A 141,196-nucleotide genomic window follows, 5' to 3' on the forward strand; every position below is an offset into this window, starting at 1 on the left:
CTGACACGTCCCACCTCCGTCAGCACAGCCACGTCCCTGCAGGGCTCCAGCAGGCATCACGTGACTGGTCTCCACTCCTCAGCCGACCACAGGCCCCACTATTTCCTCTCCTCCCTCCACTCCATGATTCTCTCCTTCTCGTTCTTCCACAAATCTTCTCCCACTTCAGAACCTTTATACATGCTGTTCCCTCTCCCTGGAGAGCTTTTCCTTGGGCCTCCACCTAAATGTTACGTTCGCAGAAACGCCCGCCCTGAAACTCTATTCAGAGTTGTACCTCTTCTTCCTTCCTTGATTGGTTTTTATACAAAGCTCTTATTCTCTCCTATACTGCATATTTTTCTCTGTATTTTTTCGTTTACTACTACATCGCTCCCTTGACTAGAATATAAGCTCCATGAGGGCAGGATACTGTTGTATCCCCAGCAACTAGAACAGTGCCAGCATCCAGCATGTGCTCAGCCATGAGTGAATGGAGGTAACATGAAAGATGAATCGAAGACGGTGGGGAATAAGGGGATGTGGGGATACCAGAAATAAGGCTACTGCAGAGGTCCAAACAAGCGAGAAAAGGGGTCCTGAACAAAAGCTGTGACAGATGGAATGGAACTATAGACACACAACCTGTTCCTCTGAGAGGGGGATGTCATAGGAGGGATTCCCAAACTTAGTTGGGCATGGAACCCTTCTAGGTGGAAGTGACTTACAGGCCTACAAGTTTCATGGAGCCTAACGTAGGAAACTCAGGATTCGAAGTTCTGTAAATCTGTTCCCCAAGCACTAAAGTCCAATGATCCTGTGTCAAAAGTCAGACGACTCAGTGCATTTAGGCCATGTGTTCTCTTGGTTACATAACAGTCACAATAATGGAAACCCATCTGTGATGTGGGCATCTAATCTCAAAGACGAGTATTAAAATGCTGCATCAGTTAGAATCCTTCCAGTCTCCAGTAACAGAACCAGATTAACACATGCGATAAAGACATCTCATCATCTCACGGAACAGGAAATCTGGGGGCAGGCAGTCCAGTTTTGGTGACAGCCTGCCAGTCATGCTTCACCTGGTTTCTCTGATTTTCATAGAGTTTTTAAACTTAGGGCTGTAAATTGGCTGCTACTGCTCCAGATACTGTATCATCACAATAGCATTCCACCTTGGGAAGAAGGAGGGGCAGAAGGCTACTTCATTACGTTCTGCCTTTATATAGGAATTTTTTTTTTTTTTTGGCTGCCTTGGGTCTTCGTTGCTGCGCGCGAGGTTTCTCTAGTTGCGGCGAGCAGGTGTTACTCTTCACTGCGTTGTGCGCGCTTCTCATTGCAGTGGCTTCTCTTGCTGTGGAGCACGGGTTCTAGGCATGGGGGCTGCAGTAGTTGTGGCACACGGGCTCAGTAGTTGTGGTGCATGGGCTTAGTTGCTCCACGGCATGTGGGATCCTCCTGGACCAGGGCTCGAACCCACGTCCCCTGCATTGGCAGGCGGATTCTTAACCACTGCGCCATCAGGGAAGTCCTATATGGGAAATTAAAAAAAAATATTTCCTAGAAACCACCAGACTCGTTGGCCAGTGTCACATTGACACTTAGAGTTGTAAAGGAGGGTGGGTTTGGGTTTGGGAATGGGTTTATTACAAATGGCCCAGACCTCCACGCTTCATCCCTTAGGGTTAAAAGAGGGGACCCCCCTGCTCCCTAAGATCAAGGGTTCTCCACCCTCGCTGAAAAAAATAGCAGTCTCTTAACGGGAAACAAGTGGGGATAGCGGGCAATGAACAGTGGGCCACGGCTGCGGGTGATTGTGTCTGTTAGCTTTAAGGCCACCACACAGATCCCAGCAGTTTCTAACAGTACATGGGATGCCTATCACCCAGCAACCTTGACTGACTAGCAGTGGCACCCTGGAAATGCTGTGTTGGGAAGTACCTACCAATGAAGTACTTGTAGGACCCCAGGAAAGAAGAGCTGTGCTTTACAGCACCGGCTATGACCCAAATAGCCAAGGAGGTAGCAAGCAGCATGATATCTGTACCGCAGATCTTTTCTTGTAGCTGGAAAGCCCCAGCCTGTGATGGCAATTCCTACTTTCTTCCCTCTGGAAGATCAGTCCCAACCGCACTACCCCTGCTTCTGCTTCCTCTGAGTCTGAATGTCATCTGCCCACATTGAGGAGGAAAGGAGGAAGCCCAGGAGAGGCGTAGGCAGGAGGAATCCCACATTCCTCCTGACATCTGATTGAAGCACAGGTAAAGTGAGTCTTTTTTTTTTTTTTTTTAAAACATCTTTATGGGAGTATAATTGCTTTACAATGGTGTGTTAGTTTCTGCTTTATAACAAAGTGAATCAGTTATACATATACATATGTTCCCATATCTCTTCCCTCTTGTATCTCCCTCCCTCCCACCCTCCCTATCCCCCGTCTCTAGGTGTTCACAAAGCACTGAGCTGATCTCCCTGTGCTATGCGGCTGCTTCCCACTAGCTATCTATTTTACATTTGGTAGTGTATATATGTCCATGCCACTCTCTCACCCTGTCACATCTCACCCTTCCCCCTCCCCATATCCTCAAGTCCATTCTCTAGTAGGTCTGTGTCTTTATTCCCGTCTTGCCACTTGGTTCTTCATGACCTTTTTTTCCCCCTTAGATTCCATATATATGTGTTAGCATACTGTATTTGTTTTTCTCTTTCTGACTTACTTCACTCTGTATGACAGACTCTAACTCCATCCACCTCACTACAAATAACTCCATTTCATTTCTTTTTATGGCTGAGTAATATTCCATTGTATATATGTGCCACATCTTCTTTATCCATTCATCCGATGATGGACACCTAGGTTGCTTCCATGTCCTGGCTACTGTAAACAGAGCTGCAATGAATATTTTGGTACATGACTCTTTCTGAATTATGGTTTTCTCAGGGTATATGCCCAGTAGTGGGATTGCTGGGTCGTATGGTAGTTCTATTTTTAGTTTCTTTTTTTTTTTTTTTTTTTTTTTAAACATCTTTATTGAAGTATAATTGCTTTACAATGGTGTGCTAGCTTCTGCTTTACAACAAAGTGAATCAGTTACACATATACATATGTTGCCATATCTCTTCCCTCTTGCATCTCCCTCCCTCCCACCCTCCCTATCCCACCCCTCTAGGTGGTCACAAAGCACCGAGCTGATCTCCCTGTGCTATGCGGCTGCTTCCCACTAGTTATCTATTTTACATTTGGTAGTGTATATATGTCCATGACACTCTCTCACCCTGTCACATCTCACCCCTCCCCCTCCCCATATCCTCAAGTCCATTCTCTAGTAGGTCTGTGTCTTTATTCCCATCTTGCCACTAGGTTCTTCATGACCTCTTTTTTTTTTTTTTTTTTTCCCTTAGATTCCATATATATGTGTTAGCATACTGTATTTGTTTTTCTCTTTCTGACTTACTTCACTCTGTATGACAGACTCTAACTCCATCCACCTCATTACAAACACCTCCATTTCATTTCTTTTTATGGCTGAGTAATATTCCATTGTATATATGTGCCACATCTTCTTTATCCATTCATCCGATGATGGACACCTAGGTTGCTTCCATGTCCTGGCTATTGTAAACAGAGCTGCAATGAATATTTTGGTACATGACTCTTTCTGAATTATGGTTTTCTCAGGGTATATGCCCAGTAGTGGGATTGCTGGGTCATATGGTAGTTCTATTTTTAGTTTTTTAAGGAACCTCCATACTGTTCTCCATAGTGGCTGTATCAATTTACATTCCCACCAACAGTGCAAGAGTGTTCCCTTTTCTCCACACCCTCTCCAGCATTTATTGTTTCTAGATTTTTTGATGATGGCCATTCTGACCGGTGTGAGATGATACCTCATTGTAGTTTTGATTTGCATTTCTCTAATGATTAATGATGTTGAGCATTCTTTCATGTGTCTGTTGGCAATCTGTATCTCTTCTTTGGAGAAATGTCTATTTAGGTCTTCTGCCCATTTTTGGATTGGGTTGTTTGTTTTTTTGTTATTGAGCTGCATGAGCTGCTTGTAAATCTTGGAGATTAATCCTTTGTCCGTTGCTTCATTGGCAAATATTTTCTCCCATTCTGAGGGTTGTCTTTTGGTCTTGTTTATGGTTGCCTTTGCTGTGCAAAAGCTTTTAAGTTTCATTAGGTCCCATTTGTTTATTTGTGTTTTTATTTCCATTTCTCTAGGACCTGGGTCAAAAAGGATCTTGCTGTGACTTATGTCATACAGTGTTCTGCCTATGTTTTCCTCTAAGAGTTTGATAGTGTCTGGCCTTACACTTAGGTCTTTAATCCATTTTGAGTTTATTTTTGTGTATGGTGTTAGGGAGTGTTCTAATTTCATACTTTTACATGTACCTGTCCAATTTTCCCAGCACCACTTATTGAAGAGGCTGTCTTTTCTCCACTGTATATGCTTGCCTCCTTTATCAAAGATAAGGTGACCATATGTGCGTGGGCTTATCTCTGGGCTTTCTATCCTGTTCCATTGATCTATATTTCTGTTTTTGTGCCAGTACCAAACTGTCTTGATTACTGTAGCTTTGTAATATAGTCTGAAGTCAGGGAGCCTGATTCCTCCAGCTCCATTTTTCGTTCTCAAGATTGCTTTGGCTATTCGGGGTCTTTTGTGTTTCCATACAAATTGTGAAATTTTTTGTTCTAGTTCTGTGAAAAATGCCAGTGGTAGTTTGAGAGGGATTGCATTGAATCTGTAGATTGCTTTGGGTAGCAGAGTCATTTTCACAATGTTTATTCTTCCAATCCAAGAACATGGTATATCTCTCCATCTATTTGTATCATCTTTAATTTCTTTCATCAGTGTCCTATAATTTTCTGCATACAGGTCTTTTGTCTCCTTAGGTAGGTTTATTCCTAGATATTTTATTCTTTTTGTTGCAATGGTAAACGGGAGTGTTTTCTTAATTTCACTTTCAGATTTTTCATCATTAGTATACAGGAATGCAAGAGATTTCTGTGCATTAATTTTGTATCCTGCTACTTTACCAAATTCATTGATTAGCTCTAGTAGTTTTCTGGTAGCATCTTTAGGATTCTCTATGTATAGTATCATGTCATCTGCAAACAGTGACAGCTTTACTTCTTCTTTTCCGATTTGGATTCCTTTTATTTCTTTTTCGTCTCTGATTGCTGTGGCTAACACTTCCAAAACTATGTTGAATAATAGTGGTGAGAGTGGGCAACCTTGTCTTGTTCCTGATCTTAGTGGAAATGGTTTCAGTTTTTCACCATTGAGGACAATGTTGGCTGTGGGTTTGTCATATACGGCCTTTATTATGTTGAGGAAAGTTCCCTCTATGCCTACTTTCTGCAGGACTTTTATCATAAATGGGTGTTGAATTTTGTCGAAAGCTTTCTCTGCATCTATTGAGATGATCATATGGTTTTTCTCCTTCAATTTGTTAATATGATGTATCACGTTGATTGATTTGCGTATATTGAAGAATCCTTGCATTCCTGGAATAAACCCCACTTGATCATGGTGTATGATCCTTTTAATGTGCTGTTGGATTCTGTTTGCTAGTATTTTGTTGAGGATTTTTGCATCTATGTTCATCAGTGATATTGGCCTGTAGTTTTCTTTCTTTGTGACATCTTTGCCTGGTTTTGGTATCAGGGTGATGGTGGCCTCGTAGAATGAGTTGGGGAGTGTTCCTCCCTCTGCAATATTTTGGAAGAGTTTGAGAAGGATAGGTGTTAGCTCTTCTCTAAATGTTTGATAGAATTCGCCTGTGAAGCCATCTGGTCCTGGGCTTTTGTGTGTTGGAAGATTTTTAATCACAGTTTCAATTTCAGTGCTTGTGATTGGTCTGTTCATATTTTCTATTTCTTCCTGGTTCAGTCTCGGCAGGTTGTGCATTTCTAAGAATCTGTCCATTTCTTCCAGGTTGTCCATTTTATTAGCATAGAGTTGCTTGTAGTAATCTCTTATGATCGTTTGTATTTCTGCAGTGTCAGTGGTTACTTCTCCTTTTTCATTTCTAATTCTATTAATTTGAGTCTTCTCCTTTTTTCTCTTGATGAGTCTGGCTAATGGTTTATCAATTTTGTTTATCTTCTCAAAGAACCAGCTTTTAGTTTCATTGATTTTTGCTATTGTTTCCTTCATTTCTTTTTCATTTATTTCTGATCTGATCTTTATGATTTCTTTCCTTCTGCTAGCTTTGGGGTTTTTTTGTTCTTCTTTCTCTAATTGCTTTAGGTGCAAGGTTAGGTTGTTTATTCGAGATGTTTCCTGTTTCTTGATGTAGGCTTGTATTGCTATAAACTTCCCTCTTAGAACTGCTTTTGCTGCGTCCCATAGGTTTTGGGTCGTCGTGTCTCCATTGTCATTTGTTTCTAGGTATTTTTTGATTTCCCCTTTGATTTCTTCAGTGATCACTTCGTTATTAAGTAGTGTATTGTGTAGCCTCCATGTGTTTGTATTTTTTACAGATCTTTTCCTGTAATTGACATCTAGTCTCATAGCGGTGGTCGGAAAAGATACTTGATACGATTTCAATTTTCTTAAATTTACCAAGGCTTGATGTGTGGCCCAAGATATGATCTATCCTGGAGAATGTTCCATGAGCACTTGAGAAAAATGTGTATTCTGTTGTTTTTGGGTGGAATGTCCTATAAATATCAATTAAGTCCATCTTGTTTAATGTATCATTTAAAGCTTGTGTTTCCTTATTTATTTTCATTTTGGATGATCTGTCCATTGGTGAAAGTGGGGTGTTAAAGTCCCCTACTATGATTGTGTTGCTGTCAATTTCCCCTTTTATGGCTGTTAGTATTTGCCTTATGTATTGAGGTGCTCCTATGTTGGGTGCATAAATATTTACAATTGTTATACCTTCCTCTTGGATCGATCCCTTGATCATTATGTAGTGTCCTTCTTTGTCTCTTGTAATAGTCTTTATTTTAAAGTCTATTTTGTCTGATATGAGAATTGCTACTCCAGCTTTCTTTTGATTTCCATTTGCATGGAATATCTTTTTCCATCCCCTCACTTTCAGTCTGTATGTGTCTCTAGGTCTGAAGTGGGTCTCTTGTAGACAGCATATATATGGGTCTTGTTTTTGTATCCATTCAGCCAGTCTGTCTCTTTTGGTGGGAGCATTTAATCCATTTACATTTAAGGTAATTATCAATATGTATGTTCCTATTCCCATTTTCTTAAATGTTTTGGGTTTGTTATTGTAGGTGTTTTTCTTCTCTTGTGTTTCTTGCCTAGAGAAGTTCCTTTAGCATTTGTTGTAAAGCTGGTTTGGTGGTGCTGAACTCTCTCAGCTTTTGCTTGTCTGTAAAGGTTTTAATTTCTCCATCAAATCTGAATGAGATCCTTGCTGGGTAGAGTAATCTTGGTTGTAGGTTTTTCTCCTTCATCACTTTAAGTATATCCTGCCACTCCCTTCTGGCTTGCAGCGTTTCTGCTGAAAGATCAGCTGTTAACCTTATGGGGATGCCCTTGTGTGTTATCTGTTGTTTTTCCCTTGCTACTTTTAATATGTTTTCTTTATATTTAATTTTTGATAGTTTGATTAATATGTGTCTTGGTGTGTTTCTCCTTGGATTTATCCTGTATGGGACTCTCTGTGCTTCCAGGACTTGATTAACTATTTCCTTTCCCATATTAGGGAAGTTTTCAACTATAATCTCTTCAAATATTTTCTCAGTCCCTTTCTTTTTCTCTTCTTCTTCTGGGACCCCTATAATTCGAATGTTGGTGCGTTTAATGTTGTCCCAGAGGTCTCTGAGACTGTCCTCAGTTCTTTTCATTCTTTTTTCTTTATTCTGCTCTGCAGTAGTTATTTCCACTATTTTATCTTCCAGGTCACTTATCCGTTCTTCTGCCTCAGTTATTCTGCTATTGATCCCATGGAAAGTATTTTTAATTTCATTTATTGTGTTTTTCATCGTTGCTTGGTTCCTCTTTAGTTCTTCTACGTCCTTGTTAAATGTTTCTTGCATTTTGTCTATTCTATTTCCAAGATTTTGGATCATCTTTACTATCCTTATTCTGAATTCTTTTTCAGGTAGACTGCCTATTTCCTCTTCATTTGTTAGGTCTGGTGTGTTTTGACCCTGCTCCTTCACCTGCTGTGTGTTTTTTGTCTTCTCATTTTGCTTATCTTACTGTGTTTGGGGTCTCCTTTTCACAGGCTGCAGGTTCGTAGTTCCTGTTGTTTTTCGTATCTGTCCCCAGTGGCTAAGGTTGGTTCAGTTGGTTGTGTAGGCTTCCTTGTGGAGGGGACTAGTGCCTGTGTTCTGGTGGATGAGGTTGGATCTTGTCTTTCTGGTGGGTTCGTCCACGTCTGGTGGTGTGTTTTGGGGTGTCTGTGGCCTTATTATGATTTTAGGCAGCCTCTCTGTTAATGGATGGGGCTGTGTTCCTCTCTTGCTAGTTGTTTGGCATAGGGTGTCCAGCACTGTAGCTTGCTGGTCGTTGAGTGAAGCTGGGTCTTGATGTTGAGATGGAGATCTGTGAGAGATTTTTGCCGTTTGGTATTACATGGAGCTGGGAGGTCTCTTGTGGACCAGTGTCCTGAAGTTGGCTCTCCCACCTCAGAGGCACAGCCCTGATGCCTGGCTGGAGCACCAAGAGCCTTTCATCCACACGGCTCAGAATAAAAGGGAGAAAAAATGGAAAGAAAGAAAAAAAGAGGATAAAATAAAATAAAATAAAGCAATTATAATAAAAAATAAGAAAAAAAATTATTAAAAGTAAATTTATTAAGAAAAAAAAATTTTTTTTTAATTTTTAAAAATAGATTTATTAATTTTTTATACTAAAAATAAGAAAAAAATTATTTAGAAAAAATTTATTAAGAAAAAAAATTTTTTAATTTTTTAAAATAAAAAATATGAAAAAACTTATTAAAAAAATTTTTTTTAAAATAGAAAATAAGGAAAAAATTATTAAGAAAACATTTATTAGGGAAAAAAAAATTTTTTTAAGCCAAAAAAAAAAAAAAAAAAAAAAACGGACGGACCTAACCCTAGGACTAACGGTGAGAGCAAAGCTATACAGACAAAATCTCACCCAGAAGCATACACATCTACACTCACAAAAAAAAGGAAAAGGGGAAAAGTTAATATATCCTGCTCCCAAAGTCCATCTCCTAAACTTGGGATGATTCGTTGTCTATTCAGGTATTCAACAGATGCAGGCACATCAAGTTGTTTGTGGAGCTTTAATCCGCTGCTTCTGAGGCTGCTGGGAGAGATTTCCCTTTCTCTTCTTTGTTCGTACAGCTCCCGGGGTTCAGCTTTGGATTTGGACCCGCCTCTGCATGTAGGTCCCCTGAGGGCGTCTGTTCCCCTCCCAGACAGAACCGGGTTAAAGGAGCAGATGATTCGGGGGCTCTGGCTCAGTCAGGCCTGGGGGAGGGAGCGGTACGGAGGAGGCGGGGCGAGCCTGCGGCTGCAGAGGCCGGCATGACGTTGCAGCAGCCTGAGGCGCGCCGTGCGCTCTCCCGGGGAAGTTGTCCCCGGATTACGGGAGCCTGGCCGTGGCGGGCTGCACCGGCTCCCGGGAGGGGCGGTGTGGAGAATGACCTGTGCTCGCCCACAGGCTGTTTGGTGGCGGCAGCAGCAGCCTTAGTGTCTCATGCCCGTGTCTGGGGTCCGCGCTGATAGCCGCGGCTCGCGCCCGTCTCTGGAGTTCGTTTAAGTGGCGCTCTGAATCCCCTCTCCTTGCACGCCGCGAAACAAAGAGGCAAGAAAAAGTCTCCTGCCTCTTCGGCAGCTGCAGACTTTTTCTCGTGCACGCTCCCGGCTAGTTGTGGTGCGCTAGACCCTTCAGGCTGTGTTCACGCAGCCAACCCCAGTCCTCTCTCTGGGATCCGACCGAAGCCCGCGCCTCAGCTCCCAGCCCCCGCCCGCCCCGGCGGGTGAGCAGACAAGCCTCTCGGGCTGGTGAGTGCTGCTCGGCGCCGAGCCTCTGTGCGGGAATCTCTCCGTTTTTCCCTCTGCGTCCCTGTTGCTGTGGGATCCGCGCTGATAGCCGCGGCTCGCGCCCGTCTCTGGAGCTCGTTTAGGCGGCGCTCTGAATCCCCTCTCCTTGCGCGCCGCGAAACAAAGAGGCAAGAAAAATTCTCTTGCCTCTTTGGCAGCTGCAGTCTTTTTCCCGGACTCCCTCCCGGCTAGCACCGAAGCCCGAGCCCCAGCTCCCAGGCCCCGCCCGCCCCGGCGGCTGAGCAGACAAGCCTCTCGGGCTGGTGAGTGCTGGTCGGCACCGCTCCTCTGTGCGGGAATCTCCGCTTTGCCCTCCGCACCACTGTGGCTGCGCTCTCCTCCGTGGCTCCGAAGCTTCCCCCCTCTGCTACCCGCAGTCTCTGCCCACGAAGGGGCTTCCTAGTGTGTGGAAACCTTTCCTCCTTCACAGCTCCCTCCCACTGGTGCAGGTCCCGTCCCTATTCTTTTGTCTCTGTTATTTCTTTTTTCTTTTGCCCTACCCAAGTACGTGGGGATTTTCTTGCCTTTTGGGAGGTCTGACGTCTTCTGCCAGCGTTCAGTGGGTGTTCTGTAGGAGCAGTTCCACGTGTAGATGTATTTCTCATGTATCTGTGGGGAGGAAGGTGATCTCCGCGTCTTACTCTTCCGCCATCTTGCCCCTCCCCTCCTATTTTTAGTTTCTTAAGGAACCTCCATACTGTTCTCCATAGTGGCTGTATCAATTTACATTCCCACCAACAGTGCAAGAGTGTTCCCTTTTCTCCACACCCTCTCCAGCATTTATTGTTTCTAGATTTTTTGATGATGGCCATTCTGACCGGTGTGAGATGATACCTCATTGTAGTTTTGATTTGCATTTCTCTAATGATTAATGATGTTGAGCATTCTTTCATGTGTCTGTTGGCAATCTGTATATCTTCTTTGGAGAAATGTCTATTTAGGTCTTCTGCCCATTTTTGGATTGGGTTGTTTGTTTTTTTGTTATTGAGCTGCATGAGCTGCTTGTAAATCTTGGAGATTAATCCTTTTTCAGTTGCTTCATTTGCAAATATTTTCTCCCATTCTGAGGGTTGTCTTTTGGTCTTGTTTATGGTTGCCTTTGCTGTGCAAAAGCTTTTAAGTTTCATTAGGTCCCATTTGTTTATTTGTGTTTTTATTTCCATTTGTCTAGGAGCTGGGTCAAAAAGGATCTTTCTGTGATTTATGTCATAGAGTGTTCTGCCTATGTTTTCCTCTAAGAGTTTGATAGTGTCTGGCCTTACACTTAGGTCTTTAATCCATTTTGAGTTTATTTTTGTGTATGGTGTCAGGGAGTGTTCTAATTTCATACTTTTACATGTACCTGTCCAATTTTCCCAGCACCACTTATTGAAGAGGCTGTCTTTTCTCCACTGTATATGCTTGCCTCCTTTATCAAAGATAAGGTGACCATATGTGCGTGGGTTTATCTCTGGGCTTTCTATCCTGTTCCATTGATCTATATTTCTGTTTTTGTGCCAGTACCAAACTCTCTTGATTACTGTAGCTTTGTAATATAGTCTGAAGTCAGGGAGCCTGATTCCTCCAGCTCCATTTTTCATTCTCAAGATTGCTTTGGCTATTCGGGGTCTTTTGTGTTTCCATAAAAATTGTGAAATTTTTTGTTCTAGTTCTGTGAAAAATGCCAGTGGTAGTTTGAGAGGGATTGCATTGAATCTGTAGATTGCTTTGGGTAGTAGAGTCATTTTCACAATGTTGATTCTTCCAATCCAAGAACATGGTATATCTCTCCATCTATTTGTATCATCTTTAATTCTTTCATCAGTGTCTTATAATTTTCTGCATACAGGTCTTTTGTCTCCTTAGGTAGGTTTATTCCTAGATATTTTATTCTTTTTGTTGCAATGGTAAACGGGAGTGTTTTCTTAATTTCACTTTCAGATTTTTCATCATTAGTGTATAGGAATGCAAGAGATTTCTGTGCATTAATTTTGTATCCTGCTACTTTCCCAAATTCATTGATTAGCTCTAGTAGTTTTCTGGTAGCATCTTTAGGATTCTCTATGTATAGTATCATGTCATCTGCAAACAGTGACAGCTTTACTTCTTCTTTTCCGATTTGGATTCCTTTTATTTCTTTTTCGTCTCTGATTGCTGTGGCTAACACTTCCAAAACTATGTTGAATAATAGTGGTGAGAGTGGGCAACCTTGTCTTGTTCCTGATCTTAGTGGAAATGGTTTCAGTTTTTCACCATTGAGAATGATGTTGGCTGTGGGTTTGTCATATATGGCCTTTATTATGTTGAGGAAAGTTCCCTCTATGCCTACTTTCTGCAGGGCTTTTATCATAAATGGGTGTTGAATTTTGTCGAAAGCTTTCTCTGCATCTGTTGAGACGATCATATGGTTTTTCTCCTTCAATTTGTTAATATGATGTATCACGTTGATTGATTTGCGTATATTGAAGAATCCTTGCATTCCTGGAATAAACCCCACTTGATCATGGTGTATGATCCTTTTAATGTGCTGTTGGATTCTGTTTGCTAGTATTTTGTTGAGGATTTTTGCATCTATGTTCATCAGTGATATTGGCCTGTAGTTTTCTTTCTTTGTGACATCTTTGTCTGGTTTTGGTATCAGGGTGATGGTGGCCTCGTAGAATGAGTTGGGGAGTGTTCCTCCCTCTGCAATATTTTGGAAGAGTTTGAGAAGGATAGGTGTTAGCTCTTCTCTAAATGTTTGATAGAATTCACCTGTGAAGCCATCTGGTCCTGGGCTTTTGTTTGTTGGAAGATTTTTAATCACAGTTTCAATTTCATTCCTTGTGATTGGTCTGTTCATATTTTCTATTTCTTCCTGGTTCAGTCTCGGCAGGTTGTGCATTTCTAAGAACCTGTCCATTTCTTCCAGGTTGTTCATTTTATTGGCATAGAGTTGCTTGTAGTAATCTCTCATGATCGTTTGTATTTCTGCAGTGTCAGTGGTTACTTCTCCTTTTTCATTTCTAATTCTATTGATTTGAGTCTTCTCCCTTTTATTCTTGATGAGTCAGGCTAATGGTTTATCAATTTTGTTTATCTTCTCAAAGAACCAGCTTTTAGTTTCATTGATCTTTGCTATCGTTTCCTTCATTTGTTTTTCATTTATTTCTGATCTGATCTTTATGATTTCTTTCCTTCTGCTAACTTTGGGGTTTTTTTGTTCTTCTTTCTCTAATTGCTTTAGGTGTAAGGTTAGGTTGTTTATTTGAGATGTTTCCTGTTTCTTGAGGTAGGATTGTATTGCTATAAACTTCCCTCTTAGAACTGCTTTTGCTGCATCCCATAGGTTTTGGGTCGTCGTGTTTTCATTGTCATTTGTTTCTAGGTATTTTTTGATTTCCTCTTTGATTTCTTCAGTGATCTCTTGTTTATTAACTAGTGTATTGTTTAGCCTCCATGTGTTTGTATTTTTTACAAATTTTTTCCTGTAATTGATATCTAGTCTCATAGCATTGTGGTCTGAAAAGATACTTGATACAATTTCAATTTTCTTAAATTTATTAAGGCTTGCTTTGTGACCCAAGATATGATCTATCCTGGAGAATGTTCCATGAGCACCTGAGAAGAAAGTATATTCTGTTGTTTTTGGATGGAATGTCCTATAAATATCAATTAAGTCCATCTTGTTTAATGTATCATTTAAAGCTTGTGTTTCCTTATTTATTTTCATTTTGGATGATCTGTCCATTGGTGAAAGTGGGATGTTAAAAGTCCCCTACTATGATTGTGTTACTGTCAATTTCCCCTTTTACGGCTGTTAGCCTTTGCCTTATGTATTGAGGTGCTCCTATGTTGGGTGCATAAATATTTACAATTGTTATATTCTTCTTGGATTGATCCCTTGATCATTATGTAGTGTGCTTCCTTGTCTCTTGTAACATTCTTCATTGTAAAGTCTGTTTTATCTGATATGAGAATTGCTACTCCAGCTTTCTTTTGATTTCCATTTGCATAAAATATCTTTTTCCATCCCCTCACTTTCAGTCTGTATGTGTCCCTAGGTCTGAAGTGGGTCTCTTGTAGACAGCATATATACAGGTCTTGTTTTTGTATCAATTCAGCAGTCTATGTCTTTTGGTTGGAGCATTTAATCCATTTACATTTAAGGTAATTATCGATATGTATGTTCCTATTACCATTTTCTTAATTGTTCTGGGTTTGTTAGTGTAGGTCTTTTCCTTCTCTTGTGTTTCCTGCCTAGAGAAGTTCCTTGAACATTTGTTGTAAAGCTGGTTTGGCGGTGCTGAATTGTCTTAGCTTTTGCTTGTCTGTAAAGGTTTTAATTTCTCCATGAAATCTGAATGAGATCCTTGCTAGGTAGAGTAATCTTGGTTGTAGGTTTTTCCCTATCATCACTTCAAATATGTCCTGCCACTCCCTTCTGGCTTGCAGAGTTTCTGCTGAAAGATCAGCTGTTAACCTTATGGGGATTCCCTTGTATGTTATTTGTTGCTTTTCCCTTGCTGCTTTTAATATTTTTTCTTTGTAGTTAGCTTTTGATAGTTTGATTAATATGTGTCTTGGTGTGTTTCTCCTTGGATTTCTCCTGCCTGGGACTCTCTGTGCTTCCTGGACTTGATTGACTATTTCCTTTCCCACATTAGGGAAGTTTTCAACTATAATCTCTTCAAATATTTTCTCAGTCCCTTTCTTTTTCTCTTCTTCTTCTGGGACCCCTATAATTCGAATGTTGGTGCATTTAATGTTGTCCCAGAGGTCTCTGAGACTGTCCTTAATTCTTTTCATTCTTTTTTCTTTATTCTTCTCTGCAGTAGTTATTTCCACTATTTTATCTTCCAGGTCACTTATCCGTTCTCCTTCCTTAGTTATTCTGCTATTGATTCCTTCTAGAGAATTTTTAATTTCATTTATTGTGTTGTTCATCCTTGTTGTTTATTCTTTAGTTCTTCTAGGTCCTTGTTAAACGTTTCTTGTATTTTCTCCATTCTACTTCCAAGATTTTGAATCATCTTTGCTGTCATTACTCTGAATTCTTTTTCATGTAGACTGCCTATTTCCTCTTCATTTGTTAGGTCTGGTGTGTTTTGACCCTGCTCCTTCATCTGCTGTGTGTTTCTCTGTCTTCTCATTTTGCTTAACTTACTGTGTTTGGGGTCTCCTTTTTGCAGGCTGCAGGTTCGTAGTTCCCGTTGTTTTTGGTGTCTGCTCCCAGTGGCTAAGGTTCGTTCAGTGGGTTGTGTAGGTTTCCTGGTGGAGGGGACTAGTGCCTGTGTTCTGGTGGATGAGGTTGGATCTTGTCTTTCTGGTGGGCAGGTCCACATCTGGTGGTGTGTTTTGGGGTGTCTGTGACCTTATTATGATTTTCGGCAGCCTCTCTGCTAATGGGTGGAGTTGTGTTCCTGTCTTGCTAGTTGTTTGGCATAGTGTGTCCAGCACTGTAGCTTGTTGGTCGTTGAGTGGAGCTGGGTCTTAGCGTTGAGATGGAGATCTCTGGGAGAGCTTTTGCCATTTGATATTACGTGGAGCTGGGAGGTCTCTGGTGGACCCATGTCCTGAACTCGGCTCTCCCACCTCAGAGACTCAGGCCTGACACCCGGACCGAGCACCAATACCCTGTCAGCCGCATGGCTCAGAAGAAAAGGGAGAAAAAAAAGAAATAAAATAAAGTTATTAAAATAAAAAATAAAAAATAATTATTGAAAATAAAAAAATTAAAAAGTAATAAAAAAAAGAAAAAAAAAAGAAGAGAGCAACCAAACCAAAAAACAAATCTACCAATGATAACAAACGCTAAAAACTATACTAAGAAAAAAAACAAAAAACGGACAGACAGAACCCTAGGACAATTGGTAAAAGCAAAGCTATACAGGCAAAATCACACGAAGTCCACTGCCTCAATTTGGGGATGATTCATTGTCTATTTAGGTATTCCACAGATGCAGGGTACATCAAGTTGATTGCGGAGATTTAATCCGCTGCTCCTGAGGCTTCTGGTAGAGATTTCCCTTTCCTTTTTTGTTCACACAGCTCCCGGGGTTCAGCTTTGGATTTGGCCCCTCCTCTCCATGTAGGTTGCCTGAGGGCGTTTGTTCCTGCCCAGACAGGACAGGGTTAAAGTAGCGGCTGATTCCGGGGCTCTGGCTCACTCAGGCCCGGGGGGGAGGGAGGAGTACAGAATGCGTGGTGAGCCTGTGGTGGCAGAGGCTGGCGTGACGTTGCACCAGCCTGAGGCGCGCCGTGTGTCCTCCCGGGGAAGTTGTCCCTGCATCACGGGACCCTGGCAGTCGGGGGCTGCACATGCTTCCGGGAGGGGAGGTGTGGATAGTGACCTGTGCTTGCACTCAGGCTTCTTGGTGGCTGCGCCTGCAGCCTTAGCGTCTCATGCCAGTCTCTGGTGTCTGTGCTGATAGCCTCGGCTCGCGCCCGTCTCTGGAGCTCATTTAGGAGGTGCTCTGAATCCCCTCTCCTCACGCGCCTGAAACAATGGTCTCTTGCCTCTTCGGCAGCTCCAGACTTTTCCTGGACACTCTCCCGGCTAGCTGTGGCACACTAGCCCCCTTCAGGCTGTGTTCACGCAGTCAACCCCAGTACTCTCCCTGGGGTCTGACCTCCGAAGCCCGAGCCTCAGCTCCCAGCCCCCGCCCACCCCGGCGGGTGAGCAGACAAGCCTCTCGGGCTGGTGAGTGCTGGTCGGCACCGATCCTCTGTGAGGGAATCTCTCCGCTTTGCCCTCCGCACCCCTGTTGCTGCGCTCTCCTCCGTGGCTCTGAAGCTTCCCCCTGCCACGCTCTGTCTCCGCCAGTGAAGGGGCTTCCTAGTGCGTGGAAACCTTTCTTCCTTCACAGCTCCCTCCCACTGGTGCGGTCCCGTCCCTATTCTTTTGTCTCTGTTTTTTCTTTTTTCTTTTGCCCTACCCAGGTACGTGGGGAGTTTCTCGCCTTTTGGGAGGTCTGAGGTCCTCTGCTAGTGTTCAGTAGGTGTTCTGTAGGAGTTGTTCCACATGTAGATGTATTTGTGATGTATTTGTGGGGAGGAAGGTGATCTCCATGTGTTACTCTTTCGCCATCTTGAAGGTCTCCCCACTTTTCAGTTTTTTTTGTCATATGTATTACTGTTATGGCCATCTTTATTAATACATTTTCACATTTCTGATTATTTTCCTATGATAGGTTGTTAAAAAATTGAATCTATTCATCAGAGGGGATCAAAGGAATTATAGGAGAGGTTTTCCCATATACATTTATGTATTCTTAAAATGTTTAACACTTATATTTATTACTTTGTAATGAGAAAATGTTACAAAAATGACCCTACAAATTACTATATTATCCACCTTATATTTGGAGAGAAAAGCAACATTGCTAGAAGATAGTTTCTGCTTCCTAAGGATGATACAGTTGTGCTTATAAAATAAAAGAGATGAATATACTTATTGACACACTGTCCTCTAGAAGGATTGGACCACTTTACGTGATCAGGCGTGTAAGAATGCATGTATCACCTTACCTGTTCATATAATGTTTAAAAATCTTTTGCCTGAAAAAAAACTTTTACCTCTTTCATAGGTTAAAAAGTTTTGTCTTACCGTGCTTTCATTTGCAATTCTTTGTTTACATTTTCATGTGTTTATTGTCAATTTGCATATTGTCTGTGATTGGTATATTCCTATTTGTTAATTTCTCTTGGGGACAGTAAGGTCTTAGTATTTCATTGACTTTTATGGGCTTTTTCAATAGTGAGGATAAAGTACTTTCACAGTTGTGAATAATTTTTAGTTTTTGTCATTTGCTCATTAGTTTTTGACTTTTGATGTTTATAATTCTAGATTTCTAAGCAGTAAAATGTACTATACTTTTCTTACATTTGTAATTTGTAATTTTTTTGTAATTTCTTACATTTCGTTTTTTGTTTAGAAAGTCCTTCCCTATCTGAATATCATTAAATATGTTATATTTATTCTTTTTATTTTCTAACTAATTTGCATTTTATACCTAGTTCTTTAATCTTCCTGGAACTTATTTTTAATTTTGTGTGGGGAGAACGTATTTATTTTGATGTTTTCCTAATAATTGAAAAGCTTTCTAAATACTGTGATCAGTCTCTTTTCTTTTGGTTTGTGGCATTTCCTTTTTCTTTCTTAAGTGCTTAATTACTGTGAGATTTGTTCCATTGATCTCTTTGTTGATATTCTTTTTCCAGGACTACATTGATTTGATTATAACAGGCTTTAAATTTGTATTAATGGCTGATTGGGCGTTGAAAAAAATGTCCTTCAAATATATATGTACACACACACACACACACACACATACACACACACACACATATATATATATACATATATATATATATATATATGCTATTCTTAACTCTTTATTCTTATGTGCTGCCAGACATTCTTACCCCACTCTTATATGCTGGCTGCCTCAGGTGTCAGCTTAAATGGTACTTCTTCAAAGAGACCTTCCCTAACCATCCTGCCTAAAGTAGGGCAGTCTGTGCCAGTATCAGCACAAATAAATCAGTCAGCCTTCAGAAGCATTTCCTTTCACACCAAATCTTCCAGATGCAGTTCTCATGTTCCTCATTATTGGGTGAGCTGTTAAAATGAAGACAACTATTGATCCACCGTCAGCTCCTATTTAATTGCTTAAAATTTCCAGCAATGAAATAGGAGCAAATTCTGTCATTTAAGAGAACTGACCTACTATTGAAGAGTATAAATTCTAAAGTTGTAGTTAAGAAACTTATGCAGTACATTTTTTTTTAATACAGTACATTTTTGATTATGTCCTAGATGAAAAGGACAGCCAGCGTCTGGGACAAAAGATCAGCAAGGCTCTGTAAAACCTTTGTCCCATTTTAAAATGAAGTATTAGGACATCTGTGCCATAGAGATTCAAGCTAGTGTCCCTGAGAATTTTCAGCTGCACCAGAGTGGTGATTGCTCAACAGACTAAACTGGAGAGTGTGGGATAATTATCACAAGAGGACCACACACAATGATGACATGGAAAGTGATTAGTTACAAACAATCAATAGCATAAGAAAAGGATATTAAAAGAAAGTTTTTAGAGGTACTGATTTCAATGAGAAAAGGCTGGTGAGATATTTTGATTCTTTATTAATTGGTTTTCTTCATGCAGGGCTTTCAAAAAGAAAACAAGTAATTTGAGCACACTAACCAACTTTATTTTTCATGAACAAAGAAAGCCCTTTGTGATTTTAATGCTGCTTAACTCTTTTCTTCACTGTTCATGCGGTTATAATCTTAAGCAAACAAACAAAAAATTGCTATTATAAGGCTGTGGTGCTTCAATGGCAGTAATGGCACTGACCCTAGTACAATTTTCAGTAGATAAACAGAGCTAATTGATTTATAACCATTATTCTAATTAAATAATCATAAATAATAAGCTTCATGTTATCAAGTGTGTTGTTTTGTCCTTATTTCTCACATGTTTTACTTTGGTGAAGAATTACAAGCTGTAAATGGTACAGATGAACCGGTTTTCAGGGCAGAAATAGACACAGATGTAGAGAACAAACGTATGGGCACCAAGGGGGGAAAGTGGTGGTGGGGGGGTGGGTGGTGGTGGGATGAACTGGGAGATTGGGATTGACATGTATACACTAATATGTATAAAATAGATAACTAATAAGAACCTGCTGTATAAAAAAATAAATAAAATAAACTTCAAAAATTCAAAAAAAGAAAAAAAAAAAGAATTACAAGCTGCAATCCAAATGAATTGAAGGGACTATTGAGATGATCCAGTCATTGCTTTTTGAAAAACACTTTAAGCTGCAGACCCCTTTTTTCAAATGAATATTATTCAGATATGAAAATAAAACTTATTATTTATTAATTAATTAATTTATTTTTTGGCTGCGTTGGGTCTTCGTTGCTGCGCACAGGCTTTCTCTCGTTGCGGCGAGCAGTGTGGGGCGCAGGCTTCTCATTGCGGTGGCCTCTCTTGTTGTGGAGCTGGGATCTAGAGCGCAGGCTCAGTAGTTGTGGTGCACGGGCTTAGTTGCTCTGCGGCATGTGGGATCTTCCCGGACCAGGGCTCGAACCCGTGTCCCCTGCATTGGCAGGTGGATTCCCAACCATGGTGCCACCAGGCAAGTCCCTAAAACTTATCTTAAGAAGTAAAATGAAAAAGAAGGCAAAACTGTTCTGATTGAGACAGGACTGGGGAGCCCAGATGCCCCAGTGTGGCCCTGCCAGGCATTCCCTGAAGATGTTCTTTAGAACCCCTAGGGCTTCCCAGGGCTGGGTTCAATAAGCCACTAACCAAACCTTTTGATTTTACAAACAGGAGCAACAACAGTAACTGCCATTTATTGATAATTTACAGTGTGATAGGTGTTCTTACTGCTAATGATTATAATAACCCTGTAGATTAAGTTTCATGATGTTCATAATATAGATTAATAAATTAAGGCTCAGAGTATTTAGTTAACTTCACTGAAGTCATCCTGATGGAACCAGGAATTGAACCCAGAGCCAGATCTTTCTTGGTCTGTGTTCTCCCCTTAGAGAGAGGGTCCTTATCAACTTCTTTCAGTTTCTGTGACACTGTTTTCCTGATCTCTACCCACTTCTCTGACTGCTCCTCTTGTCTCCTTTGCCCGCCTCTTACCCTCTGCCTGCCATCTAATGTTGAATCAGTCCTATGACTATCTCCTCTTGCTGTGTTTTCTTTTCGTAGGGAGGCTCATTCACTACCTTGGCCTCAGTTAACATCTGTGTATCAGAGCTTCCACACTTAACATCTTTAGCTCATATCAGTCCTCTAAGCTTCAGACCCACATGCCCAGTTGCTCCCTCAAACCTTTTCTCAGCATCTCAAAAGCACATTACATTCAGCTCAAGATTTCCCCTCAATTCTGGTCCTTCCTTATTTTTTCCCATTTTTGTTTATGGTGCCACCAACTTGTCCATGGTGTTTAAGTCAGAAACTTCAGAATTTTCCTTGATTGCTTCACTCCCTCATTTCCCACCCTGCCAGTCAAATCCTGGTGATCTTTTTTCTCTGAAGTATTTCTGTAAGCCATCCATTTTCCCACCCCACAGCCACTGTCATAGTTTGGTCATGTCGCTGTTGGCTGACATTATTGCAGTGGTCTCCCAATTTTCCCCAGTCTTTCTGTTTCCCCCTGATGTGCAGCCTCATTGCAGCCAGTCTGAGCTTTTGAAAGTGCCCATGTGATGTTTGAATCCTGGCTCCACCACTCACTACTTATGTGAGCTTGGCAGGCTGCTAAGTCTTTCCAAACCTTAGTTTCCTCATCTGTAAAATGGTTATATAATTCTTACCTCATGTACTTGTTCTAAGAATTAAATGTGGTAGTATGTGCCCGGCATCACTATTAGTGATGATGGTAGAGATGATCATACTCTGCTCAAAACTTTTTCAGGGCTTCCTGTTGCCCTTAAAGTCCAAAACTCTTGTCACACTTCCTTGGTGCTCAGTCTCCTTAATCCCTCAAATGTGCTGTGCCCCCTCCTTCTTGAGGGTCTTCACCTAAGTAGTCTTCTCCTCACAGTAGAAGTGTTGTGTCTTTAAATAGTTAATGGAAGTTAACGCATTCTTCAGATCTCACCCAGCCCCCAAATCTTCTCTTATCTTTTACTACCTTGGATTTATAGCTTTTATCCATGTTTGCAGTTATAATTGTGTATTTTTGTTGCTGTTGGGATTAATGGCTCTTATCCACCGTTATCTGTCTTATCTACCTTTATATGGAGACAGACCATGTTTATTATACCCACCTGCCATTGTATCTCCGTCAGGGAGCTTAATGCCTGCTACTAACTAAAGATCTTTCTTCCGTCAGTGAGGGATTATACTTCAGTATTTTTTTTCTGTTCTCCAATGTTTGGTTAAGTTTATTTTTCAACAGCACTGCCTCCTTTGTGGGCAGAATTGTCTGAAATGGACTCTTTCATGTTAATTACTAGTTCTTGTTCTTGATGGAGAGAACTCCCAAGGTAGCCGGAGCCCTCTCAGAATCTGTCATTCTTCTGGTATTGAAATAGGCTAGGGGTTCGTTTTTCCGCCTAGGATAAAGTGATGTTCTTGTGTTCCTGTACGTTTTGTGTTTTTGTGGCACTTGTCTATACGTTGGGATTCATATTTTCTTTTGCTTAAGTCTGTATAAGAAATATGACATATTTTAGGTTCACTAACGTCATCAAATGTTCCTTTGTGAACCTCTCATTTAAGTTTTCTTGTTTTTGTTTAGATACCTGGGGTTAAGCAAGTAGCTTTATTTAAAAAGCCAATTTTCCTTATAACATGGGGATCAAAGAATGTGTTCTTAAAAGCTGTCAGAAAAAAAGAATTATATAAGCATCTATCCCAATTCATAAGTTTAGTTTAAAAATATTTTAAACACTAGTAATGAATTAGGTATCCCTGTGTTACTTTTTTGTTTCTCAAATACCTGAGAGAAAAAAGAAGCCTGCTTATTTATTTATTTTCCAATAAATATGAAAGGGATAGAAAGGAAATTCTTGAAACTGTTGATTATTGTTGCTTTCAGATTTTCAGTGTCCTTATCTCTAAGATCATTTTTATAGGAATCTTTGACATCAAAATTTTGGTACTGAGATTAAAGTAGTTGTATTTTGTGGGGATTCTCAGGGAAAGATGCCATTTTAGGAAGTAGGGTGAGCGGAGAGAAATTAGGATTCTTTCCAATCTTTTCTGTTTCTTCTCTCATTCCTTCTTTCAGAGAGAAAAGATCCTATGGATAGAATTTTTGCTTTTTAAAAAAAATTCTCAAGCCTTACAGCGATACTTGGGCTCTGCTAATTAAAGTAGCTTCATAAGTAATAACTTTCTTTGAAAACACTGTCTTTATTCCTTATGGATGGAATTGAATGCACAATCATTTAGCTTTTCTTTCTTTTTTTTTTTTAAGTAGCAACCCAATCCATTTCCACCAAAAATTTCCTTCTAGGAAAGTGGTTTTTTGATTAATGGAAAGTGTTATATGATTAATGGTTCTGTAGATATGAAAGTTATAGGCTGGATATCTGCTCCCTTTTATCATCTGTGTCATGCATCTTGTTTATAGTAAATTGAAAAAGGTACATTTAAATGACCAGTAAGGTTGAAGACACGCTCTACTACCTGGCAGTTTCATTTCTGTGTGTCTCCTTGAGAGAAACTTTTGCACATGTGCACAAGGAGACAGGTAGATGTACATGTGCTTGTTGTAACAGTGAAAAAAGTGGAAAAACATCTAACTGTTCCTCAAGTAGGTGAGTGGATAAGTTGGTATTTATTCACAAAATGGAATATGAGTACACAGTCCTTTCCTCCAAAATACTTAGGGCACATGTATGTTGGAATTTAGATTTTTTTCAGATTTTGAAAGGTAATCCAGTATATAAACTGTATATTGTGTAATACTGCCATTGGGATCTGGACAATACCCAGTAATCAAACATATTAAATCTGTAGCAAAACTTAGGAATATTCATATTAAATTGGATAAATAACTGGTAAATAGCCTCATAGCAGTTGAGTCAGGTTTTTCCATTAAGCTTGGAGAAAAATTTAGTCTTTTTAAAGCTCTTTGGATTTTAGAATTTTGGATAAGGAATTGTGAAACCTGTATTATACAGTTCATAAAAATGAATGAGCTAGAGTTATGTATATCGGTGTGGATAAATCTCAAACACGTTTTTAAAAAATTGAAGTATTGTTGACATATTATATTAGTTTCAATATTTTGCTATTGGGATACATTAAAAAATGATCAACACACTGGGTCTGGTTAACATCCATCACCACACATAGTTACAAAGAACTTTTTTTTCTTGGGATGAGAACTTTTAAGATCTACTCTCTTAGCAACTTTCAAATATGTAATACAGTGTTATTAACTATAGTCACCATGCTGTACATTATATTCCCAGGACTTATTTATTTTTATAATTGGAAGTTTGTACCTTTTGACTCCCTTTACCCATTTCATCCACTCCCTGTCCCCCACCCCTGTCAACCACCAATCTGTTCTCTATCTGTGAGCTTGTGGTTCCCCCCCCCTCCGAAATGGTAAGATTTTATTTTTTTTTATGGCTGAATAATATCCCATTGTGTATATCTATACACATATGTGTATAGATATACACACCACATTTTCTTTATCCATCCATCCATTGATGGACACTTAGGTTGTTTCTATATCTTGGGTATTATAAATAATGCTGCAGTGAACATGGGGGTGCGGATATCTTTTCGAGTTAGTTATTTTTGTTTTCTTTGGATAAAAACTCAGAAGTGGAATTGCTGGATCTAATGGCAGTTCTATTTTTAATTTTTTGAGGAACCTCCATTACTGTTTCCTATAGTGGCTATACCAGTTTACATTCTCAGACACATTATGTTGAGTAACATGAGCAATTTGCAAAGAGAATCAAGAACAGATGACATCACTTCTGTGAATTTTAAATAAGCAACAGTGAGGGGTGGGGGAGAGAGAGAGAGATATCTGAAGCAAATAAGGCAAATTGTTGATGGTGATTTCCATACGTTGTTGTATATTTGAATGAGCCTCTGTAGCCCCAAGCTTCTGCTTTCTTCTCTAACCTTTTTAAGAATGCAGGGTTACAATTGAATTAGGTGATAGAGCATAATACATGTTGGGACTGGAAGTGTTCTTAAAATCGACTAAACTATCCTTCTTTCTTTTAAGTGAAGTCATTCCTACTTGTTAAGAAATTTTCTTGAATATTTATTTACTTTTCCCTTTTCTGACCTATATCTGTTACTTTTTTCTCTTTTAATATATTTATTTTTTGTTGGAGTATAGTTTACATACAGCAAAATACATGGATCTTCAGTATCATAGTTCCATGAGTTTTGACAAATGCCAGTAGTCGTATAATGCAGTCTTACGAAGATATAGAACATTTCCATCATCCCATAAGGTTCCCTTGAGCTCCTTCCCAATCAGTATTTTCCCTGCCCGGAACACATAGATAGTGTTCTAATTCCTTTCACTTTAGATTAGTTTTGCCTGCCCTAGAACCTCCTATACATGGAACCATATAGTCTGTACTCTGTTGTGTTTGGCTTCTTTTCCTCAGTGTACTATATATTTTTTAAAAAGTTTATTCGTGTTGTTGCATGTATCCATAGTCATCCTAATATTGAGTAGTTTTCATTGCATGGATATTGCATAATCAGTTTATCCATTCTCCTGTTGATGGGGTTGTTTCCAGTTTTGGCGCTTATGAATAAAGCGGTTGTAAACATTTTTATACAGATGTGTTTGTGGCCATGTTTTTATTTCTCTTGCGGAAATATCTAGGAGTGGAATCGCTGGGTCATAGGGTAAGTGCATGTTTAACTTTCCCCTAAAAGTATGCAGTCAGCTGAAGTGAAGTGAAAGATTCTGTGGTCATAGACCTAAGTATTCAAATTGAAAATACAACGCGATGAGTAAATATGGATGTAGGAGATGAATGAAAATAATGGTAACACATGTATTTATTGGAGTTTATGTGATAAAATTGGTGAGAGTCGAGAAAACAAATGTATTTTCCTTTTAAATACCCCGTGAAGATCCCATATGGTTTTATTTCCTCTCAACATGCTGCTAAAACATGAAGCAATCTTTTGTATTGTCTGTTTACTACCTAAATTGATTTTCAAAAAAATTTTATTAATTTTTAAAGATTTCTTTTATCTACTTAACATTTTTACAGAAGCATGTGCAAAAGAGTCCTTGATATGCCTTATTTGATGGTTGCCATGGAAAAATTAAGGGATTGTATACAAAAAAAATAATATTTATACCTTGGTGTTTTGCTTTTGAAACAATTATGATTTTCTCCGTAATAGTTTGACTTTTTATTGTTATTTTATCCCCAGATGCTTCTTTGGTTTTATTTATCAAGATTCTCTTTCTCTCTCTTTTTAATTACACTTTTTAAAGATTTGTTCCTTGTAGAGAAATGCAGTTAAATTTTATATGTTGATCTTATATGTGCCAGGCTTGCTAAACTCTTTTTTTTTTAAATATTTATTTATTTATTTGTTTTATTTTTGGCTGCGTCAGGTCTTAGTTGCTGCACGCGGGATATTCCTTGCGGCATGCAGGATCTTTCGTTGCGGTGCGCGGGCTCCAGAGCGCGTGGGCTCTGGTGGGCTCTGTAGTTGTGGCACGTGAGCTGAGTTGCCCCGTGGCATGTGGGATGCAGAACCCACGTCCTCTGCATTAGAAGGTGGATTCTTAACCACTGGACCACCAGGGAAGTCCCTTGCTGGACTCTTAATTATACAGATATTTTGTCTGTAATTTCTTCTGAGTTTTCATCCTACAATCTCTGTATAATGACTGTTTCTTGCTTTCTAATTCTTATACCTTTGATTTCCTTCTCTTGTCTTACTGCACTTGGTCTTAGTATCTCTAGAACAAAATACAACAGTGGACGGTTGTAGTCTATCAGTTGCCTAGTGTAGATTTGATTTTTACAAGAAAGCCCATTATTAAAGAGGTAAGTCTTGAAAAAAAATGTGAGTAATTTGGTTGGTTTATTCTGGTTAGCTGATGTTCTTTGTATATGTTCTATGCTATTTTCTCCCCAAGACAGAATTATTTCTGTAAATAATTTTGATGGGCTTCATTTCAATTTAACACAGTTTAGTGATAGTGTGTGTGAAAGCATCTTAAACAATGGCAGTGTACACGAGTGCTTTTCTGTAAGATTGTAAGGTCCTGATCTCTTTGTACTCTCCCTCAATATCAGTCTTCCTTGCCTCTTCTCTTTCTCTGGAGGAAAGGGGGGGGGGGAAAGGAAAAAGGAATTCTATAGCTTCTGGAAAGCTTTGGGCACACAGTGACTTCAGTGTTGACATAGCTCTGTGGGACACAGACATTAGCTTTATGCCATGCGCTGAAGCTGAATGTCAGCAGGGACCCCCCCGCCCCCACAGCCAAGCTGCTGCCTCCGGTGTGTGTTTATTCAGCTGAATCCACTCCCAGTTGTAGCATTGCCAGGGTTAGCTCTTAACATGTTCACAGCTGATTGGTATCGCTTAACTATTCTTTCTTTACCCTTCTTTCTTCACCCTTCTTCTTGATTTATATACTAGTATTTCAGGGACTAAATCTGGGAATTTTGTTAACCTCATTGACGTCTGTTGCAGGTGCTTGAAACTTTTGGGTTGTAGAGCATGAAGAAAGAAGTGAGGTTGATACTTAAAATGCTGCTAGACTGAACAGTACCTTTATGGTCCCTTGTATTTAATTCTGCCCTTGCTTTGTTAGTACTGAGCATTCTCACGTTAAACACTATGGAAATGGTTACTATAGGATCCCTCTGCTGGTTGATTTTACTTTTAAGGTTAAAAAATTTTTTTATTTTGATGTTATTTTTTAATGGAATGACGTCTTCAATCCTGACATTGCTTAGTATGATATTTTTACTATTGTAATATCTGGTTTGGGATATTATCTTTTCTTCTTTCTGTACTTTTCTTCCTCCACCCATTCCTTCCTCTCTATTTCTGCCTTTTGTTCAGTTTGAGAGTCAGACAGGCTTTCTAGAGGAGGTAATGCCTGATCTAAGGATGAAAGGACAGGTAGGATTTAGCTGGGAGTGAAAGTGAGGGAACGGGTAGAGGATATTCTTTATTTATTTACATTTTATTTATTTATTTATTTAACATCTTTATTGGAGTGTAATTGCTTTACAATGGTGTGTTAGTTTCTGCTTTATAACAAAGTGAATCAGTTATACATATACATATACTCTTTTAAGTAGAGGCTAAGGGGTAAGTAAATGGTATGGGACTTTGGGTAACTGAAAGCTATTTGGAATTTCTAGAACTTGTACTAAAATCAGTTTATTGTCACTTGAGTTGTTGTCTTGATGAGCACACAATAATAGAATGTATTATGACCTTGGGACTTCCCCATTTTGATAGTATTTTTGTTTATTCTTTAATTTCTCCTCTGGGTTATGCTGGCATAAAGGCAGATGTTCTTTTTTCTTTCCTGGATTCAGTAGCAGAGAGTAGCTGCTAGGAATCTGGAATAATTGCTTGTTCATTTTCTTGACTCTGACATCTTTTTTAGAGGAGAATAAGCTCAAAGTAGCATTCATTTAAACAATTTAATCTATTCATTTGAATTCTGGTGTGGTTGTTTCTTGCACTGTAGTATGTCTCTTGCTGGTGTTTATTTAGATCAGTCTGAGAACTTGGTTTTGGTTTAATATTTGAGAGTTTACAGTGTGCTTTGCTGCACAGAAAATAAATCCTTGTCATCAACTGAAAGAATCAACGGAAAGAATACTAGACTAATGATCAGACGAAATGAACTACCTTAGAGGCTCTTCCTTTGTCTCAGTCTTGGAGATTCAGACTCATTAAAAAACTTTGAGTTTCTTCTAAAATGATAGAAATTAGAATACTTTCTTTTCATATTAAAGATTCATGAATCCAAATCATAGTGATCTTATAGAATCTAAACTTCATTTGAGTATGTTGCATATATAATAAGTGCTTTTATGTGTCCCATTTCTCGTTCTTGAATATTCTTAATTTAAAATTTATAATAAGGTATAGTGCTGGTGTGTGAGTGTGTATATATAGCTATTAAGTTTTACCACTTTGTAAGCTCTGTTTTTGGATAAGAACTCTATCCTACACTTTTGGTGTATGTTGTATAGTATTAAAAGTATAAAAGATTCTTGTTGACAGTTAATTATTTGAAAATGCTTCTCTTCACTTCAGATCAAACACAAATAAATCCAGAGTGTATAATTAACATGTTTTTTAAAATTAGGATTGCATTTAGTATTTTGGCCAGTTTGTATTTGAGATAGAATTTTTTTTGTGTTAGCTGGTAAGGAACTAATTGTTACAGAATAAGAGTAATTCTCTCTGTTATAGGGGAAAGATATAATTTTCCAGGGACTTGATTTGCATCTACTATCCAGTAGCCATTTACTTTCAAAATAATGCGTGAAAATTTGTTTTTGTCAATCTTTCATCAAAAATTTATTGAGCACTTACTATACCAAACACTGTGCCGTGCCCTAGAGTAAAAAGATGAAAGTCCCAAGTTCTAGAAAGTTTTTCTTGAAGACAGATACAAAGAAATAAATTGCAGATTGGGCTGGTAAGTGCTCTTCTTAGGGACACATACGGTACAGCACAGATCAGAACATCACAGAGCCTGAGGATCGACTTGGGTGATGTTAGTAAGAATTATTATAAACTCTTTTGCATCTTGCATTGATAAAGTTTCCTCAATGTATGTATTTACATGTTTCAGAAAAAAAATCGTTCTTAATTTAACATGATAGGATGCAGTACTGGTATTTTTTCTAATGGTTATCTTGACAAATAGTGCATTGAACTCTCTGGGATACAGTATAACGTTTGTGATGATGACCATTTTCATGTATCCATAATATTCTTTTTCTGTAACTAAAAATAGCTCTAGACTCCTTGGTTCTGTCATTTTAGAAATCAGGATAAACTGGATCAAAGCGTTCTCTTGTTCAGAGAAACTAATGGAAGTTTTGCCTCAGAAGAGCTTCTGATATTTGTCTAAAACATATGAAGCATTGTTGTGATCTTTTGTTGTTTTTGAGATGTATTTTTCTAAAAAATGATCATAAACCCTATGAGAGATTTAAGAATTTTCATTACTATTGTTCACAACATGCTACCATTTCATTGAGATACAGCTTGGTGTAATTTTAGCACAATCCTTGGACTAAATTTTAAGCAGTTATTTTTCCAGTCTTCCAGCTCAAGCTGAGTGTTAGAGTGAGCAGAAGTAGACTAGTGAGTGTTGGTGTACAATCTGGAATGTGAGAAGTGTGAGATCATTTTGGAGAGTGTCATGAGCAGAATTCCCAAATAGAAATTTTCCTAATATCTGACATCTGAGATTGTCCTGCTAAATTCAGCATGTGTTTTTGGTCGGTCATGGTAAATGTCTGTGATATGTGCAGATATGCTCACTTTATCTTCAGTATGAATGTGCTAGAGAAAGAGCAGCCTGGCTTATTGCCTGCTGCTTCTTTCTTCTCCCAGGCGAGTTGGCAGGAATTTTTAATAAAGTGAATCTAGCTTGAATGTAGCCTAAAGAAGGGGTGCTGATTCCCATTTCAATGGAGAAAATTGCTGTGTAGCCTTCTCGGCTACCAGTCAGAGCATCATTTTAATTCTGTATTCTAATAAAATGGGTGCAAGCAGAGCTGAAGAAGCAGGGCACATTAGTCGTTGTATTTTCTTTCTTCACCAAAACAGTGCTTGCCATACTAGTATAATCACAAGTGCTAAAGTGTATGTGAGACTGTTAGCTGTCGTCAACATCTGTTTCTCCTGATTTGAATGAATTTGGTGATGAGTGTCCAGAAAAGGAGGGACAGTTGTACCTAGAAATCAGTTTCATTGTTGAATTTAACTTCTGATATTTCCCTGTGGGATAAACTTGCTCAGAATTTATTTGGATTTTTTGACTTCCAAAGGTAAAGAATGAAACTGGAGGTTGATTATAGGCTTCAGAGAATTAGCATTTTGACACGTCTTTTTATTAAGGATTTTGAACTCCAACAACTGTTGAGAATCTTTACAGCATGATGCGGGTAGTTAAATTTATTTAAAGAATCATATTCATGAATTCAAATACCTGATAATTTTATTGTAAATTTATTTTTCGTAAGACAAAGCCAGTGCTTTTCGAGAGTTTGAAGACTGCCATAATTGAAAGTTCACTACTTGCTAAGCATAATACCAAAACCAGAAACTGTAAAAGAAGAGGTTCTTATCTTTGCACTAAAAAAATTCTGTATTTACGTTGCCATAAACTATGTTAAAAGAAAAATGACAGATTTGGAAATATATTTGTAACATGCACAGCAGGCAAAAGGTTGTTTTCCAAATATAAAAAGATCTTAAAGTGGATTAGGAGAAAGGTTAAATGTCCCCAAAACAAAATGAGCAAAGAACAAGAACAGATGAGTCACAAAGGAAGGAATACAAAGTGCCTGTAGATATGTGAATAGATATTCAGTCTTACTTGTAATCAAAGAAAAGCCCAAAAAAGAAAGAAGAAAGAAAATACCCAGTTGTCAAAGGAATAGGAAAGTGCTCAGACATCGTTTGGTGGAAGTTTAAATCTGCACAGACCCTTTTAGAGATAATTTGTTGTGTGTATTAAAATCATAACTGCATACCCTCTGATCCAGGAATTCCACCTTTCAGAATTTATCTCCAGGAAAAATTTGGATAAATGTGCAGAGATATACATGTGAAGGTGCCTGTTATAATAGTGGAAAATGAGAACCAAACTAAATATTTATCAATAGTTATAAGTAAATTATTTAATATCAACACGTTGGAATTCTATGGCAGGCATATTTTTTCCCCAGTGTTTAAAATCGTTGTAAAATACAGCTTACATTCACCATGTTAAATTTACCATCTTAACCAATTTTCAGGTGTACAGTTCATAAGGTACATTCATACTGTTGTGCAGCCATCACCACCATCCATCTCCACAACTCTTCATCCTGTAAGACTGAATCTCTGCACCCATCAAACAGTCACTCCCTGTCTCCCGTCTCCCCAGCCCCTGGCAACCACTCTTGTGCTTCCTGTCTCTGTGAGGTGGACTGCTCTAGGGACCTCATGTAAGTGGACTCGTGTAATATTTGCCTTTTGTGACGGGCTTATTTCATTTGGCATAGTGTCCATCCATGTTGCAGCGTGTGTCAGCATTTCCTTCCTTTTTGAGGCTGAAAAATATCATTAGGCATTTTTTTTAATTTAATTTTTGGGTGGGTAGTACATACATTTAGTTCAAATTCAAGAGGAGGGTTAGGAGGAGAGAAAGATGGGAAGTGGCTGGGAAGTGACTGCAGATGTATATGGGATTTCTCTTAAGGGGTGATGGCAGTGTTCTAGAATTAGATAGTGATCAATGTATAACTTTTAATATGCTGAAAACTGCTGACTTACACACTTTAAACCGGTGAACTTTATGGTATGTGTGAATTATGTCTCAATAAAGCTATTATTAAAAAAATTTTCAATGTCAGTTACACCTCAGTTAAAAAAATTTTTATGCGGAATAGAATAAAGTTTTCTTACATGTTGTCCCCCAGTGATTCCAGTTCGTTCCTCCCTTCCTCCCTTCCTCCCTTCTTGCCTTCCTCCTTTCCCCCAAATAACCATTAATTATTTCCTGTGTAATATTACAGAAGTATTTTTATTTCTTATGATATTTTTTATTTATAGTAAATAGTAAATATTTATTGTTCCCTCCCTTTTAACCAAAGTGGTAGCAAATTGAACACAGCCAAGCAGGCATCTCTGAAGTCTTTTCTCTTATTTTTAAAGGTAAAAATGTCCCGTTTTATTGATTACTTGCTTACTGTAGGGGATTTAGATAGTACAAAAAAGTATGAAGAAAAATATAAAATCTACCCATACCCAGGCACTGGTAATTGTTTGTATCCTTTTAGACTTTTCTCTGCATGTTTATACTTTTTAAAAATTAGAGTCGCGATCATCCTATACTTGCTATTATATATCTGCTTTTTTACTCTTAATATGTTGTAACTGTAGTTTTTATCAGTAAATATAAATCTGCATTTAAAAAAATTGATGCATAGTATTAAACTGGGTGGACATTTCTCATTTACTTAACTCATCACCTATTAATATCCATTTAGGTTGTTTCTAATTTTGTCGCTGGTATAAACAACAGTGAGCGTCTTTGTACACTTGCCAGATCGTTTCCTTGAGATATTTACTGCTGTTTTGCAGTTTGCCAAAAATTTTAAACAATGTATGTTTTAACATATATGCCACAAAGATTTCAATGATATTATTAGCTCTGTGAAAAGATGGTGCAGGCATTTATATCCTCACTTTAAATATGAGGAATCTGAAACCCAGAAAGATGGCAATGTGTTCCAAATTAGGTTGCTCTTCAGTGTGAGAGCTGGAACTAAAACTCCTGTCTTCTGATTGTGGGTTAGTTTCCTTCCACTGCAGCACACTGCCAGACCTTGAATACCTTGAATACAAAAGGTGATTTTCTATTGTTGCTTCTTCATTTCTAAAAACATGATTCTTGATGTAACTTCCTTTTAGGTTCTTTGTATAATGTTCTAGAATTTACCCATTCAGATTAAAGGTTCATATACCTTCGTTAGGGATACAGGCTAAAGATATACCCTCTGAAACATTTTACTAGCTTATCTGCACTAACATTTTCATTTACTTACTCAAATTACTCACTTATATTGTTATCTTCTTCTGTATAAATAGCTCACACAGCCTCAGTTTTTTGTGTTTTGTTTTTTGTTTTTAAAGCTTCAAGTTATCTAATTACCTCTGGGTACTAGCTTCAGTGGGCTGCGAGAATTGCTTTAATTCGAATGCCAGCTCTATTACTTACTGTGTGATCTTGGGGTGAGTTATTTAAGTCTCTGTATGCCTGGTGTCATCATCAATAAAATTCAAATAACAGTACATGTGTTATAGTGAGGATTAAATGAATTAACACATAAGGAGTGCTAAGCACATTCTGGCATGCACTCATATGTTTATTATTTAATGTGGTAACTTAATTGTAAAGCACTTAAAGTCATTTTGTATTTTGACATCCTTTGTGTTTTTTGGTGAAATTTTTTGTATGATGTGTCCGTATTCCTATAGGTTTCCCCTGCCTTTCCCCACTCCTCACCTTCAGTTCCGTGTAATACCTTCCGTTAATCTTGAACAGTGTCTTTATTTAGTCAAGCAAAGTGAGGAGCTGCCAGACTTACCTTGTTTCCTGTTGGTAATAAACACAAATTAAATTACGGACATTTTACAGATTATCTCAATCAGTTTTAAAGACAGTGTAAAACAGAATAATGTGAATCCTCATTTGCTAAATGCAGGGTTCTGAGAGCTGTGGTAGCTGCTTTCTCATTCCCCGTAGTCTGCTTTGTTTCTGCTACTTGAGGAGGAAAGCTCATTTGGGTTTTCTTTTTTGTCTTTATACCAGCACATGCAAATGACAGTCCAGGCTCTCCAGGATGAATTGCGGATCCAGAGGGACCTGAACCAGCTGTTTCAACAGGATAGTAACAGTAGGACTGGTGAGCCTTGCGTGGCAGAGCTGACGGAGGAGAACTTCCAGAGGCTGCACACTGAGCATGAGCGGCAGGCCCAGGAGCTGTTCCTCCTTCGAAAGACTCTGGAGGAGATGGAGCTGCGGATTGAGACTCAGAAGCAAACCCTGAGCGCTCGGGACGAATCCATCAAGAAGCTTCTGGAGATGTTGCAGAGCAAGGGGCTTTCTGCTAAGGCTACTGAGGAGGACCACGAGAGAACAAGGAGACTGGCAGAGGCAGAGATGCATGTCCACCACCTCGAAAGCCTTTTGGAGCAGAAGGAAAAAGAGAACGCTCTGTTGAGAGAGGTGAGTGGCCACTTTCTCAGTTGTTAGGACTGTCTTTTTCTCCTGATTAGTCAGCATTTTGACCTAGATAAATTTATATGCTCTCCTGAGCTAGTGCAAGGGAATTTCTTCTTTCTTACCTAAGTTCTGCACTGATTTCTGTTCTGATTTGCTGTCTTGTATGAGATGACATTGGCTGGCATGTATACTGGTTTAATACCTTTCTGGGTTTTTTTTCCCCCTCCTGATTTCTGTAGACTCATTTTGTTGCTAGAGGGGCACAGAATTTTCTTGATTTGTTCCTCATCTATTGATTTGTTCATAGAGACACACACAACAAAACCAGAATTAGAGTAGCTAACTACTGCTCAATTTTAAAATATTAATAATTGAAAGTAAGTGATTCCCTCAGTTTCGGTGTGCTTATAAAGTCCTAGGCAGCAGTAATGGATGTTTGCCCTGTGGTTTCTATGGAAACTGTTGCCTTGCTGTAAAAGATACGTGATAAAAATTATTTGCTGCCCTGGAGGCACAGCTAGAGGGAATGATACAGAGGTATGCTGTCACTTACTTCTAGAGAGGAAACTCAGACTTTAGCTGACCATTGTGTCTACTGATAAGTTTTCACTTTTCTATGTAATGCTTCATTTTAAGAAAGCTTAAGTGAAGAATTCATCTTACATTGAATTAAAAAAAAATGACAGCTCTACTTCTCTATATGAGGTCAGAGTCTTCAGATAATTTTCACATTTGGATAGGGGGAAAAAAAATCTCAGAACTATTTTAGTGCCAGTCTGAATAATCCCTTTTTAAATGAAGGGTGAGGAAGGCGGTTAAAAGCAGCAAAACAGCGACTTCCCTGATGATGGCAACGGTCTGTATCTGCTCTCTGCAATATGGTAGCCACTGGCTGCATGTGACTGTTGGGCAGTTGAAATGTGGTTAGTGTGACTGAGGAACTGAAATTTAAATCTTATTTAAATATAACTAATTTAAAATTAAATTCAATTAATCAAATTTAAATTTAAGTATCTCTGTGTAGGTAGTGGCTACTGTATTAGGTAGTGCAGCGATGCATAATGCATAATGCGGGTAATGTTACCCGCTTTTCTTAATAATTTGTCTTGAACATCTTTCTTTGTCAGTACATGTAGAGTTTTGTAATTTCAGCTGAATTTATAATGTTCTGTTGCATTTATTTATATTTCTTACTGTTGAAAATTTAGACTACTGTTAATTTTTCATTATTATAAAACTGTGCTGCACTGAATATCCCTAACCATATATCCCTGTACATTAATTTGTTTCTTTAGCATAAATTTCCAGAAATGAATTTGCTCAGGGTGTGTACGTTTTCAAAACTCTGAATATCAGTCTTGTCTCCCAGAGTGATTGGACCAGTTTATCCTCCCAGAAGCATATACTGTATTTTTACGGTTAATCTGCAGCTATGTACGTTACAATCTTCAAATTACTGGACTGTATTGTTTTAGAAAGTTTTCTATCAACTACTGTGTTGTAGGCACCATCCTGAGTTTCTTTCAGTTTACTAAGAGTTTATATTTTAATGAGGTAACCTGGAGCCTGGCCATAGAACATTGTAAGAGAAGGTGTAATCATCTCAAATAGCATGCAGCATGAAAACCCTATCAGCATCGTGATGAACTTTGAATGTTACGTTTTTACTCCTTCTGTTCTGAATATTTCAACCTGTGCCCATTTATTTTTGAGTTTTGGAGTTAATAAATAGTGAATAGTTAAGGATTATGAAAAGCCACAGTGTTATTCTGGCAGAGAACAACCAGCAATGTGGTGAATTTGAACAAGTAGTAGGAAAAAACATGAATTTAAGACTAATTTTGAAGTAACAAGCTCTACAAATATTAAGTCCCACTTCTGAACATAATGTGGAAAGAAATATAGGCCTTGTTAGTTGTATCAATACACAATTCCAGTTGCCATTAGTAATGTAGCGTCATCTTACAGGAAACACAGTCTTATGGATTAAAATTATTTAAGAGCAAGTAGAAGTGATTGCTTCAGGAACACATGTTTAGAATGCTGGTTCTCTTTTCTTTTTCTCCTACTTGCCTTCAAGACTTAGCTCAAATTTCAGTTCTTCTGTGAAGTCTTCCTTGTGCAGCTCTATACATATATGTAGATGAGCCAGTAATATTATAGTATACTTCCATGTGTGTTTCTTCATTGTTCACTTAATTTTTTGCACCAAGGATGTAGATATATATATCTATATATAGATATATATAGATATATATATGAAATTTTATCTTGTCAGTGTCTTAACAAATGCACAGTGGGTACTCAAGAAATGTTGGTTGAATAAGTTGAAATGTAGGGAAAGAAGTTTAAGCCTGGAGCTTACAGAAGGAAGGATAGCTTTTCCAATTCTTTTTTCTCCAGTGTGACCACTGGTTGCTAAAACCTAACGAAGGTTAGAAAACAAACTAAAACCCCAAACCAGTTTTGCTTATGAGTTTAGGTATAGAAGTTATAAATAAGATATTGGCAGATAAAATCAGCATTATGATAAAAGGATAATATTCTGACCAAAAGGAGTTTATTCTAGGAATCCAGAATGGCTCAATATGTCATTCACAGTTATAATTTGTAATAGGTGAAAGGAAAAGATAACCTTGTAGTGTTTGATAGCTATCTCAAAGACATTAGATAAAATGTTAGACACTTTGAAAACTAAACTAAATGAACTAAAAATAAGAATTGAATGATACCTTTATAGCATGATTTAAATAAAACAACTCAGTAAATGTGTATGATAAACATATTTTAAACTAGTAGCCAGAATTGTGCTTACTCTGACGTATACTGAGGCGCATCCATTAAAGTTAGGGAGAGGCAAAGATACTGTTCATCAGTATTTACATTATTCTGGAAGTGTTAGGCAGTGCTGTTAGATAAGGAAAATGGAATAAATAATATCAGTAACGGTAATGGAAAGGATAGGGCTAAATTTTCATTACAATGTAGATGGGAACATTAATATAAAGATGCTGCTTTCCCCCAACTCTGTGAATTTAGTGTAATCCCAATAGGAATATTCTTGACACGTGCCCAAATGATGTTGCAGTTTCTTTGCAAGAAGAACAGTGCGGGAACACTTGTTTAAGCAGCTCATGATATATGTGTTTTAAACCCAGTGATATTAAAATCTGTGGTACTGGCACAGTAATAGATAGCTAGATTGATGAGACAGAATAGAACCCAGAAATAATATAGTTTTAAGCATATGATACATGTTTGGGAATAATCGCCATCTATTTGGAAAACCGTACATAGTTACATCAAATTAAGTTCTAGATGAAATAAAGAGCTACTTGTTAAAAAATAACAACACTAGAAGAGAATGTAAGAAAAAGGTTTTAATACAATCTTGAGACAGGAAAGAATCTTTTCTTGCCATAGCAAGAGGCTTAAACAATTAAATTTGTGTATGTTAGAAAATACAGGTAACAGAAGCTAAAATGGTAATTTGGAGTAAAGCTTTGTAACATTTGGCTCGACTGTTTCGTTTCCAGAGTGACAAGGTGCTAGAGGCACTCGGCACAGCCTTTCTTTGCTCATTACTCAACAAACATCCATTGAGCTTCTAGAATGTATGTGACCCTGGGATACACGCTGAGTATACATTTTTCATGTCAGAACACATGGTCTGTGCCCTCCTAGAACTTAAAAATCTGGTGAGAGACAATAAACTGATAATTATGAGAGGAAATAAATTAGTTGAGTCTAATTATGTTGGGAGAGGGGATAAACAGGGTAAGCATCTTTGAGGAGGTACGCTTTAAGGGAGATCTGAAGAAAGTTGAAACAGTCTTGCTGAGCATTTGGGTAAAATCATTTCATGAAGAAGGTTAACAGTTTCAAAGGCCGGATGAGAAGTTTTCAGGAGACAGCAAGGAGACTAGAGGACAAAAGCATGTTGTCTAAGGGGAAAACAGGCATGAGATGAGAGGTTGAAGAGGTAGCCAGGGCCAGAGTCATTCATTCCATTCATCAGATATTTATTGGGCACTAACCCATGTGCAGAGCACAAGGAAATATAGTAGCAGTGAACAAAACAAAAATCCATGCCCTCTAGGAGACAAAGCACTTGCCTTCAGGGTCCCTGCAGGTAATGCAACAATTTTATTCAAAGTGCAAGAGAAAACTGCACCAATGTTTAATCAAGGGAGTGATCTAGTTTAGCTTTTAAAATCTACTCTGGCTGTGTTGAGAATAAATGGGGGAGGGAGAATTACAAGTGAACAAGGAAGTCTAATAAAGAACTTAACAACTCTAGGTTGGGTGAGTGGTGACTTGAAATGGCTATTGTGCATTATATCACTAGTGTGTCAAGAAAGGCAGAAAGAATTGAGAGCTGGCAACACTGGGATATCCATAGGTTTTATTATTATTGGATTATTGTCCATCTTTTAAAAAAGCGGGTTTTCATCAGTTCCAAGACTCATAGTTTTTCCCATCTCAACAGTATGAAATTGAGTTAATAAGTCTTATCCTTGATGGCATCTTAAAATCTCTGTCAGCAAGGCCACAGTCCTGCTTGATTTGTTTGCCTGTGTACTCACAAACAGTTAACAGCTGCTCATTTTAGTCAATGTTGTGAGTATTGTTGCTATTTCTCATGTTAACTTTAGCTGTTGTTCAGTATGTCTTCAGTAATATTATGCTGTGAACCAGCATTGAAACAGTTATTGGTATGGAGAAAGTTACAAAACAGTTCAAAATGATATATGATTAAACTTTATGGTTAAATAAGTAAAAAAGGGTCTTGCAATCAGTATAAAATAAAAATTCTGAATGATAGAAGCTTGGGTCATGGTTTATTTGGAGGCATTTCCTTCTTTTCTTTCCAGCACATTAAACAGTGGTTTACCTTACAATCTTTCCAGCACATTAAACAGTGGTTTACCTTAAAATCAGTGGCATCTTAGATTTGATGAAATACAGTAACATTAAAATGGCATTCATATCCAGGAACATTTGTGATTAGTCTTCCATTTTGTTTATGAACATGATTCTGTAGATAGCAGGTAAATAATTCCCCCAAATAAAAGCCAAAGAAGAAAAACAAAAATTAAATTAAGCATTGTATTTTCTGTTTGTACTGAAATTACATTGTTACGTGACTTATTGTTAGATTTTGTATTGTTTACTGGAGTGCCTTTCCTTTGATGGATAGAAGCGTGAAGACATCTATTGGACACATACTGAACTACAGTCAAGACGTGGTTAGTGCCTGGGGCCAGGCGTATGGAGTTTTAACAGGCTTTACAGGTGATTCTGTGATACACCAAAGTTTGGTTCTCAGTCTGTTGGCACAACATACCTGAATTGGCTATGGAATTTTTGGATTGGCTATCCATATGCATACCAAGCATTGTCTATAGGCTGAATAAATATTTCAGTTCTATATGTGCTCCTGTTTTTTTGAAATGTAGATCCTATTGTGATGAATAAAATACTAATTTGTTGGGAATTCCCTGGCGGTCCAGTCGTTAGGACTCCACGCTTCCACTGCAGGGGCCACGGGTTCGATTCCTGGTCGGGGAACTAAGATCCGCATGATGCACGACATGGCCAAAAAAAAAAAAGAAAAGAAATTAAAATACTAATTTGTTTTAAAACATTTACACGTATGTTAATTTTGGTCTCTATAATATTTTAGTCAACAAACCTTGTTTAGTACAACTGCTCTCATGTTAAGATTTGCAGCAGTGTTTGAGGTTTAAAAGCCCTACTCTTAATCTACAGATTCAATGCAATCCCTATCAAACTACCACTGGCATTTTTCAGAGAACTAGAACAAAAAATTTCACAATTTGTATGGAAACACAAAAGACCCTGAATAGCCAAAGCAATCTTGAGAATGAAAAACGGAGCTGGAGGAATCAGGCTCTGTGACTTCAGACAATACTACAAAGCTACAGTAATCAAGACAGTATGGTACTGGCACAAAAACAGAGATATAGATTAATGGAACAGGATAGAAAGCCCAGAGATAAACCCACGCACCTATGGTCCCCTTATCTTTGATAAAGGAGGCAAGAATATACAGTGGAGAAAAGACAACCTCTTCAATAAGTGGTGCTGGGAAAACTGGACAGGTACATGTAAAAGAATGAAATTAGAACACTGCCTAACACCATACACAAAAATAAACTCAAAATGGATTAAAGACCTAAGTGTAAGGCCACACACTATCAAACTCTTAGAGGAAAACATAGGCAGAACACTCTATGACATAAATCACAGCAAGATCCTTTTTGACCCAGCTCCTAGAGAAATAGAAATAAAAAGAAAAATAAACAAATGGGGCCTAATGAAACTTAAAAGCTTTTGCACAGCAAAGGAAACCATAAACAAGATGAGAAGACAACCCTCAGAATGGGAGAAAATATTTGCAAATGAAGCAACTGACAAAGGATTAAACTCCAAAATTTACAAGCAGCTCATGCAGCTCAATATCAAAAAAACAAACAATCCAATCCAAAAATGGGCAGAAGACCTAAACAGACATTTCTCCAAAGAAGATATACAGATTGCCAACAAACACATGAAAGAATGCTCAACATCATTAATCATTAGAGAAATGCAAATCAAAACTACAATGAGATATGATCTCACACCAGTCAGAATGGCCATCATCAAAAAATCTACAAACGATAAATGCTGGAGAGGGTGTGGAGAAAAGGGAACCCTCTTGCACTGTTGGTGGGAATGTAAATTGATACAGCCACTATGGAGCACAGTATGGAGGTTCCTTAAAAAACTAAAAATAGAACTACCATACAACCCAGCAATCCCACTACTGGGCATATACCCTGAGGAAACCATAATTCAAAAAGAGTCATGTACCAAAATGTTCATTGCAGCTCTATTTACAATAGACAGGACATGGAAACAACCTAAGTGTCCATCAACAGATGAATGGCTAAAGAAGATGTGGCACATATATACAGTGGAATATTACTCAGCCATAAAAAGAAATGAAATTGAGTTATTTGTAGTGAGGTGGATGGAGTTAGAGTCTGTCATACAGAGTGAAGTAAGTCATAAAGAGAAAAACAAATACCGTATGCTAACACATATATATGGAATCTAAGAAAAAAAAAAAAAAAAAAGGTCATGAAGAACCTAGGGGCAAGACGTGAATAAAGACACAGACCTACTAGAGAATGGCCTTGAGGATATGGGGAGGGGGAAGGGTAAGCTGTGACAAAGTGAGAGAGTGGCATGGACATATATACACTACCAATCGTAAAATAGATAGCTAGTGGGAAGCAGCCGCATAGCACAGGGAGATCAGCTTGGTGCTTTGTGACCACCTAGAGAGGTGGGATAGGGAGGGTGGGAGGGAGGGAGACGCAAGAGGGAAGAGATATGGGAACATATGTATATGTATAACTGATTCACTTTGTTATAAAGCAGAAACTAACACACCATTGTAAAGCAATTATACTCCAATAAAGATGTTAAAAAAAAAAAGGTGTCAGATATGGGGATATATGTATATGTATAGCTGATTCACTTTGTTATAAAGCAGAAACTAACACACCATTGTAAAGCAATTATACTCCAATAAAGATGTTCAAAAAAAAAAAAAAAAAGCCCTATTCTTTAACTAGGTTCTAGGCTAGGAATTTTGGCTCTAACATGTCTGAGGAATGCCCACCTGTATCTTTGGCAGTTGTCAGGTAAAAGCAGAGGAGGTTAGAGGGAAAAAAAGAGAAATAAACATATATAGAAAAAAAATAGAAACCTTGGACAAAGAGTAGGAAGAATTAAAAAAGAAAAAGGGTCCCTAGTTAGTTTTCCCTTTCCTAGTGATTTTGGAAAGTGTGAACAGTTGCATCGCATAACTTACTGATTCAGGTTATCCTTCCTCATCTTTTTTTTTTTTTGGTGTGTCATTTGTACCTCATTTCCATTTTGACAGGAAGATATGTTTTCTCAGAAGCATGCTGTTACTTGAGATGGTAAAGGGTCAAAGTGCAGTGCTGTCTGACAACGGCGGAGTTGAGGTACAGGAGGAGTAGTGAGGGTTCCTTCTTCACTTCTCCGTGTGGAGTACAGTAAGCCCAGAACTTGTGTGGAGGATTGAAATCTGCTGAAGGGACGTCTACCCTTGAACCAAGGGTGCTGGAGGCTAAAACCTGAAACTTGAAAGAAAGAAATTTCAGACATAAGTACTACTTTTCAGTCACAAATGCTCCTTTCTCTCAGTTGTGTAAGTAAATGTTGACTTACTTTTAAAAAGAAAGAAACTACTAACAACAGAGAAATTTTGTTCCTAACTTGTTTGTTTTCTTTCTCTAGTCATTATTCTTTATTAAATCAGTGAGAGGAACTGAACACATTTTCTACCGTGTACCACAGTTGACAGTATAACCAGATCCAGATAATTCTACCTGTATGAATCTCTGGGCTTTCTTTAATTTGTGTAGAGTGAAAATTTTCAGGCTAAAAAGAGCTGAATAAAGCAAGCACTAGCACATTCGACTTCTTACATTTGTCTGAATGGTACATTCTTTTTTATTCCCAGAGTCCTCTCCCTTTATTAACAGTGCAGGAGTCAGAGGCTCGATGTGCTCTCTGGGAAAGGCGAGTTGGTCAGCCCACTGACTGCAGGATGTGTTCATAATGAGCTTTAATGCGCAGGCCTTTGAATGGAGATCTGTTACGACTGATGGGTTTTACAAGATCTTAACAGGAAAGCTTTATGCCTGCGAATGGTTTAAAGTGCACCCTAGTTCCTTAGCAGAGGAGGATTTTTTTTTATTCAAATGGATTTCTTTCCTTATATATTGCTGATATGCTTGCTAGAGTTTAAAATGAAATTGTGATAGTTTCACTGTAAAGCATTTGGAAATTTCCCTAATTTGGAAGTAGGTAATGGGAAAGACGTCATATGAAATTAGTTCAGGGTCTGAATTGTGAGATATTTCAAAGAAATGCAGTTTTAGTATTTCAAGTAGATACAGAAACACTAAGTGAAAAATGTGAAGTGTAGGTTAGAGGACTTTATTAAGAGGTGATGATTATTTACAATTAGCAGGATTCATTTTATTTTTGTTACATTTTAAAGTTTGCAGTCATTTATTAAACATATTATTAAATATCTGTGTGCCCAATTTATCACCTGTTTACAGTGTAGGGAGTAGATTCAGTGTGGACAGACTGGAGGCTGGGGGGTAACTGATGAGTTTGTTGTTTTAATGCAGGTGAGAGGTGATTATGGCCTGAACTGATGTGTTCAGATTTTGTCCTGGATTAATGTGTTCTGCATTTTACTGTCTTAATGAAGTGTTTTATCTTGCAGGGGTTAATTGTGGATTAACTCGATCCTTAACGAGACTTGCTTTTACACTCTGTTGGCTCTAGTCTAGGTAGCCTTCCCTCCAGGGCTAGACTGTCTCTGCTCCTAAGACGTGGCCTTTCTGGTGTCTCTGCTCAGTGCCTCTGATGTTCTCTCCACTCTGGCTCTTTGGAGCTTGAATTCTTCCCAGCCCCATGTGAGTGCAGGTAGTTGCTCAACTCATAGCTCTCTGGTAGTTGTTCTTTGACACTGTGGAGTCTTTCCCTGTACGTGCAGGCTTAGTATTTGGTCAGACTCCAGGGGACCCCTGCCAGATCAGACACTGCTGCTCTTCTGGCTAGCTTCTTCCTCTGTGTCATTCTGCTCTGCACATTTCTCCTGTCTTTGGGACTCTTACCCACTGATCTGTCTTCTGAGCTCTGCGGGACTGCTGTTTTCTGTTTGGTCTTCCTCTCCCTGCATCACATATTGGATAGCAAGTCCGGACCATAACCTTGTTAGTTTCTCTTCTCTCAAGGATCATACTCCTGTGCTGCTTGTTTTCCAGCGTCTGAAAACAGTTGCTTTATGCATTTTTGTCTAATTTTAACATAGTTTATGACAGGAGGGCTAGTCTTCTGTCTGTTATGATCAGATTGTGTTGACCTTGCAGAGGGTGAGAAGTAAATAGGAAACTCGTTGAAGGATTGAAAACAGACTATTGCCATGATTTGTTGATGCTTTATCTAGAGTACACCATTGCTTTCTTTAAAATGGACAGAGGAAATGAAAGGAAACTTAACTCGAGGCTGTTGTAGTAATCTAGGCTTAAACTAGACTGGAAATGGAGTGAAATGATAAATTCAAGAAATCTTTTGAAGCTGGAACAATTAGGACCTGCTCTGGAAGGTGGTAGGAAGTGAAGATGTGGGAGGAATGAAAGGAGACACTGTGCTGTTTGGCTTGAACCACCGGGAGGGTAATGCCATTTAAGGAGATGGGCAAGACTCATCAGTCTTCAGAGGAGGGGCTAGGTTAAAGAGGAGAAAATCACGAGTTTTGTTTTGGATGAAATAAGTTTGAGTGACCTAGTAAACATCTATATACATGTCAAATGGGCAGAGCAGAGGGCAGGGCTAGAATTTCACCAGCACTGTTCAGATGGAAAATATCCATCTGTATTCTCTGCCATCACTAGGGGCTGTACCAGGGTACTCTGGAAGTACTGGCTGACTCAGAGACATTCACAGAATCTGACAAGAAAATAGCCTGAGGAGGTCTGGTAACTTCAGGGTGATCCTTGAAGACCCTAACTGTGATATTCTGCCCTCTCCTTCCTTCCTTTCTGATCCTGAACGCACTGACATTTGGATTGAAAAAAGTAGCTATGTTTTTCTGCCATTTGCTACCTGTAGACTGTTTAGGAAAGTTGTTCAGCAGTCTTACCTTCTTTTTTTTTCTGATTGTAGCCGCTCTGGAGAGAGATTTCCATCGTAGACAGCCCGGTGGTTGTTGCTCTGGGGGAGGATGCTATGCAAAGGAGGTTGTCAACACAAATGCTTTCAGTTGTTTTGTACAGTGCGGACTGTGACTACTTTGATTTCTCCTTTTTCTTTTTTTTAAAATAAATTTATTTATTTTTGGCTGTGTTGGGTCTTCGTTGCAGTGCGCGGGCTTCTCATTGCGGTGGCCTTTCTTGTTGCGGAGCACGGGCTCTAGGCGCGCGGGCTTCAGTAGTTGTGGCTCATGGGCTCTAGAGCGCAGGCTCACTAGTTGTGGCGCATGGGCTTAGTTGCTCTGCAGCATGTGGGATCTTCCCGGACCAGGGCTCGAACCCATGTCCCCTGCATCGGCAGGCGGATTCCTAACCACTGCGCCAGCAGGGAAGTCCTGATTTCTCCTTTTAAAAAGGGACTATTTCTAATCCCCTTTTTGGATTGTTTGGAGTTCTGATAATATGTCTTGGAGTCCTGTGGAAGAGTGACACACAACCTGGGGATGTGCCTTAGCTTCACTTCTTGTGGTGGCTGGGGTCTGTGTGACTTACCGTGTATAACCAGGTGTGCAGAGACGGGGACCCTCCTGTACCCCTTAGCCTGAATGCAGTCTGTGTGCTCCCTGGTCCACAGGGAAAGGTCAGGAAGACAGAAAGTGGATCAGAGTGTCTTACAAGGCCGGGGTAGTCATCTTTGCATGTAACTACTACTCCCTCGCCTCTCCACTCCCCTCTTGAAAAAATGAGAGTGAAAAGGAGGACACTTACTCTCTTTTTTGCTTCTCTTGTATAGGAGATGCATCGGAGATTTGAGAATGCCCCCGATTCTGCCAAAACTAAAGCTCTGCAAACTGTTATCGAAAGGAAGGTAAGTGAGAACTTCCTAAGGAATCTTATGTGTCATTTCACACTTTAATGTGTGAGTTTAAGAAAGTGGTATGTAATAATAGTTCACTCATTTTGTAGACTGAGAAGAAATAGTAAGACTTAATGAAAATGACACATTGAAAGAACTTCAGTTTCGTTTCCTCTTGTCCAGCATTTCTTGGAGTCAGCTGTTCTCAAACCTTTTGATATCAGGGCCCCTTATTCTCTTAAAATGACTCATTTCATTTGTCGTTAAGAAAATGTCCGCCAAATACCAAGTTTGTGTGTCAGTTCTTCTCTCGAGTTAAGAATAGGGTTCCGTGAAAAAAGTACCTGATTGGGCGTGCAGCTCACAGAGCACCCAGTGCTGTCCTGGGAGCGGCGTCACACCCAGGTGCAGCAGCCGGGCCTGGCCCCTTCCTGTGTCGTCACACAGCATGGTACAGAGATACATACTCAAGGGCTGAGCATGTGAAGAGTCACCAGGGACATTCCTAAGTGAGCCAGTGTTTTAAAAATGTTCTTTCTTACTTTTTTTTTTTTTTTTCCACACACACTGTATTTTATTTTTACAAGAGATAAATAGACTGACACCAAGCATTGTACATGGATGACCACAACAAAAGCAACAATGATTGCAATTACCAAACATGAAACACACTCATACTATGTCATAATATTGACATTCAGTCCAGTAATCCTCCACTGTAACAGCTCCTTTACTTTGCAGTGAAAATTGATTTGTATATTCTTTGCCTCTGAGTTCTTGTGGGATTTTTTCTTTTTTTAAATTCAACCAGAAAGTCACAAAAATTATACTCATCCTCATCAGTTCACTCAGTCCCATGTAATTAATTTTTTTTTTTTCATCTTGATCTTTTGTTAGCACTTTTATGAGCTCATCAGTTTTTCATTAGAGTTCTGAAAATGCTTATTCATTCAGTTCAGCAGTACAGTCAGGTACCAGAAACCTGTACTTGTCAGAGTCTTTTCCATGAATTTCCTGAAGATGAAACCCTTTTATAGGAACATATTTACAAAAGCATCAGAGTACACCCAGAACTGTCTGTAAATGACAAAAGACTTAAAAATGACCACGGTTAAAGATTTGATGAAAGTTCATAATAATGCAGTTGACAAGAAAATTAGTTATTTCTGAGATATACATTTTAAAGTAATAACTAGGATTATGACTTATAACATTATACCAGAACATATAAGATTTTTAGAAATTTCATGTAATGTCTGAAACATTAATATTAACATATTTCCATACAAATAACCCAATGAAAGTTTAGTATTAGTTGTTTTGTTTGTTTGTTTATACTGCAGGTTCTTATTAGTCATCAATTTTATACACATCAGTGTATACATGTCAATCCCGATCGCCCAATTCAGCACACCACTATCCCCACCCCACCGCAGTTTTCCCCCCTTGGTGTCCATATGTCTGTTCTCTACATCTGTGTCTCAACTTCTGCCCTGCAAACCGGCTCATCTGTACCATTTTTCTAGGTTCCACATACATGCGTTAATATACAATATTTGTTTTTCTCTTTCTGACTTATTTTACTCTGTATGACAGTCTCTAGATCCATCCACGTCTCAACAAATGACTCAATTTCGTTCCTTTTTATGGCGGAGTAATATTCCATTGTATATATGTACCACAACTTCTTTATCCATTCGTCTGTTGATGGGCATTTAGGTTGCTTCCATGACCTGGCTATTGTAAATAGTGCTGCAATGAACATTCGGGTGCATGTGTCTTTTTGAATTACGGTTTTCTCTGGGTATATGCCCAGTAGTGGGATTGCTGGGTCATATGGTAATTCTATTTTTAGTTTTTTAAGGAACCTCCATATTGTTCTCCATAGTGGCTGTATCAATTTACATTCCCACCAACAGTGCAAGAGGGTTCCCTTTTCTCCACACCCTCTCCAGCATTTGTTGTTTGTAGATTTTCTGATGATGCCCATTCTAATTGGTGTGAGGTGATACCTCATTGTAGTTTTGATTTGCATTTCTCTAATAATTAGTGATGTTGAGCATCTTTTCATGTGCTTCGTGGCCGTCTGTATGTCTTCTTTGGAGAAATGTCTATTTAGGTCTTCTGCCCATTTTTGGATTGGGTTGTTTGTTTCTTTAATATTGAGCTGAATGAGCTGTTTATATATTTTGGAGATTAATCTTTTGTCCGTTGATTCGTTTGCAAATATTTTCTCCCATTCTGAGGGTTGTCTTTTCGTCTTGTTTATGGTTTCCTTTGCTGTGCAAAAGCTTTGAAGTTTCATTAGGTTCCATTTGTTTATTTTTGTTTTTATTTCCATTACTCTAGGAGGTGGATCAAAAAAGATCTTGCTGTGATTTATGTCAAAGAGTGTTCTTCCTATGTTTTCCTCTAAGAGTTTTATAGTGTCCAGTCTTACATCTAGGTCACTAATCCATTTTGAGTTTATTTTTGTGTATGGTGTTAGGGAGTATACTAATTTCATTCTTTTACATGTAGCTGTCCAGTTTTCCCAGCACCACTTATTGAAGAGACTGTCTTTTCTCCATCGTATATCTTTGCCTCCTTTGTCATAGATTAGTTGACCATAGGTGCATGGGTTTATCTCTGGGCTGTCTATCTTGTTCCATTGATCTATGTTTCTGTTTTTGTGCCAGTACCATATTGTCTTGATTACTGTAGCTTTGTAGTATAGTCTGAAGTCAGGGAGTCTGAATCCTCCAGCTCCGTTTTTTTCCCTCAAGACTGCTTTGGCTATTCGGGGTCTTTTGTGTCTCCATACAAATTTTAAGATGATTTTTTCTAGCTCCGTAAAAAATGCCATTGGTAATTTGATAGGGATTGCATTGAATCTGTAGATTGCTTTGGGTAGTATAGTCATTTTCACAATGTTGATTTTTCCAATCCAAGAACATGGTATATCTCTCCATCTGTTGGTATCATCTTTAATTTCTTTCATCAGTGTCTTATAGTTTTCTGCATACAGGTCTTTTGTCTCCCTAGGTAGGTTTATTCCTAGGTATTTTATTCTTTTTGTTGCAATGGTAAATGGGAGTGTTTCCATAATTTCTCTTTCAGATTTTTCATCATTAGTGTATAGGAATGCAAGAGATTTCTGTGCATTAATTTTGTATCCTGCAACTTTACCATATTCATTAATTAGCTCTAGCAGTTTTCTGGTGGCAGTTTTAGGATTCTCTAGGTATAGTATCATGTCATCTGCAAACAGTGACAGTTTTACTTCTTCTTTTCCAATTTGGATTCCTTTTATTTCTTTTTCTTCTCTGATTGCCGTGGCTAGGACTTCCAGAACTGTGTTGAATAATAGTGGTGAGAGTGGACATCCTTGTCTCGTTCCTGATCTTAGAGGAAATGCTTTCAGTTTTTCACCGTTGAGAATGATGTTTGCTGTGGGTTTGTCATATATGGCCTTTATTATGTTGAGATAGGTTCCCTCTATGCCCACTTTCTGGAGAGTTTTTATCATAAATGGGTGTTGAATTTTGTCAAAAGCTTTTTCTGCATCTATTGAGATGATCATATGGTTTTTATTCTTCAATTTGTTAATATGGTGTATCACATTGATTGATTTGCGTATATTGAAGAATCCTTGCATCCCTGGGATAAATCCCACTTGCTTGTGGTGTATGATCCTTTTAATGTGTTGTTGGATTCTGTTTGCTAGTATTTTGTTGAGGATTTTTGCATCTATATTCATCAGTGATATTGGTCTGTAATTTTCTTTTTTTGTAGTGTCTTTGTCTGGTTTTGGTATCAGGGTGATGGTGGCCTCATAGAATGAGTTTGGGAGTGTTCCTTCCTCTGCAATTTTTTGGAAGAGTTTGAGAAGGATAGGTGTTAGCTCTTCTCTAAATGTTTGATAGAATTCACCTGTGAAGCCATCTGGTCCTGGACTTTTGTTTGTTGGAAGATTTTTAATCACAGTTTCAATTTCATTACTTGTGATTGGTCTGTTCATATTTTCTGCTTCTTCCTGGTTCAGTCTTGGAAGGTTATACCTTTCTAAGAATTTGTCCATTTCTTCCAGGTTGTCCATTTTATTGGCATAAAGTTGCTTGTAGTAGTCTCTTAGGATGCTTTGTATTTCTGCGGTGTCTGTTGTAACTTCTCCTTTTTCATTTCTGATTTTATTGATTTGAGTCCTCTCCCTCTTTTTCTTGATGAGTCTGGCTAATGGCTTATCAATTTTGTTTATCTTCTCAAAGAACCAGCTTTTAGTTTTATTGATCTTTGCTATTGTTTTCTTTGTTTCTATTTCATTTATTTCCGCTCTGATCTTTATGATTTCTTTCCTTCTGCTAACTTTGGGTTTTGTTTGTTCTTCTTTCTCTAGTTTCTTTAGGTGTAAGGTTAGATTGTTTACTTGAGATTTTTCTTGTTTCTTTAGGTAGGCTTGTATAGCTATAAACTTCCCTCTTAGAACTGCTTTTGCAGCATCCCATAGGTTTTGGGTTGTCGTGTTTTCATTGTCATTTGTCTCTAGGTATTTTTTGATTTCCTCTTTGATTTCTTCAGTAATCTCTTGGTTATTTAGTAACGTATTGTTTAGCCTCCATGTGTTTGTGTTTTTTACGCTTTTTCCCCTGTAATTCATTTCTAATCTCATAGCGTTGTGGTCAGAAAAGATGCTTGATATGATTTCAATTTTCTTAAATTTACTGAGGCTTGATTTGTGACCCAAGATGTGATCTATCCTGGAGAATGTTCCGTGCGCACTTGAGAAGAATGTGTAATCTGCTGTTTTTGGATGGAATGTCCTATAAATATCAATTAAATCTATCTGGTCTATTGTGTCATTTAAAGCTTCTGTTTCCTTATTTATTTTCATTTTGGATGATCTGTCCATTGGTGTAAGTGAGGTGTTAAAGTCCCCCACTATTATTGTGTTACTATCAATTTCCTCTTTTATAGCTGTTAGCAATTGCCTTATGTAATGAGGTGCTCCATTATCGATATGTATGTTCCTATGACCATTTTCTTAATTGTTTTGGGTTTGTTTTTGTAGGTCCTTTTCTTCTCTTGTGTTTCCCACTTAGAGAAGTTCCTTTAACATTTGTTGTAGAGCTGGTTTGGTGGTGCTGAATTCTCTTCACTTTTGCTTGTCTGTAAAGCTTTTGATTTCTCCATCAAATCTAAATGAGATCCTTGCCGGTTAGAGTAATCTTGGTTGTAGGTTCTTCCCTTTCATCACTTTAAGTATGTCATGCCACTCCCTTCTGGCTTGTAGAGTTTCTGCTGAGAAATCAGCTGTTAACCTTATGGGAGTTCCCTTGTATGTTATTTGTCGTTTTTCCCTTGCTGCTTTCAATAATTTTTCTTTGTCTTTAATTTTTGCCACTTTGATTACTGTGTGTCTCGGCGTGCTTCTCCTTGGGTTTATCCTGTATGGGACTCTCTGCGCTTCCTGGACTTGGGTGGCTATTTCCTTTCCCATGTTAGGGAAGTTTTCGACTATAATCTCTTCAAATATTTTCTCTGGTCCTTTCTCTCTCTCTTCTCCTTCTGGGACCCCTATAATGCGAATGTTGTTGTGTTTAATGTTGTCCCAGAGGTCTCTTAGGCTGTCGTCATTTCTTTTCATTCTTTTTTCTTTAGTGTGTTCCGCAGCAGTGAATTCCACCATTCTGTCTTCCAGGTCACTTATCCGTTCTTCTGCCTCAGTTATTCTACTATTGATTCCTTCTAGTGTAGTTTTCATTTCAGTTATTGTATTGGTCATCTCTGTTTGTTTGTTCTTTAATTCTTCTAGGTCTTTGTTAATCATTTCTTGCATCTTCTCAATCTTTGCCTCCATTCTTATTCCAAGGTCCTGGATCATCTTCACTATCATTATTCTGAATTCTTTTTCTGGAAGGTTGCCTATCTCCACTTCATTTAGTTGTTTTTCTGGGGTTTTATCTTGTTCCTTCATCTGGTATGTAGCCCTCTGCCTTTTCATCTTGTCTATCTTTCTGTAAATGTGGTTTCTGTTCCACAGGCTGCAGGACTGTAGTTTTTCTTGCTTCTGCTGTCTGCCCTCTGGTGGTTGAGGCTATCTAAGAGGCTTGATGGGAGGCTCTGGAGGTGGGTAGAGCTGACTGTTGCTGTGGCGGTCAGAGCTCTGTAAAACTTTAATCCACTTGACTGTTGCTGGGTGGGGCTGGGTTCCCTCCCTGTTGGTTGTTTTGCCTGAGGCAACCCAACACTGGAGCCTACCCGGGCTCTTTGGTGGGGCTAATGGCAGACTCTGGGAGGGCTCACGCCAAGGAGTACTTCCCAGAACCTCCGCTGCCAGTGTCCTTGTCCCCACGGTGAAACAGAGCCAGCCCCCGCCTCTGCAGGAGACCCCCCAACACTAGCAGTTATGTCTGGTTCAGTCTCCCCCAGGGTCACTGCTCCTTCCCCTGGGTCCCGATGCACACACTATTTTGTGTACGCCCTCCAAGAGTGGGTTCTCTGTTTCCCCCAGTCCTGTTGAAGTCCTGCAATCAATTCCCACTAGGCTTCAAAGTCTGATTCTCTATGAATTCCTCCTCCTGTTGCCAGACCCCCAGGTTGGGAAGCCTGACGTGGGGCTCAGAACTTTCACTCCAGTGGGTGGACTTCTGTGGTATAAGTGCTCGCCAGTCTGTGAGTCACCCACCCAGCAGTTATGGGATTTGATTTTGCTGTGATTGCGCCCCTCCTACCGTCTCACTGTGGCTTCTCCTCTGTCCTTGGACGTGGGGTATCCTCCTTGGTGAAGTCCAGTGTCTTCCTGTCGATGATTGTCCAGCAGCCAGTTGTGATTCTGGTGCTCTCGCAAGAGGGAGTGAGAGCACATCCTTCTACTCCGCCATCTTGGTTAATCCCCTATCTTATTTTTCGTTTCTGTCTGAGAGTGCTGACACTGAAGAATACACTGACCGCTAGCGCGGTTTGGCGCTGTTGTCCAGAGGCACGAGCGCTTTTGCCTGTCCTTTATACCTTTAGTGCACGTGTTAACACAGTGGAAAAGGCACATAAAGTCATAGTATTATTATGAAAATAGTTTTGACTTCTCAAAAGGGCTAGGAGGCACCCCCAGGTTTTCACGGACTATACTTTGAAAACTTCTGCTTTAAGTTACTGAGTAGTTAGAAATCTTTAGGCTGAACGTTATGGTGATTGGTGACTAAGCACTTGCCTTCTGTGTTAAATTCCCTGGATTCAAAACCTGGCTTTATTTAACCAGTTGTATGACATAGAACAAGTAACCTAACCTCTCCATACCTTAATTTCTTTATTGATAAATGGTGATAACAATAGTACCTATCCCATGGGTTCTTTTGTGGTTTAAATTAGTTAAAACAAGTAAAACACTTTAAACAGGACCTGGCACACAGTAAACATTCAGTCAGTGTTAGCTGCTATGCTATTATTCTTTTTATTAACAACATATTCCTTCTTGCAAGAGCTAGAAGACTCTTACAGATAGGGACCCCTCCCTCTCCCCCTCCTTCCCTCTCTGTCTCTTTTTTTAACTTCTTTGTATCCCCTAAAAAATTTGACACGGTGTTTTGCATCATGTGCCTTCATTTAATATTTGTTGATGTGACAAGAATCTTTAGTTTTTGGTATATAAATAGTTTTATGTAAATAGATGCTTCTCAAGTACAGTTATCAGAATGGTTCTCTTAATTTAGCTGATTTCCTCTTAAAACTTTGTTTTTATTGTTGTATACATCTTTATTCTCACTGGGGAAAGGGTTTACCAAACAAATACCAAATTAGTGGATTCTGGGTTCTTTATAGTTAGACAATTCATAGTCTTGAACATAATCTTGTAAACAGCCTCTAGAAAGGTGTAATTACATATTCACATTTCCCACAAGTTTATTTGTACATGTTATTTCCTGATCCCTGTTGGAACCTAAAAACACACGAGTGTACCTGTGTTCACAGAATTATTTTGCTTGCCTTTTGATGGCACAGGGCAGTGTACTGGTTTTAACTGGCAATAGATCTATTTTAAGTTGTGTTAACCTCCAGCCATTCTGCTAAGAAGCAAGAGACTGAGATTCTGGTGGCCCAGTGGGGTCAGGTGGATGTTATGTTGAAACTGCAGATGAAATAGCTGAGATGCTGAGAGTGTGGCATGAGCTTGAGAGGATCATGAAGACCTAGACTGGTCTTTGGGGGAAATGGGAAAGGAGGTGATGGTGGACTATAAAAGAGCCCAGCTGTCTTCAAGGTGACGTAATATTCTTTTCTCTCTCCTCCTCCTCTCCCTCCTCCTTTCTCCCACTTTCTTCCCTCTGCTTCCTTCTCCCTTCTCTAACTTCTTCTTTTCCCTTTAGCAGTGGAGGAGCAGGGAGGATACTGGACTGCTCTAGGGTTAGAGTTTTGCTGGGTAGATATGGCAGAATTACTGGGATGCAAGTGAATTGAGGGTGGAGGTGAAGGAGTAGTTGGGATGATGAGTCCAGGAATGTAGCCTGGATAGGAAGGAAGAGAATTCAGAATGGATGGACAGGTTGGGAGAAAATGTAGAAGTTAGGGAGGTGGAGGACTCTGTGAGATACAAGAGCAGCAGTTAATGTGAGTGAAGGTGTGTCAGGCCTGGGAGGAGAGGCCTGGGTGATGTGGTCTTGTAAACTGGATAGCTAAAATGGACCGGAGGATGAGGGCATTGGCATTACGGATGTCAAGGAATTCGGACATTGAAATCCTAGGATTATGGCAAGAGTGGCATTGGAAGGAGAGATCTATTGGCAGCCGGGTGCTGAAGACTTCTTCAGTGGGCGGGGGTGACGGGGAAGCCCCTAGATGGCAGCCGTGCGGAGGGAGAGTGAAGAGGAGTGTGAGCTTTAAATGGGAGCAGCATGGAGGAACCTGGAGGATGCCCACACTTCTCCCTGCCACTCTGTGATGCTGGTGGATTAGTGAACTTCAATGGAGAGCGTTCGGGGAAATTATATCCTTTGGGAAAGCCTGGGTTTACTTAGAGCAGGGAGACAACTTTTGAAAAAAAGTTGAGCATTTGGGAAATTTAACAAGGAAAAGAGGATTTCAGTGGACTCAGTGGGGTTGGTTGATTAATGATGGGAGACCCAGGGCTGGGGAAGTATAGAGTAGTAAGATGATAAAGAATTTATTTATTTAGTTATTATACATTCTAGGAGTAAGAAACCTCCTTGGAAAGGGCTGTCCTCAAATAAACCCAGCCTGAGTACTGGTCGGTGCTACAACTAGTCCAACATATCAGGCGTTAATTTTCTGGCCTCATCCCAGAAAGTAGCCTGGCAGGTTCTTTTTCTGCCTCATGGCTTTCAGAGCTGCAGTTATGGTCCCTTTTTAGGTGCAGATTTTATGGTGCATGATTTGATAGTGAGTGTCTGATTTGGTCAAGAGCTGCCTCTCTGTCTGTGTTGGGATTTTCAGATAGTGCATTTGAAGCCGTTTATTTATTTATTCTTCATGGGCCGGGATAGTTTTAAACGAGTAAATCAAAATCCTGGTTTAGGTTTAGAGTGTCTCTGATTGTGTTAATTTAATATGTTTAATTTTGAACCAAATGTAAATTTCATTTGAATAGATTTGTAAAAGAAAATTTTCGTTGTGTTATTTTTAAAGGTAATGCAATGCAAGTCAGAGGAGTACAGCCCTCGCCTCTCCCCCGAACCTAAAAATAGCTAGCTGTAAGTGTCTCATGATAAATCCTTTAACTCTTATCGGCATACTCTCAGATAACAAGGAAAGTCAGTCAAGACAGGCTTGAGGTAAAGTGAAAAGAGGAAGTCAGTCTTAAAATTTCTTCCTAAAGGAATGGTTTCTCTAAAATTCCAAATAAAATAAAGCTATACTGAATTTATGCTCTTCAAGGTCTTTACTTCTTAGGTGAATAAGCATATGCAACTATAGATGTAAAAGTATCTATTCTTTGTAGGAGTTTTTCTGTAATTGATGACATCTAAAGTAATCTGGGGATAAACTAGATACCGTGACAGACAAAACCAAGAAAATGAGTATAGACGGATGTTGTACTAGGAGGTGATATTCGTGGTGATGCTGATTTACAAGGACAGTGACATTTCTTTTTAGAAATCATTATGAGATATTTGAAATGCATGGTGAAATATAGCGAATAAGTAAGATTACTAATGCAGTAAGTAGCCTCCCCTTATCTGCAGGGGATAGGTTCCACGACCCTCAGTGGATGCCTGAAACCACAGATGGTACCAAACCCTATATATACTATGTTTTTTCCTATACATACCTATGATTAATTTTATAAATTAGGCACAGTGTGTAAGGGATTAACAACAGTAATTAATAGTAAAATAGAACAGTTATAACAGTATGCTGTAATGGAAGTTATGTGAATAGGTCTCATTCTCTCTCTCTCTCTCTCAGTATCTTACTGCAAAAATCTAATGCCTTCTTCATCTAAACTAAGCACTTGTCATGCACTGTAGCCGTAACTTTTGCAGTTTGAGGTGCAACAGCAAAACTAGCACGAATTTCTTTTTCCTTCATCCCAATTTCACTGCTGGAAGATTCGTTCTGACTGTAGATCTTAGCAACCTCAGCATATGATTTTTTGTCTTAGTGAGAACTTCCACCTCTTCACTTAAAAGAAGCACCTTACGGCTTCTCTTTGTCAAATCTGAATTGCCAGCATACTACTCTTGTGCTTTGGGGACGGTATTAAATAAAATACTGTCACATAAAAATGGTCACTTGAACACAAGCACTGTGATGCCAGGACTGTCCATCTGATAACCGAGATGGCTGCTGTGAGTGACTAACGGGCGGGGGGTACACTGGACAAAGGGATGATTCACGTTCCGGTGGGACAGAATGGGGTGGTGTGAGATTTCATCATGTTGATTGGAACAGCGGTGCACAGTTTAAAACTTCTGAATTGTTTTTTTTCTGGAATTTTCCATTTGATATTTTCTGACCGCAGTTGACCTCAGGTAACTGAAACCACAGAAAGCAGAACCACGGAAAGTAAAACTGTGGAAAAGGCGGGACCGCTGTGTGATAAAGTGTAACTGTTAACGTAATTATTCATCCCATTGTTTTTCTGCAGTGGGAGGTTATCAGATCTTTATTGTAGATACGGTTATACGCATTATTGTGTAAATCTTTGAAACCTTCTTACTCTTTTCCCCACTCTTTTGGGGGCAGAAATAAGCCTTTTAAGGGGGTCAAGTAAAACGATAAAATATTATAGCTAGAAAAGGTTTTACTGTTAATATTACAGATGTTTTCACTAGAAGTTTGTTGACCATAAAGTACTTAGAAACTTTAACTAGTTTTCCATTGCTTCTACTTCTTTAGTTAATGCTCTCAACTTTAATCAAAAGGGTGCAGAGGAAAGGATAGAGGAAAAATCATACTATAGATCTCAGTCCTCCTCCTCTCCACCATATGGCCATGAAGGATATATTTTAGAAGCAAGGCACCAGTTGCAATATTTCTACATATTTGTTTATCTTTATTAAATTTCACATCTGTAAAGACAGGCTTGTGCAACCTCTCTGACTTTCTTCGAATACTTTAATGTCTAAATCTTCCTTTGTCCTCAGGATTCAAAAATTTCCTCTATGGGGCGTGGGCTCCGAGACTTGGAAGAGGAGATTCAGATGCTGAAATCGAACGGGGCTTTGAGTACTGAAGAACGAGAGGAAGAAATGAGGCAAATGGAGGTTTATCGGAGCCAGTCTACATTTATGAAAAACAAGGTAATGGTGTGTGATACTGTAATTTTTAAATGGGGTTTGAAAAATTGATGCATGTTGCTACTTCTTTAGTGATGATGGACCTCACGCTGTTTTATCAGGCTTCAGGGAAGAATACTTGTACCGTAATTCTTTCAGATAGAACTTTCCCAGAATTAAAGTCAGAATTACTGATGTTGTCTAGTTATTTCAAATTTCACTTAAAAGAAAATTACTTGTATGAGGCTAAGTGTGTATTATCACAGTTTAACATTTCATGTCTACCAGTACTTCTGAGGCGATTAGTAGGATTACATCCAGATGAGTTTTTCTCACTATATGAAACATCGCGTTCTCTATGTCTTGTGAACAAATTTAGAAGTCAAATTCAGCCTAAGAGACTGAATCCACCTCCCCTTTTTTTTCCTGAAATGGCTTAAATAAAATCGTGTTTTCCCTTCAAACACAGTTCCCTAAAGGAAAGCCCTTTGCGCTCTCCCTTGGAGAAGACCCATGTGTATCAGGTTTATTGTTTCCCACGTGCACTTGGGGTGTATGTACAGTAGGATAGGCATCGCTGAGACATATCAGTCTGTATTATAACCTCAGTCACAGTATTCCTTCTTTAGAGCCAAAGGCATTTATTTTGATCCTATAAACTATTTTAGGCAAATTGGAGGATTTAGTTTATTACAGTTATCAGTTTATCAGGTCTGTGGTGTTTTAAAGATCATAATTTCAATTATAAAATATTAGCTAGAAAATAAGTGTTCCTCCCCCTCCCCCTGCCCCCCATATCCCAATTGTGTTAGTTCCCTAATTCCTCAGAAGTGAAAACTGTTCCTTTAATGATACAGTTTCTGGCTTCTTTCTGTGATACCCATACCTGCATATAAGTCAGTAGAATATTCCTCTGTTACTTTAAGAATCTGTTATCAATGACTACGGCCAATTTCATGTAACTTTTAGAACTTAAAAATTCACATATCCAACTTTCTGTTAGTTTTGATTTATCATTCTAACTTGAGAACAAAATAAAATATCATCTCTGCTTCCCATTTGCTGATTAGCACATTTCAGTCCATTACCCTGTGAAAATAGTGAGCCCATCTAGGGTCCTTTGAAGAGGAAATTAGGGGAACAGATTTGATTGTGTTATATGAGTTATTGTTATTTCCAGTTACTGCTCTGGCTCAAAAGCAGATAATAAGAAGACCTAAGTTGACACATGAGTGAAAAAGAATAACAATGTCGTGACAGGTAGAGCAACTGAAGGAGGAGCTAAATTCGAAAGAGGCTCAAGGGGAGGAGCTGAAAAAGAGAGCGGCTGGTCTTCAGGCTGAGGTCTTTGCCGAAAGATTTACCCTTTGCGTGCAGTGATCCCACAGTGGGACCCTGCTGCTCTGGCTCTGGGTGCTCACACTTTCACTCTGTGGTCGGCAGCTTTGCCCGGGACTAGCACTAACCAGCCTGCTCTGCTCTTTAACTGACTCCTGTTCACCGGTTTGACCCACGTGCCACCCTGTGTGCAGCGAGCCCTCATGTGCTCTGGAAGCCCTGTCCCTGGTTTTTTATTGTTGCTTTGTCACTGTGTGGATGGTGCTTCAAAGCTGTTTTTTCTCGACTCCTTTCCTGTTAACCAGAAACTTGTTGATTTCTGTGAATGGTCTCTTTCTCTTCTTAGGTACAAAGAATGTGCAGATGTTCTAGGTCCATCACCCAGGGTTTATTTGAATCTGATTTCTTGAGTGAAGTGCTTTACCTTCATATGTAGACATCATCTTTAAGTCCCCGATAGGTGATTTTGCAACAAATTTTACTTTCTTTGGAACAGATGTGTAGAAGTGATTAGCTTATTTAGTTATCTAGTCAGTTAGAAGTAGCATGAAACTTAAAGTCTCTAAATCTATTCAGTAGCTCAATCATCTGTCTAGAGAACTTGAAATTCCATTTCAAACTGTGATAAAATGATTATAATAAAATAGCTAACACTTGAGTACTTATTATAAGCATTTTATAACCTACTAAGGTAGGTATATTCTCAACCCAATTTATGGATAAGGAAGCTGAGGTAACACAGTGGTGCTCAGGAAGCACAGTTAGTAAGAGGCAGAGTTTGATTTTTACACAAGCCATTTGGTTCCAGAACCTGTGCTGGTAAGCTCTGCACTCCACTGCCCTATACTAGGCTGTGCACACATTTGTCTCACAAGTGTCAGGAAAAAAACTGCTTCTGAAAATTACGGTAGGATAAGACTGGAATGCAGCATTAAAAGAAAAAAAAAAAACCACTTGTGCTAATTTAGTGTGTTTGCTATTTATGGACCACTTTATAGTATAGATAGAAAAGTGAGATATTTTGTCTAAAAGGGTCCAATTTGGTTTGTTGTAACCATGTATTGTCTAGAGGAGAAGTTGATCTATAACTTCTTTTTCCTCAGGTAGTATTATTAATTTCTTTTTGTGTCGAACAACAGGCTAAACATTCTATACATTTTTTTGGTTTAATCTGTACGCAATACAGTGGCACTGGTTTGCTTTCTCCATCTTACTGATTAGGAAACCAAGGCTTAGAGATGTAGTTACCCAAGAAGACACACTCGTTCGTTCTCACATGGGATTGACTGCAAAAGCCTTATGCTCCTAACTTTTAAGGAAAATTTGTGCTTCTAAACTCTTCTATTTAGGATATTTTCTTCTTTTTCTCAGTCTTTATGGTCAGTATAGCATTATTTGAGGATTATTTAGTAATGCAGATGATGAGGAAACTGAGATTTTATATTTATTTTTGATCACATGGTCTAGAGGTAGCTGGAAATTTGAGTAATCTTTAAGCCATAGTTCTTTAGCTGATGAGGTGAGAATATTTTGAATGTTTCTCCTGACTATTCATTCATACCACAAGTGCGTTTTTAGTGCATTCTGTTTGTTAGGGGTGGGATGTTGGTAAAGGGATGTCATGAAAGATGCTACACCATTACAGTATGTGGCAGCTCCTGGGTACGTATCTGTGTTACAGGATGGAAGTAGCTGCTGTTTACAGCTATCTTCCACTGATGTCCTTAGCAGCTGCGAGTATTTTGCATACAGTGAGCACACAGAAATGTTTGTTGAATGAATGAATATTATATTTGTAAGTAGAGATTTCATGCATATGAGAAAAATGCTTGTCTTCCTGATGAAACAGAACAGTAAATTATAAGTTTATTTTTAGTCCTCCTTAAAAGTAATTTTAATTACAGTAAAATTTATTTCATACTTTCTCATGGGAAATTGTTCTCAAAAACTTTGTCCCTTATGCCTAAGATTATTACATTCAAAATACTTTAGATACATTCAACTTTTTAAAAAGTATTTTTTGTTTCATCAGTGATACTGAGATTACTGACTTCTTGTCAAATTTATACTTCCAAGAGTCTATATTTTAGTGCATAGCTACCTTGCTTAGGCAGTAGATACAATGTAAAAACAGATATGATTTCTGTTAATTTGGCTTACATTTAGAATAAAAGAGTAAAAATTCTTAGAAACACGGTAGAAATGTAAAGGAGATGTTTGATGTTAAATGTTTTCTAAGTTAAGATGAGAAAAATTTATGGGGGAGTGAGTGGCACCTGTTGATTTATGGATTACTGTGTCAGAGTAATTCAAATTTGATTACACATGTAGATTCTTAGAGAATGAGATTTTATGCGTTCTTTATTTAGGTTATATACTTTTATCCATTTAGTTGATATGACATGTTGTAGGTAATATAACTTTGTAGGTGGAATCTTTCTTTTAGGACAGTACCCCTAACTCCTCAAAGTTATATAATTTTTAGAAAGCACATGTTTATAATGCCTTTTAACACTAAAGTGGCTTTTTAAGAAAGACTTTATGTACACTTTCATTTGAGAATTAAAAAAAAAAATGAAAAAATAAATGTGCAGCTTTTGAGTTTAAATAGCAATAGTAGGAAGTTTCTTTTTTCTTTCTGTATTCCATCTACACTAATCCTGCTGTATGATTTGAAGTTTCTTATGACTTAATAAGATGAAAACTGCTTTAGTCGTGTTCAGATGCTTACTGCTGTCTCATAGTCATCTAAGTGAATTGGGATTTTTCTTCTTCCATTCCTTTTCTAGTGGATTTCAAAAGTTTAGGGGAGACAATAAATGAAAACTGGAAATTTTGCTATTAGTTGAATAAGCTTTGTTTTTTGGGGGGGGTGGTCAGCTAAGATTAGATGGTGCAAAAAGATGAATTGTGTCCTGTCATAAAGTTAATGCTGTATATCTTGACGTGGATCTGTCAAAGATCCAGATCAGAGGTGGTGGTTTTGTTTCTTTTTTCCTTACACTGCTTTTTCTTCTTCTCTAGATTGGTCAGGTGAAGCAGGAGCTGTCCAGAAAGGACACAGAACTACTAGCCCTACAGACAAAGCTAGAAACACTCACCAACCAGTTCTCAGACAGCAAGCAACACATTGAAGTGCTGAAGGAGTCCTTGACTGCTAAGGAGCCTCGAGGGCTGCCATCCTGCAGACCGAGGTAAAAGGAGTTGTGGGATTTGCACGGAGCCCATTCCTTGGCACCTTTTCTTGTGTATTACCTGTGCACTTCTTGTTGTGTTGAGATACAGGAGCTATGAGTAATGTTATGATGGATTCTTTAGCGATGTGGTCAGTTATAGTACTAAACTATAACCATCTTGTTTCTATTGTTCTTGTATCTAACAAATTAAACCGGTGCAGTTAATATATGTTTTTGATACTTCAGACTTTGACTAAGTCTGTGCTTCTAAGTAGACTTTAAACTAATGTTATGAAATGAAACGATAGTTGTAAAAGCATTTGTTTTCACCCGTGGTAAATCTTTCAGTCATGAATGGGAGTGAGCTTGGTCAGCCTGTGTTGGGTTATTAAGTGTCCTTAATTTTTGGTATTACGAATAGCTTTAAGTAGGCAAACTGTGGAATCTAGAAATGTTTGCGATAAATCTTGTTTTGAACTGCAGATTATTAGACACGTGCCTTCATGGCCTGTTTGAAAATAAAGTTAGAATTTTTAGAAATATTAGAAGATTATCTAGTCTGCCAGCCTTGATTAGAGGTAGGAACACACTAAATAATTCCAGGCAGATGAGAATCTCTCATATTTGCAATGAGAAGGAATTGATGATGCTATTTGGATTTACTGTCTTAAGGAAAATATTTTCTAAAGATCTCAATGAAATAGAGAATTTAGGTAGGAATAGGTAAGCAGTTCTGCTGTATAGAAGAAAAATAAAGCGTATAGTATGGATTAATTTTTTCTTTTCTTTTAAAGAACAAGATAATAGATAAATAAAGGCATAGTGTAATGAAGAAAGGAATGGGTAGTAAAAAGAATGCATAAAAACATCTTAGACCCAGAAGTTCAGAATCTTCAAGCGAGGAGGAATGGGAAAATGATCAAAATGTTTCATGTAGTATTTTATTTTTTTACAGTTTGGGACTTTGTTGAAAATGAGAGATTTGGATGATGTATTTATAATTTTCCTTACAACTTATACTTTTTCTATTTTGATCACGTTTCATTTTATCATGATACCTCAGAGGGATATTTTGGGGTAAATAAGGCTCTGGCTCTGGAGTCACAGTTACTGAGTGTGACCTTCAGTTTTACCACTTGCTACCAGGTGCAGGGTCCTGGGCACATTACTTAAGTTCATTGTGCCTCGTTTTACACCTGTAAGATGAAGAGGAGTTCCTGCCTCATTAGGTTGTTAGCATTAAACTAATTTATTCACTCCTAGTGCCTGACACATAGTAAGGTCTTTGTCTGTCAGTTATTGGCATCATTCTAATTCTTGTAATACTATCAGCTAATATATGTAAACTGTTAAAACGGTAAGAGAACATTGTTGCTTTTCTTTTCAGTGGCATAAATTTTATGTAGAAGGTCTGCTATTTAACATTTTTATCAAGCTAAATTAAGGTTTATTCAGGGAATTGCAAATATAGAATTATCTGAAAAATGTTACCTGCAAATTTATTAATTTGTGGCTTTATTAGAGATTTTCACATCAGTGCCTGGTATGAATGCAGTACTACAAAAGGGTCAGAAGAGGGCGCCAGCGTTTTGGAGCTGAGCCTGTTGCCAAGTGCTGCTGTGATAGTTTTGGATGGAGGTGGCAGGTGTGGGAACCAGGGAACCAGGCAGTTGGTTAATGATCATGCAAACACTTAAAAGCTTGTCACAGTCTAATAGATGACTTCTTCCCCTTGGCAACCCATCCTTCTCTTTGTACCCCCTCTGAAATAGTGTTCTTATTAGCTAGGTCTCACACAGATGGGCTTGTGATTGGTTTCTTGTACCATAGAGAACAAAGACTGTATTTGTGGTCATTCTTGGATGGTTTTTATATTTGTTTTTAGGACTAACTGAGTTTCAGCAATTACCTCTGTAGGTTATTAGGACAACTGCTCAAATATAAGGGTCTCATTCTAAAAGATAACAGTAGAAAAGCTAACTTCCTTTTGAATTTGGGGTGATTATATGAATGTTATATGCCTGTTTATCAGGATTTGCTATTTTTTCTTAAATTACTCTGGTGACACTTGACAAGGCTCACTTTTTCCAAAGCAGCTTTCTCCTGTTGGATCCCATAAAAGACAGTTTGAACCAGCTCTTTGAAAGTTCTCACCTATTTCTATAATTGCTATCTTTCTGTTCCTATAATTGCTCTTTTTTAAAAATATAAATTTATTTATTTATTTTTGGCTGCATTAGGTCTTCGTTGCTGTGCGCGGGCTTTGTCTAGTTGCAGCGAGCAAGGGCTACTCTTTGTTGTGGTGCACAGGCTTCTCACTGCGGTGGCTTCTCTTGTTGCAGAGCACAGGCTCTAGGCTTGCAGGCTTCAGTAGTTGTGGTACGCGGGCTCATTAGTTGTGGCTCGCAGGCTCTAGAGTTTAGGCTCAGTAGTTGTGGCACACGGGCTTAGTTGCTCCGCGGCATGTGGGATCTTCCCAGACCAGGGCTCGATCCTGTGTCCCCTGCATTGGCAGGAGGATTCTTAACCACTGCGCCACCAGGGAGGCCCCCTATAATTGCTCTTTATTGATCTCATCCTCCTCTCTGAAGCTACCCTAGACTTTCATCCAGCTCTCAAATCACAAAATTAAGCACATATGAAAAAGAACATGGATTCAGGAGTTTTTTGTTTTTTGTTTTTAATTTTAAAATTCTTGAAGGAAAAACGGGATGTGGGAAAAGACCTGGTGTTTTTCCTGTTCAGGGTCCATGGAATGAGGTCCTTTTGTGTTGGGCAGTGTACAGTGTATAGTATCTATGGAATTGCTCCAGTTTTATGAACATCTCCTTTAATCGGTTGACCTTCACAGAGGTGGTCTGGATTTTGTAGCACTGTGGTCAAAGCATGGGCTTTGGAGTCAGACCTAGGCTTGAAATAGCCTTCTACATTTATTAGTTATGTGACCTTGGATGAGTTATTTTACCTCTGTAATCCTCCATTTTCTCATCTGTCACTGAGAATAATAATAATACCAACTTCCTAAGGTTAGAATAGATGTTTAATGTGGCTAGAATAGATTTTTTAAATTATGAAGTTCTCATCTGAATTTGGAGGTGAATATTAAATATCAGTGGGTTTAAAATATCACCACTGGTTTTTTTAGATGATAACTTTGTAGCCCTCTCCCCACCTTTGTACAGATAAACTGTGCACTGTTGAATGACACATCTCTGCCTGTGGCCTTTTGCAAGTTTCTCTGAGCTCTTCAACCTTTTGTTGGGATGTCAGACAGACCTCAGTGCAGTTGAAATAGCCTTTTAAAAAGGTCTGCTTGTGTACACTCTCAGTCTCATGACCCAACGCCCTTCAGTCATCCTCCTTTCTAGATGGGAACAGTGGGAGATGTGGTGATAGGAAATTATACTTAGTGATCTTCGGCAAGTCACTTAGTTTCGGCTTTGATTTCCTCAGCTTTAAAATTAGGAGTAGTTTAGATTATTTACCTTTTTAAAAATTTATGGGGACTTCCCTGGTGGCGCAGTGGTTAAGAATCCGCCTGCCAAAGCAGGGGACACGGGTTCGAGCCCTGGTCCAGGAAGATCCCACATGCCGCAGAGCAACTAAGCCCGTGCGCCACAACTACTGAGCCTGCGCTCTAGAGCCCGTGAGCCACAGCTACTGAGCCCATGTGCCACAACTACTGAAGCCCACGCGCCTAGAGCCCGTGCTCCGCAACAAGAGAATCCACCGCAATGAGAAGCCCGCGTACCGCAACTAAGAGTAGCCCCCGCTCGCCGCAACTAAAAAAAAGCCCACGCGCAACAACAAAGACCCAACACAGCCAAATAAATAAATACATAAATTAAAAAAAAATTTATGAAATACAGGAAAAATGCAGAAAATAATATAGTAGACAGTACTCAGATTTAACTTACATTTATGTGTGACCACATTAGGCGATCTTTAAAGGTCCTTTGAAAGAAAAGATTAAAACAAAAAAAGCTCATTCTAAACTAAATATTCAGTGAAAGCAGAAACTTTTGTTAGAATCTCAGGTTTTTAGAACTGGTTGGGGCTAGGAATAGGCTAGGAATAAATATTAGGAAGCTGTCATTATGGGGGTAGTGGCTAAAGCCTTAGGGATGAATTGGTTTCTCCAGAGGAAGGTTGTATCGAGTGAGATGTAAAGAGGGGGAAATGACAGAGGATCCAGTGAAGGAAACTGAAAAGGTGTGGTCAGAGAGTTAGAAAGGCAGTGAGTGGTGATCATGTATTCCATCTTTGTTCTGCATTGGATTTTAATTCTTGCTCTGAGCTCTCTAGTGCTGAATTCAGGCACCAAAACTGGAAATCTGTAATGTAACATCTTTTGGATTTGCTGGGCTTGGCTTATTGTTGTTCTACTGTTTGTCAGTAAAACACTTTTTTGTTTTGGTCACTGCTGAGTAATCTTTTCTTTTTCCTCATCTTTGAGGAAAAATTTAAGTAGATTGGCTATCTTTACACATGTCAAGTTTCCATTTCATATACTATTCATGGGAAGAACTCATTTAGATCTTCTTCAGTTGCTTTCATTAGCCGTTTGTAATTTTCAGCATACAGAGCCTATACATGTTTTGTTAGATTTATACCTAGGTATTTAATTTTTTTGGAGTGATTGTAAATGGTCATACATTTTGAAAATTGAAGTTCAGTATTGCATCATATTTATTTTGACCAGTTCACAAAATATCAACATTTTAAAAAGCTAGTGTAGGGACTTCCCTGGTGGCGCAGTGGTTAAGAATCCGCCTGCCAATACAGGGGACACGGGTTCGATCCCTGGTCCAGGAAGATCCCACATGCCGTGGAGCAACAAAGTCTGTGCGCCATGACTACTGAGCCTGCGCTCTAGAGCTCACGAGCCACAGCTACTGAGCCTGCGTGCCAAAACTGCTGAATCCCGTGCGCCTGGAGCCCATGCTCTGCAACAAGACAAGCCACTACAATGAAAAGCCCACACACTGCGATGAAGAGTAGCCCCTGCTCGCCGTAACTAGAGAAAGCCCGTGCACAGCAGCGAAGACCCAACACAGCCAAAAATAAAAATAAATAAAACAAAATAAATTTTTAAAAAAAGCTAGTATAAATATGCCTCTATTTTCCTTAATAGTATGTTTACTAAGAACTATTTCAGGCACTTAAAATATAGGTAAAATACTAAAACATTTTAAGATGGTAAATGACGTGTAGGAGTTTTGAATTTTAACGTAGTTGGCTTTACCAGTATTTTTTCTTTACGATGTATCCTTTCTGGATCTTTAAAAAAAAAAAAATCCTTCCATGCTGCCCTGTCTTAAAAGATACTTAAAAAGTATCTTTCTTTCTAAAAGTTTTAAAGATTTGCTTTCTATATATAAAGCTTTAATTCATCTAGAATTCATTTTTGTGTATGATATGAGTCAGGGTTCTTCTCCCCTCACTCAGTATGGGTAGCCAGTTGTCTAAAAACAGTTTATCAGATACTCTGTCCTTTCCTCACTGATTACAGTGTCACCTCTGTTTATATGTGTATGGGTCACTAAATGGTGTGAGTGTGTGTATCTGGGCTTGCATTTCTGTGGCAAACGTCTGTTGGTTTATTCCTGTTCTAATACCATGCTTTCTAATTTTGCTTACTTAAAAAAATCAAATTTATTGACATCAAATAAACTGCATATATTCAAAATGTACAGTTTGGTAAGTTTCGGCACATACACCTCTGAAACCAATGGCACGGTCAAGATAAAGAACACCTGTCCCCAAGGTTTTCTTGTACCTCTTTGTAACCCCTTTCTTCTGCCTCTCCCTGATATTCTTCTCTCCTCCCCATTTCCTCCCTCATATCCAGGCAACCCTTGGTCTGCTTTCTGTTACTGTAATTAGTTTGCATTTTCTAGAATATTACATATATGAAATCTTACAGAATTAGTGGTTAAGAGCTTAGGATCTGAAGACAGACCATTTAATCTTAAATCCATGCTCTATCACTTATTTTTAGCTTTGAGATCTTGGGTCTGCTTTCTTCTCAAAGTACCAGTTTTGCCGGTTACCATGGGAAATTGAAATTTTCCACAGGGAAAATACAAGGGAAGAAAATACGATGCTTGAGAATAGAATTCTGAGGCCTTTTGATATACTGTGTATGTGCTTGGCAAGCATATACATGACCATGTGCAGGAAGGTTCAGAAGTCTGAGGGTAGAATGGAGAAAACTGTTTAATACAGAAGTAAAGGTTTGTAAAAATAAACATGACTGGAAAAAAAAAGATGATGTGAGGCTGTATTTGAAATGATTGCTCAGGCTGGGAGAAAAACAAATAAAACCAGAATGGAGGTGAATAACAAAAAGTTAGGGATGATAGATCAGAGGTTATACTATGGACAAAGAGTAGATTTAGTAGGCATAGAAGAAAGGAAAGAACCGTGTTTCAGAAATAAGATTTTCAGAGTTTGAAAGTTCTTAGGTGGACCTTTCCAGAATGTAATAAGGTTTACCCTGTATCATTAATTAAAGTAGAATAGAGGAAAATTACAGGTGCAAGAGTGTTTATTGAGGGAGCAGTGGAACTTGTGCTGACGAATTATAAATGGGACCTGAAAAGACGGCTTCCCCTATTTCTGGCTTGGTGAGACTGGTGGCATTGAAGTGGTTGAGAGAAATACAGTTTAGCAGAGTGAAACGTTGTTTATTTACATGTTTTTCCTCTCCAGCGTGGTCCAACATAATTTGTAAGTACATGATGGCTTATCTATATCAGTCTCAAATGAGACTGGTCTCCTAGGAAATTTTCCACAATACTTATTGAGCAGTAAGTGCCACTAAACATACAGTACTGGTTCTCAGATACCTTATTGTTTTGATATAATATAGTTTCAATATGTTATTGATGTAATAATATAGTTAGTTGTGATATAAGGTAATAATAATATTTCCTGATGTTTTGGTATTCTCTCTGTGAGTCATTACCCATATTACCTATTTTTAAAAATAATTAATTAATTAATTAATTAATTTTTGGGCTGCGTTGGGTCTTTGTTGCTGCACGTGGGCTTTCTCTAGTTGCGGCGAGCAGGGGCTACTTTGTTGCGGTGCGCAGGCTTCTTATTGCAGTGGCTTCTTGTTGCGGAGCACGGGCTCTAGGCACACAGGCTTCAGTAGTTGTGGCACACGGGATCAGTAGCTGTGGCTTGTGGGCTCTAGAGCGCAGGCTCAGTAGTTGTGGTGCACGGGCTTCATTGCTCCGCGGCATGTGGGAATCTCCTGGACCAGGGCTCAAACCCGTGTCCCCTGCATTGGCAGGCGGATTCTTAACCACTGCGCCACCAGGGAAGAACAAAGAAAGAAGAACAAAGCTGGAGGTATCATGCTCCCTGATTTCAAACTATATTATAAAGCTACAGTAATCAAAACAGTGTGGTACTGGCACAAAAATGGATACATGGATCAATGGCACATAATAGAGAGCCCAGAAATGCATCCACATTTATATGGGCAATTAATCTATGACAAAGGGCCAAGAATATACAGTGAGGAAAAGACAGCTTCTTCAACAAACGGTGTTGGGAAAACTGGGCAGCTACATGAAAAATAATGAAACTGGACTGCTCTCTCACACCATGCACAAAAACAAGTTCAAAATGGATTAAAAGGACTTCCTTAGTGGCACAGTGGTTAAGAATCCTCCTGCCAATGCAGGGGACACAGGTTTGAGCCCTGGTCCAGGAAGATCCCACGTGCCACGGAGCAACTAAACCCGTGCGCCACAACTACTGAGCCTGCGCTCTAGAGCCCGTGTGCCACAACTGCTGAAGCCCGTGTGCCTAGAGCGCGTGCTCCACAACAAGAGAAGCTGCCACAATGAGAAGCCCGCGCACCACAACAAAGAGTAGCCCCCGCTCGCCGCAACTAGAGAAAGCCCGCGTGCAGCAACGAAGACCCAACGCAGTCAAAAATAAATTAATTTAAGAAAATAACCAAAAAACCAAAATGGATTAAAGACTTAAATGTGAGACCTGAAACCATAAAACTTCTAGAAGAAAACATAGGCAGTACCCTCTTCAATATCGGTCTTAGTCATTTTTTTTGGATATGTCTCCTCAGGCAAGGGAAACAGGCAAAACTAAACAAGTGGGACCACATCAAACTACATATTTTTTGCACAGCAAAGGAAACTACTAACAAAACAAAAAGACCACCTACTGAATTGGAGAAGATATTTGCAGATAATATATTCAATAAGGGGTCCAAAATATACAAAGAACTCATACAATTCAACATCAAAAAAAAAAAAACTTGATTAAAAAATGGGCAGAGGATCTGAGTAGACATTTTTCCAAAGAAGACATACAGATGGCCACCAGGCACGTGAAAAGATGCTCAACATCACTAATCATCAGGGAAATGCAAATCAAAACTACAATGAGATATCACCTCACACCTGTCAGAGTGGCTATTATCCAAAAGACAGCAAATAACAAGTGCTGGTGAGTCTGTGGTCTGTGGAGAAAAGGGAATCCTTGTGCACTGTTGGTAGGAATGTAAGTTGGTGCAGCCACTATGGAAAACAGTATGGAGATTCCTCAAAAAATTAAAAGTAGAACTGCTGTATGATCCAGCAGTTCACTCTGGGGTATTTATCTGAAGAAAACAAAAACACTAATGATAAGAGATACATACACCCCTATGTTCATTACAGCATTAATGAACCAAGATATGGAAACAACCTAAGTGTCCATCAGTGGATGAATGGATAAAGAAGATGTTGTCTGTGTATGTGTATATTATTATTCAGCCATGAGAAAGAAGGAAATCCTACTGTTTGTGACAACATGGATGGGCATTGAGGACATTATGCTAAGTGAAGTAAGCCAGACAGAGAAAGCCAAATACTGTGTGATTTTGCGTATATGTGGGATCTTAAAACGCCAATGAACAAACATAGCAAAACTGAAACAGAATTATAGATATAGAGAACAAACAGATAGTTGCCAGAGGAGAGGAGGATGGGGAGAGGAAAGAAATAGGTGAGGGAGATTAAGAGGGACAAACTTCCAGTTACAAAAATAAATGAGTCAAGGGGATGAAATGTACAGTGTGGGGAATACAGTCAGTAACTATGGAATATTATTGTGTGGTGACGTATTGTAATAGACTTTTTGAAATGTATAGTAAAATCAACTTACACTGTTGTGTTTCAGGAAGTAACATAGGGCTGTAGGTCAGTTATACTTGAAAAACAAACAGAACAAGAGACCAGATATGTGGTTACCAGAGGTGAGGAATCAGGGGAGGGGAGATTGGATGAAGACAGTCAAAAGGTACAGACGTCCAGATATCAGGTAAATAAGTACTAGGGGTGCGGTGCACAACAGGATAAAGATAATCAGCACGGCTGTGTGTTGTATGTGAAAGTCATTAAGGGAGAAAATCCTAAGAGTTCTCGTCATGAGGAAAAGGTTGTCTTCTATTTCTTTAATTTTGTATCTGTATGAGACAATGGATGTTCATAAAACTTACTGTGATAATCACTTCATGACGCATGGAAGTCAAATAATTATGCTGTACACTTTAAACTTACACAGTGCCGTATGTCAGCTATATCTCAAAACTGGAAGAAAACATAAGTACTTATATTAGATTTCTAATTATTTTAAAGTTATATCTAATGGATGGTATTAAACTTTGGTGATAAAGGTACCTGGATACCAAGCTTTAGCTGACTAGTCTTGAGATCTGAAAGTAGACCTTGCTTTGCCTTCCAGATCTCTAAGTTCATTATGGGATTGTCAGCTGCAGCTAGATTGTATTCTCTGATACAGCAAGTGTCATGTTTGGTGACGCTTACGGTTTTCTTTCTAATTTTAGATTTTCTAAAGCAATGTAGCATCACTTGGGAACTTGTTAGAAATACTGATTCTTGAGCCCCAACCCTGCCAAATTAGAAACTGGTGGCTTGGCCTGGCATTCTGTTTAAATCCTCCAAATGATTCTAAGTTTGAGAAACATAATAGATTATACCACTTTTATAGAAGTAGCAAAGCTCAACTCAACCCCTTTATATAAATTCTCCAATTTTGTCCCCTTTATTCAGATCTGTTTATTTTGATTACACCATAATTTAACGGATGTAAATTTTATTTTATCATGGAAGTGCTCACAAAATTTTAGGGTTTCATTTCTAGATAGTCACAGGTGTATTTAGAGTGGTATTTTATTTGATTCTAATGAAAGTTTACTCTAAAAGTATCATTTAGGCAACTGTACACATCTATTTGGAAGGAATTACGTTCCTTTCTTTTCAATTAATCATTTGTAAAAATGTTATATTCTTAGGTGGATGCTCTGCGGTTGCGTTTGGAAGAGAAGGAAACCATGCTGAATAAGAAGACAAAACAAATCCAGGACGTGGCTGAGGAGAAGGGGACACAAGCTGGAGAGATCCATGACCTCAAGGACATGCTGGATGTGAAGGAGCGGAAAGTTAATGTCCTTCAGAAGAAGGTGAGGTGCAGGTGTTCTGAGCCCAGGGCCCCGCATCAGACCCACGTCCTCATTCCTACCACTGAGTTGTACCTAAGTGCTATCAGAGTTTCTCTCTCATTCCTCTGTTTATATTTTTGCAGGTCGTAATTGAAACCATTGCTGCAGGAGGTAGATTGTGAAAACTGTTCTGTATATTCAGTTTTTAAACTTTCGAAGTAAACACTGTTTGGTATCTTCAGTAGTATTTTCCATGCTACTGTCTCTGAAAAGTGCCTTGTAAATTGCCAGAGTATTTGCATTGGCATTCTTCTACCTCTCCTAATCTTCTGTCTTGTACAGCAACTGTAGGGCCATGAATTAGTGTAGTACGTGGGCCGGGATTCTTGCAAGACTGCAATTTTGAATAGAAACACATGCTACTATAATGACATCTAATCTACATATGTCAAGGAAAGGAAGACTTTCTTTCCTATTTTACCTTAATCATAACTGGAAAGAGGCTAACACTGTAATAAATAAGGGAAGTACTAATAATTGTCTTCCCCTCCCCCTTTTAGCTAAATTAAAGGGTACCTTTGAGATAATAGTTATAGTAGACACTGGTATTTATTGTTCTTCTCCGCTGAGGGGATAGATCAGAAATATTTGACATTGTCCCAGTTTATTTTTTATTTTTTTTATTTTTATTTTTATTTTTTACACTAAAATATATTTATATTTATTAATTTTCACTTCACATCTTTCCAAAATGAGTTGAAGAGACATCTCTATATATGTTCACCCACAACATTTATAAAAATCCATTTCTTCTTTTACTTTTTGCTTTTTTTTCCTTAAGAATAATTTGTTACCATATGGGGAAAACTAACAAATTATACAATCTAGCTTCATTGAAAAAGCAAGATTTCAATGCCTGCTCACAAAAATGAAAAGTGCTTTTTCTTGGCAAGGTTAGGTGTCTGCAAAAGACTAAAACATCTCAACCTTTGTATTTTCTATTTTTTTACTCATAACCATATGAATAAGCACTGTTTTTCACAATCATAGAATAATTAAACAGCTAGAAGTAAATCCAAACACAATCCTATTCCAATATACAAACATGTTTATTGACAAAGCAGTAATTCCTTTAAATAATTTGTCAACATAAATATGTCAAATGGGTTTTAAAATAATTTCTCTCTCTGTTCCCCAACAAAAATTACTCTACTGATATGAGCTATATATTGCTGTTCACTTGCTGCTGAACCTAAACTAGTGAGATGATATTGGGTAACTGTTATATAGCACATGACAACTAATTTGAGTGGTAATGAATGTTTAATGATCCTCCTTTCAAGCATGAACATAAAACTTTTCATGTATACCTTACCAAAATTATAACGATTAATCTAAAAATTATAGTTGCAACTGAAATAGCCAGGAATTATAGATTAAAGCCAAGTCAGAATATTGCGTAAATATTCCATATGAACACAAATACAGGGGGCACATAGGAAGCACCAGCTTCCTGTTTTCATTCAATCCAAATCCTTGTTTTGAAATTTATGAAAGTTGTGTGATTAGTAGAGAAGATATTTGAATCCAGATATTAAAAGGCTATTATTTCTATCAATAAATAAGTACAATAGTCAAGGTCATTTTCACTTTTCACTAGCTCACAATTTCTAAACAAAAATAACATGTATATAGAAATGTGTCCCCCACCATGGTAAAGCAATTATACTCCAATAAAGCTGTTAAAAAAAAAATGTGTCTCCTATATGGGTAACATTTTTAGAATACTCTATTTAGATCAAGGAAAGAGTGAACATAAAATTTATCAGAATTGCAGAATTTTTATATCTTAAATTTCATTTTTTTATATATAGATAATTTTCCAATTGTGCCCCTCTACCAGACTATAAATGTGACGTTGGGAAAAGGAAGAAAGAGATCTGAAAAATGAATAAAGTGTTTTAAAATGGTCTCACTGATGGAAAATATCTTTGGTTAAATTTCCAAGTTATATCATTTCTGGTATTCAATTAAGAACCTCATTTCATATGCCTGCGATGTGGCAGAGAAACACCTCTGCCTCCTTTCCAGTTGGGTTTGCTTTCCTTGTTACAGGGTAGTTGAAAACCAGGGCCACTGCAGTCACAAATATGCAATTTTACATCAAATCCCAGGGCTCTATATTATTTTTTAATTGTTTTAAAAGACACATTGTGCTTATAAAATTCAAGAGGGAAAAAACCCCTAATAACATAAAAAAGAGTAGCCAGTAAAATCTGCAGTTTTTCCCAGTTATGACCCTATCAGAGATTAATGTCCAGCTGAATGGTGCATAATACCGGCACCAGCTCATCAATATGATTCTGCCTCTTTAAAACTCCAGCTTCCAGGCCAAGGTGGCATGTGTTGGGTCACATTCTCCAGCTGTGTACATACTCACTGAACACGTTTCTAACTGAGCAGGCATCCTTGACTAAAGCCAAGGCAAGATCAAATGAGAAAAGGAGTTCCAAACGTCCTTTGTAAACTATAAAGTGCTTCAGAAATGTAAGATGGCAACATTCTTAGGTAATACTACAGAAGGACACTAAATCCCTGATGAAGCTTCATTTGTTCACCTCAACAGCCTTGCTGTTGCCCCTACACAGACATGGCATTTAGTCAATAAAGTCTTTGTCTCTCCTGGGTTCTTTCTGGCCTTCCATTCTAGGTTTCTTCTGATGGAGAAGAATTCCTATTAAAGCATGAACACCAATTAATTATATTTTACCAGGCTTATTTTGTTATGCACGTATACATAGGCACTACATACAGTATGTTGCAGAACATGTTAAGAAATATCAGGAGGACATGGGGAGGGGGAAGGGCAAGCTGGGACAAAGTGAGAGAGTGGCATGGACACACACACACCACCAAACGCAAAATAGACAGCTAGTGGGAAGCAACCACACAGCACAGGGAGATCAGCCCAGCGCTCCGCGACCACCCAGAGGGGCGGGACAGGGAGGGCGGGAGGGAGACGCCAGAGGGAGGAGACATGGGGACACATGCACATGTATAACTGATTCAACCTGTCACACAGCAGAAACCAACACAACACTGCAAAGCAATCACACTCCAACAAAGATGTTAAAAAAAAAAAAAGAAATATCAGGAAGTTTATGTATCTTTTTCATTTACCCTGTGTTTTATGGCCTTGTTTATCACCTCCTTGTACCAGCTCACCAAACTTCCCTGGAGGAGCGGCAGACCAAATTCCTTAGCACCCAGTGGCTCTGAGCAAATATAGAACATAGTAGCAAGATGCAAAAGTAATGAGACAGACCGAAGGCACACATCAGGGGGACAATTTGTGAGTGGGGAAAGGGTTTTTTTGTTCGTTTGTTTTGCTTTTTATGGGATAGGGAAACACCTACTTTGGACAGTGGGAGAGAAAAAAGCTGCAGTTGGTCTTTTTAACACACACAGAACAGGTTAATATTGTGCTAAAAATATGTTTATGTATTAGGTTGGTTGAATAATGTGAAGGGTGGGCACCCAGAAGGAAGACATGGAACCTAATGTGCTCAAATATCCTCTCTTGTTGTTTGAAAAGTTGTCTGGAGAGCAGTGCAAAGCCTCTTCTTCCTCTCGGGCCTGGCGAGTCTGCTGCCATGCTGTCCTCAGCAGCGCCGTGGGGTGGTGACTAATTGCCCCCGTAAATCACCGAGCACCACTGTGCTACTCCGTTTATTTTTCTGACAGTAATTTAGTGCTTGCTCTTTCCCACACTTGTCATTCCGTGTTTTTCCTCACATTAGAAGCCCAGGGCACTTCAGTGAGGGCAGGCAAATAGCGGGTCAGGGAAAGGAGATACAACCTTACTACTTGAGAGAAGTCAATACAATTTTCTGTTTGTATAAATGAAAGGCCAGTTTTTAAGTCTTTTATAATAATATTCCTTGAGCCAGAAAAAGATATATTTTCCACATTTTAGTTACATTTCAGCAATTATGTATTATATGCCTATAGGGCTCATGTTCAATGGCAAAGTGAAGTGGACTGATGGTCTCAGATGTTTCCTTGTAAGATAGCGTGTCAAGAACTGGCTTATATATTATCCGTCCTCCAGACTGACATCACACTTCATAATAGCTTGGTATGATGACTGCTGTCAAAATCGCACTGGGCCTGGCCGCGCCGCGGAGGGACCCCGCCGGGAAGGACGCGCGGGCTCGCGCAGTGGGAGCGGAGCCCCAGCGGGTGGCACCCGCGCCGCCGCCTCGGAAGGGAGGCCTCTACCGTCCGACCGCGGACCTGCAGCCGCCGCGTGCGCGCCGCCGCCGGCCCCCGTCCCAGTTTATTTTTAACCTCTAACAATAGCCCAGGAATAAAACTCTCTTCACTAAACCTCAAATTCAGCTTTTCTTTTGTGTACAGAGGACCATGTTCAATATTTGTCCTCTGTTAATTTGGTTTTCATTTGCTTTCAATGAGTAAACATAAAAATTTGATCACTCTAGATGGGTGACTGTAGTATCTTGTTAGTGGATGCTACTTTGTTTTACATTTTTATACATATGTTCTTCTCACCTTACCCCCAACTGCTCACTTCCCCTTACCCGTTTCTTGTATACGCTTCCAGGCACAGTTTACATATACACAGGCAAATACGTAGTCTCTTTTTTTCTGTTTACCTCTTTCTGTGTTCTTCCATAAACATTTTATGCATAATCCATATAAAGCAAAAATGTTTCTCTAAACACAAATGTTACCATTCCTTTATTTCCCTTTCCTTTCCTTTCCTTTTTTCCCATTAATATATTTTGAAACTTCTTCTGGGGCTTCTTCATTGTTACCAACAGCACCTGTGTGGATGCGCTACGGTTTATTACAAGGTTTCCACTGATGGACAGTCTGCTTAAAGTTTCTGCTGTTATGTAAAATGATGCTGCATTTTAAAAATGTGCATATTTAGTTTATTCATATGTGAAGTATATTTCTAGGTAAATTACTTAAAGTAGAACTGCTGGGTGAAAGGATATGCATTTGTAATGTTGGTGGATTTTGCCAAGTCACAAGTACATTGGTTAGAACCCAAAGGTTGTTTCAAACTAATGCACGTCTTATTTTTAACTAGATGAACATTAAAAAAAGTTTTTAATAACTGTGAACAGGGGTTTGAAGTTAGAAATAACGCCTCATTATCCTGGAATAATCATAGTTTGTAAAAATAGAGTGGCAGCACTTATGTTAGCCACTTTATATCTGTAATCTTGTTTAATCCTTGCAACTTTTTGGTAGTGGATTTTAGATCTTGATTGCTCTGTTATAATCAGTGGCTAAATTTTTAGGCCATGACACATAATAAGAAATATATGTTACATTAATCTGTATCAACGTATAGTATACATGCTTAGAGGTACAGCTAAAACAAAATTTTCACAAAATATACTCTGAACTATCTTCTCCCATTTCTTAAAGGAAATAGAAAAATGTTAGTCCCAATCCATTAAGTTATTTCAGTACTCACTAATAAAACACTTTTATACCTTGGTATCCATTCTCCCATGCTCCCCTTTCCCGCCCCCCAAACAAAAACAAGCCCCAAACCAACAAAGTCCGAGACATATTACATAATAAGGGAGGTTCAAATTTGTACAAATTTGTTTAGCTAAAAAAGTGGTAGCTTCAGGTTTTGTCACAAGGTTGGTCTTATTCCAAAATGCAGCTTTTCCCATGACAACAACTTTCCTGTTGGGAGGATTAGACAGTAGTATGTGTTGAAGCTTTTTGACACTACAGGACATCATACAAATATGACATGTATTATGCTTTGTCTAGTCTCTTTGCCTTTCGCCGTGGAGGGCCAGTGGAGTAGGCTCTAGAGGGCCGGTAATTGTGCTCTTTTTAAAAAGTACACTAGCTGCCTCACTAATTTGTCATGTTATAGACTTTGATTTGTCTTAAAACAGTTATCAAATAGGTAGCACAGGTACTTTCAAAACTGGTTTAGATTATTACTGCTTCTTTTAAGATAATGCCTCTATACCTGTCATTTTCAGTGCTTAGAGCCTTTCTGTTCTGCCTACTTACTTTGTTGTAGAAGTTGCTGTACTAACATCATTAGACTCAGCGTTCGTGATGTGTTTCCTGGACCATTGTTTGCTGATAAAATAGAAATAGCTTTAATTTTTGGATCCACATAAAATAAACCAGAAAACACAGTAAGTTTAGAGGCAGTTAAAGGTTCTCAAGAGAGCTATAGTTATGTTTATTATGGTTTTCCTTTCTTGAGGTGCAAACATCCTCTTGCTCCAGGATTCTGTGAGCAAGCTTGATTTTCAGGTGGTTGACAGAGGGGAGCTGGCTGAGTGCGAGATGGGGGTTGAGGGAGTAGAGTGAACTCTGATGAGCTGGGCTGTGGTGATGTGGTGGCTTCCGGAGGCCGTGTGAAAGGTGATGAGCCACACGGACAGGATGTAGAAGGCACCATCTGTGGAGTAGATCATGTAGGAGATCTGGGAGAAGAGCGACAGGATGGAGATGAAATGGCCCAGACACTGGTGACTGTGGAGGCCACATATCTGGCATTTATTGTACTACAGGATGTTGGTGATGGCCAGTACACGTCCACAGCAGTGATGCAGAGATGCACACAGCACGTGATTCCAGAAGACAGCCAGATGTCACATAGGATTTGGCCAAAGTTCCAGGTGTGGGTGATGGTATATGTGATGCAGATGGCTATGACCAAGATGAAAGCCAAGAGACTGGTCTTGGCCAGGGAGCCAGTGAGATAGTTGGCTGGTGTGTGGAGCTTCCTGGTAAGGAAGACGGTGAGAAGCACAAAGGCTTTGGTGAGGACTTTGGTCCATGTGATGATGGAAAGGACCTCAGCAAGAGAGATCTTGAGTTCCTGGAAGGTCCCAGATCCCAAGCCTCTGGGGTTTCTGCAGCATTCAGGATCTGTTAGAGGCCCCCAGGAAGAGGCCTTCTGCTGACGGGTTTGGAGGGGGCATTCTAGGTGGCTCTCTCCATACTCATAGCTCCTTCTTCCACAGTTGTCTTCCCCACAGAACAAGGGCGTCCTTCCATTTCACACTGGAGGGCGACATTTATCACATGAATAGACACAGTGAAAAGACCCCAGGTCTTACTTGTATTAAGAACACGGAGGTGACTCAGCTGTAATCAAAGATTGTTCTAACTCAGACGAATCCCAAGGTTTCTCACTCTTCTGGAACTCTGGTAGACACATGCTGAATTTGTTAGATAATCATCAGGTTACCCACCAGTGTGGACAGAGCTCTGCAGGTCTTGCTTTTGGCCTTTGGGCTCTTTCCAAAGGCTTGAGGCTCTTACTGTTTGGTGATGTATTCAGAATTTCCCCCACTCTTTTCTATTTTGAGAAGATTCTGGATTTCAGGTTGTCTCCTGGGAACTTTTAAAGCTAGAGCACCAGCCGATTAAGAGAAGCAGTTCAGTCAACAGCCCACAGTTTTCCCAGGTTAATCTTGACACATAATGAGGTACTTGTTTTGGTTCCTTTTCCACTGATCATTTCTGAGCCGGGAGAGAGAAATGTTCCAGTTACCAAGACTTGAAGAATGCGTGAGTGCGGAGAACACAAACAAATGGCTCGCTGTGAGTTCCCCAAGAGGAGCACGGGGTCAGCAGCCCCTCCCTGGCCACACGAGTGCTGTGTTTGCTGTGGTGCGGCCCTTCCCCCTTCCTCCTTGCTTGTCACCTGGTTGTGTCCCACCTTAACTACAACCCCCAGCCGAGCACCTTCCGCTGGGCTCTTCCCGTCCCTATGCCTTTGAGATGCCCCCTATTGCTTTCTTGTTGTTGTTAAATTAACAGGCTTTATTTTTAGGGCATTTTCCCATTTACTCCCTGCCCACAGTTTCCCGTTATTAACATCTTGCATTGGTGTGGTACATGTGTTAAAATTGATGAACCGATATTGGTACATTATTATTAACTGAAGTCTGTAGCTTACAGTAGGTTTCACTCTTTGTCTTGTACAGTTCTGTGGGTTTTGCCGAATGTATAATGACATGAATCCACCATTACAGCGTCATACAGAGTATCTTCACTGCCCTAAAGATCTCTGTGTTCTACCTATTCATCGCTCTCCCAGCTCGCTACCACGGATGTTTTTACTGTTTACAGTTTTGCCTTTTCCAGAATGTCATGTATTTGGAATCATACAGTATGCACCCTTTCCAGGACTTGTTTCTTTTACTTACTATATGCATTTAAAATTCCTCCATTTCATTTCATGGCTTGATAACTCACTTCTTTTTATCGCTGAATAATATTCTGCTGTCTGATGTACTATAGTTTGCTTATGTAATTACCTGCAGAAGGACATCTTGGTTGCTTCCAATTTTTATCAATTATGAATAAAGCTGCTATAAACATTCACATACAGGTTTTTGTGTGGGCACAAGTTTTTAACTCATTTGGGTAAATACCTAGGAGCATGATGGCTGGATATATGGTTAGACTATGTTTAGCTTGTAGAAACTTCCCCTATATTGCTTTTTGTTTGTTCGTTTGTTTTTGACTGCGTCAGGTCTTAGTTGCAGCATATGGGATCTTTCGTTGCGGCGCACAAGCTTTTCGTTGCGGCGCGTGGGCTTCTCTCTAGTTGTGGCATGTGGGTTTTCTCTCTCTAGTTGTGGCGCATGGGCTCCAGAGCGCATGGGCTCTGTAGTTTGCAGCACACGGGCTCTCTAGTTGAGGCGCGTGGGCTTAGTTGCCCCGTGGCATGTGGGATCTTATTCCCCCGACCAGGGATCGAATCCATGTCCCTTGCACTGGAAGGCGGATTCTTAACCAGTGGACCACCAGGGAAGTCCCTATATTGCTTTTTAATTGGGAACTTTGAAACACATGAGCTTTGCAAAACGTGTTATACACTTGAGTATTCTTTTTTTTTCTTGGTCCATGTGTATTAATGTTTTGGCTTGCTGTAAATCCCTGGGTTATTCCCACTGTAGATTGTTGCTGTAACTTTGCTACTAACTTCTAGTGTGCCCACAATTATTTTTTTAATAGAAAAAATAATTCTGAAGTATACTTTGGGGGAGAGTGTTGTACAATCATTGTAAAAGTTTAGCCTCTGAAACTTTTTTTGTCTAATTTTTATGCATAATGTAGAATCACTAGTATATTTGAAATATATTTGTTTTGAAATATTTGAAATATTGAGTAAATGTACTCAACTGTTTTAAAATCTAGATTTTAATGCACTAAGAAGGGGGTCAAAGGGTGCAAACTTGCAGTTATAAAATAATTAAGTCCTGGTGATGTTACGTATGGCATGGTGACTAAATATAGTTAACAGTACTGTACTGCATGTTTGAAAGTTGCTAAGAGAGTAGATCTTAGAAGTTCTCATCACAGGAAAAGAAATTTCATAACTATATATGGTAACAGATGTTAACTAGACTTACTTGTGGTGATATTTTGCAGTATAAACAAATACTGAATCATTATGTTGTACACCTGAAACTACACAGTGTTACATGTCAGTTATACCTCAATTAAAGAAAAGACACTAAGAAATGACAATGTGGATTAAAAAATTAGCTAGTTTTGAATTATGAAAGTAATATATGTTCAAGGTAAAAAAAAATTCAAGAAGTACAAAAACATATGAAATGAACTTATCTTTTCTCATCCTTTGACCCTCTCAGTGCAGCTCCTTAGAGATGTAACTTGTTAATAATTATTTGTATACTCTTCTATAAAATATCTATGCATATATAGGCATACGTATGCTACACACCATTTTTTAAAAAAGACAAGTGGGATCATACTTTATTATTCGTTTAAAAATAAACGTATTTTTGTGTCTTTTTATACGTAGCTTTATCTCATTGTTTTTAATGTCTGCTTGGTTTTCAGTGTCTTACTTGCACCATAATTAACTGATGTCCTATAGCTGTATAAGTAGATATTTATAGGGTTTTTTCTTGTTTATATATTTGTTATAGTAGCATAACAATTAATGACATAAACATACCTCATTCATGAATTGATATTGTATGCATCTAAAAAAATTGATGGATGCCCAGTTCTCTAAAAAGCTTGTGCTTTTATATATTAAGATGAGTTTCTGCACAGCTTCATCAGACATTTTTTGCCAAACCTTTAAAAATTTCCACTGACCTGGTAGATAATTTAAAAATACCTTCTTTCTTCCTTCCTTCCTCCCTCCCTCCTTCCCTCCCTCCCTCCCTCCCTCCCTCCCTCCCTTTCTTCCTCTCTCTCCGCCCCCCCATTTATTTATTTATTTATTTATGGCTGCGTTGGGTCTTTTTTGCTGTGCGTGGGTTTTCTCTAGTTGCAGCGAGCAGGGGCTACTCTTCGTTGCGGTGCACAGGCTTCTCATTGCAGTGGCTTCTCTTGTTGCGGAGCACAGGCTCTAGGCGCACAGGCTCAGTAGTTGTGGCTTGCGGGCTCTAGAGCGCAGGCTCAGTCGTTGTGGCACACAGGCTTAGTTGCTCCGCGGCATGTGGGATCTTCCCGGAACAGGGCTCGAACCCGTGTCCCCTGCATTGGCAGGTGGATTCTTAACCACTGCGCCACCAGGGAAGTTCCAAAAATATCTTCTTTCTTGCTTAATATTTATTTAAATTTGAGTGCATGTTGAGCATTTTTTCATAGGGTTTTCTTCGTTTTGAAGCTACATATTCATGTCGTTTCTACCTTTTTCTATTAGATGGTTTATTTTTTTCCCTTATTGATTTATAGGGGTTCCCTAGTAAGTGAATTGGCCTCTTTCCTCATGTTTTACAAATATATTTTCTTGTTTGTCATTTTCTTTTTTACTTCCTTTATGGTATTTGTTTTAGAATTTATGTGTCAAATTTAGTTGTCCTTTCCTCTGTGTCCTCTAAATTTTCGGTCATGCTCAGAAAGTCCTTATGCCCACCAAGGTTATTAAGTAATTCACGCATGCTTTCTTCTGGTACATTTAAAGTTTCTTTTTTCTTTATACCTAAAAATTGTTTTATAAAATTTATATATTGGCTTTAATGATTCAGCTTTTTCTTCTTAAATGTGGCCAGTCATCATTATAATGTTTATTAAATAATCTACCTTTTTCCTCCTGATTTGAAATGCCAAAAATAAATTGTTTAAATCTGGGCCTGTTTCTGGTCTGTTCCATTTATCTGCCTCTGTTTCTTTGACTGCTTTTTATGAAAAATACTTAGTTTGTTTATAATCCCCCTTCCTGATTTTTGTTGGTAAGCTTTGTTGTCTTTTGCTGAGTCCACAGTGCTTTTCATATTTACATTGTGTTGCTTTTTGAAGGGGAAAAATTCTTTTCTGTAATCGTGATTCATATTGTTTAGCCTTTATTTCTGTGTTTAAGTGAATTTAATGTTTACCACTGTTTGTAGCACCATGGTTTACCTGTTCCCAAGGTTTACATTTCGTTTAATTCTTGGTTCCCCAAGAACTCCTTTGAACACTTTTTCAAGAGTGGTCCTGGCTGCTTGCTTGTTTGTTTTTTTTTAAAGTGTACCTTTTTATTTAAGATTTTTTTTTTTTGGATGTGGACCATTTTTAAAGTCTTTATTGAATTTGTTACAGTATTGCTTCTGTTTGATGTTTTGGTTTTTTGGCTGTGAGGCATGTGGGATTTTAGCTCCCTGACCAGGGATTGAACCTGTACCTCCTGCATTGGAAAGTATAGTCTTAACCACTGGACAGCCAGGGAAGTGCGCTGGGTGCTTGCTTGTTGACCATGCATTTATATTATCTTTTTACATTTTATAATTTAATTATTTGTGAGATTCAAAAAGCATAGAGAATAACATAGTAAGTAATGGTAACTACTCAACTTGGGAAGTAAAATTTCAAACAGAGTCAAAGTTCTTTGGCATATCTTTTCTTGAGAGTATTCCCCTCCATTCTCTCGCAGAAATAAACGCTTGCTTTGGTGTTTATGCATGCACCCGTATCTTAGGTCAGGATGCATGTTTTTGTACAACCTGTGTATGTGTTAATCAAATTTATATAAGAGGAAATATACATGGCAAATAAATATGAAAAGTTATGTACCCTCACTGTAATCAGTGGAATGTAAAATAAGACCAGATTAAGAAACCATTTTATACTTAGCATTGTAAGCTGTGTTCGCAAAAATTAAGAAGTCTGACAGTATCAGGTGTTGGTAAATGTGGCAACTGAATTTCTCACACAGTGCTGTTGGGTTTTTAAATAGGTACAACTATTTTGGAAAGCACTTACTAAACATGAGGGTACCCTGCCAGATACATATACTGTAGAAGAACTCCAGGATGTATGTAAGAATGCTCATAGTAACCTTGTTTGGATTAAGGAAAAAACCAAAACAGAACTGAGGAAATACTTTGCAAATGTTTATTGACAGAATGATTGAGTTAGTAAGTTGTGGTATAGTCACACAGTGGAATATATTATTCTTTTCGTTTTAGGGCAAGGGAATATTTAAGATAAAAATTCAGCAAAGTTATTTCTTCTGGAGGTAGGGAAGGGAAGAGGGTTGGGATAAGGAAGAATATATGAGTATCTTAAGTAGTTTAGGTAATTCTCATTCTTACGATGGGTAATGCGTTTGTGTGTAATTTAACATACTTCATAACAGATAGATACATATTTATATTTGAAATATATTTAAAATACCTGGAGGCAGATTTACTTCTGTTTAATTTGCTGGTACATGGGTGCTTATTATATACTTTATATGTTTCCTTTTGTTTGAATATGAATAATAAAAATGCCTAGAAAAAACCTTCTCTGTACCTACATATCTATCTTCATTGAGAAAGAATTTTTCCTGTGTTTTACTTTAAATTCATTCCTGATTTTATAATTGTGAAATTAGAACCACCTTTCTCTAGAAGTTTATTTGTATATTTTGAAACAATGTCTGATGCAGATGTAGAGTCTCATTTGATAAAGCCCAGCTGTTCGTTTGATTAAAATTTCCTACAAAGCCTGGCAAATGGATTTATTCAGCTTATGGTCAGATATGTCCAATTAAGATGAATGAATGGCTTGGACAGTTTTGACCCTCTTTCCTTGAACCAGAATTTGGCTACTTATCGTATTTGCTGGTTAAGATTAGCTTGGGCCGTATTGAACAAGTGTAATCCTCCTTCAGCAGGATGATTTTTTAGATATTGGGAGCCTATATTTGACAGCCCCCAAATCTTATTTTACTCGGTGAAATATTGCTGTTCCTCCCATTATTCTTACTTGCCCTGATTAATTTTTCTGATGGCAGTTGTTTTTCTACACTCATTTTTCCTCCATACTTGTACTCTTTGGAATTTTGGATCTAGTTGCAAGAGAGATGATTAGAAGTTGATTAATGTTCTGTTCTTGGCCCTCCCTGAAATGTGGTATTGGGAAAACTCACTAACCCTCAGTTTCCTCATCTGTAGACAGGGTATAATAGTTACTTTGGGGGGGTTGTTAAATGATGTAATGTGTATAAAAGCACCTTGGAACCCATGAAGTGTTATATACCATGCATATATTAATAGGTGTTAATATTGTTTGTTCTTATTACATTTTACTTTGCTAAATTCAGCCAATGACTCTAATCTTTGAGAATCTTTTGAAACTTGATTTATTTAGTCTGTTTACCTCCTTCAGTTTTATGCCTTCAACCCTTATGAATATATTCTTTTTTTAAAAAAAGTAAATTTATTTATTTATTTTTGGCTGTGTTGGGTCTTTGTTGCTGCGCGTGGGCTTTCTCTAGTTGCGGCGAGTGGGGGCTACTCTTTGTTGCTGTGCACAGGCTTCTCATTGCGGTGGCTTCTGTTGTTGTGGAGCACGGGCTCTAGGCGCACGGGCTTCAGTAGTTGTGGTGTGCGGGCTTCAGTAGTTGCAGCACGCGGGCCCAGTAGTTGTGGCTCGCGGGCTCTAGAGCGCAGGCTCAGTAGTTGTGGCGCACAGGCTTAGTTGCTCCGCGGCATGTGGGATCTTCCCGGACCAGGGCTCAAACCCGTGTCCCCTGCATTAGCAGGCGGATTCTTAACCACTGCGCCACCAGGGATGCCCATGAATATATTCTTTATACGTCCATGTAGGTGATAAAATGTTGCATAGGCTCAGAAAAGACTTTTGTGGTATATTGTAAGAAAACTCTATCAGATTGATATGTTTATCCAAACAATTCTAAGACCTCCTTTTGTTGTCTGTAGGATTTTTTTTTTTTTTTTTTTTTTTTTTGGTAATCCCAGTTTGTTTGCAGGTCTAATTTATTTTTTATTTTTAAAAAATTTTTATTTTATATTGGAGTATAGTTGATTTACAATGTTGTGTTAGTTTCAGGTGTACAGCAAAGTGATTCAATTATACATATATATGTAACTATTCTTTTTCAAGTTCTTTTCCCATTTCAGTTATTACCGAATATCGAGCAGAGTTCCCTGTGCTATACAGTACAGTTCCTTTGTAAATCCATTTTCTCCTCTGTTCTTCATCCAGAAGAAATCTGTCTTGAAAATCTGAGTCCATTGGACTCATTATCATTCTGTATAATTCCTTCTTAGAGTGATGTGAGCCACATGCTGATGTACACGTTGGCCTAGCTTTCTAAGCAGTGTGTCTATTTCTATACACTGGAATCTTCTTGGCTTCTCTCCTTTCCCCCCTTACTGAGTACATTTATAGTTGCACAGTCACTTTATGTTCTTGTGGGCATCCCAGTCTTCCCAGGCGTCCTCAGCTGTCTCATTCATGCAGTCAACATTGCCTTCTGCTGTGCACCTGGCACTGTGCTAAGTACACAGAGAGGATGGTTTCTGCTCTCAGAGTCTCAGAGTTGTAGCAGTTAAAGAAGTTACCATACAAATGGTGTACAGTGGGCACAAAGCAAGGCATTCCACATTCGACCTTGTGTGAAAGAAGTCTAAGAGAAGTCTTAGCAGTCGAGTCTTGAAAGGTGTGTGAAAGTTTGCTAGGCAGATGGGGAAGGGGTAAGAGGTCCCAAGCTGAGAGAGCGGTGTGAATGAAAAAGGGGAATAGTGTCCTTTCCAGAGGGTCACGCCCTGGAATTTCACCTCTGTACTTCATACATTTGTAATACGGATTCCTAGAAATTTCTGGTAGAGCTCTGTCTCTCAATGCCTTTTCTTTCTTACTATGATCTCTCCTATTACCTGGTCTCTGGGAAAATTATTCCCATTTCTTACATAATGAGAAGGTTTTCAGAGAATATACTCCTCTTTATTGTCCTATTAGTTTATTTAAGAAACTGATAAATAGAATTCAGTTTTTCTTTCCCCTGGCCCTGAAGATTTTCCATCAGAAACTTTAGAAATTTACCTGCGGTGGTATATTGAAGTATAACCTTACAGGCGGATCTTGAGATTTTCCTGGAGACATGTCTTTTTATTTTTTGAATTAATTAATTAAATTGACTTTTGGCTGCATCAAGTCTTAGGTGCAGCATGCGGGATCTTCATTGAGGCACGCAGGGTCTTTTGTTGCAGCGCGTGGGCTTCTCTGTAGTTGTGGCGGCAGGTTTTCTCTTCTCTAGCTGTGGTGTGCAGGCTCCAGGGCGCATGGGCTCTGTAGTTGTGACGTGCAGGTTCCAGAGCTCATGGGCTCTATAGTTTGTGGCACGCGGGCTCAGCAGTTGTGGCGCATGGGCTTAGTTATCCCTGCGGCATGTGGGATCTTAGTTCCCTGACCAGGGATCGAACCAGCATCCCCTGCATTGTAAGGCGGATTCTTTACCACTGGACCACGAGGGAAGTCCCTGGAGACATGTCTTAATTCTATGCAACACTTAACCTACTTTGCTGCTGCTTCTTTTTTTTTTTAGTTTATTTATTTTTGGCTGCATTGGGTCTTCATTGCTATGTGCAGGCTTCCTCTAGTTGCAGCGAGCGGGGGCTACTCTTCGTTGCGATGCGCGGGCTTCTCATTGCGGTGGCTTCTCTCGTTGCGGAGCATGGGCTCTAGGCTCGCGGGCTTCAGTAGTTGTGGCACGCGGGCTCAGTAGTTGTGGTGCACGGGCTTATTTGCTCCGTGGCACGTGGGATCTTCCCGGGGCTCGAACCCGTGTCCTCTGCATTGGCAGTCGGATTCTTAACCACTACACCACCAGGGAGGTCCCTATTTTGCTTCTTGACTTATCCACTTATTCCATAAGGAAGAGCAGATGGTAACTCTGCTTTCATCCTTTCCTTGTTCTTGGCATCTGCATTCTCTATCATTTTTCTCACAAATATTACTTATAATTGTAAATTTAAGTAATATTTAGCTCTTTTGATGTTTAAGGAGAATACCAGGAAACAACGTGTTACCTTGGCATTACTTTGGCATATTAAATATGCATTAAAAATCCTTGTTTTCTGAAAATAGTAGCAGCTTTGAGAATGGCTCGATTGTGAATCACATACTCTGGACCGATTTTGGCTCTGTCTGGGCCACCACTGCCTGCCCATAGGCTTCCAGCTTTCTAGGTAGTATATGTATTTGTATGCACGGGGATAGCCCTGTGCTCAGAGAATGAAATGAGACAATAGCAGATGGCCAAGCGTGCAGTACAATGGGATTAGCACTGGCCTCTCCTTTCCAGGGCTCTCCGCTATGGTTTAAAGTAGTTTTCTGTTACAGTAAATTTCTTATCTTTATAATAAATCACTGACCTGGAAAATGTAATTGAGCATTTGAATCTGAGCTGCATTCAGAATCTGTGTTAAAATTGTACAGTTTCTTGCTTGATTGATTATAAATGGTAATGTAGCTTGGAGTTTAATTTGCTGACACAGACGTTATCATCTTTCCGTTGTATGCTTCTGTAACTTCTCTTTATTTCACCTTGCCTGCATCTCCAGTTTCCTAGGTTTTGGTATTTAGAGTTTAGATTTATCAGTAGCAGAAAGCTAACTGATAACTGAATTAGAAAGTTTTCCCTTTTTGTGGTCCTAGATTGGTTCTTTAAGTCTTCTGTTATTTTGTTTTCGGTAGGAAGTCAGAAAGAATAGGTTCTTTATCTACTCTATTTGTTTGCTGTAGAGTCTTGACTTAAGGACATGTTAGTTTCTTCACTTTTTCCATATCATAAAATGGAAAGAATATATTTTATCATTGAAAACAATATTTACTAATTTATTCTGAGAAAATTAATATTTTAAAAATTGTGCTTTTATTTTTAATAAGGATTAATTGTAATGTTTTCTAAATATTATTTTTAAATCACAAGCCAGCTGTTAATGAAGCTAAGTTGAAAGAAGAGCAGGTCAGGCCCTGATTGGATTTTAAGTTGGAAACTTAATATACTTAGGCATTAGAATTTTCCCTTTTCTTTCTTTCTTTATTATTTTTTAATAGAACTCAGTTTAATTAAAAATTTTTTTCCTCAGTGGAAAATATGTATAGCTAAATTCTTGAAATATTTTATTGAAAAAACAATGCATAGTAAATGAAGTCTGATTGATGATAACTTTTCTGCTGGGGAATATGCTCCATATGGATTTACCTTGCTTCATATAACTTTTTTCCCCTCACTTTTTCAAGTAAACCTTAAGGAGGGTAGATAGTTGAACTTGCAAAGTCTGATTTAACTTCCATTTGTCAGTAGATAACTGTTTTTAAATGATGCTGGTATTATACAAGTGACATCTTACAATGATTGAAGAATTATTCCCTAAAAAAGGGAGGATCTTAGTTTACTTTGTTACAAAATATCTTTTCATTATGATATGTTCCTTCTCACCATCCCTCCTCTTCCAGAACACCCCTCTCCAAAAAATAAAAACAATAAAAGAAAACACAACATGCCTCATCCTTATCTTCTGATAATCTAGAAACAATACACTTTCGATATCAGTGATTAAAACAGAAAGAGCAATAGCATTGTAAAGATAGACAGGGGAGGAAGACCTCTCGCTGCATAGTAAACTGTTGATGAAGCTTAGTGGAGTAAACAGTCATTTTATTTGTGAATCAGGAATTCAGGAAGGGCTCTCTTGCGTAGTTTGTTCCTGATTTGTTTGGTGACAGCTGGGGGTGTCTGCAGCTGGGTGACCCACTACCGGGATGGTTTCTTCATTTGCGTACATCCTGCCTGGGGGTATTCCTTGGCCTCTGGCTCCGTGGCTCCGTGGCCAGTTAAGGGTTGCGCTAGGAGTTGGTTTGGGTGCAGCGGGGGATTCCTTTTGTCTGTACTCTTTTGGTCACAGTAGTCACAGGACCTAACTTGATTTGGTGGCGGGGGCGTCAAGGAAAATACTCCACGTCTTACTGGAGGAGTGGCAAAGCCACTTACAGAAGAGCACGTGAAGTCGGAGACATTGTTGCGGCCGTCTGTGCAAAATATCTGCTCCAGCTGAATAAAAATGTTGGATAAAGGATTGAGAACATGAGGGCGAGATTTTGTTTGTGTGGTATGGTAACAAAGCTCTCACTTTCTTTTCTGTTGTCGTATGACTTTTTTGTATATTTCCATGTTCTGCTCAGTGTTTTAATCTCTTATTCATAGGACTTCTACTATCATCCATTGCTGTCAACAGAAGTCACTTCAAACCAGAAGGAATTCTAAACAGTTTTAAATTGTTTTACCCAATTGAGGCATTATCACTGGGTATGAAAATAATTGATAGGAAAAGGGTACAGAGGAATAAGGTGTGTGGAAAGGGCAGGTTGACAGCAGAAGGTGAATTCATGCTACGTATTCAATTTGGAGATCATCATAGGTGAGCAGCACAACCGTCTAGATGGAAACTTGTGCGCACTAGTGATCTCACGTGGAAGAGACGCCGTCCAGAAGCGCGTCAGGCTGAGTATGTGCATGGATGACACAGTGATTGCAAGAGCATTTTTAAGTCCATTAAGAACAGAGAAACTTGGCTAAACTGTTATTTGTATTTGTGTTATTTGGGGAATAACGCCAGATAAATCTCAGTACTAGAGTAGTTTCACGCTTCGTTGATGGATGTTGGGAACCTTGACTTTTTTTTTTCTGTTTTCTTATTCTGTCACAGAAACTATGCTTTTTAAAGACTGACGCTTCAAATTAATAGATTATAATTTCATTCCATTTATATCAGTGTTTCTTAATGGGGAAGGGAGGGACAGTTTTGTCTCAAAAGGGGCATTGTACAAGGTCTAGAAATATTTTTTGGTTGTAAAAACCCCTGGGTGGAGGAGGGGGAGGGGGGAACCTTGATTTTTAAAGCTAGCACCATGGGGTTAATTGGATTGATGCTTTTTTTTCCCTCCCTAATTGAGATATAATTCACATACCATAAACTTTACTAATTTAAACTATATAATTCAGTTGTTTTTGGTATACTTACAAGGTTGTGCAACCATCACTTTTGTCCAGTTCCAGAACATTTTCATGACCCTAAAAAGAAACCCATACCTGTCACAACCCCTATACTCTGCATCCACTGCCTACTTTTTGTCTTTATCAATTTGCCTATGCTAGACATTTCATAGAAATGTAATCATATAATATGTAGCTTTTTATGTCTTGCTTCTTTAACTTAATGTTTTCAAGGTTCATTATGTTGTAGCAAGTGTCAGTACTTTATTCCTTTTTATGGCTGAATAATATTCCATTGTAATGAATATAGCACATTTTTTTTTATCCATCCATCAGTTTCTGGACGTTTGGGTGGTTTCCACTTGAATAATGATTATGTTACATCTATGTACAAGTTTTTGTATGAACATACGTTTTTCATTTCTCTTGAGTTTATATCTTGGGATGGAATTGATGTTAACTTTACCTGTAACTTTTTGAGGAACTGCCAAACTGTTTCTAAAGCGGCTGAACCATTTTACATTTCTGCCAACACTAGTTATTTTTCTTTTTCAAATAGCCATTCTAATGGGTGTGCAGTGGTATGTTGTTGTGGTTTTGACTTCTATTTCCATAATGACTAATGATGTTGAATGTCTTTTCATGTAATTGCTGGCCATCTGTGTATCTTCCTTGGAGAAATGTCTATTCAGATCCTTTGCCCATTTTTAAATTGAGTTATTTGTCTTTGTATTGAGTTCTAGAAAGTCTTTATTCGGGAGATTCCATCCATATCAGATAAGTGATTTGCACATATTTCTCCCATTCTCTGGGTTATCGCTTCACTGTCTTGGTAGCATCCTTTGATGCACAAAAGTTTTAAATTTGATGAAGTCCAATTTATCTGTTTTTTCCTTAGTTGCTTATGTTTTTGACATCATATCTAAGAAACCATTGCCTAATTGAAGGTCACAAAGATTTCCTCCTGTGTTTTCTTCTAAGAGTTTTATAGTTTTAGCTTTTACGTTTAGGTCTTTGGTCCATTCCTAGTTAATTTTTGTATGTGGTGTAAGGTAGGGATCCAACTTCATTATTTTGCATGTGGATATCCATTTGCCCCAGCACCATTTGTTGAAAAGACTGTTCTTTTTCCACTGAATGGTCTTGGGACCACTGCTAAAAATCAGTTGTACATAGACACACATGTTCATTTCTGAACTTTAAGTTCTGTTCCATCAATTTATATGTCTGTCTGTTTCCCACATCACACTGTCTTGGTTACTGTAGCTTTGTAGTAGGTTTTGATATTGGACACTGTGAATCCTCTACCTTTGTTCCTTTTCAAGATCGTTTTGGCTTTTGGGAGTCCAAAAAAAGAAGTAACCACCTCCCCCCAACATCAGGTCTTTCAGTTGATCAACACAGGATGTCTTTTAACTTATTTAGGTTGTTTTTAGTTTCTTTCATTGATGTTTTGTAGTTTTCAGTTTACAAGCCGTGCACTTCTTTAAATTTATTCCTAAATATTTTATTATTTTTGATGCTACTGTAAATGGAATTTTCTTTACTTCATTTTTAGATTATTTATTTTTGGTGTAAAGACATACAAGTGACTCTTGTTTATTGGTCTTGGGTTTTGAAACTTGGCTAAATTGGTTTATTATCTTTAATGGTGTTTTAGTGGATTCTTTAGTATTTTCTACGTATAAGATAAAGCCATCTGCAAATAGAGGTAGCTGTACCTTTTCTTTCCAATGTGGCTGCCTTTTATTTCTTTTTCTTCCCTAATTGCCCTTCCCTAATTGTCCAGTATAATGATGAATAGAGGTGGTGAGAGTGGACATCCTTGTCTTGTTCTTTATCTTAGGGGAAAGGTTTTCATTTTTCACCTTAAGTATGATGTTAACTGGGTTTTTTACAGATGCCTTTTATCCAGTTGAGGAAGTTCCCTTCTATTCCTAGTTTACTGAGTGTTTTTTATCATGAAGAGGTGTTGGATTTTGTCAAATGCTTTTTCTGTAGTTATTGGGATGATCATGTGGTTTCTGTTCTTTATTAATATGGTACATTATATTGATTGATTTTTGTATGGTGAATCAATCTTGCATTCCTGGGATAAGAGTGGATGTGTTTTTAAAGAGCCTTGTATTTTTCACCTGGAGAGATGTAGAAACTTGTTCTACCACCATTATCATGGAGGCAATAGGAATGGACCTGAGAGAACATAGCCTTTGGATAAATGCTTTATTTTCAAGTGCTAGGGTATAATATAAACAAGAAGCATTTAAAGGCTTATAGTGTAATGCTTTGTACAACACAGAAGTAATTTTGACTCTTATTAAAACATCATTTCTTTGGACTTTTAAGTAGGTTCGTGAATAATTTGAGGATTTATGTGATGTGTCCATTTTCTATTAATCGTATGCCATATTAATATTCTCAGAGTCTTGCAAGCTCTAGTTTGGAGTGCCCTGACTTCTGTTTTGACTGAAAACATATTTTAAACTTGAAAAATGGTAATTAACAAGTCAATATGGAAGGGTCAGATTCCTTTTGGGACAAAGGTTGTTCTTAGTAGTCTCTCAGAAGACCTTGTAGCAGGAACTTGTCAGAGTATAAATATTACATAGATAAGTATCTAGAAAGAGGCAAAGGATTTGGGAAAAAAATGCTTGATCAAAGTTTTGAAGCACAGTTAATATTTTCTTCTGCTTAAAACTGCTTATAATTTGGCATGAATTAACTTGCATTGCATTCTCACCTGTGGGAATGCCTGTTTGGATAGACGCCTAGGTGCCTGTCAACTCTAGTTGAGAAGTTGAAATAATTAACCTCCTGAAGAAATTATTAAATCAAACTTTGATGAAGTAGCTTTTTGTGCTCTTCCTTCTCTCTGCCATACCGATATGTACACCCTCACCAGAAAATAGCTTCCAGCATCAGTCGTGTATTTTGTCCTTTATCTGTTTTATCTTCCTGTAATTGCCAGACCTCCTTACTTTTTTCTCCTAACACTTTTTTTTTCCTACAGGGGTTTTTCAGATTAGAAAAATCATTCAAGTTGACCAAGGAGAATTTACAAAATTTAATAAGATTCTTGGGCTTCCATTGCATATAGGTGAGGAACTGTTGTTTGGATCTGTTCTCCCTGCATCCCAACCAGGCCAAACTCTTACACAGCAAATTTGGTAACACAGTATCTTTGTAAAACAGCTAAGCAAGTAATTTTAAGTGAAGTGGCTATTCGTTTTAGAAAATATTGTGGGTATTTGAAAAGAATGCCACTAATTAATGATTTTTAACTTTTCTCCTACCCTTTTGACAATCTGATGAAAGCTGTGGGTGCTCTTCATGTAAAAATGCACATGGCTCATTTGTGTGGACTGGGATGTCAGACACACCTTAAAGGCCATCCCTGAACTCCTGCTTCAAAATGCCCACCATTGGTGAAACAATCAAGTTGGGATACAAGGGTCTCTAGGTTTTACAAAGCCATAAAATTATGTATATGGTTCAAATACAGAGTAAATTGAGAGCAATTACAATTTCATGTTAAATATTATTTAACTAGGAAGAGCATACATAGCTGCTGGGTATAATGGATGCTGTGATGAGTGACCCAGATCCCTGCTGAGGGTTGAAGGATGTATTCCCCCAGGTGCTGGAAGTATCCCCTGTGGAGATTGCGTTGGCTAAAGAGACCTACCTTGTACAAGGCCACATCCCTTCCCATTGGTATCCAATGATTGATCCTTGTAGGGTACAAGGGCTTGAATCCATTGCCCTGACTTGGGGCAACTCTGAAAGGTCATCGCAGATTCAGAGCTCCCCATGGGGTTGTCTGAATCCTTTGGGACTTCATGGCAGCCTAATTTCTCTCTCTGCACCATCATGCTCCCCCCCCCAACTTCCTTTCCACTGGTATTGATCCCAAGAGCACCCTCTAATTTCTTGAACAATAAGATCTGTCTCAAGGTCTGCTTCTTGGGAAACCCAGCCTTGTCACACTAGGATTGACTTTTAGTACAAGTTAGCTTACTTCAGGCCATAAAAGTAGGCCTGGCTAAAATAAAAATTGAGTGAGATGAACTTGAATTTAGACTTAAAATATGTGAAGCATCCTATTGCTGTTTCCTTTGGACCTTATATTTCAAATAGGTTTTGCAAGTCTTGGTTTCTCTGGATTCATTTGTTATCTCTCAGTCTTCCTTTGGCATTGCAGAAACCCCCCCAAGTCTCTGACAGCTTGGTTTGGTCCCACAGTATGAACCTGTGGAAGGTGTGGGTTAAATAGAAATGCTCACATGTCCCACAGAAACCCCTAGAGATTTCCCATGTTGGTAAGTGCATATATTAGGAGAATCTCTCTTATCATGATCCTAATCATATTTCTTGTAAATCCTAAGATTTCTCAGATAGGAGTTAGAAAATTATTGCTTTTGTCATTATCATTGAAATGATGTATGTCCATTCTGAATATTTGAAAAATGTGGAAAAGGTATAACAAGGAAAATTCTATGTAAAAATAAACTTTTCCTTCAAATTGGGATAATATTGTACATTTTGATAACTTTTCTTTTTCATGTAATATTATATAATAAAGAAGTTTGCATATCCTTAATTAATCATCAAGTATATGAACTGTAATGGTTGATAGAGCATATTTAATTTAGCTAGACTTCTATTGTTATGTACTTGATTTTTCCCGACTTTGTTATTGGTAATAAGTAATACAAAGAATAGTGGTTCTTTGTGGGGGGATGGGCAGAAACTAAGCCTAGTGTGTTTGCTTTAATCAGTTACTTAAAAATACTGAGTTCTTTCAGCACTAAAATGTAGTGAACTATTAGATCTAAGAGTGTTCTATCTATTGTTATCGTACAGCTTCAAGGGATGCCATTCGTATAGGTGTGAATTGAGGTCCTAGGTACAGTCTCATCATTGCCGCTGCTTCACAAGGATAGCCACCATGGATTTATGGGTCCTCTTTTCTTTTTTTTTTTTTTTGAGCAATTTTAGCATATGAATATCCGTCAAGTTTTTATATATGCCTGCCAGATATAAAAAGAAGTATTTGAGCCATTTCCTTAATTGTCTACCAAGCAGATCTTGATTAGCAGTGTGACCTTTGGTCTCACCAGCTTTTGCTTCATATTATCCAGTTATTTTAATTCAAGAGGTCCCTAGTTCCATTATCTGTACCATGAGCAAGTCTATCAAGGAACTTACTTTCCCTCCCAGCAATTAATAAAATCTAACCAGAGCAATGGACTCTGTATTTTCCTAAAGGTCATAGCTATACTTCCTGTATAGTTCAATTTGAACAGTTTTTAAGATAAAATACAGTAGTACTCTGCTGAAGTTTATTACTTTTTAAATGTTCTCGTCTTTCCCATCACAAGAATACAGTTGTATTTTAGAATTGAAAGGAATAGTAGTGGTCTTTGTCTTGCAGGTAGGTAATTAGAAAGAACAAGTAACTTGCCCAGTGGGACATAGCTAGCTATTTATTCATCACGGTAATCCGTCCATTACTTATATGATGAGAGAATAGCATAATTGGGAGGGAAACTCAACCAAAGAAATAATTGGTTGTCAGCCAGAATCTTTGCTGGGCTTATTAAAGACCCTAAACAGTCACTGAGAATATAGATATGGGAGTTTTAACAACCTAAATTGTGTTTAAAACACTGCTTAGAGTTCCACATGACTTTGTTGCTCTTGTATCCTCTAATCGTTGGAAACACATAACTGGACAAGTAAAATTTAGAGGCCAGTACAGTCTGGGCAAACCCTGATCATTTTGGTAAAGTATAGTTGTGCCTTGTTAGTACATTTCACAGGCCTGCAGGATGGTAGACAAACAATTGCGTAGATCAGGGGACTTAGCGAATTTTTCCTTTTTAGATTCCATTGATTACTGTAGATCTCTTTTGCCAGCTGATTATGACCAGTTCATCCAGACTGTACTTTTACCACTGATACTGAGAGGTATTATTAACCCAAGAAGGTAAAGGTCAGAGCCTTTCTGAGTAACTTGCTTTCCACAATACATTTGACACTGATGGCTGCTTAGAACAAGTGTGGAGGCATCATCAAAAAAATTCTTTCCTTTAAATGATGTTCCAGGTAGCTAGGTGACTGCAAGGAGTATTTTGGGATTTCTTGTCCTTAGAACTACATCCTATAGGAAGTCCCTTCTACGTTTGCTCAGTGATTAGGGCCTCAGCAGCAGAGCAATCAGTTCCACTTGACTAGGAATAAATCACCCATGTTGAACCATGATAGTTTCTGACAGCTGGCAATGCTGATAAAAACCAAAACAAAAGATGTTAAGAAATCTGTGCCAGTGTGGAGCTGGTGTGCAGATTTGATGGATTCACGTGCAGCGTGCATTCTGCATTAGTCTTCCTCCTCTTTCATCGGTTTTTCTCTCTTTGTAAAATAAAAATTGTACGAGGAGAAGAAAGGCTCTATATCATATAATAATTATTTCTATTTTCTTTCTAGCCCAGTTAACAGAGTTAAACTCTAATTAGAGAGGTCATTTTAAGGAAAACGTCTTCCTTCTCTAAATAGTTATTTAGAAAGTGTTTCCTTCTTGAATTCTTCACTCTTAGTTCTTCTCTATGATTTTAGGCTGTATGTATAAACCTGATTGACCCTTCCCCTCCCTATTCATCACCAGGGACACAGATAATATAGACTAAACACAAATTCCTTCGATCTCTGCACAATTTTACTCATGCAGAAATTGAATACATGTTAATAGCTGCTTAATGATTTCTTCTTAATACAGATTGGTTATGCATGAAGTAGGAAGAGCCCATAGAATTATAAAATACATTATTTTCTGCAACAATTTTTTATTAATTTTCAATATTACTAAGTATAAGTTATTAAAGTAAAAGAAGAAAAGCTTTTTTAGCTATTGTTAAGTGCTCCTTAGTCCGTGTGTATAAATAAACTAGCCTCCTTCTACCCCTTGAAAGGCTAAACAGACTGTCTTAATACTATCATGATATTGATCCTGATATCAAGTACCTTTGGTTCTGCCCACCAGCTTTAGTGTGTTATGTTTGACTATACACGGAAGTACATGGAAGATGCTCTTCTGCATTGGCAGAGGTTTGGTACCTCCACCCTTCCTTCTTTGCTTCTGTAGGGGAGAATATTTTCATATGTGACCGTAGTAATAACATTGTGTTTATTGATAAACATTACTTAATAACAAGGAATCATTTATGGAAAGATGCTTGAGACATCTTTGTGTGATTCTTCTTTCCCCCCCCCCCTAATAATTATAGTCTTGTGGTGGAGCTTCAATAGTTGTTATACATAGATTTCTGAAAACAGTGCCTGATACATACCACACTCTCTGTGTTAGTGGTCCCTCTTGTCACCACTGCCGCCGCCTCCTCCACCACCCCCATCACGAGTAATTTTTTGTTGTTTTTATCATATTGCCATTTTAGGGATTCTGTGGTTTCTGTTTCTACAAAATGGAAAGTTTTTTTCTTGGGTAGATCTTCTGAGCATATTTAAAGGAGTATTTTTCCACTTAGCATGATTCTGAAGCAGTCATCTTTATCATTAATAGTCGAGTATGTGCATAACTGATCCAGTTTTTCTCTTAGCTGTTGTATTCAAAGCTTTTGTAAATAGTATATTTTAGATCCTGTGGATAATTGAACTTGGTACAGAATGGGATTTCCACTATATATTTTATAGAAATTGCATAGTAAATACTGAAATGGTGTGATATGGGACTATTAGGGTGAACAGTTTTCACAGCCTCTATATTGGATTAGTTAAAAGAAGAGAATAATGGCAAGATTAATATGATAGCATTCATACACCCCTTGGTTAGCAACGTCTGAACCCAGAGAGCCTTCATCACGAAATCACGATTTTGAGTCACAACCAAAGTGAGGATATATAAAAGGAGCTTTCAGTAGGATTCAGCTGCTGTCCATCGTGATGCTGGGTAAACGGAAAGTGCTTTGTACACACCCGTCCTCCCACACACCACACAGAGCCTCTTTTGGGTTAATGCTCTTGCAGCTGGTTTGCACATATCTGCATCTACCACAAGTCTTCCTTGCCGATAGCAGCTTGCCCAAAGGAGACAGCTCTAGTGAGCGCTGCCCTTTCTTCACTGTGGAATGGCTATTTCTGCTCTCCAGGAATAGCCATCCTCTTCCTCCCCTCCAACTCAACAGTTTAGACAGCTGGCTAATTGGATAAGAAAGTAGCTTAGGGAGAACTTGTTAATGGGGATTTTACCTGGTTTAGCAGCTTCTGCACCTGAGTATATCAGGAAAAGTCTTTTTGTTTGTTGGTTTGTTTGTTTGTTTTTGTTTTTGCTGGCAAAGAATAATGGATCCCTTTAATAGTTGGACTACATACAAATTATACAAGTGGAATTGTTAACAGTTAACGTCTTAATTTTTTCTTAGATGCTGATGATGGAGGAGAAAGAAGGGTATAATCCTTATTATGCATGTAAGGGCTGTTTGTATATTAGGTGGGCTCATAAAACAAATCTCTGTTTTCTTGTATGTAAAACTTGGTTGGTTCTATGAAGTTTTATTTTTTAAAAAAGGTGGTTGTACTGCTCTTTCTTGGTAAAAAAGTCTAATCAACAGAATGATGATATCTTTTTTGTGTGTGTAAGGTTTATATGTCAGCAACTAGGATGACCCACACAGCTGGTTAAATATGTAAACACCAGGGCATTGCCTTCTGTATGTTATGGAGTACTAGATTTTTAAGTGGCAAAATCTCTTTAGTGGTTGTGAATTTACCTAAGTATTGATCCATATGAGATTCCAATAGGAGTGTCTGATTAAACTAAAGGAAACTAATGCTTTTCATATGTGATGGTCTTTTCTCTCACAGTATGCTTTGGACTTTATCGGCATGGAAAAGACTGGAGCCAGTTTCAATGGTTCACCTGAAGGATTCTTCCTTCTTTAAAGAGTGAAAATCCAAGCCTGACAGTACTCATGGTTCCCTATTCTGAGTTCGCTGAATCTTTTCGCTTAGCTTATTTGTTCTGCTGTGGAATTCTCAGGGACTGTAGAGAGGGACCTTTTTTTCTTCCCCTTGGAAGGGTCTGCTTGGAATGAAGCAGACCCTTAAAGAGCTTATATTAAATTGATTGATGCAGGAATTATTTGAAGGTTGGATTTAGGTTCTTTTCTTGGCAGAAGTTTATGTGTATGCCTAAATACAGTTTATAAAAGTCCAAGCTTATGTATTATTTACTGACTAATGAACCAGTATTTATTATAGACCTGATGTGTGCCAGATATGAAGATACAAAGCTGGGGTAGAGGAGTAAGATCCAGTCTATTTGTGGAGATGTGTATAGAATGAGTAATAACAGTATGGTTGGAGATTCGTGTTATAATGTATAGATAGATGGAAGAATGGAGATAAATGTATAGATAGAGAAAAGAATGGGGGATGTGTATATGTATGTATGTAGATCAATACTTTGTTCATGTGTGATGGCATACAGACTGTGGTCATCTTATTGTCATGGGGGTAAGAGCAAGAAAGTCGTCCCAAAGCAGATAACATTTATGTTGTTTTTTGAAAGCCATGTGAAATAAACCAGCTAGTTCAAGAGTAGACGATGATATTATATTCTCCTGCTTCATTTTTCTCTGTAGGACTTATCACCATCCTACATACTATGTTCATTTCATTCATTCATTCCTTGTCTATCGTATTAGGATTAAGCTCTTTGAGGGTAGGGATTTTTGTCTGTTTGGATTAATTCTATATCCTCAACACCTAGAAAACTGCCTGGCACGTAGCTGAATGAAAGAATGAAGTTTGTGAGTTTTAGAATAGTTGTCTTACTTATTTTCCTTTTGCTTATTAAGAATATCTCTCTACAGTTCCTCCATATTTTTGCTTACTATTTTTCATTGTGTGTACGGGAGTCTCCCTAGTGATAATATGCTGTTTCCACACTATTTCACAAACCCATCCCCTATTTTCCATCTCTCTTAGCTCACTTAGTTTCCAAACTCTCTTACCTGAATTGATACGATCTCCTAGCTGTTTTCATGTCTCTACGTAACTCCCCTTAGATATTGAATATCTTCTCCACAGCTATCAGAATTATCAGTCTGAAATACAGAACTGACCGGACTGTTGCTTTGCTTAAAAGTCCCTAATAGTTCCCATCTGTCTAGAGTAAAATGTGTGCTCGTTAGAATGGCACGGAAGCCCATCCATAGCTTGGATTCAGGTACATAAAGTCCCCTTCCCATCTTATAATGAAAATGGGTCTGTTCATTTTTCTTTGTGTCACTAGTGCCTGGCATATAATAGAGAATTCACCAATAGTTTTTTGAGTAAATGAATGCGTACTAGGGTATATGAAGGAATGAATAACTATAATAATAAATTTCATTGAAAATGCTTGCTGTTGAAATAAAAGATGATATAAAAACCTAACTTGAACACTAGCATTTAAGAACAGTTTTTCCGGGCTTCCCTGGTGGCGCAGTGGTTGTGAATCTGCCTGCCAATGCAGGGGACACGGGTTCGAGCCCTGGTCTGGGAAGATCCCACATGCCGCGGAGCAACTGGGCCCGTGAGCCACAACTACTGAGCCTGCGCGTCTGGAGCCTGTGCTCCGCAACAAGAGAGGCCGCGACAGTGAGAGGCCCGCGTACCGCGATGAAGAGTGGCCCCCGCTCGCCACAACCAAAGAAAGCCCTCGCACAGAAACGAAGACCCAACACAGCCAAAAATAAATAAATAAATAAATAAATTTAAGAACAGTTTTTCCTTTTTACAGCTGATTTGTTTTTCTTAGCATCCAGCTGTTCAATTTGCTGTCCTCCCTCAGCATTTTTTAAAGGAATCTCTCTGGGCATTTACACTGTTGCTTTGGAAGTAATCCAGTTTCTCATGGCTTTCCTCTTTGTAGGTCTTCCCTTTATCCCCATCCCTATATGTTGGGTCTTTTCTCCCTAGCTACTTTCCTTATTTCTTTATAGAGATTTATGACTCTGCATGTATGACCATACCCATGTGTATGTCTTTTCTCTCTTCTGGCTATAAGTTCTCAGTTTAAAGCTTTGCATGAAGTTCTAAGACCCTTAGGGTTAAATTACTTCTACAGAGCACACACTGACAACCCTGATCTACCTGTTTCCAACTTAAAATGATTTTTATTGTGACTGTTTGTATTTCTCTGAATTTCCTTTTTTCCCCCCCCTTAAATGTGTGTGCACAACTCAGATTGAAAATCTCCAAGAGCAACTTAGAGATAAGGAAAAGCAGATGAGCAGCTTGAAGGAGCGAGTCAAATCCTTGCAGGCTGACACCACCAACACTGACACCGCCTTGACTACTTTGGAGGAGGCCCTTGCCGAGAAGGTGGGTGACTGGCCCAGACTCCTCACAGACACATTTCTTCTGCTTTCTCATTAATCTGAAAGTCACTTTAGTGATGAGACTTGATAGAGGAGACAGAAGAAGTCGCTTTGGCAAAAGGGAAAAGAGCTGCCTGTACTGTTGCTGACGTACCCAGTGTAAGGGAGAGAAGATTCGTTTTGTTGTTGCCAATTTAAGCATCTGTTGCTAGGCAGGATGGATTCTGTACTGGAGGGCAGTGGCTGAAGTTTCTAAAGATATCAGCCATGTGCTCCCTGCTTACTATCTTCTTTTTATGTGTATGGTCAGCTAGAATTCGGTGATGTGGGAATGTCAGACACTGACCATCAGGAGGCAACATTAGTTCTCTTTTACTGTGCCGCATTGGGATCTAATATATTCGTGGGTTTTAGTTATTAATACGGTGTACTTGCTGTTTTTCTAGTCGTGGCCTTGCCACTTCATTTTGCCTTCATGAGCAAACCTAGTTTTTTCAGGAATGGTTGACTAAATAAAGAAGTGGCCCAACATGACAAGTGTTAATGTCTTGGAGGAGGTTTAAGGACTCTTGGTGGGGCATTTTAATTGGATTCTTCTTCTTCTTCTTCTTATTTTTTCTTTAAGGGATAGGGTTACTGTTCCTTAAGCCTCTTGGACTCAGAATGTTTCAGGCTTCCTGCCCAGGGATCAAGGCTTGATCCCCGAATATATTCAGAAATAATACCCATAAATATACTTAAAGTGCTTCAACTTTCAAACTTCCTGAGTATCTGTTGACAGAAGTTTTAATGGTTTCTCTTTTCTTTATCCTTCTTTATGCTTTAAGCTCAACAAATCATAATCTCTCCAACCTCCTCCTGTTTGCTGTGTGAGTTGTGAGTTGTTTCCATTGCTTTGTAGGCAACATGTGAATTATATATAGAAAAGAAATATTTGCTACTTATTGTCCTTAGGGTATATGTATAAGTTTTTTGTTGCTTGGGATTTGAATAAATGAGATTATTCCAAAAGAATACTCTAGGGACATCTAATACTAATTAAGGTTATAGGAAAAGAAACCTAGGGGAATCAAAAGAATAAAACCAGATGTATGTTAGGGCAAGATAGGTTGGAAGGTTGAATTCTTTACAAGGTCAATTATTAACGACCTATCACTGTCTTTTGAATGGAGGATGGAAGTGTGAAATTTTTTCAGCTAGAAGCTGAATTGCAGTCATATGATAGAAGTATGAAGGGAATTTTCTCATGTATTGATGTGCTCTCTTATCAGGAGCGGACAGTCGAACGCTTAAAGGACCAGCGGGACCGAGATGAGCGAGAAAAGCAGGAGGAAATTGATAACTACAAAAAAGATCTTAAAGACCTGAAAGAAAAAGTCAGCCTATTGCAAGGCGACCTCTCAGAGAAAGAGGTCAAGATCACCAAAATGGAATTATTTGGTTTGCTTAGCCAGTGCATTGTGTGTATATGTCGTTGGTGTTTACATAATGCGTATAAAAAAAGGGTCTGTTGGAAGATTTAAAGAATCTTCTTATAGCAAGGATTATTTCAGGAAGCTTTGCAGAGATATAGTAGATTGAATCATTTCTTTCCTAAGTCTTACCTCTTACCTCTTCCAACTGTTATGAGTTGGCTTCTTACTTGCTAATGACGTTTTACAGATCCTAAAATAACAGTATTTCTCCAGTTACATTTGGAGAAATATTGTGCTAATGGTGAGAAAGCTGATAGACGAACGGCATATGCACAAGGAGGACAGTTTATGTACATCAGCTCTTAACGATCACCTCAACATTGGCAGAGAAATCTTAAATGATTGTTGACCAATTATGTGACTTAATATACTTTGATTTTACTTTTGAAGAATCTTGTCAATGTCACCTAAATAGCAGAAATGCCTAATGCCTTGTGATCAGATAATAATGAGCTTTAGGGACATTCTCAGGGTTTTCTTTCTAATATCTTTAGGAAAATTTATGGGAATTTATGTTTCTAATAGAATGTTTCTTCCAAAATTAGAAGACAAGAAAAAAGTCAGTGTAGCTACTAAGGTTGACTGCTTACATTCACAAAGCTTGATCTACTTCCATTTATTTTGTGGGAATGGATATGTATTGGTAGGGCTCTTTAAGTCACTATTCAGTTGGTATTTCTTGGGAATTCATTCTGTTTTAGTTAGAACTTGAAAGCCAGAGCTAATGTTGTTGTTCTGTATTTCATGTTCTTGAAATGGAAATATGTCAGTATATGCTAATGGAAAGAAACTACAAACCACCAGGAAAATAAATTTAAGAATTTAAATCTCCATTTTGTTAATAAATAGTATTTATTCTAGATGTATGTTGCTTCTTTTAGGCTTCACTCTTGGATCTGAAAGAGCATGCTTCTTCCCTGGCTTCCGCAGGACCGAAAAAGGACTCACGGCTTAAGACACTAGAAATTGCTTTGGAGCAGAAGAAGGAAGAGTGTCTGAAGATGGACTCGCAGTTGAAAAAGGTTAAAGAAAACTTTTCCAATTTCTTGCTTTGCTTTATTTATTTTTTTTAAGTTTCTGCTTTATAACAAAGTGAATCAGCTATACATATACATATATCCCCATATCTCCTCCCTCTTGCATCTCCCTCCCATCCTCCCTATCCCACCCCTCTAGGTGGTCACAAAGCACCGAGCTGATCTCCCTGTGCTATGCGGCTGCTTCCCACTAGCTATCTGTTTTACATTTGGTAGTGTATATATGTCCATGCCACTCTCTCACTTCGTCCCAGCTTACCCTTCCCCCTCCCCGTGTCCTCAAGTCCGTTCTCTACGTCTGCGACTTTATTCCTGTCCTGCCCCTAGGTTCTTCATAACTTTTTTTTTTTTTTTAGATTCCGTATATATGTGTTAGCATATGGTATTTGTTTTTCTCTTTCTGACTTACTTCACTCTGTATGACAGACTCTAGGTCCATCCACCTCACTACAAATACCTCCATTTCGTTTCTTTTTATGGCTGAGTAATATTCTATTGTATATATGTGCAACATCTTCTTTATCCATTCATCTGTTGATGGACACTTAGGTTGCTTCCATGTCCTGGCTATTGTAAATAGAGCTGTAATGAACATTGTGGTACATGACTCTTTTTGAATTATGGTTTTCTCAGGGTATATGCCCAGTAGTGGGATTGCTGGGTTGTATGGTAGTTCTATTTATAGTTTCTTAAGGGACCTCCCTACTGTTCTCCATAGTGGTTGTATCAGTTTACATTCCCACCAACAGTGCAAGAGTGTTCCCTTTTCTCCACACCCTCTCCAGCATTTATTGTTTGTAGATTTTTTGATGATGGCCATTCTGACTGGTGTGAGATGATACCTCATTGTAGTTTGGATTTGCATTTCTCTAATGATTAGTGATGTTGAGCATCCTTTCATGTGTTTGTTGGCAATCTGTATATCTTCTTTGGAGAAATGTCTATTTAGGTCTTCTGCCCATTTTTGGATTGGGTTGTTTGTTTTTTTGATATTGAACTGCATGAGCTGCTTGTATATTTTGGAGATTAATCCTTTGTCAGTTGCTTCATTTGCAAATATTTTCTCCCATTCTGAGGGTTGTCTTTTCATCTTGTTTATGGTTTCCTTTGCTGTGCAAAAGCTTCTAAGTTTCTAGGTCCCATTTGTTTATTTTTGTTTTTATTTCCATTTCTCTAGGAGGTGGGTCAAAAAGAATCTTGCTGCGATTTATGTCATAGAGTGTCCTGCCTCTGTTTTCCTCTAAGAGTTTTTATAGTGTCTCGCCTTACATTTAGGTCTTTAACCCATTTTGAGTCTATTTTTGTGTATGGTGTTAGGGAGTGTTCTGCTTTCATTCTTTTACATGTAGCTGTCCAGTTTTCCCAGCACCATTTATTGAAGAGGCTGTCTTTTCTCCACTGTATATTCTTGCCTCCTTTATCAAGAATAAGGTGACCATATGTGAGTGGGTTTATCTCTGGGCTTTTTACCCTGTTCCATTGATCTATATTTCTGTTTTTGTGCCAGTCCCATACTGTCTTGATGACTGTTCTTGCTTTGCTTTAAATAACAGCATAGTAGAAAACTCTATAGTGTCCATATGGAATAACTTACCAGTGGAGTAATAATCTCCTAAAATTCAAAATACCATTTATACCTTGATTAATTCTCTTGGCATTCTTATCCTATTTTACTTTACTCCTGAGAGTCCCCAAACTCTTAGAAAATTGGCAATTCAGAGTAAGATTAAAATATGCAGCTCCTTTATAGAGGAAATGTAAGACCACAATGTAAAAATCTCAATTATCTGATATTTTTCTTCTATTAGCATTAGGCTTCCTGGAAAGAGATAATTTAACAGCGATAGTCACCCATACCGGTGAATATTAGAATTTGGTACAGGTATTTACTATCCATTTCATTGATTTACACCTCTCTAATATTTATATGGCAGTTTGTGGTTTTCAAAGCACTGTCATACTTATTATCTCTGAGTTACCAACTCTGATTAACTGGGTCCAGTTCACGTGATTACTGATGAAAAGAGGGCCCAGCCTAGTCTTGAGACTTGGTGGTGTTCTTTTGACATATATTGGGTGTGTTCAGCATGAACACCTCGTGATGAATCATAATTTAGGGTATGCCAGAAATGAAGTCATATTCTTAAGCTAAGGAAAGGAAGAAAATCCAGTAGCTTAAAGTTACTTTTGAATAAGTAGGAAAATACTTTTTTTGAGATTAACTAATTCAGATTTGGTAATTGACTTTTTTCCCCCTCACTAAATAAGTGGAGGTAATTTTCTATTTAATACTGGACTATTGAAGGTAAGACTGTTAGATGTATTTAGGATTATGAAACTGAGCAGTAACTGTCAAGAGTAATAAATGTTATTCACTAATATTCCAAACTCGCCTATTTATGGCAATCCCACGTTTTCTCTTTGTTTATTTTTAATCTCCTTGTTATGATACTTCTATAGCTGGTCATTTTTATGATCTCTTAAACTTTGTGTTTAGGTTCATGAGAAAAAATAAAGTTATCTTTGGGTAGAGGACTTGGTGGCTTCCCCCTACTCTGATTTATTACTTGTTTTTCTGCTAATTGCCATTTTACTTTTCGTATTTTCCCTTCTTTCATTCTGGACAACTGTAACTTTTCATTTTAATTAATTAGTGATGTTTTCCTATTACACTGCTCCCACAACGCCCTCCTCCAACCTAAATATAGGTTGCTCTAGAGTTTGCAATATACATTTTCACTCTTTTCTTTTTCCTCAGCTTTTTCAATGCCAAAAATTGTATATATTTAAGGTGTACAACATGATGCTTTAATCTATGTATGCATTGTGAAATGGTTACCACAGTCACGCTAATTAACACATTCATCAACCTTAAATAGTTACTTTTTTCGTGTGTGTGGTGAGAACACTTTTTAAAAATTGTAGTATAATTGACATATAACATTTTATTAGTTTCTGGTGTACAACATAACAACTCAATATTTGTATATATTGCAAAATCATCACCACAGTAAATCTATTGATCATCCATCAATATACATAGTTATAAATTTTTTTTCTTGTGATGAGAACTTTTAAGATTTATTCTCTTAGCAACTTTGACATATGCAGCACATATTTATAGTCACCATGCTGTACATCACATCCCCAGGACTTACTGTTTTGTAACTGGAAATGTGTACCTTCTGGTCACCTTCACCCATGTCGCCCACCTCTGACTCCCCACTTCTGGCAGGCTACCGGTCTTTTCTATCTATGAGCTTGGTCTTTTTGTTTTTGTTTTAGATTCCATATATAAGTGCAATCATAATGACATTTATCTACTCTGTCTGACTTATCTCACTTAGCATGTTCTCAAGGTCCATCCATATTGTGGCCAATGAAAAGACTTTCCCCCTTTTTTATGGCTGAGTAATATTCCTGTGTGTGTATACATACATACATACGTACATACCACATTTTCTTATCTATTCATCCACTGATGGACACTTAGGTTGTTGAGAACACTTTTTAAGATGTATTCTCTTAGCAAATTTCAAGTATGCAACACAACATTGTTAACTAGAGTCAATATCCTATACGTTAGCTCCCCAGGACTTATTCATCTTATAACTGAAAGTTTGTACACTTTGACCAACATCTTCCCATTTCCCCCACCCCCAGCCCCTGGCAACCACCCTTCTACCCTCTGCTTTTATGAGTTCACCTTTTTCAGATTCCACATTATAAGCAAGATCTTACATGTTTTTAATATGTGGCATTTCCTTCTCATTCTTCCTTGGAGTGTCCATTTTTCTGCTTACATTGCCCCTCTACTCTTGGGTGTTGTCTCCTTCTCCCCTTAGCGCCTTTAACTATTTTTTAAAAATATTTATTTTATTTATTTATTTATTTTTTTGTCTGCATTGGGTCTTAGTTGTGGCATGCAGGATCTTCATTGTGATGCGTGGGCTCTCTAGTTGTGGCGCACGGGTTCCAGAGCGCATGGGCTCTGTCGTTTGTGGGATGCAGTCTCTCTAGTTGAGGCGTGGAGGCTCCGTAGTGGCGGCACGCGGGCTTAGTTGCCCTGCGGCATGTGGGATCTTAGCTCTCTGACCAGGGATCAAACCCGTGTCCCCCGCACTGGAAGGCGGATTCTTAACCGCTGGACCACCAGGGAAGTCCTGTGCCTTTAGCTATTTATCATAGTTACTTTAAATTCCCTGTCTGGTAATTCCAACATCTGTGTCAAATATATGAGTCTTATTTTTTACTAGCAGGGGCTAGAGTGGGAGAAATGCCCTTTCCCCAGGTAGGACAAAGCTCTGTTAAAATTTTTACTCCTGAGGGTCTGTCTTTGGATAGAGTACACTTTGGGCATATTTCACAATTGTTACTCTTCCCCTCCTGCAGCCAGAACCACAAGGGGATTTTTGTTGGCTCTTCACTGTGAGACCCTGGTGTGGTTCCTGGATTAAAGCCCATGAAAGTATGGGCCCCCCTAAAACCGCCGGCCCTGGGACTTTCCTCACTCTTTTGCTTGTACGTCCACACTCAGCCCCCAGCAGTTCCTTCAAATTACCACTGAAGTGTTTCTGCTCACAGCTTCTGCTCCAGGTGAGCAGATCTCAGCTTCAGCTCTGTGGGTTTGCCAGTGTCTCTTGATGCTGGAGGGGTAATTTTTCCTGTGACCTCAGTTCTCTGATAGGTCCTAGAAAAGTCATTGATTTTCTGTTTTTCAACTTTTTCTTGTAAAAATAGTAGTGATGACTTCTGAGTTTTTTACATGTTGGAACTGAAGTTCCAGTAGCTTCCCGTATAGAACAGGCCTACTCATTCCTGTTTTATGAAGGTATTTGTATGAATTTTGCTGTTTAGAATAAAATCTAAAATAATAATATAATAAAAACAATTTATTAATTATATTTGGGAGTCAGCTTTAGTTTTATTCTTTAACACATAACTGTTTATGGAATCAATAAGTTAACCTATGCCCAGGAATTTGAAAGTAGATCACAGAGATCTTAATTAACTATATACTTGTCTTATACAGCTTTTTCAGTTCTGCTAGATGTTGAATGAATTTGACTATTTTATCATGTCTGTTTCTAAACTTAATTTGTATTGGAAATTGCCTTATTGAAAATAAAAAACCCTTTGACTTTAAAAAAATGTCTTAAAATAAATGAGAGCATATTTCCTAATGTAAGATTGAGATAAGAGTCTAGTAATAAAATGTAAGACCCAGAATAATTGTTAAATATCATATTTCAGATTTTATCCCATTCTAGTAGATAAGTGCTTCCCTAGCATTATTACATTTTAAAAGCAGGGCAGTGAAGTAAGTCAGACAGAGGAAGACAAATACTGTATGATCTCACTTATATGTGGAATGTAAAAACCAAAAACCAACCAAAAACTGAACTCATAGATACAGAGACCAGATTGGTAGTTGTCAGAAATGGAGGGCTCTGTGTGTGTGTGTGTGTGTGTGTGTGTGTGTGTGTGTGTGTTTGTATAATGGGTGGAGGTGGTCAAAAGGTACAAACTTCCAGTTATAAAAAAAAAAATGTAACTGTGTAGTGATATTTTGTCTATGTAATATTTAAGCAGAGAAGAACCTTATAAATTGAAGACTAGCTGTTAGATGTTTGATAATCCCCTGTTGAAATTGGAGTATAGGTGGCTTTTGGGGACATGGTTTGCCCACTGCCACTGTATGTACATCTGATAGAATTTGGACATTTTCTTTGTAGGCACACGAGGCAGCATTGGAAGCCAGAGCCAGTCCAGAGATGAGTGATCGAATACAGCAATTGGAGAGAGAGATTGCCAGGTACAAAGATGACTCTAGCAAGGCCCGGGCAGAAGTTGACCTCCTCTTGGAAATCTTGAAGGAGGTGGAAAATGAGAAGAATGACAAAGATAAGAAGATTGCTGAGTTGGAAAGGTAAGGAAAGGGAAGCTGAAGAGGCACTCTCTATGTTAGCGAGGTTGAAGGATGGTTTTAAAACTATGTACTTTTTGGGACATATTTTTCCAATATATCTGCCTCTCTGAATTTACTTTATTACCTACTTTTTATTCTAAGTCAGTGTAACTTCACTGTTGCAGTCTCTGAATGGCAACACAGAGTGGGGATAGATTGGGAAGCTATGGACTTCAGCATCATTGATTGGAAAGAGAAAGTATTCATTGATTAAGAAGTTAAAGTTTTCTACTGGCTAATCAAGAGAGTGCAGATAGCCACTTGCTCTCTCATTATTTATCTGTTTAAGGAACAAATGAACCTCAAGTTCAAGGAGTTAAAATTTTTAATTGGTTTAGACCTTTTATGTTGAGCCGTTGCTCTTTTGGGCTGTGAATTTTTAGACTCTGTATTGTGGAGAAGCAAGCTATTACATTGGTACATAGGTCAAATTTAGAAGGAGGGACATTTTGAGGACAATTTAGGAGACTTGGATGTGATTTTTTATTGAGCTCTGACTTTGACTTCTTCAAAATGAGCTTTGTTTAAACAGAACCAGCCAGATAGCTCTCTTGGAATTTTCTTTGCCTTTTTTTCTTGTTAGGGTATTTTGTACTCAAGATAAAGCGTATGCCTCTTGGCCTCTTCCTTTACACCATGTATTTAACATAAATTCACAAGTGCATAGAAATAGTTCTTCCAGTAGAACTGCATTAATCACTGTATTCTGAAGAGTCAGAGAGACTGGCAGTGACAGAATGAAGTCATTAATCCGTGTGACTCCTTTGAGCCTGATTCTTAGAAGTATTTTATTTTCATGCTCTTGAATGTTGGGAAGCAGTAGACTACTTTCATAAGTTGTTTACTAAGTTTTAAATTTTTAGGATATTGGTAGACTTGATATTTTCCCCTAGAAGTAATTTTTTCCTCTTGTTCTGTACCCATAGAATTTTGATTTTCCAAAAACGAAAAGGATAAAGTCCAACCCTCACAATTCTTCTTCACTAAGTTGAAAGTGTGAATAAATGAGCTGATCACCTACTCATTTGTTTCCTCTTATTTTGATATTAACTCTATTCATGTTTTCTGGTCTGGTTCTGGATAAGGTGGGTGGATAAAGTTATTTAAGTCAGAATTAACAAATTATCAGGGTCTCAAGATTAGATTATGTATGTTTTTTGTACGTCTTCCCTGTTGGCACTGCATCTTTACCCCCAGCACACGTGCACGTGCACACACACACACACACTCTCTCGTTACATACTTACATAAGTACATGCCTTTCTTTGCTTTTGTGTCACCCTGAAATCAACAGCAGTACTTCATAGATTTAATTTATTTTTATTTTTTTAATTTTTTTTTGAAATTCGACTTTTATTCAAATCTTAATTTCATAGATTTTAAAATACGATACTTCTGATGGATTAGCGACTTCCCACTAAATGTATTTCAGTATTTCAGAAAAGAAATTTCTTGATAAAGTTTTATTTTTCAGTTTGATTTTTTTGTATTAGAACTCTGCATTGAAATTATTGCTTGCTATTCCAGATACCTTGCTTGAAAAATGTTTCAATTCATTTTTGGACCCAGTACTGATTTTGGGAGATGGACGTGATTTGAACGAGAGTAAGAAATAGAATTAGATCTATATTTGATATCCAAAGCACACCAGATAGCTTTTATTAGCCACTATATTTCTCACATTTTGGGAAAGAGTTGTAAATGATCTGTTCTTTCCACAGAATATTACTTATAAATTTGAAAAAGTACTATAGAATTTTGTCCTCTGGTCATGTAACATTGTAATCTTATTTTAAGATTCGACACACAGTTTCCTGGCTACCAAGAAAAGAAACAGTTTTAAAAACTCAATTGCTACTGGCTTTGTAATTTGTTATTGAGCAGCATAGTTTAAGATGGGAATAAAAGATGATTGGAATTATTTTATGCCTTTTCTTCCCAGAGTTTTAGTACTGAGCTGCGTGTGCGTGGCTGCTGTGTTTCTTGCTAACCATTTGCTTCTTATGTTGCTATTCCACTATTTCCTGGGTGTGGGTGTCTGGCTCCCTGTCATTTATCATCTGAGTTTCTTCACCTTTCTTTTGGCTTGTCTTATCCTGGTCCTATTCCATTGGGGTTTTGGTCTCTGTGTCTGTCTGTTCATATCCCTCTTGGCCATGCTGTTTCTCAGAAAGCCAGCCTCCCGCACTTTGTACTTTCCACGCCACATTTCTGTCCCTGCACCGTCGGGGGGGTTTGTTTGGGACTTCCTGGGAAAGTGAGTGTTAAGTAAGGGTACAGTTCTGTACTAGAGGAGTTGCCGCTGCCACTCTTGCTGCTGCTGGGGCTTGCTGGGGCTTTTGCTTGATCAGAATTAAAGACCAGCCGGTTATATATCCAGTTGAACAGTACCTCTTAGGTCCATTGCTTGTGGATAAAGTATGTGTTCTCTCTGGTAAGATTCTGATATTGTTGGATATAATTGTCTTATTCTTGGTTTCTAGCCCATCTTTTATGTGGTGGTTCTTTTGCTGGAGTGCCCTTTAAGTAGTAGCCTCTCAGGCCATCGATGCAGCTGTAGTGCCACACCCTAACTCAGGAAGTAGCATGCATTTTTACTGGGTGTTCAGCAACCTTCTAAGTGCAAAAATGACAGCAGAATGTTATCATTGGGCTAAAGAAAATTCTTATTATTCTTTTAAAATTTCCTAGTACTTATGTAAGATTCTCCAATATTAATAGGTTTAGATTAAATCATGAAGAATTCCCAGACTTATTCTTTGTGGTCTTGAGAAAAACAAATAGTCCCTTACACTGCTCTTACAGAACAATAGTAGTTCCTGTCAGATGATTTAGTGTTGTACCAGTGTCTTGAGCTACTGCAATTTTAAACCGAGGATTATGTAGGCCTACCCATACATCTGCAAATACAAAATATTTTTCCCAATTAAATCTAAGAAGTACTATTTCTAAATTAATATTCTGTACTATGGTGTGTATCAGTTGGAGTTCAACCAGAGAGGCAGAACCAGTAGGAGAGATACATACATATATTTATATATATATGATACATATATATCAGTTTTATTACAAGGAATTGTCTTGCATGATTGTCAGCAGCTGGCTAAGCAAGTCTGAAATGTGTATGGGAAAGCTGTCAGGAGGAGATCACCCGCAGGATAGAACTCCCATGGGCATGGGCCAGAACTGTGGTCCGCAGGCAACATTTCTTTTCTTTCCTTGGGAAACCTGCTTTTAGGGCCTTCCAAAGAATTGAGATATGCCCACTTCGATTATCTGGGATAGTACTCTCCTTTACTTAAATGGATTATAGGCTTTACTTATATCTGCAAAATACCTTCATAGCAACATGTAGATTAGTGTTGGATTAAGTTAACTGGGTGCTGTAGCCTACCCAGGTTGACACTTCAAGAAAGTCATCACCTGGTGGTTCTGGATAGTCTCCACAGATGATTTTAAGGGAGAAAATAATAGTAAAAACAAACCTAAAGATTGACATGTTATATAAGTAGATTGATTTAGATTAGCATGAGGAACCCAAAATGTAAATTGAATATTTCTCTTCTAAAGTGAGCATATTATGGTTTCTATTTAGATGCATGATGAATAGCCTTTTCTTTGGCATAATGTTTAAAATGTTTAGTAATGTAGGCTGATGAAATTCTGATAGTAGTATCTTTTCAGACTCCTGAAAGAATTGCTTGTTGTCTGCTCTTTCACTCATGTCCCTTTAGCTAAATACCCATGCCATGGCAGTATACTGGGAGCATTATCCCCCGTGCATAATTTTGCTTCTGTATTTGCTTTATTACATTTTTTTTTCTGATACAGAAGCACTAATGAATCTGCAGAGTTTGGTGTTTGCACTAGAAATCCTCAATTTACTCTAATGTGAGGTTTATTTAAATTACATTCAGCATCCCACTTAGAAACTTTTATGTTTGGAGAATGACACCCATCTTCTGATTTTTCACATAATTTAGGTATCAAGGATTGCCTTTGGTTTGTGAAAGTTAGGAATTTTCAGTGATGTAAAGAATAATAGAATATTATTGTGTAACTTAAATAATTTATAAGAAATTTGGATTTACTATATTTCCTGATTTGTGGGAATATAAAAACTGGAATTTTAATGGATGTAGATTTCGTTTGGGGTTGTGTTTTGAAATTTATAAGAGGGATTAAAAGATGAGAAGAAAGGACATGTTTTCTTAGACATGTTTAATCTTTGAAAACCCTAAAGTTCTTTTTATTCCTTATTCCTTTTAGCTGGTTACTCTCCCTTTAAATATGCATCTCTAAAAACACTACTGTTAGTAAGATTTGTAGTTATCAAGCTCTTGAGAATAATAGCCAATCTGTGAGTTTAGTTTTTCTCTCCGTAACTCACTCTCCTCTTTGCCACAAAGTGTACCCTTTCCTTCTTCATTAATGAATGAATGAATTTTTCTACTTATGAAGGCTCTGATTTGCTGGTCACTGTTCTGGGCTCTGGGGACACAACAGGGAACAAAGCAAACAAAATCTCTGCCTTCAAGGAGTTTATCATCTAGCCTCAGAAGACGAAAGCTCCAGCAAGGAGCGGACTTTTCCTCTGTAGGCGATGCTGGCAGAGGCGTTCTTCCACAGCTTGCCGGTAACTAGAAATTTCAGTGAGGAGGTTTCCATTTGCGGTCTGGTTGAGCTCTCCTGGGAAGTAATACTTAACATACAATTAATGTGTGCCCCAGGATACAGAATTATTATAGAAAAGGGGCTTCTTGTTGAACTTCAGACTCTTAAGTCTGGTCTTCTAATTTTTGTGACCAGTATTAAATGATAATGGCTTGAGAGGTTGTTTGGATACAAGGCTAGCAGGTTGTTTTGGATCCTAGGCTCCTAATTTTAGGTCCTAGAACTGTAGCGTAGATGGAGATGTAAAATGGAGAGGGAAAGCCGGGATAGTGTGCTGCTACTGGTACTATTCTGACAAAGGCAAGAGAACCAGGAATCAGTGTTGTTATTTACACACACACACACACACACACACACACACACACACATATATGTATAGGTACATAAGCACATTTTGGGGCCAGTCTCGTAAGTAGATTTATATTAGGTTTTTATTAGGAGGAAACTTAGTTTTTCTGCTTTGTGATGGTTGCTTTCATTTTCTTTGCTAACTGTCTTTTCCAGACCTCATCTAGAACTATTAGTTCTAGGCTTTTACATCATGATTAAACTTAAATTTTGTGGACTAGCAAGAAAACTTAACCTGTGTTTATAATGTTTCCAAGGGAACTACATTCTGGTTTATAAACAACTGGCTCTATTAAAAAACTGGTATATGATGTATTCATAAGATTTGGAGCTGCTTGATTTTTGTTTTTAAAGCAAGGGTGTTCCCAGTTCGCTCAGAATTCAGGCTCAAGGTAGTTAGCCCCTGAATTAACTGTCTAAATTGCTAAAGCAGTAACTGTTAACCTCATTTTGGTAAGTGAGAGGAATCTATACTTCTGTAGTTCAAGATCAACATAATGAACTGAGCTTGAACACAAAGAATGGGGTCGTTTTGCCATCATGCCGGGAGTGAGATTTAGTCTGTGGTGTTATTTATACGCGTGCATGTGTAAGAGAAAGTACTTCTCTGGTGGTATTTGGAGAATTTAGGGAAGATAGTTGCTAGGCTTAAATCCTCATGGCTCGAGGATATGACCTTTTAAGTTTTTTTATTTGCTTTTAAAGCTTACTAGTACCTGAAATTTTATGTAATGAAAATGGAGTTATTTTTATTTTTTATAAATCTTTCAAAATGTGTTGGCAAACTTAGAGTTTACAAGATATTTCCAACTTTTGATCTGATATTAGTAGATTTAACTCTGTTTTCTTTAAAACTGGGCTTTAGAATTAGGAGATGAATGCTTTTTTGTTATCTGCTTTTTCTGAGTATTTTCTCTTTGACTAAAATTTTCTTTCCCCTTATTCATTTGTGGGAATTTGACCCCTTTTAATTGTTATCTTTTTTGGGGGAAAAAAAACTTTACTGACCTTTCTTAGGTAGTAATTTCTCTTTCCTTTTTTTTTTTTTCTTTTTTTGGTGCTTTTGTTATAGTATCTATCACATTCTGTCCCAGGACTGTACATTGTTGTGGGCCCAATAAATACATACGTTAAAACATAGAGACACAGCTCCTTTCTCATTTTACTGTCTAATCATCCCACATTTCTTCACTTTTATCTTTCCATCCCCCGCACATTCAGACCGTTCATCAAACAGATGGAGATTTAATAGTCCCTTATACCCTTGTTTGTTATATTGAATATATTTTTATATTTGTTTTTCTATATGTTTGTAATATGTTTGCCATTGCCCATATACTTTTCTTTCTGTAAAAATATAAGTAAACGCATATGCATTAAATATTCTTATTTAATATAATTCAGTAGGATTACTTTTCTATCTGCAGGTTAAACAGAAGTATAGATAACCTCTCTCCTCTTCTGTCACAGTGAAATACCAATTCTCACTTGTATTTTTACATTTTAACATCACTGAAACTGGGATACGTGAATAAATAATGGCGTGATTTAATTGGTATATATTTTTTTATTTCTTGGTAATACATAAAGTAATGGTGCATCTTCTTCCTTTGGTGAATTGATATTGAAGATGTGCACAAAGAGAGTGAATAAAATTATTTCAGTGACTGGGGGTGGAAGGAAGTATTTCCAAATTAACGTTATCTTCTCATGTATTCCATTTTAAATGTGTGTAACCAGATGAATATGTTTACTATTATCATTAGATATTTGACTGTTTTAACTGCATCCTGAAAGTTTATTTGCTTAGGTTGACCTAAATTTTTTTTTGACATTTTCATTTGGAAAGTGGGTTTTATGTTTGTGATTTTATATTGGTATCACAGTATATTCAGGCATCTATGGCACAGTATAACCTGAGAATATAAACCTACATATTTAATCTTCATATTTGTAAATATTTTTTCTGTAAAGAAATCCCGAATTGATCATTCAGCTTAATGTCTTCAGAAATCTCCCATAGGGAAATTAATATTAAACTGTATATAGATTTGGTGTAAACTAGTATACAGTTCATGAGGAAAATGGTTCCTTAAAGCATTTCCTTACTTTTAAATTTATAGTCATGTATCTTTGATCCACGAAGGACAGTGTTGGTGAATGTGGTCTTGACGTAGCTGGAATAGAGGAGAAATGAGTGTGGTGATTGTGTGTGCTTTCTTGAGGGAGAATGGGTTATGTTTAAAAAAATGAAAAGAAAAAGGGAAAACGAGATGCTGCGAGTGTTGTAACGGAAGGCGACTGGTTCTTTATCAGATCCTGCTGGCTTCAGCTTGCTTTCTGGGGGGGCCGCTTGTTTCTTCCTTCTTCCTCCTAGATGAATTTCACTGATTTCATTTAAAAGAAGAATAAATCACACCGCTTTACATAGTCAGTTCTATTAGGCCATCTTCCTAAAGTTTCTTGTGGGCACAGCACCTTATAATTTATTACAGTCTTGATAGAAATTTTGCTGGTTACCTCAAGTTTTTACTTTACACTGGAAACATTAGAATTATATATAGTTATTCTATATGCAGATTTTTTTTCTCCTAAATTTATTTCCCAAGAGCTAAAGTTTGATGCCGAAGTGAAATGTGACTCCTGAACTGTAAGATAGTTAAAAAGATCCTTAAGGTTGCTCACTCTCGACAGGAATAAGCTTAATTTTTCTTTTTTCAGGGATTTTCTCGTGTCTCACATAAAACTTTGCATCTATATGAGATTTCAGTAAGTGTCATCATTGATCTAAAATTATTCTAACGTAATGTGTCATAACCAACAAAAATAAAAAAGATCATTGGGAACAGTCATTTAGATAAATGATTGGCCTCTCTTTGACTTTGAACATTGTCTGCATTCTACACTGTTTTCCAAATGCCAAAGATCCATGGATTTTTGTAGATCCCTTCAGGAGTCTGTAAGCATCATAGGACATATAAAGTACGTCCAGGAGGTGTGTCAGCAGACCTACATTCCTCTCACGGATCCACCACGTGTTCGCTGTGTGGTTGTGAGGAGTTTTGTTTGTCATTTTGTTTCTCTGTTTTTCATCTATTTATCTTATGTGATGGCAATCATAAATCTTGTTATCCTTGCCTTTCATTATTCTGACAATGAGTTTTAAAAAACTCTCGTTTTAGTACTGAAATATTAGAAAACATTAAAGTGCAAGTTGAAATGGTGCTTGCATTCAAGAAATAAACTTCTTGTTTTAGATTCTTAAAGTAAAATTTAGATCCTGAAGGTGAGCTGGATGGCACTGGCTGTTAGAAGTCTTAAGTATTTGGAGGATAATATCGATACTACTGTCAATGAAATTGATAAATTTTTAAAAAGGGAAAACTGCCTGTTGTTATGAAAAGCAATAATGAACCTCAGGGGCTTCGTGCTAGGGTAGGAATATGAAGCATGGCTACTTTGCATCTCTTTCTGCTGAGCAGTATTGGAAATGAATTGATGTTTATAGAGCCATATATTCTTCATTATTGCTTTTAGATTGCGCCTTTGGGGGTGGATTTGATAGATTTGGAATGAGAAATAATGGGTGTAATTAGGAAAACATTATTTTCACATTTGAGAAAATTATTTCAAAATTTTCCAAATGAATTAGAGTTCTGTTTTCTACAGAATAACTGAAGCTGTCAGTGTTTTTCTGCTTCTGCTCCTGGATAACTTGGGTCTAAGAAATGGACTGGGGTGGGTAAAGGAGTTGTCAGTTCTAAGATGGGTGTGTATAGAACTAAGCTGACTGACGTTGTAGGATCACAGTTAGCTACTTAAACGAGAAGGGGAGCACCTAGCCTTCTTTTCTTTTCCTTTGTGTTTAAGAAACTACTTTTTTTCCTGCCCTAGGAAATGGTAAATTTTAGACAAAATTTGTTCCTTTAGAAACTTACATTAAGGCACAGTGGTGTAATCTAATATGAAAATACACTTGTTGAAAATCTGAAATTACTAATTTTTGTTGCCAGTGCAGAATCTGTGTGACTCCTTTCCCTTCTCTAATCCTGTGCTTTATATTTTGTCTATGTCTGTGAATAATATTATTTCTGAATATCGCCCTCACTAATTTTTTTCTAACTTTCTCTTTCACACTTTCTTCCTGGATTTGTTGTTTCCTTCAGTCTCACCTCAAGGTCAGTATGCTTGTCCTAAAACAAAGATATGTAACAGAACATTGTATACTAACGTTGTCTTGAATTCCTATAAGCAACTGAAATGATGGAACTTATCCCAGGAATGAGATGTCTAGAAATTCAGTTATGAGTGCAGAAAATGTCATGAATCTTAGATTTATCGGAAGAGTGGATTCACGGTTCTGTGCTTCAAAAGATAGTGAGAGTGGTCAGAAAGCGAGAATCAGACTGACCAGGTTTGGACTGAGAGAGAAACGAAGATGAAAGGAAGCCACTAGAGGAATGAGGAGGTGAAAAATATTGCTTTAATTTTATTCTATTTTCATCCAGAGACATTCTGGCTGTTATAGGGAAGATTAACCAAGATGGCGGAGTAGAAGGACGTGCTCTCACTCCCTCTTCGAGAGCACCAGAATCACAACTGGCTGCTGGACAGTCATCGACAGGAAGACACTGGAACTCACCAAAAAAGATACCCCACATCCAAAGACAAAGGAGAAGCCACAATGAGACGGTAGGAGGGGCGCAATCACAATAAAATCAAATCCCATAACTGCTGGGTGGGTGACTCACAGACTGGTGAACACTTATACCACAGAAGTCCACCCACTGGAGTGGAGGTTCTGAGCCCCACGTCAGGCTTCCCAACCTGAGGGTCCGGCAACGGGAGGAGGAATTCATAGAGAATCAGACTTTGAAGCCTAGTGGGAATTGATTGCAGGACTTCGACAGGACTGGGGGAAACAGAGACCCCACTCTTGGAGGGCGCACACAAAATAGTGTGTGCATCAAGACCCAGGGGAAGGAGCAGTGACCCTGGGGGAGACTGAACCAGACATAACTGCTGGTGTTGGGGGGTCTCCTGCAGAGGCGGGGGCTGGCTCTGTTTCACTGTGGGGACAAGGACACTGGCAGCGGAGGTTCTGGGAAGTACTCCTTGGCGTGAGCCCTCCCAGAGTCTGCCATTAGCCCCACCAAAGAGCCCAGGTAGGCTCCAGTGTTGGGTTGCCTCAGGCAAAACAACCAACAGGGAGGGAACCCAGCCCCACCCATCAACAGTCAAGTGGATTAAAGTTTTACTGAGCTCTGACCACCACAGCAACAGTCAGCTCTACCCACCATCAGAGCCTCCCATCAAGCCTCTTAGATAGCCTCAACCACCAGAGGGCAGACAGCAGAAGCAAGAAAAACTACAATCCTGCAGCCTGTGGAACAGAAACCACATTTACAGAAAGATAGACAAGATGAAAAGGCAGAGGGCTATATACCAGATGAAGGAACAAGAAAAAACCCCAGAAAAACAACTAAATGAAGTGGAGATAGGCAACCTTCCAGAAAAAGAATTCAGAATAATGACAGTGAAGATGATCCAGGACCTCGGAATAAGAATGGAGGCAAAGATCGAGAAGATGCAAGAAATGATTAACAAAGACCTAGAAGAATTAAAGAACAAACAAACAGAGATGACCAATACAGTAACTGAAATGAAAACTACACTAGAAGGAATCAATAGCAGAATAACGGAGGCAGAAGAACGGATAAGTGACCTGGAAGACAGAATGGTGGAATTCACTGCTGCGGAACAGACTAAAGAAAAAAGAATGAAAAGAAATGAAGACAGCCTAAGAGACCTCTGGGACAACATTAAACGCAACAACATTCGCATTATAAGGGTCCCAGAAGGAGAAGAGAGAGAGAAAGGACCAGAGAAAATATTTGAAGAGATTATAGTCGAAAAAATATTTTTTATCATGTTAAAAAGAAATGCTTTATAACTAACGTTTTGAACTTTGATGAGTAATGAATATTTAATCTTTATCAGATGCCACCTTGGCTTGCAAAGATTAATTATGCTTATCATGTTAATAAACACAGTGTATTTTCTTTTGTTTGTGAAGAGTAAAGCTTGGTTTAAACTAGAAGTTTCGTTTTTGCCTTTTGTTTTTCAGTGACTGCCAGTTATGGTGTTAAGTTCATTGGTGACCTCACTCTTTCTGGTTACAGTTTGTCACAAAGCAGTGGTATTACTTTTTCATTTAACTTTCTTTATTCTGGAGAATAATATACGTTTTAAAAAGTACATAAAGCACACACACACACTCACATGCACAGTGTGAATAATACATGTAAAGTGATTGTCTCAGGGAATTGGAATACTGCTGGCATCCCAGAAATCATTTATATATTCCTTCCCAATCATCATTTCTTCCCTTCCTTCATTATCGTGACTTTTATTCTTCTTTGCTTTTCTTTACAACCTGTGTGTATATTTTTAAAAAGTATAGATTCGTTTTGCATATTTTTGCTTTACATAAATAGTGATCATATTTATTCTTTTGTGGCTTCTTTTGTTCAACATCATGTGTGAGGCTTATCCTTGACGGTTGTGCGTAGCACTTGCACATTTGTTGTCCTTGCTCTTCTGTGTGTTTTTTCTTTAATTCAAAATTCCATGTTTTATTTTGAAAGTGTTCTGAAAAGGTATCTTCATTTTGTTCTAATTTTCCATTTTTTAAAATACTTCAGGTGGAAATAAAAGTATTTCTTTTTGGCATAAAGTGAGTTTCGAGATAAGTTGTTACTTTGTTCTTGGCTCAACACATTAAAAGTGTCCTGAAGAGATTAAACAGATTCCTTACACATGAAATGAAAATGCTGCCTGAGAATAGAGGGAATCGCAGGATCTCACAGGCTCTCAACACTGCTGCTGTTTAGCATGGCCTTAGTTGTGAAGGCACTCGACTGCATCCTGTTTGTACTTTTGTGTTTTGAACAGTTATTACTATGATCTACATTAACTAGTCTCAAACTTTTTGGTTTTAGAAGCCCTTTTGTGCTCTTAATAATTTGTAAAGTCCCCAGAGCGATTTTTTTATGTAGGTTGTAATTCTCATATACATATGCAGGCACTTACTGCCCCAGCTCTCCAATGTCTAGATGTATCTGAAGACACATCTCCAACAGTATTAAGATACATATACAGCTGACACTTGAACAACACAGTTTTGAACTCGAGGACCCACTTATACACGGACAGTTTTCCGCAGTAAATACTACAGTACCACACGGTCTGTGGTTTGAAGGCATGGATGCAGAGGAACCTCATATGCGGAGGGCTGACTGTAATTATACTCAGATTAAGCCCTGTGTTGTTCACAGGTCATGTACACAAGGTTATTTGCAGTATTGTACTAATTGCAAAGTATTGCAGACAACCTAATTGCTTATAGATAGGGGAGTGCTTGAATCCACTGTGGTGCATCCACATTGGAGACTGGCAGCTCCAAAAAGGAATGAGGGAGATCTCTAACGAACTGATGTGGAGTGATTTCCAGGACATCTTGTCAAGCCGGGGCGGGGGGTGAGGGGTACACAAAAGACTGTCTATAGTATGCTGCTCATTATGAGAGAACACACATATATCTGATCTTTTTGCCAAAGAAAACAGGAACAATAATCTGGAAACGAAAGAGACCAGTTATCTAAGGGAGTGGTTGGGAGGGGATTAGTAGAAAGAAGGGGGAAGGGGATGGGGGTGGTAGGTTTGAGCAGAAAGTGACACTTCTCTTTACCCTTCTCAAAAACTAAACAAAACCAGTCAAGGTGTGGGGTTGGGGGAACCCCAGAAGGAGTACAAACCCTAACAGATGAACCAGTTTTATAAATAAGTACCATAACTGCCCTCAAAGGGGTGGGGAAGAAGGGAACGGACCTAAGGAGCTTTGGAAGCCATTTTCTTGAATACTGTGAAGCTAAAGACAGAAGAACTGTACATAAATGTTGTAATAATAAAGAAATATATTGTAGATAATGAAGGCTGAGTGTTTTCATTATTCAAGAAAGAATAATGAAAAAGAACCTGGGGTGCTAGACTGGAATCAGAACTGCTAGTAAGAACTCATGGTGTTCAACTTATATGCAGACAGGGAGGTATAGAGATGCTGATGTGTGTCTGCAAAATGCATAACCTCATTCCCATCGTGAGAAAATACCAGACAAATCCAAATTCTGGGACTTTTTACAAAATAACTGAGCAGTATATTTAAACATGTCAAGAATTTTGAAAGACAGGGAAAGACAGACTGAGCACTGTTTTAGATGGATTGGAGGACACTTAGAAGGAATGTCAACTAAATGAAATGTGGGATCCTGGGTTAAATCCTGGAACAGATAAAGGACATTAGGGGAAAACTGATGAAATTAGAATAAGATCTTTAGTTTGGTTAATAGTATTGTGCCAATGTGAATTTCCTAGTTTTGATCATTGTGCTGTGGTTATGTAAGCTCTTTACAGGAGGCTAGGTGAGGGGTGTATGGGAACTCTGTACTATTTTTGCGACTTTTCTGTATGTCTGTAAATAGTTCAGAATTAAAATTTTATTAAAAATAGTCATTGACTCTATATTTCCTCAGCACTTATAATCACCCACTTCACTTTCCCATCTCCTTTAAACAAGTGAGTTATGAATTTCAGAAACATCTTACCACCAAATGTAATGATACAGGATAGATATTGGATAGATATCTTGGGCTTTTTTCATATACCATCTCTAAATTTGCAGTGCAGATATTATTGTGTTCTCCATATTGTTTGACATCCTAAAGCCATCATTTAATTTAGAATTCAGTTTAGCAAGCTGACTATTCCAAAGATTTGACCCAAATCTCAAAGCCATGATGATATCGATAATAGGCTGATATTATTAGAGTTGATATGTCTTGACAAGTCTCTATCCCTCCAAGATATCAGGTTTAATTTTGCTCATTTTCTTTAGCCATACTTGATGTCTTGCATTTATTCAATATAAATTTATTGAATGCTCTCTAAGTGTAGAACTCTGTTGCTAAACTTTGGTTATGCAGTTACGAGAAGACATGTTCCCTGCCCTCTGGAGCATATTGTCTCATGGAGGAGAATATAATGATAAAACTAAGTGGACAAGTAAGTAGAAATTATGGTAAGTGCTGTAAGGAAATAAACCGGGCGTGTGAAAGATAGTGGGGGAGGGAAAGATGGTGGGCATCAAATTTAGGTAGAGCCATCAGAGATGTCCCTTCTGAGGGTATGACATGAAGATGAGGTCTTAAAAAGCAAAGCAGAGGAAGCAGTGTTTAAAGTGGAGGGAATCCCTAAGGTAAGAAAAACCTTACCTTAGGTTGTTCGAGGACCAGAGTGTGGTGAGTGAGGTAGAACACAGGCACCCGTGTGTGTTAGTCATGCCGGACCTTGTAGGCCATGTATGAAGTTTAACTTTGATAAGTAGCGAAACACCTTAAGTAAAGATGGACAGGATTTGTTCTGCATTTTGAGAGTACTTTTTTTTTTTTTTTAAACATCTTTATCGAAGTATAATTGCTTTACAATGGTGTGTTAGCTTCTGCTTTATAACAAAGTGAATCAGTTATACATATACATATGTTCCCATATCTCTTCCCTCTTGCATCTCCCTCCCTCCCACCCTCCCTATCCCACCCCTCTAGGTGGTCACAAAGCACCGAGCTGATCTCCCTGTGCTATGCGGCTGCTTCCCACTAGCTATCTATTTTACATTTGGTAGTGTATATATGTCCATGACACTCTCTCACCCTGTCATATCTCACCCCTCCCCCCCCCATATCCTCAAGTCCATTCTCTAGTAGGTCTGTGTCTTTATTCCCATCTTGCCACTAGGTTCTTCATGACCTTTTTTTTTTTCCCTTAGATTCCATATATATGTGTCAGCATACTGTATTTCTTTTTCTCTTTCTGACTTACTTCACTCTGTATGACAGACTCTAACTCCATCCACCTCATTACAAACATCTCCATTTCATTTCTTTTTATGGCTGAGTAATATTCCATTGTATATATGTGCCATCTTCTTTATCCATTCATCCGATGATGGACACCTAGGTTGCTTCCATGTCCTGGCTATTGTAAACAGAGCTGCAATGAATATTTTGGTACATGACTCTTTCTGAATTATGGTTTTCTCAGGGTATATGCCCAGTAGTGGGATTGCTGGGTTGTATGGTAGTTCTATTTTTAGTTTTTTAAGGAACCTCCATACTGTTCTCCATAGTGGCTGTATCAATTTACATTCCCACCAACAGTGCAAGAGTGTTCCCTTTTCTCCACACCCTCTCCAGCATTTATTGTTTCTAGGTTTTTTGATGATGGCCATTCTGACCGGTGTGAGGTGATACCTCATTGTAGTTTTGATTTGCATTTCTCTAATGATTAATGATGTTGAGCATTCTTTCATGTGTCTGTTGGCAATCTGTATATCTTCTTTGGAGAAATGTCTATTTAGGTCTTCTGCCCATTTTTGGATTGGGTTGTTTGTTTTTTTGTTATTGAGCTGCATGAGCTGCTTGTAAATCTTGGAGATTAATCCTTTGTCAGTTGCTTCATTTGCAAATATTTTCTCCCATTCTGAGGGTTGTCTTTTGGTCTTGTTTATGGTTTCCTTTGCTGTGCAAAAGCTTTTAAGTTTCATTAGGTCCCACGTGTTTATTTGTGTTTTTATTTCCATTTCTCTAGGACCTGGGTCAAAAAGGATCTTGCTGTGATTTATGTCATAGAGTGTTCTGCCTATGTTTTCCTCTAAGAGTTTGATAGTGTCTGGCCTTACACTTAGGTCTTTAATCCATTTTGAGTTTATTTTTCTGTATGGTGTCAGGGAGTGTTCTAATTTCATACTTTTACATGTACCTGTCCAATTTTCCCAACACCACTTATTGAAGAGGCTGTCTTTTCTCCACTGTATATGCTTGCCTCCTTTATCAAAGATAAGGTGACCATATGTGCATGGGCTTATCTCTGGGCTTTCTATCCTGTTCCATTGATCTATATTTCTGTTTTTGGGCCAGTACCAAACTGTCTTGATTACTGTAGCTTTGTAATATAGTCTGAAGTCAGGGAGCCTGATTCCTCCAGCTCCATTTTTCTTTCTCAAGATTGCTTTGGCTATTCGGGGTCTTTTGTGTTTCCATACAAATTGTGAAATTTTTTGTTCTAGTTCTGTGAAAAATGCCAGCGGTAGTTTGATAGGGATTGCATTGAATCTGTAGATTGCTTTGGGTAGCAGAGTCATTTTCACAATGTAGATTCTTCCAATCCAAGAACATGGTATATCTCTCCATCTATTTGTATCATCTTTAATTTCTTTCATCAGTGTCCTATAATTTTCTGCATACAGGTCTTTTGTCTCCTTAGGTAGGTTTATTCCTAGATATTTTATTCTTTTTGTTGCAATGGTAAACGGGAGTGTTTTCTTAATTTCACTTTCAGATTTTTCATCATTAGTATACAGGAATGCAAGAGATTTCTGTGCATTAATTTTGTATCCTGCTACTTTACCAAATTCATTGATTAGCTCTAGTAGTTTTCTGGTAGCATCTTTTGGATTCTGTATGTATAGTATCATGTCATCTGCAAACAGTGACAGCTTTACTTCTTCTTTTCCGATTTGGATTCCTTTTATTTCTTTTTCTTCTCTGATTGCTGTGGCTAACACTTCCAAAACTATGTTGAATAATAGTGGTGAGAGTGGGCAACCTTGTCTTGTTCCTGATCTTAGTGGAAATGGTTTCAGTTTTTCACCATTGAGGACAATGTTGGCTGTGGGTTTGTCATATACGGCCTTTATTATATTGAGGAAAGTTCCCTCTATGCCTACTTTCTGCAGGACTTTTATCATAAATGGGTGTTGAATTTTGTCGAAAGCTTTCTCTGCATCTATTGAGATGATCATATGGTTTTTCTCCTTCAATTTGTTAATATGATGTATTACGTTGATTGATTTGCGTATATTGAAGAATCCTTGCATTCCTGGAATAAACCCCACTTGATCATGGTGTATAATCCTTTTAATGTGCTGTTGGATTCTGTTTGCTAGTATTTTGTTGAGGAGTTTTGCATCTATGTTCATCAGTGATATTGGCCTGTAGTTTTCTTTCTTTGTGACATCTTTGTCTGGTTTTGGTATCAGGGTGATGGTGGCCTCGTAGAATGAGTTGGGGAGTGTTCCTCCCTCTGCAATATTTTGGAAGAGTTTGAGAAGGATAGGTGTTAGCTCTTCTCTAAATGTTTGATAGAATTCGCCTGTGAAGCCATCTGGTCCTGGGCTTTTGTGTGTTGGAAGATTTTTAATCACAGTTTCAATTTCAGTGCTTGTGATTGGTCTGTTCATATTTTCTATTTCTTCCTGGTTCAGTCTTGGCAGGTTGTGCTTTTCTAAGAATCTGTCCATTTCTTCCAGGTTGTCCATTTTATTGGCATAGAGTTGCTTGTAGTAATCTCTCATGATCGTTTGTATTTCTGCAGTGTCAGTGGTTACGTCTCCTTTTTCATTTCTAATTCTATTAATTTGAGTCTTCTCCCTTTTTCTCTTGATGAGTCTGGCTAATGGTTTATCAATTTTGTTTATCTTCTCAAAGAACCAGCTTTTAGTTTCATTGATTTTTGCTATTGTTTCCTTCATTTCTTTTTCATTTATTTCTGATCTGATCTTTATGATTTCTTTCCTTCTGCTAGCTTTGGGGTTTTTTTGTTCTTCTTTCTCTAATTGCTTTAGGTGCAAGGTTAGGTTGTTTATTCGAGATGTTTCCTGTTTCTTGATGTAGGCTTGTATTGCTATAAACTTCCCTCTTAGAACTGCTTTTGCTGCATCCCATAGGTTTTGGATCATCCTGTCTCCATTGTCATTTGTTTCTAGGTATTTTTTGATTTCCCCTTTGATTTCTTCAGTGATCACTTCGTTATTAAGTAGTGTATTGTGTCGCCTCCATGTGTTTGTATTTTTTACAGATCTTTTCCTGTAATTGATATCTAGTCTCATAGCGTTGTGGTCGGAAAAGATACTTGATACGATTTCAATTTTTTTAAATTTACCAAGGCTCGATTTGTGACCCAAGATATGATCTATCCTGGAGAATGTTCCATGAGCACTTGAGAAAAATGTGTATTCTGTTGTTTTTAGGTGGAATGTCCTATAAATATCAATTAAGTCCATCTTGTTTAATGTATCATTTAAAGCTTGTGTTTCCTTATTTATTTTCATTTTGGATGATCTGTCCATTGGTGAAAGTGGGGTGTTAAAGTCCCCTACTATGATTGTGTTACTGTCGATTTCCCCTTTTATGGCTGTTAGTATTTGCCTTATGTATTGAGGTGCTCCTATGTTGGGTGCATAAATATTTACAATTGTTATACCTTCCTGTTGGATTGATCCCTTGATCATTATATAGTGTCCTTTGTCTCTTGTAATAGTCTTTATTTTAAAGTCTATTTTGTCTGATATGAGAATTGCTACTCCAGCTTTCTTTTGATTTCCATTTGCATGGAATATCTTTTTCCATCCCCTCACTTTCAGTCTGTATGTGTCTCTAGGTCTGAAGTGGCTCTCTTGTAGACAGCATATATATGGGCCTTGTTTTTGTATCCATTCAGCCAGTCTGTGTCTTTTGGTGGGAGCATTTAATCCATTTACATTTAAGGTAATTATCGATATGTATGTTCCTATTCCCATTTTCTTAAATGTTTTGGGTTTGTTATTGTAGGTCTTTTCCTTCTCTTGTGTTTCTTGCCTAGAGAAGGTCCTTTAGCATTTGTTGTAAAGCTGGTTTGGTGGTGCTGAACTCTCTCAGCTTTTGCTTGTCTGTAAAGGTATTAATTTCTCCATCAAATCTGAATGAGATCCTTGCTGGGTAGAGTAATCTTGGTTGTAGGTTTTTCTCCTTCATCACTTTAAGTATATCCTGCCACTCTCTTCTGGCTTGCAGAGTTTCTGCTGAAAGATCAGCTGTTAACCTTATGGGGATGCCCTTGTGTGTTATTTGTTGTTTTTCCCTTGCTGCTTTTAATATGTTTTCTTTATATTTAATTTTTGATAGTTTGATTAATATGTGTCTTGGTGTGTTTCTCCTTGGATTTATCCTGTATGGGACTCTCTGTGCTTCCAGGACTTGATTAACTATTTCCTTTCCCATATTAGGGAAGTTTTCAACTATAATCTCTTCAAATATTTTCTCAGTCCCTTTCTTTTTCTCTTCTTATTCTGGGACCCCTATAATTCAAATGTTGGTGCGTTTAATGTTGTCCCAGAGGTCTCTGAGACTGTCCTCAGTTCTTTTCATTCTTTTTTCTTTATTCTGTTCTGCAGTAGTTATTTCCACCATTTTATCTTCCAGGGCACTTATCCGTTCTTCTGCCTCAGTTATTCTGCTATTGATCCCATCTAGAGTATTTTTAATTTCATTTATTGTGTTTTTCATCGTTGCTTGGTTCCTCTTTAGTTCTTCTACATCCTTGTTAAATGTTTCTTGCATTTTGTCTATTCTATTTCCAAGATTTTGGATCATCCTTACTATCATTATTCTGAATTCTTTTTCAGGTAGACTACCTATTTCCTCTTCATTTGTTATGTCTGGTGTGTTTTGACCCTGCTCCTTCATCTGCTGTGTGTTTTTCTGTCTTCTCATTTTGCTTATCTTACTGTGTTTGGGGTCTCCTTTTCACAGGCTGCAGGTTTGTAGTTCCCGTTGTTTTTGGTATCTGTCCCCAGTGGCTAAGGTTGGTTCAGTGGGTTGTGTAGGTTTCCTGGTGGAGGGAACTAGTGCCTGTGTTCTGGTGGATGAGGCTGGATCTTGTCTTTCTGGTGGGCTCGTCCACGTCTGGTGGTGTGTTTTGGGGTGTCTGTGGCCTTATTATGATTTTAGGCAGCCTCTCTGTTAATGGATGGGGCTGTGTTCCTGTCTTGCTAGTTGTTTGGCATAGGGTGTCCAGCACTGTCGCTTGCTGGTCGTTGAGTGAAGCTGGGTCTTGATGTTGAGATGGAGATCTCTGAGAGATTTTCGCCGTTTGGTATTACGTGGAGCTGGGAGGTCTCTTGTGGACCAGTGTCCTGAAGTTGGCTCTCCCACCTCAGAGGCACAGCCCTAATGCCTGGCTGGAGCACCAAGAGCCTTTCGTCCACACGGCTCAGAATAAAAGGGAGAAAAAATGGAAAGAAAGAAAGAAAGAGGATAAAATAAAATAAAATAAAGCAATTATAATAAAAAATAAGAAAAAAATTATTAAGAATAAATTTATTAAGAAAAAAATTTTTTTTAATTTTTAAAAATAGATTTATTAATTTTTTATAATAAAAAAGAAAAAATTAAGAAAAAAATTTTCAATTTTTCAAAATAAAAATTATGAAGAAACTTATTTAAAAATATTTTTTAAATTTTAAAAATAGAAAATAAGGAAAAAATTATTAAGAAAACATTTATTAGGAAAAAAAATTTTTTTTAAGTAAAAAAAAAAACAAAACAAAAAACGGACGGACCTAACCCTAGGATTAATGGTGAAAGCAAAGCTATACAGACAAAATCTTACCCAGAAGCATACACATATACACTCACAAAAAAAGGAAAAGGGGAAAAATTAATATATCCTGCTCCCAAAGTCCACCTCCTGAATTTGGGATGATTCGTTGTCTATTCAGGTATTCAACAGATGCAGGCACATCAAGTTGTTTGTGGAGCTTTAATCCGCTGCTTCTGAGGCTGCTGGGAGAGATTTCCCTTTCTTTTCTTTGTTCGTACAGCTCCCGGGGTTCAGCTTTGGATTTGGACCCGCCTCTGCAGGTAGGTCGCCTGAGGGCGTCTGTTCCCCGCCCAGACAGAACGGGGTTAAAGGAGCAGCTGACTCGGGGGCTCTGGCTCAGTCAGGCCTGGGGGAGGGAGCGGTACGGAGGAGGCGGGGCGAGCCTGTGGCGGCAGAAGCCGGCGTGACGTTGCAGCAGCCTGAGGCGCGCCGTGGGTTCTCCCGGGGAAGTTGTCACCGGATCACGGGAGCCTGGCCGTGGCGGGCTGCACCGGCTCCCGGGAGGGGCGGTGTGGAGAGTGACCTGTGCTCGCACACAGGCTTTTTGGTGGCGGCAGCAGCAGCCTTAGCATCTCATGCCCGTCTCTGGGGTCCTAGCTGATAGCCGCGGCTCACGCCCGTCTCTGGAGTTTGTTTAAGTGTCGCTCTGAATCCCCTCTCCTTGCGCGCCGCGAAACAAAGAGGCAAGGAAAAGTCTCTTGCCTCTTCGGCAGCCGCAGACTTTTTCTCGGGCACCCTCCCGGCTAGTTGTGGTGCGCTAGCCCCTTCAGGCTGTGTTCACGCCGCCAACCCCAGTCCTCTCCCTGTGATCCGACCGAAGCCCGCGCCTCAGCTCCCAGCCCCCGCCTGCCCTGGCGGGTGAGCAGACAAGCCTCTCGGGCTGGTGAGTGCTGCTCGGCGCCGAGCCTCTGTGCGGGAATCTCTCCGTTTTTCCCTCTGCGTCCCTGTTGTTGTGGGATCCGTGCTGATGGCCGCAGCTTGCGCCCGTCTCTGGAGCTCGTTTAGGCGGCGCTCTGAATCCCCTCTCCTTGCGCGCCGCGAAACAAAGAGGCAAGAAAAAGTCTCTTTTCTCTTTGGCAACTCCAGACTTTTTCCCGGACTCCCTCCCAGCTAGCTGTGCTGCACTAGCCCCCTTCAGGCTGTGTTCACGCAGCCAGTCCCAGTCCTCTCCCTGGGGTCTGACCTCCGAAGCCCGAGCCTCAGCTCCCAGCCCCCGCCCGCCCCGGCGGCTGAGCAGACAAGCCTCTCGGGCTGGTGAGTGCTGGTCGGCACCGCTCCTCTGTGCGGGAATCTCTCCGCTTTGCCCTCCGCACCCCTGTGGCTGCGCTCTCCTCCGTGGCTCTGAAGCTTCCCCCCTCTGCCACCCGCAGTCTCTGCCCACGAAGGGGCTTCCTAGTGTGTGGAAACCTTTCCTCCTTCACAGCTCCCTCCCACTGGTGCAGGTCCCGTCCCTATTCTTTTGTCTCTGTTATTTCTTTTTTCTTTTGCCCTACCCAAGTACGTGGGGATTTTCTTGCCTTTTGGGAGGTCTGACGTCTTCTGCCAGCGTTCAGTGGGTGTTCTGTAGGAGCAGTTCCACGTGTAGATGTATTTCTCATGTATCTGTGGGGAGGAAGGTGATCTCCGCGTCTTACTCTTCCGCCATCTTGCCCCTCCCTCCGAGAGTACTGTTTTTTTTGCAGTATTTGGACAACGGATTAGACTGGGATAAGAGTGGTTATGAAGAAAGTGTATGTCAGTAAATATGTCTTGCACACCTGCTTTGTGTAAATAGTGATGATGAACAGCGTCCCTCCTCCAAAGGAGCTCAGGTCATAGTAGGAAGCCCTGTAGTAATAATGAGGATGAGAGGTGATGATAGAGCTTTTTGGAGGCTCAGAAGAGAAAAAAAGAGAGGGTGGATTTGAGATATGTTACATTTAGGTAGAACAGGCAAGAATTCCTCGTGGGTTGGAATGTGGGCACTAAAGGAGAGGAAGGAAGGGGGATGGCTCCTAGGTTTCCTGGCATGTGGAACTGGGTGTGTGGCGATGCTCAGTGATGAGATGGGCGAACCCTGAGGGTGAGGTCAACAGGTTTCCAGGGAAAGAGAACAAGTCCATTTTCAACATGTGACTGTATCTGAGAGATATCCTAATGGAGATGTCAAGCCAGCAGTTGGAAGTGCAGATTTGAAGTTTAGAGAAGTCTGGTGTAGTTAAATTAATTTTGGAGACTTGAGCTTAAAAATCATATTTTAATCCATATGAATCAGATACCGTCTAGAGATAAAATATTGACAGAAGAAAATGGAGTTAGAGCTGAACCCTTAGGATCCTCACCGTTTAGAGCTGGGACAGAGTAGGAGAGGGTGGTGCTCGAAAGGAAACTAAAATGAAGAGGCCAGTTGAAGCAGGAGAGAAAAAGGAGAGTATAGCATCACTGAAGGCAGGAGAGGATTGTTAATGCCGCTGAGAGGCTGAGAAAGAGGACAGCATCCATGTGTGGTCTGATCCAGTGTATCCAGGATGGTCAAGAGAGAAAGTACCCAGCGATCCCCCCTGGTCTGGGGAAAGGGGTGCCTTACACTCTGCCCTGTTGACCTTGGGCATAGTAGATGGTCCCACATCAATCCAGATACTTGCCTTGGCCAGTATTTCTGTCACACGCTCACCAAAATTCACTGCCCCTCGCAAGATCTTTGGAATATCTTAGGTATATGTGTGACTATTCTAAGACGTGGTTATACAATGGGTATTTAAAGAGTTTCTGCCATGGTCCTTGCATACTAACATTTAAACACTTTTACAATTCCAGTTGATATTCACAAATAAAGGACATGAATGATAAAAGCAATGAGGCACAGATTGGTGACAGGCCTTTCCTACTATCATGTTTTTCCTACTATAATGTTTTTCGATTATAGCGCCTCTTCTGTTGACAGTCTGCATTGAATTTTGCCAGGCTTTCTGTTTCCACTACTCAAGAACTGAGCTCTGTATTAGTTACATTTAGATCTGAGTCGTTTCATTCACATTTTCTGTAAGCCATGTTTCACTGCAGTTGGCTACATCAGATTTCAGAATAATCTGTGGTTATCCTCAGTAAACATTTATTGAGTGCCCGTTGTGGAATTGTCATTCTGCTGAGTGCTGTGAGGATATAGAGATAAATAAGAATTTTTTTCCCCCTGTGAACATTAGATATGCTTATTAAAACATCTTTTTGTGCTGGATATGTGAAAAGATGTGCTGTAGTGGAGTTCATAAGTAATTGCTGTGTGGAGAGCTGGAGTTAGGTAAATCCCAGCAACAAGAGCCTCCCAAATAAGCATTATATGGAAGCATAATCTTAGCTGATTTGACTGATGGTCATTTTGGGATTAGAAAAGCTTTGTACTGAAAGCCTACCCATCTTTTAAGGTTCAGATCAAATGTTCCCTCCCTTGTAAAGCCTGCCTAAATCCTTGCAGTGGGAATTAATCACACTCTGTGTTGCAGTTCCATTACAGCTTGTTTCTGCTTTGATTTCAAGGCTTATTTTCTTACCTTGTATTATATGCTGTTAGTTTGTGTGTTGTTTCCCTGTATATTTGAGTTTGGGAATGCTGTCTTGGTACTTTGCCCATTGTTGGTTCTCTATAAAATTGTTTATTGATTTCAGTTGCATCAATAGATGTCAAGACCTCTCATTCACAAGCATCTTAGCCTGTCCTTGGGAGCTTCCTGTCAACCAAATCCTTTCTTTAAGTATTTCTAGCCTCATTTTTAGGTGAGATACTCACTAGCATAGCTACTCTATTCTATACAACCTGATAGTGTTGGTGTTCCTTAAATATAGTTTATTGGTTTTCTAATTTATGCTCTTCTACTTATGCAGTCTTCTTCCTGTGGATGTCCAGTTTTACTGCCTGAAGATTCTGGCTTAAAATTAACTTTTGTTGATGAACTCTACCCTGTTCTTGTTATTGTCTTATCTGTTGTTCCTCAGCCTGTACGTTTAATTATATTTTATTGTTTTATATTTTTCAATACATTGTTGTAGAATTGTTCCTGTGTGATTTAATCATTTTTCTCCACCCCCCACCCCCCGACTAATTTATATCTGCCTTAGGTTAAGGGCTATTTTTAAAATTTCTTTTTAGCCTTTCTTAATCTTTTACAGAGGCAGCTGTTCATTAATTACAGCTACAATTATTGTTATAAGTAATAAAAATTAAAAATTTAGTTACAAATTAAAAAAATTCTGTATAATGATATTATATTTAACACCCTAATATTCTTTAAAATTTCACAGGTTACCCTCTAAGGGCCTCACATATTTTAAAAAAGGAAATGCCATCTTCCCTTGGTTCAGGATGTTTACCTTTTATATTTTTATTCTTTCAGCAGTGACACTTTGTCTTTTGACAGAACTGCAGGTTCTAATACGGCAAAGCAGACTGAACTGGGGGTGGTGGCTCATATCAGTAGTGGTTTGGTGCTTTGTTTTTATTTATGACAAAGATAAGTATCTGAATTTAACCTTGAGAGAGAGGACTGTCAGGGAGATTAATGGGACTGCTGAAAGAACATTGTGAGCCAGCTCTCCTGAGACCAATGACTATTAAGAATAAAGTTCAAAGAAAGTGAAAACAATAGAAATAGAGATGGGGAAAGCAGCTTTACATGTATTTAGGCATATTCTCTTAGATGCAGAATCAGTGAAACATTTGTGTTTTTCTTTACAGATGTATTTTATTTGCTCTACCTACAAAAATTTTTTTTCTTCCATTTTGGTAAGAGTTTTTTTTTTTTTTCTTTCGGAAATGAAGACCACTTATCCTTGCTTTTTCCATTGACCATGGGGATAATGGTTTAAGATAACCTTTTAAAAAATTATCTGACATCCTTCCAGAAATAGTATGTGATGTGTCACATGCAAGATACCTCTGATGTATTAATGTTCTTCTTGTTTTTGTAAAAATAAATTTTGGTTTCTTCTTAACAGACCTTCTTGACCTATTTAAAGATTTAATTCTATATCCTTTCTTCCCTTTGGATTAGTTTTTTTCTTAGGGCTTTTTCTATCTAGAATATGAGCATAAGTGGATTTTTATGGAGTTCTCAACAAATATTAAATGGAGTTAGGGATTATATAGGAAAAGTGTACATACAAATCAGCATCTGTTTTTACAACCCTGTGGATAGTTGCTGAAATTAACTTGAAAATTGTGTTTTCCTGCAGGTAAAGCACCTACTCATATTGTTGGCACATGTGCAAATTTTTAAAGCTTTTAGCTCAAACTGTGCCACTTCTTATCATTTAGGAAAAAAGCAAAACAAGTCTTAAAATGACTTTAAGAAATTCTGCCATGTTTGAAATGTCCTCAATAGACATGTTTTCCTCTGGACAAAATTCAGTTCCATTTGATAGCCAACGAAATTTACTGAAAGAATGTTTATTGATAGTACGATTGTGTAGCCTACTAAGCTATTTCCTGCAGTTAAGTTTAGCCCTCTTCTATGGGAACGTTTAATCACATCATTTGAGCTTATTTCAGGAATGCTCCCCATAAAACAGTAAGTGGTTAAAGTTACATTTGTCATGAAATTTCTCACAAGTACTAGGGTCTCACTTCAGTGAAACATATAGTTTAATCCTTTCCTTTGTGTTATTGTGGAAACTCCTCCTTTGCATTTGGAAAGTGGAATCTCCAAAGAGATTCCTTTTATTTTTAAGAGAGAGCAGAAACAGGTGTATATATAGCACCTTTGCCAAGACCTCAAAAGGCAAGAGACAGCCTCTTATGGACCACATCAACTGTTTATTATATTAAGTAAAAGACTATCTTTGGGGTTTTTGGGGAAGACTTTGAAAATTTGTGCTTGTTCGTTTTAATAAGCATTACTGATCAGAGGAGACGTGTCCTACGATTTGGTAAACCCCATGTCCTTGCCTGAGCTTCTGTTACCAGCTACCAGAATTTTCAAGATGAGAACCTGGCCAGTCTTTGTGGGATATTTGTACTCGATGCTCCATAAAAGTTATTTCTATAAAGCATCATTTTATATATATATGTTTCCATTTCCTTAATGAAATGCATCTGCTTTTGTTTTGACTTTTAACAATTTGAACTGTGAGAGATACTTGAGGGACTTTAAAGAGAACAGGGGGAGAAAATATCTTTACATTTGAACCCAAAGCATTTCCTTAAACCAAAAAGTGGTTGGTGTGTAACCAAATTCTGTCTCTGTGTTAGGCTAGCTTTCTTTTCTTAAAATTGACTTCATCGGGGCTTCCCTGGTGGTGCAGTGGTTGAGAGTCTGCCTGCCAATGCAGGAGACACGGGTTCGAGCCCTGGTCCGGTAGGATTCCACATGCCGCGGAGCAACTAGGCCCTGTGCGCCACAACTACTGAGCCTGCGCTCTAGAGCACGTGAGCCCCAACTACTGAGTCCGTGTGCTGCAACTACTGAAGCCCACACGCCTAGAGCCCATGCTCCGCAACAAAAGAAACCACTGCAATGAGAAGCCCGCGCACCGCAACGAAGAGTAGCCCCCGCTTGCCTCAACTAGAGAAAGCCTGCACGCAGCAACAAAGACCCAATGCAGCCAAAAATAAATAATAAATAAATAAATTTATTTTTTTAAAAAATTGACTTCATCAGTGCATCTGGCTTCAACTTTTCCTCCCCACTAAGCATCTGAACAATTGGTAATTGAATTCTGACCTGTTGAATGATTTTAATGAAATCTTCCGCATGTGTATTTATGTTTGGGGGATGGGGAGGAGGTATAGTGGTGGGGTTGAGGGTGATGAAGAAGGAAGCATGGTCTCTTCACAGTAAGGATAATGGATAGCAGTTAACATTAATATCTTTCAGAGCATGTTAAACTCTCTGGTAAGTGGTGTTTACCCCAGAGGAAGTGGCTCTTAATGTTAAGCTGAGGGAATGACCTCCACTGGCAGGGCCAGGGCAGGGGGATGAGTGGACGTGGGGGGCTGTTCCCTCAGATATTCATGAAATCTGCAGTGACCTTCCTTCTGCTGCTGAGAGAAGCTTAATGAGATCTGTCCGTATCAAGTGATTTCTTTTTATGTTACTGTATAGTGAGCCTTTTTTTTTCTTTTAATTTTGAGGAAGCTATTTGAAGAGAACAAAAAATTAATTTTTAATTGCTGTTGTTCCTTTTTTCCTTTTGCCTTTGCTTTTCTTATTGAACGTTTGATCTGAAGGGAAGGCAGTGGGGAGTAGAGTCTTACAGCTGGTTTATAGCTGATGATGTTGACAGAGCTGATGTCAAGAAGTAAAGTTCAGAGGAGTGTTTTAGGGGAGTGGGATTATGGGATTTGCTAAAGGGTCCGGTCCAGTCTTCTTCTTCAGTTGCCTGAGTGAAGTTACAGCTGTCACAGCTTTTGCCCTAACCTCGTTTGAGTATAGGAGGCTTCTTGTTTAAAGATATGAGGAATTCTTTGGTAGCTTCCTCTTTCCTCTCGTTCTCCCTCTACCATCCCCCCAAAACTAGTCACAAAAACCACCTGCGTTGAACCCTTTCCTCTGTGAATGAAGTGGTCTCATTGGACCCCAGCTAATAAGTAGAGTTGGCGTAAAGAGTAGACTTAATTATCATCAAAATTCATGAGGGATCAGGAGTTTATAGAGGGCTTTACTCAGTGGGAGCCAGCAAGACTCTGAATATTTCATTCTCATATTTTCTTAAAAAACTGGCTTGATTCCCCCAAAATGTGGAGGCTAAACGTATTAATAAACCTCTATTGTATAGCTCTCTAAACATTGACCCAGTAATTTTTTTCAGTTGAACTTTGATTGACTGGCATATTGTTGTGTATTCTTAGGACTGAACTGTCATTGAATTAGGTTGGGTTACTCTAATGTTTACCGTAATCACAAGAAAACATTTCTCATTAGAACTCAATCCAGTTGCAGACTTTCTTCTAAATAATTCCTGACAATGCATATTTTGCTGATCTCATATCCACTGATATGCTGATCCATAACCCAATTTTGTGATGTCTTCTAAATGTCTGCCTTTTACATTTTAGGTATGTTTGGATTTCATTTTAATTTAGTATCATTTGGGTTCCACTTTAATATAATCTCATAACAAAAGCTGTGTCTTTGTAGTAAAGGCTCTGTTATCCTAACAGTTATTTTTCTCTCAGAAGCAGTTTTGTTAATCACTGTTTTCATTCTTTCTTGCTTCATTGATAATCCAGTTTTCTTGTACTGGAGCTATATCCTCGGGTCCTATGAAAACCATCTTCCAAGATGGCCCCAGAGCATCCTTACCTCTTGGTATTTGTGGCCTTGTGTAGTCTTGTGGCAGGGTTAGTCTTTGTGCACAGTAGAAAGTGTCAGATGTGATGATATGTGATTTCTGAAGCTGGATCACAAGAGACATGGACGCCCTGCCTTGCTCTCCAGGGTCACCTGCTCTGAGGAATGCCAGGTGCCATGTGGAGAGGAGCAGAGGCCCCTTGCCAGTGGTCATCACCAACTTGCCAACCATGTAAGAGGAAGCAGAGAACTGAATCCTGGCAGACATCTCAGCTGTCCCCCAGTGAGAGAACCTGGAACCAGACTGTTAGGTTAAGCTGCTCTTGAGTTTCTGACCCACAGAAACTGTGTGAGACAAAAAATGTTCACTGTTCTTTTAAGCTGCTAAGTATTGAGGTAACTTGTTATATTGATATAATAAATAGCTAACATAGGCACTTTATATCC

At 38.6% G+C, this 141,196-nt stretch overlaps 1 protein-coding gene and 1 pseudogene across 1 annotated transcript; one reads left to right on the forward strand and one right to left on the reverse strand.

Annotated features, from left to right (window-relative positions):
- Positions 1-34,009: 34,009 nt before the first annotated feature.
- On the forward strand, positions 34,010-121,561 carry LOC133082956 (ELKS/Rab6-interacting/CAST family member 1-like; the record flags this gene model as incomplete). Its single annotated transcript, XM_061179626.1, is given in 11 exon segments — positions 34,010-34,423; positions 46,025-46,099; positions 57,664-57,819; positions 62,158-62,298; positions 62,301-62,327; positions 72,646-72,813; positions 103,322-103,459; positions 104,727-104,867; positions 105,812-105,952; positions 111,703-111,896; positions 121,466-121,561. Coding segments are annotated over 11 exon segments (1,691 nt in total), but the record flags the coding sequence as incomplete, so codon positions are not given.
- On the reverse strand, positions 79,015-79,793 carry LOC133082958 (5-hydroxytryptamine receptor 1D-like; annotated as a pseudogene).
- Positions 121,562-141,196: the final 19,635 nt, after the last annotated feature.

Source organism: Eubalaena glacialis, unplaced genomic scaffold (genome assembly GCF_028564815.1).
Source record: "Eubalaena glacialis isolate mEubGla1 unplaced genomic scaffold, mEubGla1.1.hap2.+ XY H_1, whole genome shotgun sequence".
Taxonomy (NCBI): Eukaryota; Metazoa; Chordata; class Mammalia; order Artiodactyla; family Balaenidae; genus Eubalaena; species Eubalaena glacialis.